The sequence below is a fragment of the Nesoenas mayeri genome (genome assembly GCF_963082525.1).
Source record: "Nesoenas mayeri genome assembly, chromosome: 4".
NCBI classification, from domain to species: domain Eukaryota; kingdom Metazoa; phylum Chordata; class Aves; order Columbiformes; family Columbidae; genus Nesoenas; species Nesoenas mayeri.
Genome location: NC_137540.1, coordinates 22,504,032 through 22,648,210, shown reverse-complemented (window position 1 = coordinate 22,648,210; position 144,179 = coordinate 22,504,032). Strand labels below are relative to the sequence as shown.

At 37.3% G+C, this 144,179-nt stretch overlaps 2 protein-coding genes across 2 annotated transcripts in view; one reads left to right on the top strand and one right to left on the bottom strand.

The window, feature by feature from the left end:
• The window catches only part of LRBA (LPS responsive beige-like anchor protein), a gene marked incomplete at both ends in the record, with an annotated part of 409,769 nt that extends 385,425 nt beyond the window's left edge, over window positions 1-24,344 (top strand). Inside the window, 4 exons of the mRNA XM_080343895.1 lie at window positions 13,769-13,870; window positions 14,591-14,805; window positions 21,780-21,931; window positions 24,254-24,344. Of these exons, the coding sequence (XP_080200021.1) occupies window positions 13,769-13,870; window positions 14,591-14,805; window positions 21,780-21,931; window positions 24,254-24,344 (560 nt within the window). The remainder of the gene's footprint in view (window positions 1-13,768; window positions 13,871-14,590; window positions 14,806-21,779; window positions 21,932-24,253) is intronic.
• Window positions 24,345-32,431: 8,087 nt separating this feature from the next.
• On the bottom strand, window positions 32,432-115,223 carry DCLK2 (doublecortin like kinase 2; the record flags this gene model as incomplete). Its single annotated transcript, XM_080343826.1, has 17 exons — window positions 32,432-32,659; window positions 37,397-37,513; window positions 38,618-38,698; window positions 40,452-40,548; window positions 41,500-41,577; window positions 42,850-42,983; window positions 45,207-45,353; window positions 46,460-46,579; window positions 50,308-50,365; window positions 54,136-54,244; window positions 55,207-55,279; window positions 63,012-63,106; window positions 66,250-66,300; window positions 67,653-67,754; window positions 69,766-69,868; window positions 102,951-103,285; window positions 114,809-115,223. The coding sequence occupies 17 exons, from the start codon at window positions 115,221-115,223 to the stop codon at window positions 32,432-32,434; spliced, it is 2,343 nt and encodes a 780-aa protein (XP_080199952.1).
• Between the last annotated feature and the right edge of the window lie 28,956 nt (window positions 115,224-144,179).

Genomic DNA, 144,179 nt, shown 5'->3' with positions numbered 1-144,179 from the left:
TCACTAGCGTGACTAAGCTACCCTAAACACTATCACATTGGGCACCCATTACTCCACCAATTACATTTGATTTACTTTCCTTTATTTGGTTTCATTACTTTAGGAAGCATTGAGCTCTTGAGCTCTGGCTGACTGAATTCATGTTATAGAATGGTGCTTAAACTGACAAGCCTGGTGGGCATACATGACAAATAAGTGTTTGGATAGTCTTTATTAAGAACAACTTTCTGGCCAATTGGACTGTACGGAAAAATTCTCTAAGTTTTTCATTTAACAGAAATATGCAACTGAAATATTAATTATTTACATTCTTTAATTTTTAACTTTTAAGCTTACTTCTTAAATAAATTATTAGTATGCAGTCTCACTGTGTGTTTAGTTTCTTCCTAATAACTCTCAAATGCATTGATCAATTTAAACCAAATTTGATTAATTTAAATCTCAAAGATATGAAATTCCTTCATGGGACACATCTGCTGGAAGCTATTTTTATTCTTCACAAAACAGCTTGATTACATTTAGGTTAAGTCCTTTTTTCCTTCTCAAATTAAAACCTGAAATTCAAAAAATATTTTACCATGCTCTTTGATCAAATGTATGGGTTTTTTCTTTCTAAATTAATTGGTTTTGAAAATATAGAAGCATGGCTTGTACTTCACTTCAGTTCACAGGTCTTTTCTGATGCAGAAATGTTTCTGTGGACAATTTCTGACCAAGCCCAGGAATAATTCAGAACACAGCAGAGGATCTGAAATACTCGTGTCCTTTAAAATAGCCTTGAGCCATGCTGAGTTCACATTAATTAGCATGATTACTGTGGAGGTGTAAAGTCACTTTGGATAGTGTAAGAGCCTTTTTAGTTTTCTCTCCTTGGCATGTGGCTTGCTTGGGGGAGGTGGCAGAAGTGAGAGGGAGAGGATGTAACCCTCCCCTTAGTACCTCTTGATGCTCATGTGTGATCTCTATCCCAAGGTAGGCTTTTGCTTATTTAGAGGCTCCCATCTAATAGCAAAGCACCACTTGGGGATGTGCCATTGTACTTCTGGACCCGTGGTGCTGTTCCTGCATAGGGTGGTAGAGCAGTGGAGGTTACTGGGAGAGGGTGGTGTACTTTTCAGAAATACGCTGGGGTTTGCACTTGCCCAGCCTGATGCAGTGGAGGTGGAGGGGAGACGGAGAAGTGGGGGGTGAGGGGAGGAAGGAACTACGTGTGATGGCTGGAGAAAGCAGATGAGAGAACTCATTTGCATACAAATGGTCTCCATCGCTTTCAGATCCCACGCTGACTTTGAAGCCAAGTGGCAACTCTCAGGGTTTGGACATTTCCTAGGTTGAGGGATTGCATTTTACTTTGTAATGACAGAGCCATAGGAACGAAGGTGGGCAGGAGCTTTGGTCACCTGATCTATTCTCTCTTCCCAAAGAAGGCTTAACTACACCAAAACCATTCTCGGCTGATGTTTGGCCAACCTTCTGTTAAAACCTTTGACAACTATGTTTTTGTGCCTTACAAGCCCTACCATTAACAATTTTTTCCCAGTGTTCAGCCCGGTACCCAGTTCTTTTTTTTTCAGCAGCAGCAGCAGCAGGTGAATTCTGTCATTTCTTTTACATTTATTTTTTGCATAAAGATCAGACTATTTATTTCCTCCATGCAACAACTCCCAATTATTTGTATTACCATGACCTGCAATTCTTTGCTTCTAAATTTAATAACCAAATTATTTGTCTTTTGCCACAAGTCACATTTTTCTAGACCCTTGATTTTTTTTCTGTGTGTGTGTGTTCTTTTGTTTGTTTGTTTTTGTTTGGGTTTTTTATTGTTTGTTTTTGTGGTTTATTTTATTTTGTTCCTGTCCTTTCAATTGCTGTCTTCCTCAAGGGAGACCCAGCAATGCAGTTGAAGCTTTTCCAGTAATAATTTGAGATATCTGTTTGTTTCAAAGCAGTGTGACTGTTAATCTTTTAAGTGTATGAGCCAATATGAATTTCAGTCTTTTCTGAAGAACCACTGTCTACTCAGTTGTGTTATCCTCCTCTGTGTAGCTTGCCTGTAGAATCTTGTCTTTAAACTTTCTGAATTGTATTCTTTTTAGACTGATTCTCTAATTGTTTGGACTCATTTTTAATTCTTATCCTCTCCTCCAGCAGACTTGAAGCAACATATCTCTACAAATGTAATTTGCAGTCTTATTCTATCAAATTGTTCATTAAAGAAAATACTAGGCAGTGCACAGCTCAGGAATGCCCATTGATACATTTACCATTTTGACAATGAATAGCTTTCTGAATATAGCTTTCCAACTGGCTTTTCATTTGATGTATAGTAGCATCTTTTAAACACGTGCCAGAGTCCTTACTAAAGTCAAAATATATTATGTCTCCCTGAACACAAGTCCTGTTATTCTGCCATTCCAAGAAAACATTGCTCTGACATGATGTGTTCATAACAAATCCAAATCAGCTGTTACTCGTCTTCTTGTTTTCTTCTAAGAATGGTGTGTGGGGTGTATATATGTACATGTTCTGCCGGTGGTTTTTCTGTTTGTTGGAATTAAGCATACCACTCTCTAATTTCTCCGTTTTCCTTTTCCTGCTTCTTCAACAACACAAGACTTCTTTTCAGTCTTGCAGAACCTCACCCAGTATCCCTAAAACAGGAGTTATAACTCTGGAATTATTTAGTTTAATTTTCACAGTATCCTCAAATCGGAATTATCAGGCGAATTGAGTTGCAAACTTTTACCTCATTTAGGTATTGTCTAATTGAGACATCAGGTCTCATTGCTGCTTTTACTGATGTTTGTTGCCTGACTGCAGTTGCCCTTTTCATTGAAGACTTTTACAGAAATACTTTCAAATGTGTGGCATCATCTGTTGGTATTGCTTGCTCTCAATAACAGACCATCTTTTAATGAACATCTTAACAATATTTTGTGTTCATGGCACAAATACTATTCCTGATGTTATTGCTCGTTGCATCTCATCTATGCTTTGCTATCCTGGTTTTGTCCCTGCTTGCTCATACCTTGTATCATACACTAGTTCAGAAAAATCTCTCCTATTTTTATCTTTCTGCCTGACTTTTTTCTGTGTTTATAGTCACTTGAGAACTTTGAGTTGTGCCAGCTGATATCTTGTTATCTGTCTTATTCTTCTGCTACTTCAGAGTGGTTTTCACTACTATCCTTATTACCCTTTCCTTTGTTTTACTGTAGACTAAACTTCCATGAGATCTTACAAAAGAATGTTCTGTAACTTTTGAAGCTGTCTTTCCAAAATACTTAAAAAAAAAAAAATTGTTGCCCATGATTTTTCCATTATGAAGCACATTAAACAATCTCATGTCTTCACCACTTTCATATGAGTTCCTTTACCACTATGTTTTTGATCTGGTTTGCTATATTGCTTATAATCATATCTAGAAGGCCATCTCTAGCTGTTTCTTATATCTTAAAAATTGCTTGCTATGCACATACTTGTATCCCTTTACCAACAAACATCTCTGTAGTTGAAAAATCCCATTTCCTCCAATCCTCCTTCTTAATGATTTCTCACCTATACCTACCAGGTAGAGGCCAATCAGATTAGTGAGTGTCAATCCATGTCTTAAAAGTTTTTGTTTTGTCACTGTAATTTTTTCGCTTGGGTGTACTTTCTTGAAGGGGAGATGTACAGTGAAGAATTTGTTTTAATACTGTTTGTGCTAATAAAACAGTTTGTGCTTATAAAATGGCAGGCATTTCTGTAGTCAAGGTGAAGATAAAGCACTTTTTTGCTATTCTTGCACTATATTCATAGAATATGAAGAGACTGTCCTATTGCTTTCAAAATTTCTAGAATTATTTTTTAGTTTTCCTATTTTCAAAACCCAAAAATATATCTAATTTAGAAATTTGTTTTGCTTAATGAAATTAAGGCTTAACTGATAAATTTATCCAGTACTAATGAAATACAGTGTGTGTATAACTACGTTACTACTACTAATACTAATGTGATCTCTTCTGAATTATTGCATTGATCTTCCACACATATGTGAATAAAACAAATTATATTACCTCTTTTATGTTAGCCCATAAAACTAGAAAATGTTACTCTCTGTATGTACTATATTTGCATCTTGAGGATTATAGGGTTGCTTTCATTGCATAATTTTATACTTTTTAGAGGGTGCTATATTAAGATTTTCTGAAGAGTATTAGAGAAATTAAATACATTTAGGAAGGTAGCTGTGTACCAGGGCACATATGTGAATGTCAGCGTGTGATTTCATACTTAAAAAAACCCTCACGGTTATTGGATTTAACTGAGATTTGATTGAGAGGATTCATTAAACACTTTTAACATTGCTAACACATATAATGTCTTACTTAGATACACATTTTTAATATATATAATCTTTTCAATTTGTAAAATATAACATCTCCCCAAGGATTCAAAATTCGATCATCAGTTTCCTGTCTTGCCGAAGAACAGTCCAGCTATTATCCAAGCTATTTTAAAAGAAGCTGTATTTTTTCTTTAATAGCTGCAATTCCTAAATAAATATTTGAATATCTGAAAGACTTTTTATCAATTAACTTTATTATTAACTTAAAGCCATAGATTGAGACTGGGGAAATTATTGGGTTTTATTGTATTAATAATCATACCAAAAGATAAAATATCTGTATTTCATCCACTGCTGCACATATTTTTTGATTTGAAAATTTAAACTTTTTATAAGTGATTGCATGATAATTACTTATCTAAGTGGATAATGCAGGTGATTTGCAGTTTGAAATTATGACCTGATGAGCATCTTTATGTTGGTCGATTAAAAAGTAATGCCATAGGTAATAATTTCTTTATGCTGTAAACCTGAATTCGGTGATTTGCACACATGCTTGCCTCTGCACACTGAATGGTCACACTGATTTCAAGGAGATCATAAGTCTGCAAAAAACCCTCTTTGCCTTCCTCCCTCATCCTTATCCTCATCTTGAATTAACCTACATCTTGGTTCCCAAGTTTCTGCACAATCAGGACTTTAATTTTCAGTTTCAAAACCGATGATAATAGAGAAGATATGGTTCCACATTTCTAAAGAATATTTGTAGCACAAATATTGGTTTAGAATTGTAATGATTATTTCCTAAAAAGAGTAATTTTGGAAGCAGTTTGCATAACAGCTCATTTTCTTAAAAAAATAATTGGAAAGTAGTTATAAACATCATATTTGCCAATGTTCTCTTTTGCATTTATCATGCTAGGTAATAGGGATATCAGAATCTCCATAAATCAGTAATCATGTTAGTAATGGAAATTCTGCTGTTATTGTTAATTTCTGTCAAACAGTGGCCTACCATAACAGCTGAAAATTTGTAGATCTTCCAAATACAAAAAATACATTTGGAATTGCTGTAGCTAGTAAGTCTATAGATGCTGTTCACTGTAGTCAGTTCGTTAGGGAGTGTTGCTCCATGAGGACACTGAGAGTTTAAAAACAGTCTGCATGTGCTCCTGTTTGTGTTCAATAGCACATTTATTTTTCACTCCTACATACATTATATTATTGTGTCAGGCCTTCTTCAGAAAAAAGCCAGTAAATAATTCAATATTATTTTAACACTGTTTAACTGCAGACATAACAAATATTCTTTGTTTCTCAAAAATGGCTGGATAGAGTAGCACAATATTGTATATAAAGCAAGCATCCTGTAGCACCATCTGCTGGCATTGAGTTGGAAGTTGATCTTGAGACTGATTCTCCAGAGTACTGCCTAGTAAAATGTTTAAATTTTTTTTTTCATATATTTGGAGGGAGGGAATAATTTTTAGTATAATTTTTATTCTTTTTATTAACATCATAATGAGAAAATACAATGTTAATTTAAGGTTAATGTATGAACTGCAATAGAGATAGGTCAGGAGTGTTTTATTAAGTGCGACTCTAAAAAGAAATAAAATACTTTTTTCTATTTTACTAGAACTTTAGCAAGTATGATATTAAATTTTTCTTTTCCTGTTTTAAGTTGAATTCATATTTTTTTTTCATAGAGAAGACCCACAAGGCAATGGAAAGTCTAAGTAACATGTTTTTAGAAGGATAGCAACCACAAAATATTCTTCTACCTAACATTTATTTCATTATTTGATGTTAATCTTGAAAGCCTCGTGAAAGCTTAATGGATAGAGGCCTAGATGCTGTAATTGGTCCAGCAGTTCCCTGTATCTTCACAGGGCACCACTGTAGCCAGTGAAGCAAGTATTGGGACTATCTGCATGAATTTAGAACAGAGCCTTAAATAACACAGCTACAAAAGGTCACTGTCATTTCTTTTTTAAACTGTACCACATTGATACCTCAAAGAGATCTAGGCCTCATTCCTCCAAGTACTCTATAAATCACATGCAAATGATGGTTCTAACCTCCAAATATTTAAACAGAAAAAAAATATGAGGTATAACAGGTGGATGAATTCTGGTATTAATATATCTGGAAATCTGCAGTGTAATTTTGTATTTATATAGTGTCAAGAAAGTCATGTTGTAGATAGAGATGAGGACAAGGTCTTCATTGAAAAGAACTTGCAATTACACTCACTGATGGCTCAGAAACCATTTAAATGGTTGTAGTGATTTTGTACTGTTGAGCGTGTAAGTTTGTGTGCTATAAATATTTGTTTTGGCTGAAAATATGTCCTACGGTGTATAGTGTAGCATCTATATGCTAATTTTCAACTGGCTAAGAGCGATTGTGTTTCAGGATTTGTCAGAGTAAGTACTTGGAAGCAGCATTGCAGAGCAAGTTTTGAGGTGTAATCCAGATACAGATGAGGGCAGTGTGCATGTCAAGACTGGAAACAGAGGAAGAGTTTGGATGCTGCTTTTTTGGCAGTATCCAGCTTCAGATGTCGCTAGAACTATATGTATGAAATTCTCCAGAAGGATAAGGCCCTTTAGTGCTTCATGATGGAATGCAGACCTTTGAGTTCCAGGAAGAACAATGCTATATTTACAACTTTTAACCAATAGTTGATGTGGTAAAAGGAATTGTATTCATATGGTAAATGAATACAAACTTAATGTGCACCATATGCATAGTGACGAGATTATGTACTAATATATCACATTTATTTACCTTGTTTGGTTGCTGGGAAAAATAACCATTCAGTTCAATGCCTATACCACATGAGACAGAACAAAGTAATGGAGAATGTGTAATAATTTATAGTCTAGAATAAAATTACCGACTTAAATATTGTAAAAATTATTTGGTCAACACGACGGTACTGAGCAGGTAGTGTAGGTTTCTGGATCTGATCTCTATTAACACTATTATTACAGAGGTAAGCATTATATATATGTCTATTTATGTATAAAATATTTTTAATATATACATATAGGAATACTATATATAATTAGAATTATGGCCTGCTTCATTGAAAAAGTATCTGGTTTAACGTATTTACTTTTGAAAACTCAACTAATTTATGTATGCTCTGAACTTGATGTATGCTATCAGTATTCCCAGTTACATTGATAGGAAAAGGTGGTAAGCATCTATCTAGTGCAGTACACTACTGGTGCATTGATTTGAAATTACCTTTACAAAACCAATTAAATAGCTAAAGCACAGTCTTCTATACATGCTGTTATGGAACAGTATTATTTTGCAACAATACATTTTTATTACTTACAAATAGATTAATTTCACATCGCATTTTAAAAGAAAAATAAAAAACTGGCAAAATAAGCTGATTTCTCATATGAAACCTCTTATCTCCTAATTTCTGCCCAACGTGTGAAATACTATGTAAGTTTCAGCTAGCAATCAGTTTCAACATCTTGTAAGGCATCTTTTATCTTACAACACTTCTGCAGTAGGTGCTATTTCTGACTAAAATAATTGCTTGATGGATTTTTTCATTTTCTGTTGAGGTTTGTTGTTTTTATTCTTGTACTCACTAGGTAATGGGATAATCGTAACTATAAACCACAAGAGAGAAAATAGATTATTTTTAGCATAAACAAAAAAAGCCCATTCATAAAGCTGTTTTAGAACATTCTCAGACAAAAATGATGGTGATTTAAAACTTCAAAGCTTACATTTAAGTAGCAGTTTATGAAGTCGGGATGGTGCAAATATTAAAATATTAGTGTACACTGACCCTGAATATTCACCTGCAGATACTTTCCAGGGGCTTCAAAAAGGTCTGTGTTTGGTGGGAGGAGTCCTGCTGAATGACTTCCAGGACTTCCAGCAGATGAATCCCCAGTAAGAACGAACTCGTTCCAGATAGCTTCCCATTGCACATGGTGTAGGAATTAAGGGGCTGGGGATTATTGACTTTTGAAATCTGATGCAATATCCAGTTCATGAAGGACTGTTAAATATTTTTCTTTACTGCGTTTATTTTGCAAACATAGTGAACATATTTGACATTGGCATTGGATAAATGTTAGTCATTTATCACATAGTGTGACTGCGGGAAGGGGTGCAGTAAGCCTTTCCTGTGTTATATTCAATGAAATGAATTCTACAAGATAAATCTATCATTTTTTTTCTTTGCTGAACAAATATAACAGCACTATAGCATCTTCTCTGTTTATGCTTTCAGCTTTTGCTTCAGGATAGAATGATATTCTTCAAAGATAGTGCTCCTCTTTCACAAAATACACAGTTGAAGTGTTTTGTGCAAAACCAAAACTTGCATCTAGGCGTAAGGTTGTACTTTTTGTTGTAAAAAAGTTTGGACAGATAGGAAGTAGTTTGAAGGAAATGCTGATAAGTGTCATGTAAAGAACCGGACGACAATGAAGTTCTGATACAATATTAAAAGATTACATTGTTAAATAAAAATGCATGTTTAAAAAGGAAAAATTATTCAAACTGAAGTTTTAGGAATACTTCAGTACTATTGTGTGATATCGCTTTAGTAAGATTTCACATCCATCAAAGAACTAGCCTTTTTGTGCCAGTGAAATGAGTTTTAACCAACTGACTGTTATTTAAATGTTCACTTTGTGCGATCTCTAAACAATGTTAATATACAGACTTCATATAATATTTAACACTCCTCACTTTGATATAACTAAACTCTGAAACTTGCTATATAATCAACATAGAAGCCTAGCAGCAAACGAGTTTTCTCAATTTACTTACATTTTGTTGAAAACACTTTTGTTCAGATGTCATATATTCTGTAAGTACATTTGTACTGCTCAAATTTATTTCAAACCTTTAATTGTTTTTCTTAATTTTTCTCATATGAAGCAACTTCAAAAATTGTGAAATTTGTAAAATTATTTTTAGAAGACTTTTCTTACATATATAATTTGGTTTGGTTGATGACAGTATTCAAATCAATTATTTTTGCAAGAAGTATGTAAAAGGATAGACAGATTAATTGATGCTTCATTTAAGTCCGATTTTATATTGACATAAAATCATATAATTAATTTGCCATTTAGAAGTGCCCTACAGCCTCTGCAATCATAGAGTAATAATTTAGAAATGACTATTTGGCTTTCTCTGATTTATCATAATTAACTGGCTTCTCAGCATAAAACATAAAAAGGAGCATACTCAGATATTTTATCTTTTAATGTGTTGCATAATATTACCTCACTCAGAAATAATAGGCAGAGTATCTTGTATGTCACTGTGAGTTTTTCAGTTGATCTCTAGTTTGATTTCTTTTTAGGAAGATATTTTTCTTTAAATGAGTTCCTATGTTTGGCTCAGCTCTTACAGCTTAGTGTGGAAAATACAGAAAGTGGTCTTTTGAGGAATTTACTGATGGATTTAAAATGCCATGATCTTGTTTTGTTTTGTAACATCACCAAAGCTGCAAAAAATAGTGGAGAAAGACCCAGCGATACAAAACAATTTCTTGTGAGCCAGTAAAGTGTATCTTCTTACGAATGTCATTAAATTAGAAGAAAGTTTTGATTTTGCTATAATCCTGCTGTTCCTTTTTAAACGTAGTTTCGAAACGCCTAAAATTTTTTCACTGAAATATCACCATAAGCTGACATGATATCATGTGCTCTTCTTTTATCTTCTGAAGCTTAAATACTATGATTTAAAATGTACTTTAGTCACTTAAGGAAGAGTGGTATTTTATGCTGTTTTCTATGGGAAAACAGCTTTGCAGAAAATATTTATTGGAATGTAGGAGAGTTCTTTTGAGCTAATTTGAATGGTTACTGTAAAGGTGAAGTATTCTGTCCATTACTGGGAAATAACTTTACGCATCCCTCCTGTGACTTAAATAAATCATTGACAATATTTATTGCAATGTGAATATGGCATTAAGATTCTTAGAGAATTCAACGTCAAGTAGCAATCCAGCAATGGTATAGACTAAGGATATTATTATACACTGTCCTGAGAAAAGCACATCTGTAAAACTGTTGTGTCTTGGTTATTAGTGCTAGGATTTGAGCTATCTTTAATCTCATTTGACTTGTTCATCTTCCTTAAGGATCTCCATAAAGATGCACTGGGTATTCTTTTCAGTCCTTAGTTAGAGTTTGCATCAGTGGTCGTAAACCTGCTTAGCGGACAAAGACTCTCTTCCCTTTGAAGTCACTTCCCCAGCTTTTCAAAAGGTCTGCAAGCCGGTTCCCCTGAAAAAATTTAGAAAAGTCTGAAGTGGTGCCCCTTAAACCAGCAACAAAATAAAATTTTCTCTTTGCATTATTGAAAACCATGACAATCTTCTGAAGCAATAACAGTTTAAAAGCTTTTAAAGAAATCTGTTCTGCTCTACGACCAGCTTTTAAGTTGACCCCATTATTTGGAAAATCAGAGGCTTGGAAACCCTTAAATACTTGACATTCTTATCAAAGGAGTCAGCCTGACTTTTCACGGGACTCCTCTTTTACAATATTTATTCAAGTCGTAATTTCTTTAAAGATACCATTCAGATTTCTTGTGTGTTTTGTTGCGGTTTTTTGTTTGTTCATTTGGGTTTGCTTGTTTGTTTGTTTGTTGGGGGGGGGGGGGGGTGTGTGTTTTGTTGTGGGTTGATTTTTGTTTTGCATTAAAACTTTTCTTTAGAACATACGTAATTTGGTAACAGCCCATATAATTTATGAAACACAGATCCTGCCACCTGTAGATATATGCTCTATTATGTTTGAAGTCCGAATTCTAAAAAGACTGCGAGCATTACTTATGTAATTTTACTTTTCTGTTGACTATGATAAATATATATGCTTAATTTCTACTTCTTGTTTTTCTTGTTTTAAGAATCTCCTGCATTTTATGTATGTAGTTACTGGCAGCCTAACGTAGATAAAGCCTACAGTAATGTAGTTGGTGTAAGCGATAAGTTTACTATAAGGATTTTGTTTATTTCGTTGGGACATTGCTGCTAATAAGTCCTTCTAACTCCAACATCTTCTATTCATTATCTCCACTACAATGTTGTGCATTTAAAACTTCTCTGATTTCAAAAGTTTCGTTAACATGTGTAGGACATAATTAGATTAAATCTTTGTTGATCTATGCAAGTATTTGTTAAATGCAATTTTGGAAAGCAAAAGAAAGTAAAATAAAGTAATAAAACCAGAATTCTAGACTCTTGCTAATGTAAGCAGCTCATTTAAAATAAAACAGTCTAACGACAGCTTTAAATGCACAAAGCTTCCTCCTATTTTATGGTGTAGTGACAACAAGAAGAAAGTATTGGGTCAACAAAATTAAATTATTACTTGGTGATAAGAGCGTTACAGTTACCATTCTGTTTTCCCCTAAAGCTGCAAATTTGTGGCTTGTCTACACAATGTTTGTTTTTGGAGCTTCTAAGGTGCCTGTCCATGTTTAGGTGAAAAAAGTTCAACAGAGCAAATTTTCTCAACAAGGTTTGTGAGCATTCATAGGATGAGTCACCTGAGAAGTACCTAGCCATCACTAAGTCTACCCTTACGCTTCTAATTTGTTGGGAGTTTTTCCTTTGCTTCTGAACTGTCTGCTGTACTTCCTGGGTTTGAGTGTGGTGTGCCAAATATTATACAAAACAAAAGCAATTGCTGTTAATTATTATTTAGTAAGAGATTAGGGACAATTCAGCAAGTTGTTCTGTTAGGAGATATCTTAATATGTTCCAAAGCATTTTCAGATTTAATATACCGATAACATATATCCATATTTGAGGGTATATATGCACATATATGTAGCGTATACATCTAAGAAGAAACAGATTTATTTAGTTTTCAGAATTTTGTATTGCGGATATAAATAACAGATTATAACAGTAACAGAATATATCAAATTTTAAAAGGTCAAAATGCTTGCTTTGATACTTTCTCATAGATGATTACCAACTTTTTCTAAAAAGTCATTTGAATGTGGCAGCTACATGGACATTCTGGGAGGTGTTGCAAATGGTCTGAGTAAAAATGTAAAATACTGAGAGTAAGCTAAGCTCTTCTTTATGCAAGCCCAGATCTACACTTCTGTTACACAGAAGTCTCTCATTGTACACATACAGTGTCTGGGTACCTACCTGCTTTAATATATTACCATATTTTCTAGTAAGCCCCAGTACCATTGTTGCTAGTAGTGTTAAGGCTCTACATGGACAAACTAATGACATTATGCTATTTTTATATTTTGAAAAGTTACAACCCCAAATATAGTTTGGATTATGTTTGCAAAACCATCTCCTGTTTTTGAAGTGAGGAGAGTTTGACATTACACTGCTTTACTGCCTTGAAATATTACATATCTTACATATCATCATTATTAGAATTATCGATATTACATATCTTACATATCATCATTTATTGTGAAGTGAAATTATTCCTTGCTGCTTAAAACTTCATCTAATCCTTTTTGAAACCATATGATGAAATTGCCCAGGATACATTCTTTAGAGTTTAAATGCTTCATAAAATGCTATGAATTAACTAATTATATGGTAATACAAAAATTACATGATTTCCATGAAATACTAGCACTCTTGAAGAGGGTGATCCAGAGAATGACCTGTGAGTGAAGTTAAAAAACTATTTAAAGAGCTTTATAGCATTTGTTTACTCTTTTTGTGTCTTGACCCAGATAATTTTTTTTCTTTAGATGTGCCAGTGGTACAGTTTCTTCTTTTTAATGGTATCCATGTATGTTTGATTACAAAGAGAATCACAGAAAAAAATAAGTTTTATTTGTTCTTGTTGCAGGGAAATGTCTAAAAGGAGCAGCAGTAATTAATAGTGGTTTTGGGTGTTTTGATTTTGCAAACTCATCTGAAATTCACTCTGATTACATTCCGAGCTGCACATCTTACAAGGAACCAGACATCAGGCTGACGTTTCAACACTGTTACTAGAATAAAATAAAATTAGTCAATGGATGTTTTACTTCATCTTTGGGCACCGTAGGTGTCTCCTCTTGGTACCTGTCATAGTGACACTTCTGTGTTTATGGGCAGCAATTGACTTTCATCTCTTCTTCCACCAGAAAAATAGAAGGGGGAGATGGAGAGAGGAGAAAATGCAAATCTGTGCTTTCCAATTTCTATTTGTTTTTACTGTTCATCTGATTTTTATACTATTGTGCATTAGTAAGTATGCAGGCTGAATTCCAATAGGAGATTGCTGCTGTACTATGTAGATAGGAGTACAGAACAAACATAGGCAAACAGTAGCATAGAAGTGATTTGTAGGGAACATGAACTCAAAGAGCAAGGAAACTGAAGACACTTCAGTGATTGAAGGCAGTGATTTTAGACATAGATTGTAACCAAGGATTGCTTTTATTATTTTTTCATTGAAGGTGATTTTGCAACTCCTCGAGCTATTTTGACAGGACATGACTATGAGATCACCTGTGCTACCATTTGTGCTGAACTTGGCCTGGTAATAAGTGGTTCAAAAGGTAAGGTAGCTGTTGTCATTTCTTTCTGTTCATGAAGCTATAATCCTAATGCAAAAAAGAATCTAGTCTCAGGTGGCAGAATTTATTAACTTTATGGTGGTTTTATTTCAAACCTTGTTTTAGTTGCTACAGAATTTGAAGCCTCTTTTTATTCAGACATTTATTAGAACTGCACCACTCAAATCAGTGTCATCTCAAATTTGCTGAGTATTACTGTTTTAAACAGTACTGGTCCCAGTATGGACCCCTGAGGAACACCACTTGTCACTGATCTCCATTCGGATATTAAGCCATTGACCACTACTTTCTGGATATACACTTTTAGAACACCTGCCTGTGTAAATTCATTATACTTACCTCTGTGTCTTCATATTTTGAAAATGTGATTTTAAGATTCAGTACGTTTGTTTTTGTGCTCTCAAAATTAACTAGTACCAATTTTAAAAGGAAATGCACAAAAGAATATCTGTTAGGTTTCTAAGTAGTTTTGCTCTAAAATACCATAATGCAAAGCTTTTAAGGGGTAAGCTGTTAATTTTACCCTCTGACACCCTATGGCTTAAAGTCATAGGCTTTCCACTTAAACATGGTATAATAATAATCATTATAATGTGTTATAATAGTGATTACCTAAGTAAAACTAATTGGTTATTATTTGATATATGATGTCTTTAAATTAACATGTAAATCAGTAAATAGAAATTTATTCTTTCTCATTAGAAGGACCATGTCTCATACATTCTATGAATGGAGATCTACTGAGGACATTAGAAGGTCCTGAAACATTAGAAGGTCCTGCAAGCTGCCTGAGACCAAAACTTATTCAAGCTTCAAGAGAAGGCCACTGTGTCATATATTATGAAAACGGTGTCTTCTGTGTATTCAGTGTGAATGGGAGACTTCAAGCCACTATGGAAACAGATGACAAGATAAAGGTGAGTGTACTCAAATGTGTGCTAAGGACTGTCAGTTCTGCTATCAGGAAAAGTTATCAATGTTGGAGTTTTGTGGAGCTTCTCTCTATAGCTAGGCCATAGAAATATATGGTACTAGACCATAATGGCAGCATTCTGGAAAAAATGTAGTTAGGGGGATGAGGTACTCCTAATAGTCCTGGTTTTAATTTTAGAATAACTCTGTTCATATAGTAAAGAATACCCTGTAGGCATTTGGACTGAAGAATACAAGTATTACTATTTGCTGACCAGGAGAATTTGGGCTACTTTACTTTTCAATAGGAAGGCAGGATGTTGTTGGACATGCTGTTTTGGATGTTGGCTTTCTCTTTTTTGGCATCTCTGTCTGTATTCCTTCATCTTAGCTTGAGATAGCATGTGTTGTGCTGAGCTTCAGGAATTTTATAGGTATATTTCAACTCTTTACCCCTTAAAAGTCTCTTTGACATTTGCTGAGCAGGCAAGTAGGTTCCACATCTTTAGCTGCGAGAGACATGGAGCAAGTCCAAAACTATGCAGGAGGCATTTTAAGCTTATGGTTTTATGGAAATTATTTGATAATACAAACTGCAAGTCTTTTGACAGTTACTATGAAATAGTCCCTATGAAGCAGAGCAGAACCTGCCAGCTATGCTGCAGTGATGCAGAAACATCAAAAGAATATTTTTGTTGAATTAAAAATATTCCCACTTTTTCCTTGAATGAGAAGGGAAAGGGAAGGGGATAAAAGGAAAGGGAAAGGTGATCAAGTAGGACCACCTAGAGCCAGTTGCCCAGGGCCATGTTCAGATGGCTTTTGAATATCTCCAAGGATGGAGATTGTACAGCCTCTCTGGACAACCTTTGCCAGTGCTTGGTCATCCTCACAGTAAAGAAGTGTTTCCTACATATAACTGTTTAACTATTTAATATCAGTCAGAGGAGACATTTATTGTTGTAAACATATAGCAGTGTTACACCTCCAAGCTGACTTTTGTGATCTAATGGAACAGCTCAGCAACTCATCTCTTGAGTTGAAAAACCTCAAATGTTTCTCCTTTATTTGAATTAGATATTTAAGGAAGAAAATGTCTCTTTGTCCTCATGTTCATTTTACAGAATTATTTAAATTCTTTCAGATGTTGTGCAAAATTATGAGCATTTTAAAATTTGCACCTGTTCTTCTCTTGACTTTATTAATATTAATTCTTAAGAATGTGTCAATATATTTGAAAGAATATTAGTCTTTGTTATTTCAATTTTAAAACTTGCGTTGAATAGTGAATGCTCCATTACCATGGAAGTTTCCAGTGTAGTTCAGTATATTCCACTTAAAACCTGCAAAACTCTGTTGTGTACTGTATTCTGATAATCCAGCATTCCTGTTTTCAAAAGGTCAGATACGTTCATGGAGGAATATGCGAAAATAACTCTCTATGTAGGTCTTTCTTCCATACTGAGAGTGCTGTCTGCGGGCAGGGGAGAAGGCATTTGATCTTTGGATACCATGGCAGCCACAAGTGTGGATCTGAGGCTGAGGAAATGAAGTAGGAATGTGTATATTTCTGTCCTTAGCCTTTTTTCCAAATTAGTGTAGATTATTGCTTCAATTTTTAATCTTCCTTAAATTCTCTGAAACTATACCTTTGGCTGTGCTTGTACAAATGCTTTTGGGATTTTCAGGCTACTCTTCATCCCAGTTCTTTCCATAAAGCAAGTACATATCACAGTGTTTTCTCTTTTTACAATAATAATGTTGATAATCTGTCACTTTCAGTTGTGATTATGTTGTCAGCTAGGCCAGCAAATCTGTAAAATATCTAGAAATCCCTTGCCAGCTAAAACAATTTCTGTAGTGTTTCAGTCAGTACCCCCAGCTTTAAGGACATTGCTAGAGGCAATGGAAGTTCTGCTCTCTGTGGGCCAGAATTACATATGTACAGAGGTTTGGTTTTTATTTTGGTTTGTTTTGTTTTCCTTCTCTCCCAGTGGTCCCAGTTGGGCTTTATGCTTAAACAATCTACACCGTCTTTCGCAGTGCTTCTGCACTATATCATGCTAGATGGCAAGTGGCAACTGCATGATTAAAGTAGAGGCCTTTAAAATGAATAGTACCTGCCCATAGGCTGTGCTGACAAATGCTTTTCTTTGGCTTTTGCTCAAGGAGGATAGAAATGGGAAGGAAGGGGTTGTAAGTGTTGAATCTCTAATGTAAAATTCTAGTTTCTATTTTCCTAGGGTTGCAAGTGTTGAATCTGTAATGTAAAATTCTAGCTTCTATTTTCCTCTGTCATTAGGGACCTGTATTTCAGCATGTTATTGACGAAACTAGCCATTTTCAGTAGTGATGTTTGGAACACCATTCTGATTTTCCTTCTTGTATTCATGTGCTAGAAAATAGCTAGAAAAATTTCAGATGCGTTGAGGAAATTCAAAGTCTAATTGATGCCTTCCACCTGTTGTTATTTTAAATACTGTATTGCTCAGTGGAGCTTAAGCATATCACAGTACATCTACCTTGTAATGTTTAGATATCTTAATGAATAACTTAACTCTAAATAGTCTGCTTGTTCTGAGAAGGGAAGTTATTTTACCCTGAACAAAGACTGTATGCTGTTTCACCCAGAGGAACCAATTTATTTTCCTTTCCTGAGTCTGTTTTGAAATGTAGAAGTGCCCACAAGACTCCTGCTGCTGTAAGCCAGGGCTGTCACAGTGTCAGCTCTGCCTTTTTACAAAGCACTGCCTTTCAAAAATCTGAGATGTTAAAAGGGATTTGTGCAAAGTTCTGAGACTTCTCAAGGAAATACAAGTCAGAAATGTAGCTTTTAGAACATTGATGAAATCGTGTGCTTTAGGGATTATTTGAGAGTCTGGAGCTCATGTTGTGAAAAAGATTAGTTGCAGAGTTGTTTCAGTTTCATACCTAGCAGAATCGTAGATAAACTACACTGGGGAAAAACAGAACAGTAAAATTGATTCATGTCATCTTCTATGCCAGTTGGAGTACTTGGGAGTAAAAGCATCCTTTCATTTGTTAAATCTTGAAGGGCATGTCCTGAAACTGAAATGTTGACAGGGTGACCTTTTTCTTCCATTCATTCCTTCATTCATGTATATACATATATAGGAAAGTGGCTGATAAATTTATTAATAAAGGATAAAAATAAATAAATCAACATCTTGTCTTCATGACAAGCCAATGACTTAGTAAAATTGCATGGGTATTAGTAAGGGTTCAAAGCCTATACTTTATTTAATCAAAAGATCACAAACTCCCCTGCATTTTGCAGGTAGTGGAAGAGTTAAAGATTAATGGCTTTAATTTGCCTTTTAATATAGCATTTCTTCAGTGAGAGCCTCGAGTATAAAATTCAAGTGAACCGTGACCATAAGGTTAATGGATTTTCATCAGCTGAATTTTATAAGTGTAGCAAATAATTATTTGTCACGGTCTTCATTGCAATTTGAAAATACCCTTAGGAGACTGCCATTGCTAAAGAGAAAAAAACACTCAATATTGATCTTTGCTTCTAATGAATAATTTTTTTAATAATTGTGTGTGGTATGTTAAATCTCAAGATCATCCTTTCAGTGCATGCAAGTTCTAGATAATTTTCATAGTCTTATCTCAGTTTGTTTTCTACCTCTATCTTATAGAGTTACTATACTCTTCTAAGACAGAATCTAAATGAGTTTTCAAGCTCCTTGGGGCTGTGCTGTGAGAGGTGCTCAGCATATTTTTGTAGGCTGGTAGAAGCAATCACAGGAACAATTTATGATTGCAACATTTGGTTTTTTGCGGTAGAATCTTCAGCTCAGAATAGTCAACTCCAACCCTGGTTAGTATTCAATTTGCCATAGTTAGATATGGTTGGAAAAAACCCCCATATATTCAGCTATATGATTTCTAAATTTACATGTACTTGTTGTCATCATAATTCAAAACACATTTGGAATAGGTTTATCATCTATTTTTTTTCAGTGTTATTTTGTTCACAGTATATGCTTGTATTTGTTACATTAATTTAAAAGTTATTGTGTGAAATAAAATTTTAGCAATGTGATTCATTCTGATTACTTGGGAGTTGTTGCAGTAAACACTAAAATTTGATAATATAAAAGTCACCTAGAGAAACTCTATTTTAATGTACCTATTGCACTTCATATAATTCTTAAAGGCTATATTTGGCATCAAAGTGATAGAGGATAGCAATACAAAAAATACAGATGTGCAGTATGTCTGACTTCAATTATTGCTGTTCACAAAGCAGTATCTTACATAGACTGTATATTTTGGTTTCTAGGCTTGTCAGCAGCCTGTATAAATACTTTAATGTTGCACGATTGTAACATTTTTGTGTTTTAGTTTCTACCATTTTTGTGGTGCATGCACTGTATAAATTGTGTGTATTATAACACCGACAGCTTCCTTTTCCTGGGGAATTTAAAATCACAGTATGTTACAACTTTTGCATAATGAAAAAATATAGAAGCAGGGATTGCAAATGTCGAAATACTTGCAGACTTCAGCACGGAGAGAAATGTTTCCAAGATCAGGTCTTCAGTTCTTTCTTCTGTTTCCTAAATTTAACTCTTTGAGCTGGAATTTTGCTTGTAGACTATCATCTTGAGGCAATTTCCTTGCCTTCCAGTGACAGTGTTTTTAGTTACAGTGGATCAATGTATTTGTAGAACGTGTATAGAACATTGCTCTGAATGTCCTCCATTCTTACATTGTTCTATTGAAAAGCTTTGTGGCTGCCTGCCTTCAGTCAGGAAACTAAAGTTTATCACTAATTAGTCCTGGCATGAAGGATGTGTATTTTGTTGAAAAACTGCCCAAATTTAGCTGAATCACAAATCTCAGGGTAAATGCATTCAGTAGATATGGTTTAGCATCTGCATTCTGTATTGAACATCTGTAGCCCAGGGATGCGGAGTTTTCCCCTGCAACCAATCACCCCCTAGAGCAAGGCGCGCAGAAATGCCGTGGCAAGAAATGAGATGAGGTGATCCTGGATGAGGAAGGGAAAAGGGTGATGGGGAAGACAAAGAGAAAGAAGAGCAGAATCGAGGACGGAGCCAAGGACAGGATTAAAGAAATGTTTGCAAGAGCAACAGGAACAGAGAAGTAGAGATGGGAATGCAGAAATTTGTCAGAGACTGGGAGAAGACAAGGCAGAAAGGAGTGAAGGAAAAATTGGAATAGGAAGTAGGAGCAATAGAGCAAAGGATTAGGTAGGATCAGGAGTTTAATACTAGGTAATAGTTCTTCATAGTTCCTTATTTTCCTCTTGATAACAGAAAATCATCCAGAAAACAAATAGCAAATTTTTTGTCATGGTTCTGTGTGCTCAAATGAAGAGGATGATAGGCTGCTGCTGTGCCGAGTATTGCGTACCAAAATAAAAGTAGAGAACAGAGAAGGGAAAAGCAGAAGTCAGCTGGGGAGAAAAAGTCAGAAAAAGAACTGAGAAGAGGCAGCAGGAAACAGGAGGAGAGAGTAAGGGAAAAGGTTTGGGCTTAGAGGAGTTATTAATAATGGTCCAAACTGTAGTTTTAATGGTCTTGATCTCACTGCTAGCTTGTGCTAATATCATTTCACATGACAGAATTCATTCAGCTTTTTGGTTTGGGTGCTTTCTGGAAAACTGTATGAACCCTTCTGTTTTGCCAGATAGCTAGAGAATGGGGGTCTAAATTGAGGATCTAGTATTGTCTACTGCTTAAGTTTATTTTCTGCACAGCAGCAGGACAGGGTCTCCCTTTCAGAAGAAGTTTTATACTCTACCAGGCTACTGTAGCAGTGATTGCTAAGACCCTTACTGAAAAGATTTCTAAGATCTTGGTATTACCGTGAGAAAAGTCAGCAATGGGGTCTTCCAGGGACTGCTGTTGAGAGCAAGGTGTTGGGAAGCAGTTTTATTCGTGTTTTCTGAGGGAGGATGCTGAAGGAGTCACAGATTGATGAAGGCAACAAATGAGGTGAATGGGGATCTGTGATTCAGGATACCCCAGAATATGGCATAAGCAGGCTCCAAAAAGAGATTAAGAGAATTCTTGGGGAGCACGTCCATAAATGGATACTAAAGAGAATGGAGAGAGCTGTACATCCTGATATTTCTGATCCAGTGATTGTGGATGCTGAGAAGCACAAGGGGAAGGGACTGTAGAGTGGTCACCTCACAACATCTGTAGTGATACAACTTGGATCATGCTCTGTCTGACCCCACGTGGTATCTCTTATTTTAATAAAATTTAAAGTTCAGTTCTCTGAAACAACATTTTGACTTATTTAACCTGACAAAATCTCTCTTTAAGAAATATTTCTCATGCTTCCAGTATTCCTAATATGTGATAGTATCATCTGGTACAGACATCAGGTAACTGAGGAAAGTTGTGTTTTTTCCCCTATACTCAGTATGTATCATTGTTCTTTCCAATAGCACACAAGAAATGTCAAAATAGATTAAAGGCTCCTGTTTCAAGAAGTCTTCACCGTGAAAACAAATTATATCCAATCTTTCCCTGTGATATGGATCCCAAATAAAGATTTCAAATGTAGACTTGCCATTAGTTCCTATGATCCATGCAAAATCAGGGTATAAACTATTGAACTTGTGACAGGAGGTTTCAGGATAGATGGTGAAAGGATCTTGTAAATCTAGTTAATTAGAAGAGTAAATTTATTTAGCTGACCTCATATTAGATCTTTGGAATACAGAATAAATCACAGGTGAGGTAAAACTTAACTAGTGACATCTAATGTATTAAAGAGACTTGTGCATAATAACGTTAATTCTATTGCTGTGTAGAATAACATAACAATAATGTTGCTTCCCCAAGCTTGTATTGATAACAAGTCTCCCTAGACATTCAGCTGTCAATATGAAAATTCTTATGAAAGTAAAAGACGCGAAATAAGAACAACACCTATTTATCTGACAAATATCCATGTGATTTCCCCTTAGGCAATTCAGCTCAGTCGAGATGGACAGTATCTGCTTACAGGTGGAGACAATGGAGTTGTCATGGTATGGCAGACGTGGGACCTCAAGCAGCTTTTTGCATACCCGGGGTGTGATGCTGGAATCCGATCCATGGCCCTGTCGTATGACCAAAGGTTAGAGCAAAGTCTGGTCTTCACAAGAATTTCAGAGAATATGTACTTACAATTAAATTGGGGGGTTTTTGTTGTTGTTTTGTGGGGTTTTTGTTGTTGTTGTTATTTTGTTGTGTTGTTTTGTTTTGTTTTTGTTTTTTGGTTTTTTTTTTCCTGATTTTGATTTTCTATGGATGAGATTCTGGTGATTATATTGAGAATTCTGTGCTTGCATAAATTTCTTTCTAACATGTGAGATTTAGGTCAGATCATATTTTTCTGGATTTAAGCTCTTAGGGGAATGAAGAGAGATTCAAGAAATCTTAAGTTTGGCAGGGTTTCAAGATAGGTTCAGTTAATGGCCTGTGCCAATATACAGTGTGGGTCACATGGAAGGTTACATATGTGCTCTTCATGTTTCTTCTTTCACTTATGATACAAATCACAGTCCTGATTCCAGACTTTCATGTTAAAAATAGAACAGTTAGAATAGCTGCACAATAAGATTCCTTCCACACATCCGTATTTTGCTAAAGCAAATATTAATTTTCATTTTTAGAAAAGTTATTTTATCCACATAATGCTTTATAGATTGGAGATTCCTTCTACTGAAACCTATCAGTTAATATTTTTACTGCATTTTTACATTAAACTTTCCAATGCAGCTGTACTTCTGTCCTTCCATGTTTTTATCACAAAAGTATTGTTTGTTTATAAGATGGAGGTTTACCATTTCATTTGTACACTTTTAGCTTGCAGGCTAGAATTTTGTTTGGTTTGGTATATTTGTTTAGTGGAGTTCCTGTGTGTTTTTCAAGCAGGTTTGGCTCCTTAAATCTCTTAGGAGTGTCTACATTGTGCGGTAAAGCATATTGCTGAGACTCTGAATTGAAACTAATTCTTACTGAAATCCATACTGAATGTTTTAACATTTTCACTCAGTCTACATTTCTAAAACTTACATAAAATTAACTTAAAACCCAAACCAAACCAAAATAACAACCCCACAACAAGCCAGGAAAATCTATGGACTTCATTCAAACTTTCAACTTTGTGTTAAGCATTATTCAAGATTATAGGCATTTTGGAAGAAACGGTTTTGCATTAAAAAGCCCCTGATGTTGAAAGTATTTAAAAAACTGGAGTTACAGCTGTTGAATTTTAGACCCCTGAAATGTATAAAATTTTCCATTTAGAGAATCTTTAAACTGTAGTCAATGGCATGTCCACATGATTGTCACATGTCAATAAATTGAAATTTAATACAGACATTATAAATTTATCCATGTGCTCAAAATAGGAATCTATTTGCTTTGGGTTTGAAGACTCAGAAACTCAGAAGAGACTTACTCATAGTATTTGACTGAGTAATTACTCAGTAATTACTCAGAATACTTTATTTGGCATGCATGAATGTGTGTGTTTGAGTGACTGTGTAAAAAAGTCTTAATGTAATACAAAAGCACTCAAAATGGTGCTATTGAAATGAAATAGTCTGATGCTATCAAAATGCAATGTTTTGATGATTTCATACTTAGTCTTTGTATGGAAATAGCAGCTTTTTACTCTAAATATATGGTTTTTTTCATTCCTTTTTCCCTAAAATGCTGGAATTTTATATGTCCTTATATTTTTGACTTTCATGAAACTCTAAGATGACACAGTAGAAAGGGTGATACAGAAGCTCTTGTAATTGTGTGCTGTGTCAGGGTCATCACTTTTCAAACAGATCGGAATTATCTCTAGTAGTAGGTCAACGATCATGAATTTAGAAAGAAGGAGTTCCTCAGTGGGAAATTACAGTGATTTACTTTCAGAAACCTTCAAAACAATCGAAGCTCTTAGATTGCTTTCAAATGCAAACATTAACATTTCCAGCTGAAGTCCTGTGCCCACATCCAATTCCTTCAGGTAGATCGTGTGCTCAAATGGGGAAGGCGAAACTGAACTGAGCAGTTCTCCCAGCCTTCCTTTGCTTGGCTGCTGCACCAGGGCTTCATCTCACTTCCATACCTCCCAAAAACCAACTAAGCAAGCCAATATATAAGCCCAGGAAATCTGAAGAGGCCTTGCAGGACAGTGATGCTGGTGCACCTTTTAGAGCTGGTGCAGATGGTGGGTTTAGTTGAATCCAGCTTGCTGGAGTCCTTGGAAGCCCAGGATGAGCCCCTGAAGCCTGACTTTTCTGACACACGGAGCAATTCCAGCTCCAGCTGTCTTTGGTGGATGCTGATTGTTGCCTCAGGTTCTCATGCCTATATTGATGTAACTCTTCATTGTGTTGACTCACATATCTGAACATGAGGTGGTTTACTAACAAATATGGTATTGTGCTTTCCTTAGGTGTATAATGACTGGCATGGCATCTGGGAGCATAGTGGTTTTCTACAATGATTTCAACCGTTGGCACCATGAGTATCAAACCAGATACTGATCTTCAAGAGACCAAGATTAGCACTGATGTGGGCAGCTGTTGTCGGAAGGCAACTGAACACAGCACGCTTCCCTTGGTGTCTTGCCACAGCATTGTTCCTTATAAATAGCTATATTACATCTGAATGTAACTTAAATTTGCTGGAAGAAGCAACCTATTTTTTAAAGTTAATTGCTATTTTTGTAGACCTTGCTTGACTTTTTTGGGGGAAGGGCAAAGAAGCAAAAAAATGGCTGCTGGGTTCTGTAGTCAAAAATCTATATTTTTAGTCATAATGAGAAGTCTATTTTGATCCCTGTATGTAAAAGAAACCTAAAGTAAAGATGGTTAAACTTCACATTCTAGCTATATTATGAAGAAACCAATTTTCCATCTGAAGCTTTATCTATAGCCTTGAGGAATATATGATTTTAACATAATGGAAATGAATTATGATGTTTGGGGAATTTTAATCTATGCTATTACACTTTCTCATTCTTTTCCAAACGATTGTACTACATCAGCACTGAAGTTTCTGGGAATCAGTCGTAATATTTAAATTATGGTTAATGTAATTTTAAACTTTGCAAATCATTTCCATCAATGTTACTATTCAAGCATGTTTCTAGGCCTAGACAATTAGTTACTTTTTTAGTTGTATGTTTTGTGCTGTTAGGAGACAGAAATCGGGAATGGAGTTTGTGTTACATCGAGTGTGAATCCTTCTAGCTTCTAACTGGCATCTCCTTCGAAAGCACACCAAAATGTGGATTGTTCCTCAAAATCTGAAAGGCTACTTGCAGACTTTAAACTCAAATTAGAAACCTACAGAGGCATGTATTTTTTAATGGATGCAAGTACCAAAGCACACTTCTGCTGGCTGACTGTGAAAGCACTGAAAAGGTGGCTGTTTGCTGATGTGCAGCCTCAATACAACAGCAGAAGCACTGGACTTGCAGGCAACTTTATTTTTTACCCCAGGACTAAGCCCTGCAATACTCAGCACACGCCATGTTCCTTTTCTGCATATAGCTCAATATCTTTTATATTTTGCTATCACCAAATCCAGTCAGATCCTGCCCAGTCATATTGAATTACCTCTTTCTTCTAGGAAATGAAAAATAATTTATACTAAGGAACAATAAGTTATTTTGGTGTTGCACAAATCTACTTTTCTACAAGATTGCTGTGCAGAATTCTGTGAAAATATTTGTGTAAAGAACTGTTATTGTTTTGTAAGTCTGTATTGCATAAAAATCTTCTTCGTATGTTGTGATCTATATGAGTTGAAATTTACATTCCATATCTGTATTGATACATACATTTCTCTACCTGCCTACTAGAGCAGTTCCTGTTTTTCTAAGCATTTAACTGCTATTTCTTTCAGTAAAGATTTGGAATGAAAAAATTCAGTTTGAGTGAAGAAATTAAATAAAATTACGTTTGTAACAGAGAGCATCAGTGGAGTACTGGGTTCTTGTGATTCAATGTATATTCACAATAGAGGTGCTATGGCCAATGCATTTAAAGTACTCTTGTTGTTTATGCAGTGGTGACTAAGTTTTCTGTGCTCTCTACATTTTTATACTGATACGGTTATAGTGGTATCAGTAGAGTTACATTTTTATGTTTTGTGTAGCAGAAGGAGGACCTGATTAAGCAAAGGCTATAGCTGTAATGTCTGTGGTAAGTGCCCAGTATATTAAGCAGTAACATTTTTAATGCAAAACTTGTACTTCATGCTTCAATAACATTCATACCCTTCTATCAGAAGATTTTGAAGTGAAATTGCTGTGCTCTTGAAGTATGATTTGCATTTTTCTCAAGCCGGAGGTGGGTTTCCTAGGCTGGGTGGAAGGAAAAAACAAACACATACAAAGGAAATGTTGCTGTGGCCAGGTGTATTTTGTCAAATGGAAATCCTGAAAGTCTTCTCTTTATGATCTCCTGCTGCCTTAGGAAACACTTTATTACTGATACAAGAGATAAATTGTGATCCTAGAGCCAAAATATTTCATGTGGAGGTGATCTGGTAGATTGCTTGTTTTAGAAAAGGTCCTGTTGATCATGAGATGCTTCCCAAACTGAAAGCTTGACTGTACCGGTCATGCCATCCTGTGCGGAACCCAGCCAGCGGGTGATGACGGGCAGCTGGGTGATGGCATGAAGAACTCCCTGGGGAAGCAGCAGCAGCAGTGGTGCAGCACGGTGTATGGCACACTAGGGGTCCTGCAGCCCCTCCATGGAAAAGTACTTCTTCCCCTTCTGCTTCGTGGGCAAGCCTGTGAAGACACCCCCCATTCTGGACAGCTTGGCTGTTGGCTTTGGTGAGTAGGAAATACCCCCAAAACCTACCCCTGGCACTGCACTGGGGGAGCAGGCGTGCTCTTGGGAACTCAGCTTTGGCTGGACTAGCCCATGTCGTGCTGCCTGTGATGAGGAGGCAAAAAAGGGGTTAAATTTCAAACTGTTCAGGTATTTGTTAGTCTGTTGGCACAGCACCTGTGTCAGGTCCACTGCCTGAACAGCGTTTAATCACAACAGGTGCTAGGCATTAACCTTCAGCTGGGCTCAGCTAGCTGTTATTTGCAGAATATTCCTGAATAGATGGAGCTGAGTCCTCCATCTCCTCAAAATTCGGAGGAAGCATTTATGAACCGTGTTTTCCTACATGACACTCTGGGCATTCTTCTGTTTTGGTAAGTTCCATTGGACACGCTGTTTGCTGCAATTCACGGCAGGTGCTTTGGGAAGCAGCATTTGCTGCTGCTGAGAGCAAGGCTGGTCAGCAACCGTGCTGCAGGTTTGGTTTGTGGGGAAAGACCTGGCCCAAGTAGCTTGAAATCCCTTCTAAGTTTGTGAAAATTGATGTAAATGCTATCGGGTCTTGCAAGATATGATGGTGTGATCAGAGCAGTGGTTTCTCTGCAGGAAGTTTGTGTTGTGTTTCTGCAAGCAAAGGTAAGCGAATGCAATGATGCTTTGAGAATGTTTCTTCCATTCTTGGCTGTGTTGTGTTGTGTGTTACCAAAAAGCCTCTACACCTGGAAAGCGTCCCTTATGCAAGGCATATGTGTTTATTATTGTTTCTGGTCCTGGCGTAGTCTCGGTTACTCCTCCACCCATCTGCAGCACTTTGTTTCTGCTGAAGATTGCAGCTCTGCTGGTTAAGCACTTGGCAGAATAAACGCCCAGAAGAGCAGATCTGATACCAGGATAAACTGCAGAGTGAACTGTGGATGTTCTGTTGCTGGAGGCTGTTATTTACTAGGAAAGGGAGAGTTTAATACTCCCATGCTACAGTGGTAGCTGGTTTTTACAAGTGCTGTCAGAAGTTGGCGTGATTTTGGTGTTCCTGCTTGCATTTTTTTAATCCTCAAATAATCAGTTTTACTTAACCAGCATTTTGGATAGTTATTACTTTTGTGTATTTCTGTTGCTTTCCAGTTGCTGTTTGAATGTAGCTTGAATGAAACAATGAGTAAATGTTAAATATCATTTCCCGTTTTCAAACTTTAAAAATCAAAGATAATTGATAAATATTTATATTAATATGAAAGTGAATAAACACTTCAGTAAATTTATTGTATTAATCTGTGATAACTAGACCAGTGACCACTGTGGTGGGGAGGGCTGCGGTGGAGAAACACAGGGAACCCAGGCTTAAATGAGACTTTTAAAATTAAGATTTCCTGCTTACAGCATAAACCTTTTTTTTTAGCCCAAGATGATCAAAACCCATTCTGTGAACTGGAATTTGAACTTTTTTGGTGAGTGCAGAGGCAGTGGTATATCAAGTTAATGCTTCCTAGCTAATTGCTTTTTATGACAGGTAGATCAGGAAAATGAGAGTCTCCTCATAGAGACCAAAGGTGTGTTTTCCTGTGTTCAGTGCATGGGGCGCACTCTACTATAGTAGAAAAGCCTGTGTTTGGTTTTGGTTTTGTTTCATATTTTAAAAAAAAAAGGCAGGAGGAAATAAATGGAAAATTGGGAGTAACAAGTAGGTTTAAAACACTTTCTAGTAACTTACATATATAATGAATATGTATACTTAAAAAATTACATATAAGTATTTAATTTGGGATAAATTACGCTACAGTCTGTTAATTTTAGTCATTGCTTCCTCTTATCTTACCTTCCTCAATTATTCTGTGAGATGGGGGGGAGAACTATATAAGCATCTAAAACCAGGAGCTCTTTGCTTACTTAAGTAGTCCAAAGTAAGATTTACTCGCCTAGGTAAATATTCTGAATGACTAGCTGTATGCATCAACCAATCCTTGATGAAAATAACATCGTAATAAAAGTTAATCTACCTTAATTACAGTAATTGTCAAAATACATTAATAAGTCCAAGAATATGGGTGTAATTGTCTGTAAGGGTAATTTTGATGGGAATCTCAGTGACCGCAGTGTTATGCTGATGGACAGCATGGAAAGATTCATTTTTGGGATTTCAAACCTAGACCTGCAAGAAATGGCTCCACTGGGATCCATGGACAACTACTCACATTCAAAGGAGTTAAAAAGACTGGGGATTTTTAAAAAGACTTTAAAAAACTATTTTAAAAAAATCTTGGCATGGTAGCAGTTGTACTGTTGCTATTGAGTGTTTGAAAAAAATGGCATTTAATCAATATCTATCAAAATGGTACATGAGTTTCAGCTACTTTTATGAAACAGAAGAGGTGACAGTTCTGTTTTACGAAGATATAACTTGAGTTTACAGTGTCTATAGTAGTTTCTTTCCCTTTATAGCAGATAGCATGGTTCTGTTTTACAATTTCATTTCTGCTTTTGACTTCTTCCAGCAACTGATGGTTCTACAGAGAGAATTAAATGGAAGCGTGGTAGATAACAAATCAGACATAATACTTATGAGCCTTCATTAAGTGTTTTAGTGTTAACCAACATATCTTTGTATTAAACTGTGATACCCTGCACAGCACAAACATATCACCTATGCACTCATAGATTTGACATTTGTGGAACTAAGTTAAGGCATGGAGTGGTGATGTAACTTTCCTGAGGTCATACATGGAGTTAAGACCTTGTCCAGATATCTCATGTTTCTATCTGATTAAGTTGGCCACATGATTGACTTTTCCAGCTGTCATTACTATTTTTAAACAGCTGTTTTGGCGTAGTCGATCAACTGCCTTTTCTCTGTGAATAAAAATACTTGTCTAAGAATGTTGAGAGGTTGATCAGTCATGAACTTAATGGACATGAATTCTGGGTATTTATGTCTTAACTCTTCTTCCTAGTGAGACAAGTTAATAGTTTTGAACTGGCAGCTATTTACCAGGCAAATTATCATCTTTTCTTCTATATATGCATGAGATTTTGTGAAACACAACTTGAATTAGTAGAGATACCTGTCAGTTTTGTCTTTGTAAAATAAACATCTAGGCCTTGCGCAGATGAACAGCCATCCTCTTAGGAAAACAAAAACTCAAACCAATGTTCACCACTGTGTTCCTCTTTATTAATCTCCTGGTTCAGTGGTCTCTGTCTTCTGTTGGGGGCTCCGTTTCCTTGCCATAGGTGGCTGGTTACCCCCATTCATCTGAAATTACACATAGTTCCTTTAGCTTAGTCGAAGAATTACAACATTTGCATGGCTCCTAATGGACTTGCCTTAGTTTCTGTTCTGAGTAAAGTTAGAGGGTTATCTTACTATTTTTGCACAGTCCCAAAATATAAATGTACATTATTTTATATGAAGGTTTGTATACTTACTCCAGTGAACTCCAACGAAGTTAATACACAATGACTGGTTATAACTCAGGTCTTCTGGTCTTGATCTAGCCCAGCCTTTTTATTGATAGTTTTAAAAAGTACCTTTCTATTATTTTTTCCCTGGCCAAGATGCTGTACCTATGTGCTGGTTTAACTGAAATGGAGTTAATTTTCTTCATGCAGTTAGGAACTCTTATTTGTTGTAGATATAGCACAGTCATTGTTTGGATTTAATTTGACATTAACAAGATATGACCCTGTTAATGTTTTCTTCAAGTAACTTTTCAGTGTGTTTGTGTTTGTTTGTTTTGTTGTTTGTTTTTGGTTTTTGTTGGAATGAAGAGAATGTAAGAACTTACTGGTATCTTAGCCATCGTCTGAGGCCTTCGTGGGCTTTCTGCCTGCAGGTGTGAGGCAGCTGGGAAGGGGGACATAGATGGGACAGACCTTGACTGACATCCAGGCTGATCAATGACAATATTCCATGCCATTAGTGCCATGCTTTGTATTTAATGGGAATTGGGTTTTCTGGCTCATTAGACCCGTTCCAGTTCAGCTCCATTTGGGAGTTCTCTTAGTTCAGCCTCTTGCCCTTCTGCAGTGGCCTCTGGGCCTTTCTGCCTTTTTTGGCTTTTCAACCGTCTTCCCGCAGGATCAGCTGTTCAGGACCAGGGTGCTCTCTCTCTCTTCCCAGGCCTGGCTGCTCAGTGCAGATGGAGTTTGTGAGGAATTACACTGAGTATCACTTATTTTGTGTTTTATTTTATATATCGTAGCAGAAGTAATAGTATTATATAAGTATTATTTTGTTATTTCATTAAACAGTTTTTTATCTCAGTCTACAAGTCCCTTTCAGTTCTCTCCACAACTTTCCCAAGGTGGTTTTGGGAGGCAGTGAGAGAGCAGCTACTGTGGTTTGATTGCTAGCCGGGGTTAAACCACGACAATATCTTTCAGGTGTAACCATAAGTTATCCGTTGGCACTTCTTACTCTTTAATTACCTCTTCAAAAGGTAAAGCACTCATGTTCAGTATTATCTATGTCTTCCATAGGAATTAATGACAATGTTATGGGAAACCCTCAAATTAATTTTTTGAAATGTTTTTGGCAGGTACCTAACTATCTGTTTAGTCTCTCCAGAGAGAATGAGATTTTCACTGACAAAATAACTGAGTTCTCAAACAAATTTTTTTTTTTTTTAATGAAGAAAGTTTATTGCAGGTCTTTCGTTTACAATTCTAGTAGAAAGTATAGCTAAGAAAAAAATGAACTATGACCAATTCGTAAGAACAAGCAAAGGAAAAGAATAAGCTGAATACATCCTATATTGAACTAAGCATTATGGTAAAGATAAAACCTCATCTATCTGTGACTACAGATTAAGGATAACTTCTCCCCAGTCCCTGTTTCCAGTGCCTGCACCAGGTGTAGAGGGGGGGATAGCACTGACAAACCTCTTGACAGCTATTGATGGTGGTTATTCGTAGTAGCTTCTCTATCAGCTCACCCTAGAACTAGGAACTGCTCCATCCATCCCAGCTTAGAGAACATGCAGCAGGCTTTCGTTCACAGGTCCAAAGTCATTTTATCTAATAGGTAGTCTGACCCTCGAGAAAGGTATGGATGGGATACTTGTGGTTAGGATAGAAAATGGCTTGACCAAAATACTTCCTTGCCTCCGATCTTCATTACAAATAAATGTCCAGTGCTCATGTTTACATCCCAATTCACTTTATTTAAATTCATATTATCTAAACACTACCCTGCAGCCTGCAAGTCCAATAACAAATCCGACGCAAAAAACGAAGACCATCCTTCCCTCTATCTCCAGTGTTTGTTTCACGATATTTTACAGTTAGTCCACTAAAAATTTTTTTGTGAAAATTTGCTTCCTCTAGTTTAGTAGAAACTTGGCTAAAAACAGAGGCATCAGAACAGGTGAATATAAGTTTGTTTCCCTTGTCTTCCTCTCCCGCTTTTCTGAGAATTCTCACAAGCAGAACAGAAAGGGGCCTGCTTGTAGAGGTGAGGCCAGGTAACTGTTCACCTCTCACTTCGTATATAAAAATATGGTTAGCTACACGATAAGTTAGTCTATTTAGAGCTCAAGGCTGTGTGAGATGCAGTGAATTAAACTAACACAGATAACCAGAACTGCCAGAATCTTTCCTCTACTGCTACTCTCAAGGGCAAAGAGCACTCAAAACACACCTTTGCTTGGCCACTATTACAAAATCAGTCTCCCACGACAGGGCCCGCCTCGGGCTCGCCACGAGAGGGTGCATGCCAACTGAAAGCAAATTGTCACATGAAATGAAAATTGTGGCGAGAGTGCAGGGAGCTTCAGTCGCGTTTGGTTCCATCAGTTGTACGCACCAGGTTGATCCCCGGAAAACTCGGGAGACACTGAGGCGGGGAGCGTGGGGGATTGGAGTGGCTCAGAAGCAGCAGGGAAGAGGGTCTTGGAGCCAGCCACACGAGGATCGTCAGCTGCAGCACTAATTGCAGAAATTTTCTCCATTCCAGCTCTACCGGAGTCCTGACTGCGCTTGCTGCAGAAAATCTGACTCTCTTTATCTAGAGCTGTGTTCTAAAAACAAACAAACAAAAAAACCCAAGGCAAAATATGAAGAAAACAGTTAAATCAAAGCCCTGTCATAACTTCAGGGTTAAAACACTCTACAAGACACATTAAGTGCATGCATTAGAGCCAGAAAAAAGGAGAAATAACATTAGGATTATTGTATAATTAATTGTGGTGTTTTGTGGTGCTGGCTTGAGAAAATTTATCTTCCAGATATATATTTGCCATGACTGTGTGAATTTAAAATTGTTTTGCAAGTCTGACATGGAAAAAAAAGTAAGTAGTTACGATATAGCAGGAACTCTTCATATTAGCTATTAGCAAAATTAATGTACCTGTGTTTTTGCAGACATGAGGAATCACACGATACTTAGTGAAAACTTAATGCATATTCTGTAACAAACTACATGGAACAGAAATTCACCTGGTTTTGAAAAATGACAGATGAAAACCTAAAGATTTTTTCTATCTTAAAGATGACACTTATCAGCTTATTGTTGAGAGTGGCAAAAATGCATCATTTCTGAATACGGTACTTAAAAATTAGTTTAATGGAGAAGAGAGCCACAGGTTAGAGTGACAACTGAGAACTCCAGTTTAGTAGGTGGATTATCTGGAGTACGTGGTGTGTCTGCTGATGCAAACAACTTTCATACTGAAGGATACTGCCAGTTATATGAAACCACAGTGTAATGTTTAATTGTTAGTGGAATGTCTGAAGTGACTTTAGAGGGAAATCTAGTAGTTCATGTGTCAAAAAAAAAAAAGTTAAAATTGCTTTCCGAGAGTTGGGAGGAGAGCGTAATGGGTCTTGTTTCACAGTTTGAATGCTGATACTCATCATAATAAATCCATATATTTCTTGGCTTAACTATTTACATTGTAGGAGATCTTAAAATACCAGTGGTAATATAGAATATGTTATTATGTTCTGCATAGTTTATTTAGTTCTGTAGAATGGTGCAAGGTACACTTTGGTCATATACAGCTTGGGCTTTCTACAGTAATCCACAAATGTGTGCCACTGGAACTTGGAACTGAGGAGCAGAGCACAAATACGTAACTCACCTTTGTGGCACATCTTACATATGTATGTGTAAGTATTATATGACACTGTTATGTGGAATTTAGTATTTCAAGCTGAGATGTGCTAATTGTAAAGTAAGGTCAGGTACTCTGCCTTTTCTGTAGCAATTTCTGGTTTTGAGGATTTGCTTTTCTAATGTGACAATTTTATGTATTCTTAGCGGAGTTTGTGTAATACACAAAAATGTGTAGTTTTAGATACTGGAATAATTTTCTGATACAAGTTAAATTTAGCATGTATTTTTTTTCAAATGTGTTTTATTGCATCAAAGTCATCAAGGACAAGGCAGCAATAAGGTACTTATCCTCTATTCTCCAAACTAATCATATAGCTTGGTAGTGAAAACTTACTTCGTTATGGGGCACCTAAACTCAAATTTACCTTTTACCTGACTTGGCAAAGAGACCTAGACTCGTATCTCCAATTTCGCAAATCAAGGAGTTCTAGAATTTGCATGTATATGGATGGTGGGTTGTTCTGAAGTCAGTCATATGCAGGCTTTCCTGCTAAAACTGCTCTGTTTGTGTAATGATGGGGCTGTGCGCTGGAGCAGTGAGGTAGTGAGCAGACACAATACCAGGCTTTTTCAGACCAAAGTACTGAGTAGAAAAGCTCCCAAAAGCAAAGGTTAAGGATTTTGTATTTAGAGTGGTTTGATTTTGGGTTTCGTGGTTTTTTTGGTTTGGTTTTTGTTGTTGTTGTTGTTGGTTGGTTGTTCTTTTTAATTGAGGGACATTAGTCTATGTGCATACAGGTACAAGGAGGAAATTCAACAGTATGTGAATGAATTCTCTGCTACTAACAACTGACTTTAAAAATAGAGCATGCAAGGAAATGACTAGATGAACCGTGTCTAGGCTTTTGAGATTAGCTATGATATGCAGTAGTTTTATCATTATCAAAGTAGCTGCTGTGCAGGCAGCCTTGCATATTTCCTATTTTGCTTGCTGGAAAGAGTTGTGAATAAACAAGTATTTGCTGTTTCTGTGGCAGGACAGGTTCTTTAAAGGGGAAAGGAAATGCTTCCAGTTTGTGTTGATGGTGATTTTACTCCTCTGCTGTCCTCACAACAGCCTCTGATAGTTGTTAGAGCTTGCACATAGCAATACATACCTATGAAATGAAATTTAGGATTTATATTTTGTTAAGGATTGAAGAGGAGGCTTAATTTTACTGTTGCTAAGTAAGAACGGTTTGTATTAATTTAGAACTGATTATGTTCTGACTTGCTCTGTGATATGATAAAGGCTGAAGTGATCATTAAAATGTTTATTTTAAATGGAAACAATTCTTATTTCAGTGGTTTGGGTTGTTTTTTTTTGTGTGTGTGTTCATGGAATTCCCATCTTTTTCTAATTACTTTTGGATATTGTACAATACACCCATGCACAAAATTACTTCCAGGGGAATAGACCAAGATATGTCTGTGCAACTGAAAAATAGCTAGTTGCATCAGTGTTAGCTTAGAATACTTCAAACATGCATCACTTAATACAGATAAATTTTTTGTGTTTAAAAATATTTTCCTTTACTGTTTTTGTGTGGCTGTAAAGCTCTTTCCAGTTCAGACTGGCTGAGTTATTTCTCCTTCCTTCTTGTTACAAATGGAGAACATGTATTTTTTTGTGCAGCAGAACAAAGCATCGCAGTTAGTACGTACCATTGCCTTGGACCTACTCAGAGGAAAGCAATGCAGGCGTTGGGAAAGGAGGAAAAAGGAAGGAAGCAAGGGACAGAAACTAGACTTACTTTAAGCAGAACTAACACAATTGCAACAAATTTAGATTTACAGAACATTTTTAAATTGACAAAAAAAAAAAAAATCAGTAATGAATTAACAGCAACATGCTTTAGGGGCAGAAAGAGTCTCCTGTGCAAGAACACTGAAGCAGGTATGTGCAGTTTTACTTATCTGCCACATGATGGTATTATCTGCTTTGGCCAGAGGACAATATTTGAATGAAGTGATGCTAAAGGGGATTCCATTAAATATGCAGGTGGACTGATAAAGCAATGTACTGCAATACATGAGAATTACAATACTGTACTCATCTGAATCTGAGTGGTTTTAAGCAGTGAGTGCTAGTACAAGTAAGTGAAGAACTTGACATGAAATAACTAAATGTCATTGTTCTAGATAAACCAGGGCAAGAATAACAAATCTGGGGCTTAATCCTCATTAGATTAGTGTTTTGAGCAAGAAGTTAATTTTCCATTCAGCAATAACTTGGAGCTGCATTCAGAACTAAATAATTATGCATTTTCATCCTTCTATACCTGTTAGAAGGAAATAAGGCAGGAAAAGGGAAAATGGAAATAAAGGTTTTAACGAGGTGCGATTCCCTGGCTGAAGGACTGTCAGCAGCCAACAGAATAAGGAAAAACCCACACCAATAAGAAGCCAGAAGCTACGCTGTGTCAGAGATCTGAGATAGGCTTAAGTGGCATGCAAGTTGGAGAGGGGCTGAGAGTTAGAATTGAAATTGCTTTTATTACATATAGTGCATTTTATACCAGTTTTCAGCTTCAGGCTTATCCATAGTCTCAACAGAATAAAGAATGAAGCTCTGAAGTCCCTCTCAAACTGTCAAGTCAAACTGTCAAATGAAATGTAGACAACAGCATGAACCTGAAATCCATTTTCTGACTTCTCTCATTTTTATGTTACCACTTTTCCTACATTTAAACCTTGGGCATAGTTAATACACATAAATGTGTTTGCAAAAGCACATATGTATGCAGAAACATTATTTAAATTTACCTACTTTCAGATGATTAAAACAATTAGTTGTAATGTAAGTGGGCTGGAGTTGGAGAGTGCTAACGGGTGGGGGCATGGGGATCACTGTTATGTTACTATCATAGAAGCTTTTATTTTTCTTCTAGTAACTGAAGATTCTCTTTGTGTGCAGTGTCCATCCTTGCACTGGACAAGAATGGACCACACCAAGAACAGGACTGCAGATCAATCTCTATTGCAGTTGCATATTCTCTGCAAAAGTGACCAGTCAATTCCAAGTGCAATTCTGAGCACTGATAACAGCAAACTCCATTTTTGCTGCCATGATTTACATATCTGGCTTCTGGAATTACTGTTTCAGTAAGTTCAGCCATGGGTCATCAGGGTTCCTTTGTGACTTTCCCGTTAGGGAACATAAAAAAAATAGCAGGAGTTAGATTGGGACAAAAATAATGGGATAAACATTCTATACTACAAAAAAAAAAGAATCTGAAATGGAGTCTGGCTTCCTGACAAGCATATTGTGCAACAACAGTACATTCATGATCAAGCAATACTTGGTTGGGTGGAGGGGAAGAGCCTACTTAACTAACTAGGTGGTCAGTAAGATAAAAATTTACAGTTTTTATAATGAAATATTTCAAATCATTAATAAGCTTCAATTCAACATCTAACTACTTAGTGTTTACATGTTTCTGTTTGAAAGCTTGTTTTTATAGCTTAGCTAGCACACTGTGATAGACTTGGTTGCTCTGAAGCGATGATGAGACAATCCACACTATACACAAATAAAGACTAGAATTAGAGACTATTCTAGCTTTGCTTTTGCTATTCTTGCACAACACATGCTCATAGAGCACTGTTATGAAAATATGCAAAGTATAATGTCAAAGTATATAAAGGTTCACTCTCTTACCATGATGACAGAAACCCCAGCAGATGTGTTATTTTGCTTGGGCAGAGTGTTATTAAAGTGCTGCTTCAGTTTACCTGTTACTTCAGCTTGCATATTATTCTCCTGGGAAGCATCATCCTGTATATGAATAAACACAATATTCAAGTTAGGGAAAAAACAATTAACGTAACTGAGAAAAAGGTACTTCCTGCTTTTAACCGTGAGTTAGGTGTTCAGACAGGCAGCCCAAATGTGAATGCCCTCTGCTACATGAGATATGGGTTCAAATGGGTTAAGAGAAATTACAGAAAAAAGGATCAGCAACTACTGCTTTATGTATGGACTTCTATGTCTTAAATTGCCATGTGATGCTGTATACTTTCAGTCCATTGATTCGTCTCACAATTATAAGCCACAAGTTTGATTCAAACATGTTAAAATAACAAACATGCTTGAAATCATGCTAAAAATAAATAAAAAAAAATTAATTTGGCATTCTTTTACATTAGCATTTTAAACAATCCAACACGTCCTAAGTGTGGAAACATTATGTAGTACCATAAATATGTTTGAGAGGAGCTGTTATGAACAGACACACTTGTTATAGTTGTCTTCTCTTGTTTCAGGTAACTCCAGGGATCATATTCAGTCCCTCTTTCAAAATGTGTCTGGAAATAAACATTGACTGTGTACATGTAAACCTACTATTTATTACTAGTGAACTGATTTTAAATCAATAAGCAAAAGACTTTGGTGTTCCCCATTACTAATGTCCAAAAAGATGAAGGAGCTGTCAGCCTGAGTTAAATTAGGTTTTATTTTCTAATTTAATTTCTCTTGTGAAGCTTGAAGTGCTTAAAAAAACCCAGGAAATTGTGCTTTAAGTAGCACTGCAGCAAGTAAGATGCAAACATGCACAACAGTCCTTCTGCATACACATTTTTGAGCTGACGGTTTTCTACACAATGTGAGATAACAAAAGAAAGATGCCCAAGTCATACATTTGCCTGTCGTGTTATCTTTAAGCACTGTCTAATCTCAGTCAAGGAGTGATACCCTTCGCTCTGTTCTGCTGCTGAAAAGTATTCACTCTTGCTCTTCTATGTGGAAACGGGACTAGTTGTTCAACAAATAGAAATGGGCATAGTAGAAGTACATTGCTACTTACAAAAACGACACTTTAAGGGTTAGATATACAGATTTCATATCAAATTAGAGATAAGTAAAATGTAATTTACTCACTGACACCCAGGGATGGCTTAGGATCTGTGCTGCTGTATATCGGGCTTCAGCATTCACATGTAGCATCAGGCTAATTAACTCCTGTATATATTTAAAAAAAAAAAAAAAAAAAAAAGAAAAGGAAAAAGAAAAAAGAGAGTTTGAGAGTGGTGAAGGACATTAAAATGGAAAATATTTTTGCACCAAGTTCTTCTCAGTGCAGTTTTATAACTGCCTGGGTGAAAAAAACCCAGCCTATGCTGACACCAGAACCAGTAATACCAGTGTGACTTTAGTGGAAGTAAAGTCTTGCCCTTCAGGTTTAGAGTGTGCTGGACAGCTGTATGTGTGTTTCACTGAGTGTTTTGAAACCAGATGAAAAGGAAATGTTCAAAAAATCAGCAATAATGGTCCAGTTCATTTTCTATATGTTCATGCAGAGGACTGGAATGAAAACAAACCTGGGACAGGTGAGAACCCCTGTGGGCAGTGTACATGCCCATAGTAACAGTAGAGTAACAGTACATAAAGAACACAAATCAGAGGCAAAGAAACTGCATCTGAAATTCAAGAAACTGCTGAAATTATTTGAAAACTCTGATCTCTGTTGCTCCAGAAGAAAAAAAGACGTTTCATCAGGTAAGGTTCGCCTGGTATAGGACAAAGCAGACAGATAGAAAAAGAAAAATGCTTAATTCTATTAATTATGTTTTTTAATCCTCAAAAGATTTAGTATTGTGGTGTTCATAATCTTTTACAGGCACTAGAGCAGATGTCTTTAGCTTTATCAAATACTTCCATGACTATGCTGCCTACAGATATAACAAACCCTTAAGAGCTCATTGATACAAAGCAGTCAGTAAAATACAATTAAAAGCCCCAAAATTCCAAACCAAGTTTATTCATTCAGATTTCTTCTTATGCAACTAGCAACTCATTTTACTGATGTAATTCATGATTCTACAAGCCTATCAAGACAAATATGTTGCCCTCCTAAATGAACAAATTAATATACTTGGAGCCAAATTCCCCCTCAAATAGCCTTTTATAGCCTCCAAATTGTCAGTCTTCATATTGTCATCAAGAGTATTTCAAGGAAAGTGTTCATAACTCCAGTTTTGGGAAATAGTTTCTTCAAGCAGGACGTAACATACCTGAGAGGTTCACAACCAGCCAAGTTACTTAGTCTGTGTAAGTCTGAAGTCTTTAGTACCAAGATTGAGGATCCTGCTTGTTCAGAATGCAAGTCTGGAAGAGTATAAGATGACTGGAGCTGGGGAATGGTGGCAAATGGATAAACAGCCATTGGGAAATACAGGAAAAAAATGCAATTTCTCATTGGCTGCATAAGAAATAATCTCCACTTGCTAATTAGAGGCCTCAGATATCATTCAAAGCACATTACTGAATTAACCTGAGAAGTGGGGCTTAGAATTTGGCACCTTTATCATACAGACTCAACTATTTTAAAGATGAATGCCAGTAATAACAGAAGAACTACTAGCAGTGGCAAATCAAGCTGGATGCACCTCTTGAAAAGTTCTAATAAATATCAAGTGCATTCAGTCCATATACCAATAATTTTTCTTTTTTGAAAAGAGTTAAAAGAGGAAACATTCAGAGAGACACACACACTTTACAGCTGAAGTGCTGAACCTACTATAAAAATCCATCATTAAGTAAACTGAATAGTCTGTGGTGTTCGCACTGTTAAGCTAACTGACTATAAAGGCACAGCAGCTGGAAGAGTGGGCAAGAGTCTCTTCTGAATTTTCTATTTTGCCTTTCCAAGAGAGCGCAGTCTTTCCAGTGCCTTGCAAGAAATACTATTTCAGGTTGGAAAATGTATCACTACCTTTGCTGAATCAGTGATGTTATCCCAGTAGGGAGAAGGAAATTCCAGCTTCCCAACAAGTATCTGATCAAAGAGGTCTTCCTGAAGGTTGTTTTCACTGTAAAACAGCAGTAATGAAAACGATCAGGAGAAAACAGTCAATTTATCACATGAGTTTTTAACTTGATTTGGGGATGGAACAGAATTGATGTTATATCAACTATAATACTATAAATATATATACACACATATTTATAATACTATAAATGTGGAAACCCCCAACTCTCTTCAAAGCAATTACCATTTGTTTATATAATACAGCTTTCAAAACATTTTCAAACATGAACTAACCACATGGAAAACCCAAATACCTAAACTAAATGATATTTTTTCCATGGACAATTGCTTATATTGTATTCTTTGCAAAATATTCAGTTTGGTGATTTTAATTAAAAACTAAGTGTTTTTCTGTAAAGATGGAAAAACAGACTGCATGAATAACTTACAAGTTAAGAGGAGAATTCACTATTAAAATCTGCTAACTGCTTCTCATTCCTTGACAAAAAAAAAAAATGCTGAGGCACAAAGCATACCCAATTTGATTTTTAGTAGAACTCTGACATTAAGACGAATCATGTTTGCAAACCCCATCAATCATATGATACTTATAAAAAAAAAAAAGGATTAACAAGGTTCAAAGTGCAACATATAAGCACATTCTTCACCTCACCTCAGTTTACCATTAACCTTCACTCTCAACACTACAGAGCAGTAAAGCTGTTGTGTCCAAATAGAAACACTAGAGGGCAAAGCATACACGTTCATTGAACTGGGATATAACTGGCAGACAAAAGGAACAGAAATTGTGCTATCACACCACCATGTTGCTACACACAGAAGTAAACCAGTTGCTCTCTTAGAAAAAGAAATAAGCAAAATGGATCCCCTGACAACCAGTACAAGTGAAAACAATTTTTAAAAGGGAACAAAAAAGGTAAATGAAATGTGTCTTGCTCAGGAAGAACTCGGTCCTTTACTACTTTTCCCTTTGACATACAGGGACTCTTACCTGCGAAAAGGCGGAAATCCACATAACAGTATGTATGTGATCACACCTGCAGCCCAAATATCCACCTTTAAGCCATAACTGAGAAAAAAAAAGACTATGATGTTACTTGTGGTGGATTAAAAAAAAACAAAAACATTCCAGTCAAACAATCAATTAGATTTACATGCATATATATTGGGAGTCTGTTCTAAGTTACTTGCTGATGATGTGAAAAAGTATTTTGTACCTAAGCATCATTTTACTCAGTGTCATTCGCAGTCTTTAAGAAATTGTGATAATATCACTTTTATTTTTTTCTTTTTCATAAGCCTCAAGGCTCTCCAGGATCTTGTGAATATACTCAGATTCAATTCAGTATCAATGTTTCTCAGTCCAGAATTCCTAATGACAAAAGACAAGGATGTGCTTTTTTGTCCCCATATTGGAGTAGCTATCTCTAACATTACCATGTGTTGCTAAGCAACAAGCAAGATACCAATTCTCCAGTCTCTTGCGTGAGTACCACAAGGAAAAAGAACTGCACCTTTCTTTTAAAGCACAGAAATTAAAACACTAGAGGTCAAAAAGAGGTCTTTTTATTTCTATAGAGTAGATTCGTTCTGTCAAAATCTAAAACAGGCGGATGAAGTGCCCTTTGACGTTTGAGCTCACTGCAGCTCTGAAATACTTCTCAAAATAACAAATGCACTGCACAATGCTTGAAACAATACAACGACCCTCCCTCCATTAGGAAGACCAAATTCACAATTGTCACAGTTAAGACAAGATTCAGCTAGGATGCAATGGAGGTATATAAAAGAGAAGCTGACGACCATTTTACAAAATTGTTTTATATTTATGTAACTACCCATTAAATACAGAAAAACTGGGTTGTTTAGTTAAACCACCAGCTACCAAATAGCATGTGTCACCCAAACAAGGTCACTTGAATCAATATGATCTAATTAGACCTGCTCTGAGCACAGGTTCAGACTTGGTGACCTCTGAAATCTCTCCCAATATAAATTATTCTGTTTCTTGCATGAACACTATATTTTGCTAGCCAGTTTTTCCCCATGCAGGTACTGTGGCTGGTACAGTGGGCTCTGAGGGAGGGAACACAAACCAGTAAAATCCTGTCCACCAGTGCTGGTCCTAGGTAGGTGGTGAGGTGGCAAAGGTGAGTCCTGGGAGCAGGGTGAGCAAAGAAAGTGGCTTCTCAAGGAACCGAATTATGCCTGTTTTCTCACAGGTGGCTTGGTTACAAAAAGATCGAGGACCATCCTATTAGAGCATTCTAGTTCTTCCAACAATTAAGAGTTACCTGGCAAAAATAACTGGTTACAAGACAGATATCCTAGTCATGCTCACCCTGTCTCTGCAATGATTTCTGGAGCCACATACGTGGGTGTACCACAGACAGTATATAAAGGTCCTTCAACCACAGTCGCCAGTCCAAAGTCTCCTAGCTTCAAAGACTTGGTTCCATCGAGATATTCACATACCTGGAATCAGCAAACAAAATTAAAACAGAATGAGGAAGAGAACATCTGCATTTTTTAAAATCCTTTAATTTGTTTGGAAAATAGCAATCATCATGGTGAAAAGGTAGGAAAAAAAGTAACTTCCACAGCCTTATTGGGAAAGAAAAGAAAAATGGTATGGTTGCTGATTGCCACAGTGCAGCTGGAGCTAGTGCTCAATGGAGCTGTCTGCCAGCGAAGTAGGTCAGACCATGATATAGCCTTAAGCAGCTAGAGGGATAGGAAAAAAGCCAATTCTAGAATGCTGAGAAGTTCTAAATATATTAAATAAAAAATATAATATTATACTTCCAATTGTTTAGGACCTAGAATTTAAAATTGGAGTAAGCAGCTACAATCAGATTTATTTAATGTCTCTCACTAACTCAGCATAAATCTAGCCATGTAGCAAACCTGGTATTTCCTAGGCAAGTGAGTTCCCTACATTCAGTACAGGAGTGAGAAAGCTGACTGAGAAGTGTTAACCAAAAGCCCCATAAAGAATCTAGCACATGTTAACCTGAGTCATTTTGTTGACGAAAGAAGTTCAACTTTAATAGAAACAAGAATGTTAAACAGTCATAGCAAGAGTAAATCAAACCAGACCAACAGCAAAAGGAAACATCCCAAATTAATCTTGCTTTTGTTCTTGAAGTAAAATGTTTATGTGAACATGATTTCAACAGGATCTAGTTTCTAGAATATAGGCCTGCAGAATCTCCAAAATGGCTGAATGTATTTGGTTTCCTCAAACAACTGAATACTGCTAGGGCAACAATAGCTTTCTTCCTTCATTCCCCTGTGTAATTCATATAATTAATGGAGACACTTGTTATCCTTGATACACCACCATCATACTACTATTACTCTTAAAGTTTGTATTTTTGAATGCATGACTAGTAAAGATAATGTAATTCAGACAGCTGGATGACCCTGTGCAAAAAAACTAACTACTTGCAATAATAGGCAGCAATTTATAGGAATTATTTGCATTTACATTCAATACCAGTATGTTATTTTAACATGCTGCCATTGCCAATCACAGGGAACAAGATTTGCATCTGTTGAGTAATCTCTTTAGGCTTTCTAGGCAGGAAGGACATTTGTGCCTATTTATAACTGATTCGATCACTAATGAGAGCTTAAAATTGCTTTGGATTGGCTGTGTTTGAAGATGCACTGATAATAAGCGAGACTTCCACCTTCATTTTCCTCTTAAGTGCCATGTTGCTGTGACTACCTTTTCTAGGAGAAGCACTCCCCCTTTTGCTAAACATTCTAATTTATATGAGGGCTTATTTAAATTGCTAAACACTGTCAGTGGAATTAGTTGGGAGATAATTGACTATTAATTGGAAAATATATTCAGTTTATAACCCTATCCTTGTAACAATTCAAAATCTAGTCTTGGATAATCCATGACTCCTACTCTAGATGCAACCTCATGAAACAGGACTGACAAACACGGCAGAAGAAACACCTAACAAGTGCTGATGAATGCTGCTGCCATTCTCCATGACAGTGGCTCAAGCAGAGGAGGTTATGGCCCTGGTTGCTCAGCGCATGACACATAATATCTAACACCCAAGACATAATACGTAAGCATAACCTCTGTGTAAAAGCAAGATAGTGCCCTGTTCCCATTCTGTGCACTGTAATCTGAGCAGTTCCCAAAACAGAATTCATGGTAATTCTTGTCAACACAGTTATTTTATGTCTCTCCTGAAAACAAAAGTAGTCAGTCCCCTAGGAGAAAATAAATGCATGGTACAGATCTAATTCATGGCTACAATACTGGTAAATCATCAGAAAGATCTTCCTGCTATGACAGTGAAAGGAAAAGAAAAAAAAAATTGCATGAGATAACCATAAGATCATTCAAAGAAATGGCACACAACCCACCTTTGCTCCCACTTGCAAGCTGTAATAAATAATTCATCAATACAGCTTTAAAACTCATTGTTTTGTGAGGCAATACTCCAAATGGCAGCCAATCAAAATGTAAATAAAGATAGGTCTAAGGACAGGTTTCAGCACAGCTCATTTGGGTTATGGTGATTGCTATCTTATGGCAGAAGATTTATATCATGCATACTTATTCTAAATTAGTATTCCTGCTGTTCAGCTCCTTGACATTTATATAGAAGCATTTGCATTAATAAGAGCAAAGGAAGATAAAATATCAGAAAAATAAATGGGACATACCAGGAGATTTTCTGGCTTGATGTCTCTGTGTACAATGTTGAGACCATGGAGGTATTTGAGTGCGCTGGCCAGATTGTAGACCATTGCACTCCCATCTCGCTCTGTATATTTTGTAGAGGAAGTGATAGCATCAAATAAATCTCCTCCCTAAAGTAAAAGATAATATAATATTTCACTACAGCAAAAATAATTAAGATGATGATATATCATAAAAAAGCTGTGTAGAATTTTTCTTTACAATAGGCATGCTCAGATGCCTGTTAAACAGTAAAAAAAAAATATATTTTGTGGAAAGATGACCTTGTTACCAAGATACCAGACTGGGACTTGGGCCATTTACATTCAATTCTCAGCTGTACTCAGGCTTCTGGTGTCATGAGTGTGGGCAAATCACAGCTCTTCTCTGCCTTTATTTCATTTTATTAATCTTCCTACCCTTGGTTTCTCATTTATATTACATCAGGGTACAGGAATACAGTTTCCCTTTTCTTCATTTTATCAATAAAATATCAATACAATACACAGCAAAAAACAATCCTTATTTTGAGTAAGGTAATATAAATTAGCCCAATAATAAAAAGTCTAATGTAACAAATACTCAGCAATTGTAATGAAGCACAAATTGGAATTTCTGTAGATATTGCAGAAATATAAAATAAATATAACTGAATAAGACAAACATAACCATAATACCTCAAAGTGCAGGACCTACAGGTGATTTCTGAATGTGCCAGTTGTGCATTCTCTGATTATGGATGCCCTGTTCCTATTGGAATATGTAACTACATTTGAGTTACTGATGCAGCATTTCCCGCCATGGCAACCAAATTTACGTGGGTGTCTCTATGACGGTTACCCTGGATACATCTGTAGGAGTGATCTGTCTGGACTGTGGGTGGCATTCCAAGCATTTCAATACACGTAGAAGAGACACAGCAATTCAGAAAATGCAAGCCAAGATGGCGGTGTATTAAAATATTAAAAAAAAATATACTCTTTTAAAATCTAAAAAGCCTCTAATATAAAAAATAACTTCTAGAAAGAAAGAGAAATGGGTAGACTACAGAAATTATGAATTCAACTGCTACAGACTTTCTTTAGAGGTTTCCCATGCTGCCAACCATTCTAGAGGTGACTCTTGAATCTAACAGTGTTTCAGACAGAAATAAAAAGTGACTCTACATATTATTTGTATTTGACAACACAAAGGATTAAAAAAAAAAAAAGAACACAAAGTGCCTCCTTAGTCTTACCTTGACCAGTTCCATCACCAGGTAGAGTTCTGTTGGGGTGTCCATTTCCTCTATAAGCATAATGATATTTGGATGCTTCACACGACGCAGAATAGACACTTCATTTTCAATCAGGTGTTCCTGTTCAGAAAAGAGGATGAAAGTTCATCTGAACAGACATGAAATTGTCAATTCACTTTTCCTTTGATCAGCTGAAAACTCATAACTTGATCAGTGAACACTCTTTTTGCTGTTTATATAGTGGAGGGCTACTGTCTGATACTGGATTTCAACTTGTATTTTAACCTAACTATACATCATTGAACAAATTTAATTTAAAATGCCATATTTCGGACACATAACCAATGGGATATCTCTAAAAAGAAAAAATTAAAGAAAAAAGACCTCAGAAAATGACAGCAATTCAGGAAGTACAGATTATATTCTTATGTGGGTATTATGAGGTGAAAGTAAGTTCAGACACCCCCCTCCACCCCGAGCTGGATCACTGTAACCTTTGTCAATAGTTAACATGTTCTTGATCCTCTCCAGAACTTCACCTCTAATTCAGTGTAGGTTACTCAAGGACAGATTACCCAGGATTATTTTCAAGGACTTTTAAAGTTGTGGATTATATACAGGAAAAATATTATACCTGCTTTAGTTTTGGATTTCAATTCATTTTATATGTATGTTCAGATTTACAATCTGCTCAGTTAAGTCATTGTGGCTCCTACAATTTAACAGCACACAGATTGAGTTTAATTTCCCCTTCCCTACCCTTCTGAGGAAGTATTGGGTTTTAAGAACAAGTTAGTTTCAGAATGTTTGGTTTCTAGAACATCTTAGCACTGGGTTAACACTGGAAGAGTGAAGAAAATCACATGCCCCCTTTCGAGGGAAGAATAATTTGCACTTTCCTCTGTAAAAATTAGAATACAGGTATTGTATTTAGGTTCACTGCAAATTAACTCTAGTTTCGTTACACTTTAGCAGATAACAAATCATCTCACCGGACTTAGAAGTTATTAATGTTTATTGCATTGATCTGTAGCATGCACTTCATGCAATTGTGAGCAGAGCACCAGAAGGAGATGTGATCCACTGTGCATAGGCAGTGACTGACGATCTTACACTACTTCACCTTCTATTTCCAGAGTTCTTTACAGATGCATTGTGTTTTTACCAAAGCTTTATGTGGCTATGTAACTCAGAAACCACATGCCATGTGTGCATCTCATTTTGTGAGAGTATGGTGCGGCATATATGGGTTATATAGTTACACCTTTGAAATTCAGTTTGAAAGAGCATCAATTGTCATTCTGAACAAACATATGTCTGCTCCAAGCAAACGTGCTCTGGAGAAAAAACAAACAAACAAACATGAAGCAATTTTGTTAATGCTGAATCCCATCAACAGACAAAAGTGAACAGCCACAGCATACTAGGCCTTATGGATGAAAGCCTGTAAATTCAAAACCAGCATTAAGAGTCCAAGCAAAAACTAGAATCTTATAGCTTTTTCTACCTAAGAACACATAACATATTAAATTTATTACATCTGTTAACTATGGCTAAGGCAAAATAGCTTTACCTGGGTTTTTGTTTGTTTCACTTGACTAAATTCTTGTCTTAAATAAAGCTCAGGCATAAACAATATTTATTTAAAATAAATAATCTGTTTCAAAAAACACTCCAAAATGTAGCTGAGCTACTGTTTTAATATCTGTCCTCAAAATGCTGACTAGCATGTAGTTAGTTATTTTCAACCACCTCACCTTTTTTGCTATATTTTGTCATATTAAAAAAAAAAAAAACAATCTCAAACTTGTTAAACATTCTCCTGGATAGTGCAATATAGATTTCTGTCTACATTAATAGGATTTAATTACAGAGAAATTATTGTATAAACAACATTTAAGCTGCCTGTTGAAAATACATTAGTCAATTGGATTCAAGTTTTAGGACATCTACAATAAACTGCTATAGAGCAGTGAGTGATGTACAAGCCATGCATATTTGGGCCAGACCGGTGTTTTTAAGGCAGAACTTACGTTGGCACGTGAAAGGGAGTGAGGAAGGACTACGCTGTAGCAAAATTAAATTATTTTCTGTCGGAATTCTTACTGGACAGTTCTACCGCTGCCCTAACAGGTAGAAACATCTCCCTTGCAACAGTCCTCTACTGGTACACACACATACAGCTCCTTTCAAAAGACAAGTATGCATCCACAGGATTGATTTATTTTTTTTATTTGTCTGTTTTAAAGCAGTGAAAACGATAAATAGAAAATATGTCTAAATTCTGCTGTATAAAATGGATTTTCTGTCTCTGGACTATTCCAATTTATGACACCTAAGCAGCTGACTCAGACAAGTAATAAAAAAAAACATCTCAAGTTGCAAGCTGTACACATCACCCAAAAGTTTTCTTTCGCAGTGAAACTCACTGAGTTGCCCTTCCCACAGCCAAAGAAATGGCAACATTTTAATCTCAAAAAAGGCAATTCTAGCACTGTTTTTCTTGTGGTTATACATTTTTAAGATTCCTTTCTAAATTTTCCTTTAAATAAACCTAGACAATATAAGATAAAGTGATGGGGCATGGGAACATTCATCTCCTAGCACCTCATACACAATTTAAAATCTGCATAGATAAAACATTTCTGTTTTGAAGACCTCTACTTAAAGCAAGTCATAGCAGCAGGCAATGCACTAGTGTACAGTGCTATACAGCTCCTTACCACACAAAGAACATCATACAGACTTGCTACATCTTCCTACAAGGTCACATTCAGCATTTGGATCTCTGAAATACACTTCAGAGCCATCACTCTGTATAACTGACAAAAAAGTACCTTTGAATTAAGACCCTGACTTGGTTGCAAAATTATCTCCAGAACAATTTCAGTGTGCTCGTTTACATTAAAAAATAGGGTATGTACATCCAAAACATCCATCTTTTCAGTCATCCTTAAGAAAATGTCATATTTCCTACTCTTGAATAGACTTTAATCCAGAATTTGATTGATAACTAACAGTCTGCCCTTAGTGTTCTTTGAGCTAACACTAAATTATGATCCATTTCCTTAAGAGCACTTTGTTTTTAAGGTATTGCAAAGTAGTCAAAATAGAAATATTCTATTTGTTGTTACCTATTCCAACACTTAGTCTACATTGTTGGCTGTAGGTTGGGGTTTTTTCTTCCTTTTTAAAAATCCCTGTACTTGGGAGGATGGTGAAGAGAGGTCTGGGACACTCTCAGATGTTGGATTTGATTATGTAACATGCTGTTCTGCCGGAGAGACAATTTTGGACTTTTTGAGCACGAATTAAAAAGTGAATTAAAAATTGAATTAAAAATAAAGGAACTCTTTAGTTAAAAGATCTTTGTTATACAGGATGGTGAAAATACATAAACAGAAATAAATGCTTGTGAAATTTTCCTTTCAAATCCATGTTCTACATACAAAAGGAGCATGTACAGCCATAGAAAGTTGAGGCAGAGAGGGATGGGAATTATATAAATACACACAAAGCTGCAAATTTCCTCTCTCATATTTTACAGATCAAAGTCTTTGTAATATATTTTGTCTATTTCTCTTCTGATTTCATTTTGGACACATATTAGCATTTTCTTTGTTAGTCCAATAAAACAGACAAAACATTGTTTGGTTTTTACTCTGTTATCTAGCAGACTAACACCACTTTTATTATTTGCTTCTTGGATAAATTGTCATTCTGCTAAACAGATATCCTGAAAATAGTCAGAAAACCCCCACCCACACACCCACCATTTATGACTAATGAGCAGCTGCTAGTGCTGTTTATTGCTGTTTTTCTTATGCATACAAATTGTTGTACACTACCTTTCCACAGCATTTAGCCTTGTCTATGATCTTCAGTGCAAACTCCTTTCCTGTGGATCTAACGAGAAAAAGACGAGAAGCATTAATTAGAAACTGGTCAATAAATTGTGGCATTATCTGTACGAATATACAGCATCATAACGGAATGCCTTGACCCATGGAAGCTGCTGATGGAAAATTCACCGAGTGGACTTGATTTTGGTTTTTTTTCATCTTCGCAGCACCATTTGTGCCTGTTGTTTCCCTGACTACCACAAACTTGCTCACTTTGTGTATTAATTCCAAGCTCCACCTGCGATTGATTCATACTTCTGTGACATGGCACAACTCTCTGGCACTTCTTTAGTCCAACAGCCAAAATTTGTCTTGAGCTTTCCACTTAACTTTGTTCAACTAAAGACTTTAATGATAAAAGCATATGCAGTTATGTGTAAGTGAGCAGAAGCAAGATTGATACCCCAGTGGAAAAATTCAATAGGATTCAGCAAAGCTAAAACCCCATAGTTCATTACAGACTTGTATAAAGTCTTGCACAATCTATTAGGCATTAATTTTGATTTTTTGTATTTCATTCTTTATTTTTTTAAGTATTCTGTGGAATTCTATAGCAGTTATCTAAAGTGCCATGTCATTTAAGAGGGTGGTTATATACCAAATAAAACGGATGACCATTTTCAGTAAACACATTCCCTGAAAGGAACTCTAATTTGCCTTTTGTCTCTGTAAGGCATAAAAGTGTTCTCAATTTCTCCAGAAGGGGAGAAAATGAGAGAAAAAAGCAACACAAAAGAATTATCTTTTTAAAAATTATTTTTTATTATTATTTTCTTTAAACAAAGAAGACATTACTACTTATATTAATGACAAATTAAAAATCACAAGAAAATGCCATAAGACCCTGTTGGCTGCTATTTTGTGTTGTGCCAGCACCTACAGTCCCCAATATGCATCAGAAAATCACTAGCATGTATAATAAAAAACACTGGAAGAAGTTACAAAAGCAAAAGTCAGGCATGTTTTTAAACTTCCTGGTTAATTTTTGCTATACTTTTTGCATTTGATACAACTAAGTAAAATTAGTACCTTACCAAAAAAACCAAACTGAATTAACGTCTCACATTCAGTTCAGCCATTATGGAAAAAATACAGTAGAGCATCTCTGCTTTGAAAGTGCAGCTGTATCTGCAACGTTGTCATAGTTACAACCTGATCCAGGCTTTAGATAAAAGTGTTATCTAAATGGTATCTGTTAAATGCCATCCTTTTATATTATAGACCTGATGTAGCATGTATGAACACAGTGTGTAATTCCGGATCACAGTTTATGCATTATACTAAATTAAGTGCATTATCTGAAAGCCTGTAAACAACTACTCAGCAAAAACCACTTGTGAAACCTTCAGCATTTATGCTGTGTTGAAAGAGGAGTTAACAGTCACAAAGCCAATTCATGAACCAGATTCAAATCCCTCCTGCAAGTGTCCTTTATTATAGCATCTAAGAAAAAACTCTGAATATCAGCCACATAGTTTGATTGCTGATACCACTGCCAGTCTTGTCTGACAGGTGCTGGTATTCTTCTGTCTCACTGTCAGCGTCCATCTGTTGACTCATGTCTTTATATACAGACATATAGGCACTCTTTACAAATGAGAGATAGTATAAAAGGATCCTGGCTCCACAACTAAAGCTTCTAAGAACAATGCTATTAGAAATGAAGTATAATAGGAATTAAAAGACAAGAATTTATAGCTGGCATTTCCTCACTCACTGTTATTACTAACAACTATTGCTGCATATTTATTTCATATACCATTCATTTAATGATGTTTCACTAAATATGAAGTACGGATCACAGACAAAACTAGATTTTTAAGTTTAATTTTGTATTTTTTTTTTAATAATTGGAAGGGTGTTTTTCTAGTCTAGTCCCTTAATTCCAAAAAGCACAGATGACATTTTGAAACCCAAGTAACTTAGCAACCCTTTTCTCATTTTCAGTGACTAAAGTCATTGACTTAAGTCATTTCCAAAATGCACAGTTGATTATCCCGAAAATAATAAATTATGGTATTTTGTGCTTTTAACCTGTTGCCTTTCATGAATGTTGTTCAGTCTATAGATAACAAAGGATGTGTGGCCAGTTTCAGGGTGCATAGGTAGACACTGTGAAGCATCATGCATTTAGTTTCATTCAAGCCGCTTATGTGTAGCTTCTTGCAAAATTAAAGGAACAGAAACTGGGTTACAAAAAAACCTTGGCACAGTTCTTGTAACAGACCTGCAGTGCTTAAAGCAGTAGGGACATGATTACACACTGATGTAGTAATGGTTGTCAGGAACCAGAGCCTGTTGGTAGAAACTCTTCAAAAAGAAAAAAACAAACAACCAAACAAACACAAAAACCCCCACAAAATCCAAACAACACAACCTTTGATTCTAGACATTAACACTGTGAGAAGCATTATTTTAAACATGGAAGCAACAGGAACTTTTCGGAGCAGTAACTGTAGCATACTCAGATCACATTTAGCCTATTTTTTTCTTTATCAGCTCTATGCTCAGCTAGTATGTCTCTAGGAGCTGTCACTTCAGTCTTTTTCCTTACTCTGTAAACCTTGCATGCTTGTACATCACTTTCTCAAAAAGTACTGAAAATAACAATTTTCATTTGCTGCTATAAACTAGAAGGGAGTATTAGACATTGTGTTACATACCACCTGTCAAAATTATTCTCATTAATGGCTGCAGAAAGTTATGGATTTTAAGAATCATTCACTTCTGTTTCAGTAGAGGAGGCCCCAGGTCCAGCCTCAGCACCAACCCTTTTGGCTCATTTGGATGGCAGCAAAAGTTTCTATCTGTGCATCTATGATCTGCTAAGACTGGAATTAGATGTTTCCATTCATAATTATCTTTCCTTTCATGTACAGAAAACCAACAAATGAGGATCAAATAATAGAAATTGTTTCTGTAACTTCTATGTTTGTTTACAGACATTTGCTGAACTTGCCCAGTATTTGTATACAAGTTGAAGATTCCTCATAATATTTAAGAAGCTGACATAACTCTCAGACTGATGAAGACAGCAGAAGGTGGTTCTAAAAAATACACTGAGAAAGCGACAGTCAAATCATCTGCTCTGTTTGCACTAGCAGCAAAGTGTGACACAAAGCTGCAGAGGAAGAGCAGTAACACAGCACAGGTCTCTAAAGGCATCTTGTCTATCCCATGGGAAGTCAGGTGCAAGAATATTGCAGAGTCTGGAATATCGAAGGGCTGATTTGCAAAGTGGCTACTCCCCACACAACCTCACAGAAGTAAGCACGCACAAGGGAGTCCACAGCACAGGCTAACTGCCACCAACCACATGCTTTGAACAATACTTCGCTCAAAGTAACACTGCAAAGCCATGAAAAATCACGTAGGCAGTAGAGATATGATATCCACAGAGTTGCTGAGGTAGAAGGGGGCTCTCTGAAAGGCTGTTTAGATGCCACATACAATTTCCTGCCATCCACGACAGTTTGTTGCGTGCGGGGGATTTCTTGAAGGTCTGTGGGCTTTCCTTAAGAGCTTCCACTAGAAAGTGATACCTCCTGTAGTTTTTGGGATAAAAAGTCATGTTTCTCTGCTGCTTTTGTTCCTTTGCTGGAATAACACATAGGAATCTCTGTGTGTTTTGCTATGTCTAGTTCTCCTCAAGTGTAGACATATCTTTGCAACTGCTCTTTGCTTTCATCTCATCACATTTGCTATCCAATTATGCTAATATATAGGGCTTTATCCAGTAAAATACATAGCAGTACTGAACAGTTTCTTGCTCACCGTTCTATGCACTCCTTTACAACAGCAAAATTGCCATCACCAATCACCTTCCCCACTTTGTACTTCTCAAGAATGGGAGATGACCCTGAGCACTTGTTTCCATTCACACCTGCAAAAAGCAAGGTCAATAATGCAAGTTGAAGAGAAGTGTCAGCAGAATGTAACATATTCCCTGTGGTTTCCACAGATACAGAACAGAAACAGTCAGTCACAAATGCAAACCAAAACTTTAACTAAGCTGTTTTCTTCACAGCTTATTCCCTTATTTTTTATCTCAAACATAAGAAAGAGCAAGATAAGACTAATCAGAGTTGTTTGACCTATTAACACAAAAATCAAATACTAGGTTTTTGAGTGGACATATTCTAAAAGTAATGAATGCAGCTGAAGTCCTTAGTCTAAATACTTGCTGAACTCAAAATATTTTTTTGAAGCATCTTGTGCATACTCAAAGCAAAAATGCAAAAACGATTAATGCATGTAAAAGAACCGAAAGTTTTATCTGCTGAATTCCTTCGAGTTCCCTTAGCTGCTGCTGAAACATCCAAAATGCAAATAAGTTTGATTGCTGCTTATTTCAGTATTTTTAAAATTTAATGTAAGTATTTTTAAATTAAAAACTTGACTCTAAAATGAAAATTTTAAAATAATTTTTAAAACCCCATTGCTTTAAAGAGATAAGCAATGAAAGGTTAAGTTTAGCTAAGGTCAGCTGGTGTGCCAAGTGCTTCTGCCTGAAGCGCAGTGTGCTGTTTTGAGGAGGGTCTCACTTTTAATCCAGATACAAACAGATTTCTGGTGATACCCTGCAAGTCCTGTTCAAAATCACTCACATTTTTAATAGCGACCATTGGAGAGCAGGGTCCACTAATAAAAAGAACAATATTTATTTCCTAGCTTTACTGACTTGGTGCAGAAAATGATATTTTTTTCAATAATAAAATTGTCAATAAGGTATCAAACAGAACAAAAAATTATTTGCAGCCATCAGAAATCGTCTAAGAGTGCTAAACCAACTGTCACCTACAATAAAATTTTTGCAAGGATTGTTAGCAATTATTGGTGTCCTACCTTCAGGGCTCTGGCAATGAAGTGATTCAGGTACACCATTCACATTGGAAGAAGGTCCACCATGTGGAGGCATCTAAGGAAGTATGTAAGAATTTATTATTTCTGATGGTAATCACAAGGAGTCAGACAAAAACCAGCAAAGTTAAAAAAAACACAAAAACCAAACACAACCACCCTAAAACACCTATATAGGGTCAGCTTACTTTTCCATTCCCATCTTAATTTCGTTTTTGCTTTCTCACAGTTCATTATCATTATATCATTGTCACTTGCACCAATTTAAGATCCAGCCCTGATATTCCTATTTAGATAAGTAGTTGAACAGATTTCAGTAAACCTATTAACAGCAAATTCCCTCCAGCTGCACCAAATCCCATCTAAACACCACAGAACCAGTTCACGTGGACACAGCGTTCACTCATTCTATGCAACAAGATCATTATAATACAATCTGTATACAGCTTCTTGTAAGCCAGAAACAGCCATCTATGGGCAACTATTGAGTGGCCAATGCAGCCAACACGTGTTCTCGTGGTGTAGGCTAACACATCTCTCCATAGCTGTTCAGTTTCCCTAACAGAACTCAAAATACGTTCTTTCCAGATTAGCACTGAAGCATGCTAGGAAGGTAATGTAGAAATGCTTGCATGGCCCTGCTAGTTTTCATTTAAAGAACAGAATTTTGGCATAGGTGGCTGTGAAAATATATGATTGTCAGATTTGCTTGATAATTTAGTAGTCTATCTTTTTTTTTTTTTGTGGATGTGAAGATTTATGACATATACAAGAATTTCACGTTAGATGTCTGATATGTACCCAGACATAGGTAAAATTTTAGTAACTGTGACACTGTGTAAGAAACAAGTATCTAAATGATTTTGAAGGATGAAGGCTGAAGAAAACTACTTTTGCTGCACTAACAACTTAATTGGTACTCAACCTGAATCTTCACAATTCTACTTAAAATCATTGTGTCATACTGCCCAGGGACATACACAACAATTTTTATTTTAAAAAGAGGTTGAGGCATAGGATTGCATGCCATAAATAGTAAAATGTACTGGATGTGTTTATGCACCACTGTTTTATAAGCTCTCCCATTACAGTTAAGTATGGGGATGCTCCATGAAATTAAAGTATATTTTATATCACTTCCCCTTTCTCAACGTAGCATTTCCTGCTGTTCTGTGAAGTTCCATATCTTGTTTTCTTCATGGGCTATTATGGTAATTCTCATCACTCACCATGTAAAGGATTAAAATGCTTCTCTGCCTTAAGCTCAGTGTCTGTTGAAATGCTTTGCATGACACTAGGAATGCAAATGCAGCATTTTCCATTTCAGCTGACATTGTCTGGTTACACTGCTGAATATTTTAAATCATTAACACTATTGTCAATGAAAGAACTGAACTAACAGATAGGGATATTATCTAAAGGCTCATGAAATGCTAATGAATGCTTAAGTTTCTAGTGGCAGCTGAGCTGCCAGGTCAGCTAAAGGTACAGTAACCAGAAGCTGAACAACGTAATTTTGCAGAGCCTCTAAAACAATGATGTTTGCTAGCATTTGGCATAGAATGGCCATCAAACAGCAACCAGTCATCACCTACTCTGCTTCTTGCTAATAACTTCAACTATGATAATGCTGCTGTCTTTCTGAGCCACCTATTTATTTAATAAATACCAGGAACAAGGACATTTAGGTTAAATGATATTTGTGCAAAATCATGAGTCTCATAACCAGTCAGTCACATTTTCTTCAAGCTTGACAAGAGATCACTGCGAAGTATTAGTTATCAGCCAAATATATTAGTAATCTATTCTGGGTTTTCAGTGACTGACAATACATGGGAATATCTAGCCCACATTTCCAAATTCCATCATCCTTGTGATCAGGTCAGAGCATAACTGGGCACATCCCTGCTTACCACAGTATTTATTTACAAGAAAGAAGCAAACAGCACCAAGAAAAAAAGCCAAAAGGAGTTGGAAACGGAAAAATCTAATGCTGCTGTTGTGGCTGAGGCGCTAGATCAGAACCTGAACTAGTGGGTTTCACCTTACCTCTGCCACTAACTGACCTCATGGCTCTAGACTTGAGGCCAAACTCACTCTACAACACAGATCCTGTGTAATTCGAGTGCTGTAGGTCTGTGTGTCAGTTCCTTGGCAACAAAACCAGTCTATTCTTTCCTCACTGTGTCAGAGCACACTAGGAGTAAACTCTTAAGATATCTGTGAGGTGCTTGTCTTGCCAGAAAAGGTGAGAAGAAGGTCAAAATTGACAATAAGTAACACAGAATTAAGTTATTTTATTATAAATTTTCTAATCATTAAACTACCCAGTGACATGTTATCTTTAGAATATCTTGGTATCCCAACATCTGCAGGTATTTTGAAGCTGAAATAAAGATTTCAGATATGCAAATAGATTGACTGGTTCATGAGGCATTCCTGAAGTAGCAAGGAGAAAAGGATGCATGTTGCTTTAATACCTCACTAGTGAATATGGATGGCATCTACAATCACATGCAGATTAGGTTTTGCAATAATTCATCCTCCTGTATTCTGGTCTATACAGCACTAGTGATCTTTTCCAATACTGTTCACCTTACACGTGATAAATTCAGAGTGCACAGGCCTTAAATCTACTCTCTCAGATACATATACAAGTCTTGGAAAACTCAGACCTGAGACAGACTTTAATATTTTATTTTTAAAAGCTCACAGAGCAATTCAGAGCAGAGATGGATATCCAGCCCTTCGAATAAAACCATCACCTCAGGATGTGGATGCTACTGGCTAAGAACATCTTACGCTGACAGTCACTCCTGTTGCATTTAAACATTACACAATACAGAATATAATAATTATTGCTTTTACTTCCCTCAAGCTGTCTCTCCACAGGTAATTTTTGTTTCAACAGCACATCCAGAGCCAAATGCAAAATGCAACATAGTTGCTAGAGATACTAAGAAAATCTCAGTGAATACACAGTTCTCAAAATTAGTTGCATTAATTAAAGATACTGTAAAAAGTTATGAAAGTTAGTGGGTGAAGAAAAACTGTCTGTTTTGTTCAAACGAACTATTTTCTGCAGAATAACCATCTATCCAGGTTTACAAAGATATCTAAAGATATTTATCTATATTTTATATTATTTTATACAGACTGACTGTGACTTAAATAATCTGTTTTTTGTCAAGATGACACGTGGTTTTGTGAGAACACATTAGATCTCTTATACCTATAAGCTTAACACACCTACTTTAGTACTCAATGTGCTTATTGCACCTCAACATGTTAACTAAGCAACAAGTATTTAGTATTATTCCTTTCACCCCTACTAATATCCAACTCATTAAAAACTCTATTTTATACTTTGCACTGTAGGATTTTTCTTTTAACCTGAAGTATCCAGTGTATAATGTGCCAGACAGCTCCACCCTGACAGATAACATGTGCATCAGGTTTTCTACTTTCAAGTTAATGATAGAAACAAAACAAACAAACAATGTAAAAGCCTTTAAACCATCACAGAGCCCAAGAGCATGGACTGAAATGGGTATGCAAAATGTAAGGTGATGTAAGCAGCAGGGATGCACTGGCCCAAGATTCCCTTAAAATCTGGATCAGTGTGTAAGTCAGTGATTTGGGAGTGAAAAAGCAGCAATCTGACAGTCGTTTTGATCACGCTACATGTACTGCTCCAGTAGCAAAGATTTTTAATAAATCTTTTGAGTCAGAATGCTACCATATACCTAAAAAATGAAAACATAGCGCTTGTATTTAAAATAGAAATGTGGGAAGACATGAGAAAGTAATCCCAGATAACTACATGTCTGGTGGGATTTTATTTTTTGTCTTGTGAGAGCGAGAGGAAGGCTCTACAGATATAAACCTGTATTCTATTGAAGTGGATGTGTGCCTTAGCTGTCAACCTTTGCAGCCAGCTTAATTGCCCCCAACAAAAATGTTGGTGGAAATATTCTGGGCTTTTTTTCATATTGAAGGAAATACATAACTTCTCGGCAGCTACATAGGATGGTGCCTTCTAGAGCACTCATCAAAATGTAGCCAATTAGAATGTAGTGATTGTGTTAGCATTAATTTGAGCCCACATGGTATGGCATTTATATAATGTCATGCATTTTATTTCACTGCTCTGGCAACACTGAAAAACCAAATAAAGATTTTTCTAAAGAGAATTTGAGTTGCATCACATTATGTAGAGCTTTTCGAAAACTGATGGCGATGGTGAATGGACTTAACACTAAGTGCATCACCAGCACAAATTAGCCAACTCTTTTTATCCGCTGCATGAGCAAGAAAGATGCTGAATTGTAAATTCAACGAAGGTAGCAGTTAAAGAATTACTCTAAGAACTGCTATTGCACCTGTGTCACCTGTGAGTTTAGATAATTGTGTGTAAATATTCTTAACACTGCTAACAGAAGCACATGTGTACAAAACTGAAGAGATTAAAACCTTGATGAAGATAGGCAATAATCCTTCAAATCACTTAAGCACATGTTTAACTTTAAGCACATTAACATCATCATTGAAGTAAAAGGGACTGCTCAATAGCTTAAAGTTAAGTGAGTGCTTAAGTTATTTGTTGGATCAGGTTTTAATGCCCTTTCACTTTGCTCATTTGGTCAATCAATTGAAAAAGTAATAGTGAGACAAATTCAAACACAATGCTATTTGGCATAACTGACATTCTAAGAAAGGCCTCAACTGTGAAACTTCTTTATTGTACGATTTTATCTTCTTTTTAAAAAGATGACAAGGCATGGTACTTAATTTCAAGAGCGGAAGATGAAACATATCCAGGTAAGCATAAGGAAATCATGACATCACTTTCCAAAATCTCAGATTTAATCTAGTCTCTGGATTAATTTTGTGCTTATGAAGTGTACTGGAAGAGCTAAGAGCCAAAGTAACCCTAACAGCATTGCATATCAGTGTATCCATAAAGGCACCAAAGATAAAGGTTAAAGCTTTCAAGTGTCACCTGCCTTTGACACCTGGCATTTATTTGGGGTTGTGGGGAAATTCTGTAGTGTTTACTATTCTTGAGCCATAGCATTAATTTCTTACTTCAATATAATCTCAGACTCCAGTACAGCTTCTTTAAACACTTCTGCAAGATTGGGATGTTGGACAGCAGGCTGCCTTACTGTATGTACTAAACAACAGCACAAGGGCACTCTGGCTGGAAGAACTAAAAAGGACAGAAGGAAAACTCTTCTCATAAAAGATAAGCTGTTCTTGAGGAGTGTTTCCTGCAAGTTGTTTTCTTTGCCTCAGCGTACCACTTCTGCTTATTGAGTGTCGTGAAGCAGAAGGAATCCTTGGGGACTGAAGAGACTTCACTTTAAAGGAAAAGTGACATACAAAAAAATTGCTGTTGCTATCAGTATCTTTTGCAAGTTTACTGCCTTGATGACTGGAATTATCACTTAAACTTCAAAAAGCTTAGCCAGGTTCTAATCTCTAGTCAAATGTTTTATTTTGCTCTGGCTTTCTGAACAACACAGGTTTTAAAGGACAGCTTGTGTGCAGCTGCTCTGCTGGCCTGCTGGCCTGCTCTTTACAGGAAACAAAAAAAATCAACCTTGATTTCTTCCCTTTTCCTGCTGCTCCAAGCTTATATAAAACCATTCTTAAGTGTTCCTGTTTCAGGCTCTACAAAAATAAACATGTATTTTCTACACAACAAATTGGCCAAAATATTGCATATTTCCCAAGCCAGAAGACTCAAAAATATACTTTATTCTTTCACTGGCTGCCATGGTATTTATATCTACATTCAGCTGTAGTCAGTTCTTTATACAAGTGCAGGAAGCCAGACTACATGTCTGCACAGTGATGCAGTCTTAGCAACAAGGATTTATTTTACAATAAGCAAAACCAATAACCTCAAAATAATAAAATTGGTCCTTGCCTGGTCCTCTGTTTTCCTCATCAGACTAGTCAAGATCAATCCTACAAAAATAACAATGATTTTCTTAAAAGAATATAGTTTTGCATAAAACCATGGTACTGGTTTTATGATGATACTTCATCTAGTTATTACTACTAGAACATAATCAAGAAGTAAGGGTTGCTGCACAGTGCACTTGATCCCCTTGGAATTTATCCTGAGATTCACCAGCTAACTTTCCCTATCTTTAGTCTCAGGAGCACAGCTGAACAGATGCATCCTAATGGGATAAAAAAAGAGGTACTCACTACTTCAGCAACAGGCCAGGTCTGAGATGATTAATTTGGTTTTGCTGTTTTATTTGGTCATATAGGGATGAATTACTTGACATGAACACCCATTAGTATCTAGTATGAATTATGTTCTAAAATGAAAAGGTACAACAGCCTATTTCAGTGAAATTTGCAGTGAAAGGGAAAGAGGATATGTCCATTTTATTGAAAATTGCTTGTTACTATCAGAATTATCTCTATCTTAATGGAGCTTTGATCAGCTAAAAGCAGACAGGACAGTGTGGGAAAACATGAAACAACTTAGCTAATTTCTAAACTTGTAATTTCATTAAAGAAAGACAAAAAGCATTTTTTAAATATAGTACAGACCAGCCGAGAGTCTCCAGTTCAATGATTTTGGTGTCCTCTACTGTAGATTTTATAGCAGAGCTGTCCAGACAAAGTTTAATACACACAGTTTCTAATTTTTAATGTCAGGACTATTACTGCTCTTTAAATTGCTTAATGTTGGAAAAAACAACTTATGTTGCTTTAGACAAAAAGAAGCTACGGGATGGTATAGCTCGACAACGTAAAGGCAGAAATCAACACTAAAGTGCCTCAGTGAACCAAACAACTGAAAATATATTAGAAATAAACAAATAAATCAAAACATTTTCTCAGAATTATCACAGAAACCTGTCAGAAACCAGTGCCATACTCCTTGCAAAACAGACAAAGACTTGATAACAATTAGCATGTCAAAACCCAAATCTAAATCCTATTCAAATCACGTCCTTTAGCCAGTCTTTTAATTGAGAAAACAGTTTTCCACAAAATTATGCAGCCTCTTCACAACTGCTGTGTTCACCAAAGGGAGCTATTACTTGATCAGAATAATCAGTGTGAACCATCCAGTGTGCTTCCAGAAAGGCTGCAATCAATGATTTCGTACGAAAATTCTCCTTGAAAGGACAGCTGCATAAATGAAGCAGTAAGATGCTCAACTGTGCTCTGGACTGTTCCTTTTATTTTACCAGGCAAAAGGGAGAGAGCAGCCTCTAAGAACTGTGAATGCTACCATTTTTTAAGTGGGAGAGGAACAAAATTCTCTTGGTGCAACACAGAGAACAATCTGCCAGACATGAGGCTGCTCCCAAAGGAACCCCTCACATGATTTGAGGCAGGACACTGCATTAAGTGGTGAAATTGCATGCCACTGATGAAGAAGCATGCTTCAGACAAAATTTTGGGCAATGCTACAAGACTATACGGTAACCAAAAGAGGATATTACATTTATATAGGCTGAGGGAATATAAATTTATTAGGTGGTTTCTGCAGTCCACAAAACAATGGAAAATTTGAAGGGCAAATTGGCATATTCAAGCCACCATCATCCTCCCCCTTCCCTGCGCTGAGTGTTATACCCCACCAACCAAACCCAAAATACAAAAATCATACTTCAGATCTCTTCTCTACTTCAACTCAGAACTCATACCAGCAAAACTAGTATTTGTTTTCATTTTTTTCTTCTTCAGCATCACTGTAATACATCATTCTGTTAATAATGGAATTTAGGGGTTTTGGTAGTTCTGGCACTTACCTTGAGTCCACGAAAGCTGCCTGGGCTTGTTGGTGAAGAACTGGAGGACTTTGTTGACTTTGGGGTGGACAATTGACTGCTTGGGGTTCCATTAACTGATCAAAGCAATAAAAGCAAACAAATAGAAGAAAAAGTGAATAAAAGTCAAAAACCTTAATTTGCTTTAAAACATAACATACCTCTCTGACAAGTTATCACTCAAGTCTGCATTCAAAGACCAGAACAAATTCCTCGATATTTAGGAATAAATTATAGGCTTGCATGCCACACAACTGTGCCCTGAAAATTCATGTGGCTGGATATGGGATCAAGAAGACACACAAATACTGCATTGTCACTCTAGAGATGAAAAAGGCCTATTCTGTCCTTTGCCAGTGCAAGAGATTTGGGCAAATAATAACCACAGCCTCTTTAAACGATACAATTTATTGTGATATTGCATAAAAAGCATGGAGAGAAACAGTGTTCATAAAGACATTTGACTATCTCTCCTATTTAGATCAGTGCCTCATTTTCTATGTAAAATGTCTTATTGAATACGAGTTGATTTGTTTGTTTTTTCAAAGAAAAAAAAACCAACCAACAACCAACCAACAAGAGAGCTGTTTGGATTATAAAGAACTTAAGCAGTAGTTCAGAAAAAATGATGAAATGATGTAGGGGAAAAAAAAAAACAAACCACAAAACAAAGTAAAACCTCAAACCCAACATTTGAAAGCTAGTAGGTTGTTTCTGAATTCCCAAGAAGTTCAAGTGTCTGTGAAAACATGCAATATTCTCCCTCTTGACTTCAGGCGTTCATTCATTTTAAGTCTATTTTTTCCAGAGAGACCCGATACAACATCTGTTATATCTTTGGTGAATATAACTTAGGTAGTCCTTGTATTTTTCTGGAAAAAACAAACCTATGAATTTTGTTATGCAGACAAAATAGCATACCATTCATCATACACAAATATGATGCGACATGTGATGCAACATTATTTCCTCTCCAGCTCAACTTCATTTTTCCAGGAAGAGGAAAATACTAGGCAGATATGTAAGAGCTACAAAGGTTTCATAGCTGATTCATGGTGCAGAATTATTTTTTCAGAAAGAAAAAAGCAACCCTCACAAATAAAAACTTAGCTTCAAAGCAAATAACAGTTACATCTGCACAAAACCTTTGCATGTTCAGCTGTCTGTCATGGGTTATGCAAGGCTTTTTAACCAGCGCTGTTGAATTTATTTTCCAAGTGTCTATTAACCTAGTACCCTAACATTATCTGAGTGCTGAAAGTTCCTTCTAAATACTATTTTTAAAACCTGGGCAGTCTATCTGCCAGTAGGCCAGGCTGACTGTATTTCAACTTCCATAAATCCCTCTATTTCACACAAATCTCTCTCTTTGATGTGTGATGTTAAGACATAAGTAATTAGCATTTAGCTACAGAATAAGTCTGTCTTGAAGTCTGATAACTTGGATTTACATTTCCAGTTCTGTTACAGAACTAAGAGCTTAGGCTTTTCTACTAAGAGTATCCCATATGTTTAGGATGCTTTTGTCTTAATTTCAACAAGGGTTGCCTGTAAGAACAATAGGTGAATTATTTAAGTGTTTTGTTAAGAAGCTAAAAGGATTTAGGAGCATACACCCCACCGGCAGACTACTTTTCATCACTTTGTTTTAGATAAACTTCTTGAAACCTGGCACATCAATGCTTCCTTATTTTATAAAGGATTTAGAAGTATGGTGATGTAAAGGGCTAGCGAATGCTCTTACTGTTTTCTGCTTCTTGCATACACAATTTTGCTCTAGCCATTAGAAAAAATACTGAGCTGTCAAGTTCATGACCAAAAATGAGATATTTCAGTAAAAGAATTTGCTTCCAAATGACCAGCTACCACTACACAGGAACAGAAAATTGTTGTTTATTCACAAATTATTTTTATGCAGCTCAGAGAAAGGTCACTCTTTCCTGAACACAACCATTGAGGTCTACAGTACAAGACATCCTTATCTGTCTCTAAGTCACTACCATCCTTTTAAGCATCGACAGAACCATTAAACTGTACTTGTGAAATCAGTTGGTTAACATAATCTTCTTCCCTCTCATAACTAAGGAAGAACATTCTAGCATACACTGGCAGTACTCCAGCTCTTTGCTAATATCTTAGATATTGGTGTTCTGAGCCAGGGGTGTGACTAGGTGACCTCCAGAGATCCCTTCCAACTTTTGTCCTTCTATGATTCTACAACATATTGTATGTTCTGCTGAGGAAAAGAGCTGTCTATACAGCTTCACCAATGGATTCTGTGATCCACTGCACAGAGGTTGACAGACAACTGCAACAACTAGCTGGAACTGGCCCTGTGTACATGTAAAACTTTGGCACCTGTAGGTAGTCAGCCAACTGCTATTTGAGACAGCAGAACTTCTAATTTTAACTCAAAAAACACACAATCTGATTTGTTTTTTTGGCACAAACTTGTTCACTGCCATTGATTTGCTGATTATTTCATGTATATGCAAAACTCACCTTTCTTATCTATTTTCTAAGTTCTTTTGAGGTTTCTTTCAACATGTATAGCAGCCTGCATATACATTAAAACAATTTATTCTCTATCATTCTTTAAATACAGTTCTTCACCATATTGGAATGTTGAAAACTGAGAAACCTATGAATACTTTAAAAATTGTTAACTTCTAATACGGTCTGAAGTCTCAACTTATTTACCGATCAAAATGCATGCTACTTGTAAGAGATTCAGTGTTTTAGAGATACTTGCACTTTGAACTGAAGGTGTTTTAGAACTTATGCTGAAATAACACAAGAAAAAGAGAAAGGTAAGAAAATGCAAATAAAACAAACAAAAACCCCCACGTTTTTGCACTGTTTTTTTCAGCAACTCTCACCCATCTTTTTGCACTGCTTGAACTCTTCTGTTATAATATACTTCAGAAAACACATACAAATGTGTTGCTCCTCAGAATGCTCCTCTACTTGTAGTCAAATGATACCTTTACAAATTTAACTTGGACATCATTAACTGATGTCTGACAGCTATAAAGCATCATTTATATTATTTCACTCAAACGATCTACTTCACTGAAAACCCTACACCCATTATGTGTCTGATTCATGGAATGCAAAATGCATGCTTCAAGCTTGAAAACATTCACAAATACAGTGAAAAGGGTAAATGGAGAAGGAAGAGACACACTAGTGATATACAGCCATAATAGTAATGGCTCACCTGGGGATTTTGCTGAAGAATGAGCACTGGAGTAGTGGCCACCCCTCTTTACTGTACTCATATATTTGACACAAAGGAAAAAGACATTAAGGAAATAAGTTATTAAACAGCTCAGAACATGCATGAAAGAAAGAAGGGTAAATAAAGATAAGTAAAGAATACATGAGAAAAAATGGCAAGTAAATAGGAGGATAAATACCAGACACTTGGATAATTTTTTCAAATTAAAAAAAAACCAAAGGGGTATCTAAGTAGAAAAAGTAAGAAGATGACAGCCCTGATTTCTAAATTCTTTGCATAAAATTCACCGTTGATATCCCATGTGATTTCATAGGAGTTAACAGGTTTGCATGAAATGTCAATCAGTTGTGAAATTTGCCTTTCATGCTACATTTTGCTTTGTTATTATTGTGATCCTTCCTTAAAACTTTTCAGTTAAATATTCAAATTAAATCAAATTAAATTAAATATTTCACTTTGAAATAACTTGAAGACATAAAATTAATTTAAACAGCATCAATTAAACAAAACAAATACTGATACGAAAATGAGAATATGGAACATGTTGCAGTTTTGAATATACGCATAGGAGCTTACATGCTAGTTACATTCAAAACAGAGCATTGTATATTTACATATTCAATGGTTTGACTTGAGGGCTACTTCACTGGGTCAGAGGGAAAAAAAAATCAGTTCAGATTTGTTGTGCTTAGAAACTGAATGCAGAGGTAAAGAAAGGGAGAAAACAAACAAACCCCACAAACAAGCAAATCCCCAAGTTTCTCCCTTCTGCATAAAAGCTGATAGGAACACACAGTTTTCAGCCAAAGTGCTGGCAAAACCACAACATGAACCTTTCTTTGATATTACAGGAAGCACAAGAAGGAAAAAAAATTCTCTGTTAATGGGCAATAGCATTCCAGAACAGCCCCTAAAATTATTTGAAACAGCAAAATCCTGTAATTCTGACAATATCTGGATTATATAGGAGAAGACTTTCAAATTCAAAACACTTAGGGGTGTCCTCTAGTTCAATGAATGTCAATTTAACCACATAACCATGCTGTAGTTAATAGTCTTCAAGAAAATCAAGTGCCATGCTGAAAACATATCCCAAATGTACAATTAGCACAAATTATTGCAGTGTTCATAAACTGAAACTTTTTGTGCCTGTTAATTAAAAAATAGAAACCACATGTCTTTCCAAGATTCAAAAATAATTGAAAATTTACTATAAATTAGTATTAAATCTAGGAGACAAACTGAAAAAAAAATAAAAATTTCCCTCAGGAAACAAAGCATAGCACTCATATTTGAGACAGAGCCAACAGTTTTTTCACCCCATTTAACAAATCCTGACTTTCATGTATTTGATGTATTCAGCTCTTTTCTAGAAGTAGTACCTGAGGCAGGTGATTTGCTTCGACGTGAAGTTCCTGGACTTTTGGACCCAGAATGCCTCATGCCAGATGATCGGGAATAAGAGGACTTCATAACACGGCATTCTACAAAGCAAGCAGATAGAGTTTCAACAACAGGTCAATGTCCAGGCTTCCTCCAAACACTACTGTTGGTGTTTATTATCCAGAAAATGAACATCACTATTTTCTAAGCATGCTTACTCAACTGAATGAAACAAACTTGGAAAAGCATCTCAGAAATTTAACCTACATACCACACAAACATTTTTGAGCCAGTCAAACGCTGTATGTAACATTCTGAATGTAATATTTCTTCATGAGATTGGATTATTGCTATAATTCAAATTTGTACCTAGGCACAGCTGAAAGAGCGAAGAAGTCAGCTGATGCCAAAGTTCTTCTGATAATTCAGTAAATCCTGCACATTGTAATGACAGCTTCATATAGGGCAAATGCAGATCAAGCTCAGTTTCTCTTCTTTTGCAAGAAATTGATGTTGTGACCAATTTTTAAATAGGTGAAAAATCTCTATCACTTCCAAAAGGCTGAGACACTAGATTACTGCCATTTACCATCAGCTATATATCATTAAATAAAGGACAACCTAAATGGAAAAGGAATCAATAGCCATACATGCACTGACATTTTGGAAACATTTTAATTCCCACAGTTAGCATCCACTGCAAATAGCTTCCAACGGAATCATATAAATTCTCCTCCAAATTTTATCCCTGTTATTCATCACTATGAAGTCAAAGCCATCATTATGATGCCACGTGACCATAAGATAAAAGGAGAAAAAACCCCTCCATCACAGGGTTCTCAGGAAGGAAATGAGCCCAAGTAGTTCGTGCATGGTGTAATGGGAAAAGCAAACTTAAGGCCTTAAAATCTGCAAGGGAAATTCTGATTTTGCCCAAACTGTGATTTGCAGTGTGACTTAATTCAACTATGCTCTTCCATCCCTGCATAAGAATAAAAGTACATCTTAGCTTGTCTAAAATTATGTTAAAAAACTATCCTTTTTGTCACCTCCATACTAGCTGAATCGACAAAATTAGGCAGTTCTGGAAAAGTGGCATGCTGGCAATAACAACAGAATGGGAGCCAGCTGAATCCTCCATCCATCCAAGTCTATGAACCATTGTGGTTAGATATATAGCTCTATCTCTTGATGTAACAGAAAATTTTGTAATGGAATTATGGCATTTATAAAACTTAAAGAAAACGGCAGGTGTGTTTGCTTTCAGTGACTTGAAAGCAAGACAATAAAACAACCCCCTCTTATGCACAACTTGAAGCTCTCCTCAATCTGACTATTTTTGCCAAGGCAAGTTTTCATTCCCACAGATTCATTTTTTCATAAAAGAAAATCAGGGTGGTTCTACAGCTGAACCAATATAGATGGAAAAAAGACAGAGAAAAAAACAACATTCATACGATTTGATATCCCAAGCCAATTCTAAAACTCCCTGGTAGAGAGCTTTTTCCTTGAACTTACATGACACATATTCTCTTTACAGAAAAACAAGCTTCATAAACAAGTTAAATTCATGATCTGTCAATGGCAGAGCATGGGAACAAACTCCCACTTTGTCTCACCTCATTCCCCACCCAACAGCCCCTATAACAGGCTCAACACCTGATCTACAGCAGACAAGAATAGAATGTGTGAATTTTCTAGCAGGACAATTTAATACCTGAAATGAGCATGATTACATACGTGATTTTTCAAAAATCTCATTAAGACACCAATATGGAGACCATTTTACAGTCCACAGATGTCAAAACAGAACATTTTTAACAGATTTTAGATCCACTGGATCCATGACTGAACCTGTTAAAATTCAGCGCTGTTTCGCATGCAACTCTATGGACAGGGTCTGTTTTCCAAGAAAATAGATCAGATTTGTTAGTGTATTTTAACAGACTTATAGAATCCTGATGATGGCTTGGAAAAACATTTTAATCTGTAGGAAAATATATTCCACGGTATATTTTCCTAAATCACACCACTCTTGAGGATTGAATAGGGCAGGGGGAGAGTTCTCAAGGAAGGTAGCTATGTCAGTGGGTTTAGGATGTATAGTCTTACCGCTGTGATCCAACACGAAGTCGTCCTGAGCATACCGGTATTTCTCAGGCCCACATGCAATGAAGACGTCATCATCTCCAAAGAAGTCCTGCAAGCATGTCACCTTGACAGTAAAATATACAAAGCAAAGTAAACAAATGCAGTACTTTCAAATGATAAATCTTCACTTAGTCAGCAACAATTCATAAGTTTGTGTTTTCCTTTTTGCAGTGTTACCATAACGTTCTAATGACAGAAATACTCCAGTTCTCAAATACTCCAGCTACATCAGTAGTGCAGGAAACCTCGGCGTCAAGAATGCAAAATGTTGCTGCCTCTCATCTCCAAAACCACCTTCTCTTACATTTAACACCTGTATTTTTGCCTAGAACTACACATGCATGATTATGACTGACAAAACCAGCTATAAATACTATGCAAATATCAAAGCTTCTTGTATTCTTACATTAATTGCTTATGGGAAAATGGCAAGTTAAAATGATTGCATCTACAAATTTATTTTTTATGCCCTGAGTCATTTAATTTCCATGTTTTAATGCCCCCTTTTATTAAAAAGTAGTTCTTATTCAAGAAAAAAATAAATACAGAGTCCTGTCCATGCCCTTTGCAGCTCTGTCTGTCCTTAATTGTCCCACTAATGATGTTACAACAATTTTCAAGAAGGATAGAGAGATCAGAAAGAAAAATGTTTTAAACAGTCTTTAAAAACAGAAAACCAAAGACCTTGGAAAAACCTCACTCCTCAAAGTCAATAAAAGTCAGCTTGTGAAGGAGGAAGTATCCTCTTTAAAAATAATCAAAACGAAAAATGCCACAACAAGAAAACCTACCAAACTCCTCCTAACTCCTCTGGTACCTGCAAACAATGTTGCAAGCTATTTTAAAATGTGTAAATTGATTAAAATTTTACTGTGTAATTGTTTCCCTATTCTTTTTATCATTGCACACTTAAATGAGATGTGGGAATAAAAGCTATGTAGAAGCTAAGAAACTTACAACCATTTGGTAAAACCATGTAATAAAGGAGGTAAAACAAAAAAGTACTTTTAGGGAAACTGGCTTTTTCCCTTCCCAGATACCTGTCAACACCATTTGCATATTTTACCCACTGTGATAACAGTAAACACTGGCAGATCTGCAGGAAGGGTTTCCACTGCCTGCAGTATTCTGAGAAACAGAATATCAATGACCGGCAGCCCTCTGCAAGGACACCCACTGTGGGCATTGACCTCATGCGCGGTTGTCACGGCAGCTACCCCAGGACCAGCCAGTGCCCATACAGCGAGATCCTCACCGCAGTGCCACATGCAGCATCCAGCAGCTGAGTCACTGTGTTATGAGGCCACGGGACTCCAGCCATCATCAAAATTTTTCATGTTACCATTGCACTGACAATCTGCTCTCATTGACAAGAGAGATTTTCAGCTGTAACTGAAACTGCTGCTTCCAGTTAACTGAAGAGGCAGTGATAACTGGATTGAAAAGGTGGTACAAATTTAAGAGAAGTTTTCCTAACATGGGATTCATTCCTCTCTACTTAATAATTCTCTCTATTAATAAGAGGATGCACTATCATTTCCGCAGATTTCAGGAATCCAGCAACCAACCTAGGCCCTCCACTACAGGAAAAGCTGTAAGAAAGCTTTCAGAACGTTTACCCCAGTCACACTGCTGGACATGGGCAGAGATGAAGAACAAGTTCTCACCCAAAGTCCCCCAAACTGGGTGGAATTTCCACAAGCTCTGCATACCCATCATTGCTCTACTCATGCCTGCAATGCCCTTGCAGTGCTGTTTTGAGCAGGTTAGAGTTAAATGCTGTGGTTTAGCAGAGTCCAAAATGAATCTTTCTGTTCTGATTCAAAGCCTCCCCCTCACTCCTTAACCTACCCAGTCTAATAACTGAGCTGAGAGTAAAAGAGGAGAGAATGACAGGTCTTATGTCAGGCTCTGGGAAATACAGAGGGACATAACTGTGTACAGCAGCATCCTTTTGTTGCTCGCATAGTAGTTCTACAAAGGAAGGGCCAGACCTGGACACAAGAGACGACAGAAATATCCTTAGAAATGCACCTTAAAATCTTTTGTAAATGATCATTTGGTAGGGGAATAAAACACTTTAAGAAAGGTATTAATTTCCATGGGTGCTTTCCCACATGTTCATGCATATAGTTTCCCACAGCAGGAACAACACACAGGAGTAATTGGCAATATGAGTACCAGTGATCAGAGAAGCTGCTGGAGATAGTGCAACAGCAGCTGCAACTCGGAGCTCAGGCTAATGCCAGCCTCTTGGTCTGCTCACACACTGTACCTGACCTGGGGGACTTCTACCTGTCAGTCACAAGCCAAGACATATTTTAGGTTACTGTAAATGATAATAAACTACACTTATAACTGAAAGCCAGATAAATGTAAATATGAGAAAAATATACACAGATTCTTGCCATATTTCAGCAGTGAATACTGGAAGTTTTCCTTCTCCCTACAAATAGTCCAGACTGGTTAGGTATACAATATACAAGTAGAACTTACCAATCACAAATAACAATGTTGTTATGAGAGGGAAGTATTTTTAAAACCGAGTTCATGGAAATCTTCCATTTTCCTAGAAGTACAGTCAAATGGTTATTTTTCTAGGCCTTTATCATAATAAAGTCAAAGAAGCAGCCCCCCAAACAGAGATAACGCAAACAGTCTCCATTTCCTACAGAATTAAGGTATATGCTGCAATTAATGGTAACAGTGTTCCCTTAGTGTGCAAAACACTGTTGAGGGAAAGCTGAAATGAATGGTTTGCATGGGATTTCGAATGCTGCAGGTCCACTGTGGTCTAACTTGCAAATCACACAATTCTATCCCAAAGAACTTCCATACTTAGATTATACAGCATTTTTTTATAGCTTTGAGCAGGATTCAATCGGTTTAGAAATTTAAAAACATAAAACTTTTGAACACCTATTCATTATTTTTTTTCAGTTTCATTAGCAGTAGAACTTCTGTACAGAAATAGAATGTCAGTCATTCCAGTAAGTTAGGGGTCAAAATTTGGTTTGTTAAATTAGTGTATTACAAACGTAGCTTCTCTCTCCACCAAGTGTCTATACTCTGTCTTACCAATTCTCTGGTTTGCTGCACTTGGTGCTGAAAGAACTGTTCAGTCCCTCAAAGTATTTCCCAAACTGCCTTTCAAAGAAAAGCTGCACATAAGTGAACCATAGCAAAACCAGTCAAATATGTGGTCATTCATTCATTCAAGTAACAACTCTCTTGCTAGTCCTGATGCTGTGAGCTTCGATGCATGAAGCTGAAAATGTTAAAAGCTTTAGATACTTTGAAGAAATTAAGCATCAAAATGAGATCTGATTTTCAACAGTGGTTAGAGCTTTTTTAAAAATAACAGTCATTAGGTGATTTTTGAGATTCAGATCTGTCTACTTCCTTAACATCCACAAAAGCTCTATACAAGATATAGAACACATGCTTTCCATTGCTAGCCTTGCAGTAAAGCACAATCAGAACATCTCTCTCCTGTCTGTGGCTTTAATTGACACAGACAATTGGACTTGTGCTCAGTGCTTTAAAAATACTTTTAATGGCTTAGAATTACAAGCAAAAACATTGTGCAAGAAGTCTCAGATACATATAACTGGAAGTAATCATTACTTTTTCTTTTTTTTTTTTAGTAGGGTCACTACAGCATTATCCTGTGTCTGTTTCAAGAGGAACAGCTCACTTACATTCCCATCCTATCCTTCATGGCTTTCTGAGACAACGTGCAAACAACTCAGGGCACTGCTGCTTCCTGACAGGCTCAGAAAGGCCACGCTTACCATTAGACCAAAGATCAGGACAACATAATTCAAGCAGCAGTACCAGGAAAATTAAATTAGAACTGGCTTCGACTGCAAGAAACCCAAACGAGTATGCAAGAGGCTCAATGATTCAGTGATTCAAAACTTGAAGGCATCTTACAAAAGAAGTAGTCTTTTCTCATAAAACCTTTCCCCCTTGCCAGCCCAGCTGAGGAAATTTTGGGACACTGAATGGATGAAGTTTTTTGAAAAACACAAAAGACGTTACTAACAGTGTTACATGTTACTAAATACGCATTATGTTACAGAAGTGGCATGACTACCAGTAGTTTGTAAGACCACTAATGGTAAAAGCACTTTAAAACCACAGAGCTGAAAGCACAAAAATATGGTTTACAAGCAGAAAAAATGAAGCACAAACTCACAGAAATGGGCAAAACTGCAAGTCAAAATGTGAAAATGGGGTGTGGGAAAGGGAGACAAACACATGTATTTGAAAAATCAATCTCCTGATCCCTGCTGTGATCCCCTGCTGTCTCCTAGTGCAGTGTTTTCATGTCATATACGCTCACCATATTTACCTTTTAAAACAGGTTTACATTTCTGATAAATATTTATAACCAAAGTAGTTTGCTCTTTCTAAAGAAATACTTTGTCAGATCAACCTACTATACTAGAATACACAGATTGCATCCATACAGAAATCTCTTTCCTATTACCATGACACAGGCCTAGAAATGTAATTTACACCAACCCCTACTCCCACCTCTGCATCTAACAAGAACATACATTCCCACCAGAAGAAACATGAATAATGAGTGATCTTTTACAGACAGAATTTAACAGATATGTAATAATTGTCCTTTATGATAAAGTTACAATTAGAAAAAATGAATTATATAAACAAACTTTTATTCCAATCTCCATTGGAAAAAAATGCTAAAAATTTTGAAAGACTGACATCATGGAGGCTTTATAAACACCTAAAAATTACTGAAAAATTCAATTCCTCTCAAAGCTTTAGCACTGAAGAGAATTCTGTAACCATATATTGATACCCTCCAGCCAGGAGCTCACTGGGCAAATTGTATTTATTCCAGCTCTACAAATATGCTTCATTCTAAATGTAGAATGAACAGCTGTAAAGACAAATAGTTTGGCTCAATTGGTTCTGGCTGATTCAATTTAAGTAAGCAGCAACAGGACTGTACAGCTGAAGTCTGAAGAGCCGCACCCTGTGTCTGGGGAAAGCTGCTCTGGATGTCAAATTCTCTACAAACTAAAACATCAAAACTGGAAAAGATACACAAGATTATTTGTATTTAATAATTGAAGAAATATTATATCTACTGACTTAAAGAAAACAGGATATGGTGTAAATATTTTTTAAAAGGAAGCACATAACACAGGATGCAAAAGAAAAACTGGCATGTACAGTTGCAGCTGGATGTGTATGTGTTTTCAGCTCAGAGGTTCTGATGGGCATTTGAGGCTGAAATTTTTAAAGAAACACAGTAGGTTTTTTCCACAAATGGCTGAAAAAAAAATGATAATAACTTGGTAAATGTCAGTATGACAAATCTAGATACAACTTCCCTGCTACCACCTTCAGTGCGAGAGATCTCCACGTTTCTCCTGGGAAATGTTACTCCTCTTTGACCAGAACAGATTACAGCTACACCATCCTGACGGTTTTGCCCTGTGCCCCTTGCATCAACCTTTATTTCTAAAGTCAAATATTTGTCTATTTTGCCAGTCAGGTCATATTGGTAATCATAATCTTTATTTCTCCTTTTCAAATAAAGCTAGCCCTGCCACTTCCTCCTCACAGCCATACAGTCTCAGTAAAATCCTTGCAGTGGTGTTGAAGCTTTCTGACCATAGCCATCGTCCTTATAGTTCAACGGTTTATGCATGTCCCAAAGTGCAAAACGCAAAGAAAGCACTCCAGCAGAAACAGATCACTTCTCTGATTTCTACTTCAGTTCCATCACCAACAGGGGCAGAATTAACTTTCAAAAGGAAGCGTTCCCAAAAAGGAATGTGAAAAGGACATTCCTATCCTTTCCTGCTGAGCACTATGATTTCAACACATTTTCTTCTCTTGGAACTTCCCCTCAGTCTCTGCACTACCTCAGAAAAAAATGAACCAAGGGAAAGAGGGTGTATGTGTTCGACCAATATTCACCAATATTCACTACTTACTAAGCCATCAATATCCTTCATGATGGAAACCAAGACTAGCACAAGGAAGGTTCAATACTAGCTTAAGGCAGCTATTTGACTGGTTATACTGAGTCACATTTCCTGACACATCTTCAGTAAACAGCGAGAGAATAGCCAGATGGGTAGCTAGAATACATCCAGCAAGCAGACATGCAGAGAAAGTCATCAATAACTGAGCCCTTGGCATGCCCTTTATAAAAATACTGTAGTTGCCAGTATTCTTTTTTTTAATTAACAGCCTGTTAATTGGGTAGAAATGACCAAACGTCAAAGGCAACTTCGTTACGTGATTTAGAAGCAGGCAAAAAAGAAACTGTTCAAAATTGTTCCAAGATACAGACAAATAGGGAAGCCCACATTGTACACAAGAGCAGCAACAGAAACCACTGCTATATCAGATATGTAGTAAACCTGGAAAATCAGGTCAAGTTATAAGATTCCTGCTGGTATAGAAGAAGCACTTGACATCACAGTATCACAGTATCACAGTATGTTTGGGATTGGAAGGGACCTCAAAAGATCATCTAGTCCAATCCCCCTGCTGGAGCAGGAACGCCTAGGTGAGGTCACACAGGAACATGTCCAGGTGAGTCTTGAATGTCTCCAGAGAAGGAGACTCCACAACCCCCCTGGGCAGCCTGACATCTCAGAGGTTTAACTAGGACTGCCAAAACTTCTGTTCCTCACCAGCGTATGTTTTCTGTGACAGCTCTACTATAGAATCTCTCTGGGAATTCCCAAACCAAACAAAATTACACAACACAAAAAGATGGGTAATCAAGCTAGTAACCTCTGATGCAATACTTGAAGGAGCTCACATGCTACTAAGACTGGGCATGTCTGCTCAAAACAGCTACAGTGGAACCTGTGGAGTCCGAAAGCTTGAGGACATATAACCATGAGCTTGATAGACTCTAAGTCATCTTTCCAAGTGGTTGTAGCTATAAGGGCTATGCAATTCCTGATAGTAACTTCCCCAGTAGGCAACTTCCATGAAGTCATTAGCAGACCAGGACAAAAAAAAATCTCCTTTGCGCTCTAAAAATACAGAGTATTTAAAAAAGATGGACCCAATTTCAAATGGCAACTAATTTGAAATTGGTTCCATCTTTTTGAAACACACAGTAATTGGAATTAGGGCAAATACCTCTTAATTTCTGAGGCTCAAATGCACAATTATTTTGTCTGTGACTAAAACATGAGATACAGTAACAGAGATCAGATTATACAGAAAGAATGCAAAACTATTGACTGTGTTACAAAATTTATAAATAAATTACCTGATCTTCTGTTATATGACTGTGCATCTTGACCAGAAAATTTACTTCAGATTTTGAAGACACTGATTTTCCTTTATAGTAATCTCCTATATTTCTTGACAAAATAAAGAAAATTTTTAAAGTGGGGTTTGTCTGTTTGTTTGCAATTTACTCAGGGGCTCTAAGACCTTCCTAAATCTCAGTTAATCTGCTTGTGAAAACATGCTGATGGTCCTTTTTCTGTATAGCTAATTCGAGTAGCGTCACCTGTTTTTTGGTCTCACTCTACAAAGTCCCTTTTTAACCCAGGTAGCTGGTTAGCTTTAGGCTTGAGAACAGTTCCACTGCAGTCAATAGAATTATACACACACCTGAAGCTATACACAACTGCAGCTTGTGAAAAGTCTGAGGGCCTCCTCAGCTCTTCTGGACACTGCAATAAAACTAGATAATAAATCTGATTTCTAGGTCAGAACTTCCACAAGACATTGTCTGATTCACCATCTGAGGTTTGACATCTAGCACTCTTCTGTCTTTTCCTTCAAGTTTATTAAATTCATTAAACAGTGAGAGAAAAATGAGTTTTCTGTTTTTAAAAAATTGTAAATGTTGAGTTTGCCTGCCTTGGATAAAAGCAGCTTGTTAACTTATTTAGGAAAACAGAAAAAAAAAACCAAAAAAACCCCAAAACAAACAAACAAACAAAAAAAAACCCCAAAGACTATAATGAGAATAATTCTTCCAGGCCAGCTTCCTACATGGCTATTTAATCAATGGCTGTGTCACATTATTACAGTCATCATTACAAAATGAACCTACTTTTACTAATACTCAGTGATGAGGGATAGCACTGTGAAAGGAGGAGACAAACCTTTCTGTCCCACAGGGAATCCAAGGAGTAAGAAAGAAAACAGAAATGTTAAATCTTTGCCTGCTGCCTTGTAAACAGAAAAAGTCTGGCAGTAAGCCCAGGAAATGCCTAATCTAGTGTGACAATGCAGAGAGACTGCAAAAACAGCCTGGTCAGGTCACCACAGCTCATGCTGCCGTACAGCTACTGGGAATAGATGACAGAATAGAGCACATACCGCATTTTAGTTTTATGCCAATTTTAAGCAGATTTTTGCATATATTTTTTAACATCTCCAAGTTTAATTGAGAAAAGGAACACATGTGTAAATGGAAGAACCCATTTGGGTGTGATTCAAGTAAATCATCCTTGCTGCAAGGGAAATGACAGTAAGAAAAATGGGCTGTAGAAATATGCACAAGTTAAAGTGAGTTCCCACATATATCCATTTCTTAAAGCCTTCCAGTACGGCAGGACTTTCTGGCAAGGTCCATTCACCAGTTTTCCGAGGGGCAAAACTGATCATATTTCAACTGTTGCACTGATTATGTGCAGCTATTTAGATATCAGATAAATTACAGCTGAAAATGACTAAAATTATGCGAATTTTGAATCACACTGTATAGCTCATCTGTCTCTGTAACACAAAACACCCCAGAACAACCCTTCCTGCAGTATTATCCACTACTTCAACAAGAGTAAATAATTTCAGTATATTAAACAGTGAAATGTAGTGTCATACTTCTCGATTTTTCACAAGTTACACCAAGAAACAACAGCCTTAATAAACATGGAATAAGTGGAAATTGTAAACAAATGCATCTTATAACATGACCATAATCCAGTATGTCTGAAGAGAAAAACAAACAAACAAACCCCAGCCACACAAAAAACTCCACAGTATTTTCTGCTCTAAAACAAGGATTATATCTTTGCCCATAGCTTCACTAATCACAGCAGCTCAAAAGTCAGCATAACAGATTCTTTCCTTAGGTGGCATAACTGGGAAGTCTAATACAGAACCAAAAATAGCACCTGACTTCACACAACTAACCTTCCATCTTACACTGAGTAGCTAGTCTAAAAATAAAATCTACTTGTATTATGAACACCAAAGGAAAAACTGTACATATAAGGACAACTAGATGGCTCATCCAATTCAATAAATATTATGGATTTAATGACACCATGTTCCATAACACAACTGTGGTTACTATACAATTTATACAATTTTTTCCATAAAATTACCCTTTTTGCACTATTATAGAAATTAGTGCCCTTAGCTAATCACCTTACTTGAAAAACATGGCATTCACATACTATGGGGAACTTAAAAAAAAATTTAAAAAATCATGTGGCCAAATACTCAATGTACTTTAATTTCTCTCATGCTTTAGATGAGATGAATTCCTGTGGCATGAAGCTATAATCTACTGCAATCCAAGATTTCCACTGTTCACGGGCAGACACTGTTTCCTGAGAGGTTACAGAAGCCGCAGTTCTTTAAATGAGAACTCTTTTTCCATAGACAAATAAGAAATTCAAATGCAGTGTTTGCAACCAGTGCAAAAAGAATTAAAGAAAAGGTAGAAATCTGGAAAGGTCCTTTGATGAATACAAATACATTTTTAAGAATCTTCAAGCTTTAAATGGAAGTTCTACAGTTTTACACTGGCCCAGGTTGCCAAGAGAGGTGGTGGATGCCCCATCCCTGGAGACATCCCAGGCCAGGCTGGATGGGGCTCTGAGCAACCTGATCTAAACATGTCCCTGCTCATTGCAGGGGGGTTGGACTAGATGACCTTTGAAGGTCCCTTCAAACCCAAAATATTCTCTGATTCTGTGGTTTTCCTATGGCTTTAATTGTTCATGTAGGTTTCTGTTAATGCATGAGTCGCTGCAACTAACTTTCTATTGTCTTCTAAGTTCCTGTATCAAGGTTTCAGTCTTGAACTCATTCAGAGCTGTTTCTCACAGCACTGCAATAGGAGGGCAAAAAGTGTAGGTATCCTAGAAATCCAGGTCTCTCAGTTCTGTCTCCTTCATATATACCACTTCACATAACAAGAAATCTTGCTAAAATCCATTGAGCTTCTTACAGACCAAAAGGATGCTCTTTAGATGTATTTTAAGTTTTGGTCAAATGTATCCATATTTTAACATTTTTTAACTCTAATTTATAATACCTAATTTAATCAACATTCTGTCAATTTCAGTACAACAACTGCACTTCCAACAAAGCTTGCAGTTCTATTTTTATAGCATTAGGTTACAGGTTTTGCAATGCTAATTGCTTGCCATATATTCAAACAGCATGCAGACCTTTCAAAGGCATTTGATTCTTGAAGTATCCTCCTCACTTAATTGCAAAATGGAAATAGAGAAACAAAATCAAGCTTTCAGATGCTCTCTAGCCACCATTTCAAACAATGACATTTCATAGACGAAATAAAAGAAATTAAATGTACAAATACTATCATATATACTGTGAAGGTATTTGGGTCTCGGCAGATTAGCTTCCATACTTACTCTGCTTTGCCTGTCGTGAGCTATTGAGGTCTGTTGAACTTGTGTGCAACATCTGCAACAGTTATGCTGGGCTAGGAACATCAAGTAAAAACACTGAGGATATAACTGATCAAAGATTAGATGCTCAGAAATGCAAGAAAAATTTCCGTAATACAGGAAACAGAAACCGGACTTTGTAACTAGTTTTCAGAGATCCAATTCAATTCCATTAGCTCCCAACTTTCACCAACATTATTTCTAGGCCTATTGCTGCTGCTTCTGTATTGTTTTACTAATCAGATAAACAGATATAAAACACATTTGAAGATGTAGAAACATCTTTGATTTCATGTTCAGAAAACAAATGGATTATGAAGACAGCAGAAAAGTAACACTTTTAGGCACTGATAAAGAACAGATATATCAATACCGATATACTAGAAGAAATCCTCCCAGAAAAAAAAATAAAAATAAGGCATCTGCATTGGTTTCCCCTTAAAACCGAAAATCAGCAAAATGTTTATGTCTGAAAATGTCAGTTCTTCATTTGAATAAAATTCCACAAGTTTCTGAAAAAAAAGTAAAATGGACGACACGTCGCCGTCCCCTTTCCTCCCCCACGCAGAAGCATAGAATAAAACCATAAAACCAACCCCATCTCCCAAAGCTGTCAAGACCACATAACAGTAGAGAAAATAAGTGCTAAACCCCATCTCAGTCAATTGACTTTTGTGGCATCTGCTACAGGGCTTGGGCGAAGTGTTAGATATCCTACTTTAAAATCACACTGTATTACATTTTTTTGTCATACTGCTCTTAGCAGCTTGGAACTTGACTTTCAAGAGTTAGGCAGAGGATTTAGGTGACTCAGTACTTTTTTGGAATTAAAGGCTGACTCAGTCTGTTGGGGTTTTTTTTAGGTAAATTGGGAGGTGAAAAAGATGTATACAGGGTCATAATTCAGCAATATACTACTAAATATTAAAAAACCCTAAAGCATTCTGGATGAGTTTCTGCTGAGCCAGTACATCAGAGATGCTGCTGAACATTGAAAGTATCTGGTAACATTATCTTGTTTTGTGGGCCTCTGTATCAATTATATTAATCTGATAGATGCTTTTGAAATGCATGAGAAAGATCACCTTGTTTTGAAATTAATTGGCTCAGAACTCATTAATGGTATCTGGAAATAAATCTTCAGAGAACAGGAACAATACATCACAGATTATTACTAAAGATCCATTTCAAAACCACTGATTTTTTAAAATAAAATTTAAAAATACATATCAGGCCTCCTTCTGTAAGATCCTTAACTCTGAAGTGTAAAACAGAGCAAACACTATCTTCAGATTATAACATCAACCACAGTGAAACTCAAAGCTGAAGGCTAGTCACATATTATTAGCTCTCCTACCCTCAGAAAACAATACTGGCACTTGAAAAGAATTTTTCACTTTTCTTCCACTTATATTTGGCAATACTTGAAGCATTACTTTCTTCCAAAATCCTAATACTCATTGAAGAGCAAACAGAAAACATATTTATTCCTGTAATACAAACTCTTCTGATTTTAGGATTACATAAATGTGACTTTATTATTACATAAAATTAATTTACATAATGGAAAGCTAAATGTAAAATTTAGATTTGTATAATCTTGACATTTTGTCTGACCAAATCTTTTCAGCAGTTTGGCTTAGTCTATTTTTCCCAAATCTTACTTGAGATAACTGCTGCCAGTCAGTTCAGCAGTAGAATCCCTTCACATTCTTAGTCACATGGTGTACAAAAGGTAGCCAGTCTGGACATCACTAATCACCTATTTCTGGTTTAATAAACAAACATGCAAACAATAAGCAAAACCCATTCTGCTTCAAGCTAAAACTAAGACCAGGCTATGGAACTGGAAGAGTTATATATGGATATGCCATTTTTTTTTCATTAATCATGTATCAGCAAGAGCAATTACAAGAAGGTTTTGTGCCTGCTGGTGCTACTGTGTAACATTAATACCATTCTGTGAGGTTTTTTCCATGTAATTAGTTTTCTTCAGCATTTGTATATATCTATCATACCTGTTTTCAACTTTGATGAAAGAGTATTTTTTAAAAACATTACCTAAACTGCAAACATAAAGCACAATGTAAACTATCTTACATTTTACAACAAAACTGGGAACAGATGAGGGTTCCCAGCTGCAATATGTACACAGCTAGTGACATGGAGATCATCTCCAAGGATACAGAGGATGCTTCCTGTGTTCCTGACCCTAAGCTAGTCTGGGGCAGCTAAAAATAGCAAACACAGCCCCAACAGGTGAACTACCAGGTTATTCTGCACGGAACTGGAAGCTACTGAAGCTGCAACATCTCTCTGACATCCCTCCTGAGGTTCCAACCACAGCTCCCAACAAGTGGAATTAATCAAGGTCCAGCTCAGTCTGGCTGAATCTAAGCTGTGGCACTGATGCATTTATGTTTCATATTCCAGTTTAAAGAGAATGGTATCCAGATGTTCCGTCCAGCTCAAAATGTATCTGTTGTTGCAGTTGATGGAAATACTTATGCAAATAAGATTCAGGAATCCTTAGTTTACACTTTTTTTTTTCATTACTATTACCAGCATTAATTTGCAAAACAGAAAAAAATTTCCAGATCCTCTCTCTCCTCCTTTTCCAAAAATACAAAGCAATGTCCTCACCAAGACTAAGTAGACATAAGATCACAACATACGGAGCTGAAAGGTATATTTACAATATATTTTTAATTTATTCTGTAATTTATTCTGATAAAAATAATACTGAGGTTGCAGATGATAGTACCTGCATCTGCATGCAAGTTTCTAAACTTGACTCTGCTAATATGGACTCCATCTCATGTAGACAAATCCAGGGTAGCTTTAATCTAACCATATTCAATATCAACAGCAGCAATGCTCCAGCACAAAACTTCGCAAAAGGCAGTCTGGCATCCTGGGTACCAACACCAGCAGCTGAGGCCTGGGCAGCTGCCAGTTCACTGCTGCTTGTATCAGAGCCAACTTCAAGCCACACTGCAATTGCACTGTCAGGTGATCCTTCTGGAACTGAAATGTATTACAAACTCATCCTTGCTTCATGCAGAAGGTAGGTTTGCAGTACTGACAGCTCCATGGCCTGCATGTGGGTATGCAACTGCACAGAAATGCACATTGTACACTAGAGTCTGCTTGCAATACAACTGAATAAAAGGAGTATGCTAAATCTCTTAATATCACAAACATACCTTGCAACAAGCAGCAGCATCAGGGAGTGCTATTTAGTAGCACATCAGGAGCAGACACTGAATCTGCTCAGACAAGGAATTAGATAAGCTTTAAAGCAAATACTGCAGCAGGTTGTCATTGTCACACACTTTTAATTACAACATGGCACTGGCCCCATTCATCCAGTTTTCTGCAGTCAGGTCAAGATTTTATTTGTTCTATCTCTAAGAAGTATGCAGTGTCTGGAGGAGCATCCTAATTTAAGAAGGACATAATGCAATTCATCTTTCTGCTTTCTAGCAACTTACATTATGTATATGGCTGAATATACAGTTAGTTGTCTAATCCTGAACCCCTCATTTGACTGATATTTTGTACGTACCTTGTGTCAGAAACACCTACATTTTTGTCATTCTTTGTCTCCTTAGACCACAAGAATTTTATACTCTCCAGGAGCAGAAAATATTTCCTCAAGCATGATTTCTGAAATTGTCTTCAAATGCTGAAATAACATCACAATCTTGAGATCATATAGATCATAAAAGTGTAAAGCAGGCACTTAAAGAAAAAGGTGTCAGGATATCATCACTGAATCTCACATATGAATTATACAAAGAGATTCACTTTATACCTCACGCTCTTGCAGTTCCTCCCATTGAGAGAATTTCTGCCCATACTGGAGTCCTGGTTAGAATTTCAACCACTCCTACACTTGATTACAGCAGTATTATCCTTAATCTATTTAGTCATTATTGCTAAAGCAGGAGCGTTGTTCTGGCAACTGCTCCTTCATTACGAGGTCATTGGTGTCCTTATTTCTGCTCTCAAGGTCTAAGGCTTTTGCAGATATTCCCCAGTGCTTATAGAGCTTCCTAAGCAGCTTCTGGGAACATATGTTGTTTATACTAGCTCTGGGTAGAGTTTCACTATGTGTGCCAAGTAGACCTCCATGGGGCCCTGTCAGTGATCAACTGATTTAGTGTTCAAAATTAGAACCCAAGACCAGCTACTTTTAGCAGACTCACTGCAAGAGTCTTAATTCTTCTCTGCATTCAGCATATCCAGTCATAGTTGTGGGTTTTGGTTTTTTTTCACTCACCCTGACGTTTTCTCTACTGATATATTAAAAAGGACTGGCAGTAAAGTGCGATTTGTAAAGTGCATTAAAATGAGTTGGCAGATACCTGTCTGACTTGCAAAGCCTTCCCCAAACAAGAAGTTCCTTAAAGAAAATGCCTAGAGATATGATTTTTATTGATATGAACCATCTGTTCAATATTAACAATACTCTTTTTAAATTCAGTTTCAAGTGGAAAGTCTCAGGGACAATAAGCAACATGGCTTATTTATTCCCATATAAAGAGATAATGCTAAAACGTTTTCTAGAAAGCACACCCTGGAGTAGTGGATTTTTTTTTCCCATTTTTCTGAGCCTCCCTAGAAATATTTCTAGTGGAGATACAGATCCCTGAGGAGGGAGTTTAGAATTATCAGCTATTACTTTACTATTCTTAATTACCTTTTACAAACCACCTGTTTTCTATGAACATCATGTCAAATCTGCTGCTTAGAATACTGTATGGAAAAGTGAACTCCAGGAATCCATGGTTCACACTGCATCTTCTAAGTATTCCACTGATGTTTCCCTGACAGGCTTTTCTTCTGTTTAAATGGGATTGTAGCAAATATTTTTTGTTCTAGAACTCTTTGCTTACTGGTCTAAAAAAAAATCCTTTGAAATTGTTATACAAATATTTACATTCAATACATGGCAGTTACATAATGGTGCCTTTAAAGGAGTGAGAACTATTAATAAACTCAGAGGAACTCAGTGATTCTGAAATCTGTTTACACACAAGGATTGAATGCAGCTTTCTGCAGAGCTGTATAAAGTCTACAGCTAATTTTTAGTGTTCCTTTATTGCATTTAAAACTCAAATCAAACAAAACGTAACAGCTCAGAGCCTGCAACTGAGCATTGGTCAGTCTCTCTGGACTTCCGCTGATTTTTCTCAACTCAGTATCACTATGGATATTCCTGAAAGTCTGCCTGGAGAATACTCCAAAACTAATGCGTCAAACTCATTTTCACCAAGGGCCTCGCGGTTGCCTTCAAAGGGCTGAATGTAATTTTAGGACCCCTGATCTAAAAGATACAGTACAAAGTGCCTGCAGTACAAAAACTAAGTTCAGTGAAAGTTCTTAGTCCTCCCGGGAAGACTCTTTTCTCTGATATGGTTGACTTGCAATACTTAGAATAACTCTCAGCTTAAAAAAACCCAAACAAAAAAAACCCACACCACACTTAAAATATTCACAGCAGAAGTGCAATCTCCCCTTACACACAGTTTCTCTTAATATGCTTCATGTTTAATTAAGTGCTGTCACCCCAAAGTTTACACACTGAATCCAGAAATGTTCAAATATTGCCCTGTGTATCAGCAAGTTACTACTGTGAGAAGTATATGCAGGGAAATAAGGAGTGAGAGACTTTGCAAGAACATAAAAGTGGCAAAATTTAAGAATAAATGAGTTCTGAACATAACACTAAAACAGGCACGTTTATCTCCCTCCAAGCTTATATTTGACATGGGAAGAGCAAATGTTTAAAATGCTTTTATAAAGAGACAAGGTGTTTTATGGCTTTTTATCAATACAGAAGTTAGAAAAGTAAATCATCATAATTTTAATGTCTCATAGGCTATGTGGAAATCTATCTACCCTCAGTCTCTAACAGTGCCAGCCTCTTAGTCATGCATTGTATTTCTCCCAGTCATTTGTCAACTCAGAGCTTTCACAGTAAATATTGACTCTTTCTGTCAAGATTTGTAATTTTGTGCTTTTGATACAAAGGTTTTTACTTCAGTCTGCTTCAGTCAAGTAGACTGAAGTAAAAGCCATGCTTATTGTGTGTACAAACTCCTCCTATCCAAGACAAATGAATCCTGAAAGCCTCTACATGGATTTGCTGTCTGCCAGTATGAAGTGACAGATGCTGCATCAGCTTTTTCTAAAACTGTCAGGTGACATCCTTTTAAAGAAACACAGCAAAAGTCCATTTCATTTACTTCATGCTGGCCCCTCTGATCTCCACAATTCCTGGGAATCACAATTACTCATTCTTTACTAACATTAAGCTTGTGACAAATTCAGTCAAAAAAAAGTAAAAATTTAACTCACTATATTGAGTTCAATTAAAAAAAAATAGCATTCATTTGACAGAATTTCCTTCCTGCGCAGTGAGATTATATTTGTCTAATTTGACTGTTTTGATACTTCAGTATTTCATAAATTAAAAACCAATAAGTATTTTTCATCAAGTTGCAAGATTACCTATTCTTTAAATAAAGTTATTCTTTAAATACTCTATTACAGCCACAGCCAAAAATTCATAGTAGTTTTCTGACTGGTTTGCCATTAAAGGATTTTATAATTACTCAATATTTTGTTATAACAACAGCCAAAACCAAAACAAAAACAAACCACAAAAAACCCACAAGGAAAACAACAAACAAAAACCCTCAAACACCCAAATAAAACCAACGAATACCCCTCTGTCTCTCCCAAAACTCCTATTGATATCACAAGGTTACAATGCCCATTTTTTACTAAAATCCATTCCACACTGGAGGGAAGATTGCAAGAGAGGGAGGAGAAAAAGCAATTGAAAATTCACCGTTAGGTCATTTTACTTTTATGAAAAGTCCATGCTGTCACTCTGAATAAGGTTACTATGCTACTATAATATAGAGCTTCAGCATTTATGGGTACATTGTTGCCATTTTAGAATAATTGAAATGTTACATCTGTTGTGCAGTAGAAACTGCCTATTATCACCAGGAACCAAAAAACATTCCTTAAATAAAGCACTTACACCAAATATATGAAGTATTAAAAGCTGTGGACACTCTCAATCCTTCCAAGTTAGAAAGATGGCAAAAAGAGTAAGCGTGTGCACAGGTAACTTTACCCTCAACTTTGTACAACACCTTGATGTATGGGTTTACATATAATACCTTCCTTAGCACACGCTATCATTACTGATGTTAAAAAAACCCCCTCACCATACTGAAATCATACGAGGGATTCCCAAGGCTGTTTTAATACAAAATAATAGTAGAAGAAAAACAAATCTAAATCAAATCCCATCAGAGAGGTGATGAAGAAGGGTCATAGTGAATTAGAGAAAGGCAGATATGAAGTTTCTGCTAAAGAAGTGATGGAATTTGCTACTAGCAATTTTATAATCCTGGTTTTACAAATGAATAGCTTGTCAAGTGCTATGTATTTCAAGCATATCTATGCATTAGTGAAAACATGCAGGTATTTTGGAAAATTAGTTTCTCAGAACTCAGAATTTGACCTGAGACTTTTATTATTAAAATAGCTGGAAATGTGTTCATGAGTTTGGAGATTTTAAATATAACCTAATATATAATATTCTAAGAACTGTCAGTCAGATTTAACCATCAAAGAATCTAGTCTAGTAGAATAATAAAAGTGAACAATCTGTTCAAACTGTACTTTCTTTAAAAAAAAAATAGATGTGCGGTTGTTTTGAGGATAGAAATTTGGAAAACAATTTTATTTATGTGTTTTGTAAAATAAACAATCTCAAGCATATATATGGTAAGGAATGCTACTGATAAAAGTCAATTTTCTTACTGAAACCTTGTAATACACTATAATATTCTATTTCACATAAACCTGCATTTTCTATCGTAGCAAATGACAATTAAAAGAGAAATTTTATAGAGTAAGACAAAATTGTAACATATTCCCTGCCAAATGAGGACATTTTACAGATAAGGTCCTCTCATAATTGAGGTGTCATATGCACAATATCGAGTCCTTACCTAAAAATAAATTTTTTTGAGTATGCTATTCAGACTAGAAATGACTCACAGAATGAGGGAGGATGAATCATCTACAACAATTTGAGATTAATTAGATGTGGATATATAAAACAATGGAAAAAATAAGGTCATAAAGAGCCTCTAACTTCAGTCTTATCCCTAACAAAGTCAGTTTACACAAGAGGTATTAATATTTATTTCTCATGTCACATCAGACCAGGCTTTAGTTCCATTCCAAGTCAATTTTGAACTTCACATAACCCTTTTTTCACTCACACAAAAGAGGAAGTGCTATAATTCTCATTTAGTGTACCGGTGTACTCACAAGGATTCCTAGTTAGGTCTGCATGTGAAAACATTGGACCCTAGCTTTCCCTTCTGTACTTCCCCAATATTTACAGCAACAAAGAATTTTTGTTCAGAGCACTGAGAATTTCAGCAATGTGTCCTGTTGCCAAGATGTGTATCAATCCCCACTGGCTTTGTACAGAAAGAAGAAACACAGAGGTTGCGATTCTGGAAAACTTTTGGGAAAAGGAAAAGATTCCATTTAAAAGACAGATCCACTTCTAACTATCAGGCAAACAAGCTGGAAGACAGGCATATTTTTCCTTTAATGCACATATGGTTTCAACCACACTAAAAGATTTGGCAGTCATTTCAGATATACACTGCGAGCTTCAGAGCAGTGAAACACTGGGGAGTCATATTTAGCACAAATATGCAAAGCCCTGTTCTCACAGTTCTTCCCGTGTCAAGAAAATACACCTCAATGTGTATCGAGCATTTGTGCCCAAACACTTGAGAACAGACAGAGCAGGTATGCATCTCATTTTCCTTAGCTTACCAGTTGACTTTTTTATTTTATTCTAACTCGAAGAGTAAATAAAAAATTATTTGTATATGACAACAACATTCTGCATAGGATAGTACCATGGACTATTCTGTTTCCTCTCTTAAGGGAGTCTTTTGATAAACAAATTATGCCCGCCACTCCCAACTGTCAAGTGAAGACCCTGGTCACATAGGGCTAATGCAATGAATGCTGCTTTTATTACTTAGTTAAGAATTCTTATTTAAGCAAGAAGGATAAATTGAAGTTTTCCATTTCATATAAGCATTTAGGTACTACTGATCTTGCATACACCTCCCAACAGATGAAGAAAGAAGGTCTAGGATGTGACACAAGGTCCTTCCCCACAGTGCAAGCAAGAAGTAGAAATGTTGGAGGCCTGGCTATTAATAGGTTTGGAGTTCTTCTTCATTTTGGAAGTGTGCTGGGTTCTGAGCTGATAAAAATCCCTGCAGAGTTTTTTGCCACTAATATGCGAGCAGTTGAGTACTTCTGCATACCTTGATTTAGCAATACTTACAGAAGGAATGCATTAGACTAAGGAGGATTAAGGAGAACTAGAGCAAACAAAGAAGTGTGTATCTAGCTGGCGCTGTGCTCTGGCTCTTCTGTCTCCAGAGAGAGTGGCTCAGTAGAAGTCCAAATAGCTGTGAAACCATCCTTTATTTCTGTTAACAAGTATGGGAGCAAAGAATGAAAAACACATCACCCTAACAGTTCAGCTATAAAACACAATTTCAAAACATTTTTTCTCTTCACACAGAGATACAACTGTACATTGACTTAATGAAGTAGACCACTGTCCTACCTGTTCTCACTGGAAAACTGTGGTCATTAAATTAGGTCATCAGAGACTGAAGGGTGTAAGTGTTGTAATCTGGCCTTAAAGTCTCTATTTAGCTAATCATATTTTAATAGCTTTAAAACTAGACATATTTTTCTTTTTCTTTAACAGCAATCAAGCTGAATTTTCCAAAAGATCCTCCCACTATACTTGATAACTTATACTAGTGTTTATCGCTAAAAAATCCTCATAAATCTTGTTTCTTACTAAGGACTGGGACAGAGTCTCCTTGAAAGTCTGAGATAAGAATAAGAAAGGGTCCCAACTCCTAATAGTTTTTAGAGTACATAATGTCTCAGTGCTTCTGATAATTTTCGCTTCATGTCTTTTGATTTGTATTGGAACAAAAAAATTATTACTGTTTTTGTTTGCTTCGATTGCTATGTGTGTAGTGTCAATCATAGTTACACGGGTCTTAAATGAAGATGAAAAGCTTCCATAAGAAAAAATAATGTTCATCCATCCAATCTACACTTCTCTTCATGCAGTTTTTGACAAGAAAATTACTACACAATATTATGAGTGAACACTCCTAATATTAGCTTTTATTTTATATTATATTAGCATTTATTTTATGTCTCACATATATTAAGATACATGTATAATGGAGTTACTGTGATGGTAAATAAAGTTTCAAAATAGAAATTTAAGAAATAGAAACTTTCAACTCACACTGATTATTGCCAAAATATGTGAGCAAGCCATGACAGTTACTTTGTAAATTCTGGCCAAGCATCTGCAATTCATAAGTAGTAGTATCAAATAACATCATTCACCCACTTACAATATTGTTCCAATTTTTTTTACATTTAATGACATATACGGGGTGGGGAAAGAAGTTGTTTAGATATAAGCATCATAAATGCATTTTTAAAAACTGAAATATTTGAAAAGTAAAATATATGAAAAACTGTGTAAAAGATAGAGTGTGCTGAGAGAAATCAAAATGTATTCATGTGTCAAAACCAAGGAAGACTGTATAATTACTAGTTCAAATGGTATTTGAAGCCCTTTCAGATCCTAAAAGCTTTTCAAAAAAAACACCTTTGCATCTTGGACTGTACCTTTTCTCATGGGCTTCTCAATAATACGCGACAGAAGATAATGATGAGGTTCTCACATATATAATTAGGTATGCCAGTCCAAAATCAAGAAGAAATCCATTGCAATAAGGGGAGATTAGTGCTTGAACTAAGAGTGTGTTTTTAAGCAGGCATCAGGCTTCAAGGACTACAGGTGATAACAAATCTATTGTCTATACCAACAGCAGTCCGATACTAAAACTGCAGGAAATTTTATTGTTTGTGTATGGAAAAAGGAAAAAAAGGACAAAACACAGAGCTTTGTGAATCAGATTTCATTATTTGTTCATCTTCTTACTTTTGGACTTCACAAGCTTAATATACTTATTTTGCTGTATTTATTCTTTAAGTAAAAATACATAAAGTATTACATATTATGAAATTTACAACTGTACATTAACATAATTTTTACAAATATGCTCCAATGCATAAGTTTTTACTGCTGTCTCTTTTCCTCAGCTCCAGGGAAGTTCAGATCAGCCACAATGAGAACTGGCCAGAATACGTAAGTCTACCAGGAACCTTCACTGTGCCCTGGTTTCCTCTTATGCTCATATAAAGCCAATTGTGGCATACAGATTTTGTTTGCAAAGACATTTGAGTCAGATGTCAGGAATGTCCGTGTGTCCTCTTTGCTCAGAAAGCCAGAACCACTGTCCAATTTCTAGAATTATTTTGGAATAGCCCATCTAAAATTACTTGGCAGTGTAGAGGCTAAGGATATAAAGAACATTTTTCATGTCTCCTACGTTTTCTCTGTAATACACAAAGACCAGAGTCCTGAAGTTACATAGATTAGCAATCTTCAGTTCATTACAGGCCCTGAGGATGGATTTGTGACAAGCAATGTGTAGGAGAAGGACAGGGTGGACATTTTTCTGAACTATGTTGGGCGTAAAGCATTTGAGATTGCCAGTGTCAATATAGGCAACTGGATATTCTCAGCCGTGCTGTCCCTTCCAGTTCTATATCTCAACAGGCTGTTTACTTCTGCTATTCCAAATGTGATTATATGAAGGATTCTAGTTAATAGTGGCTTTCTATGATGGAGTGACTGTATCAGTGGACAATGGAAGAGCTACAGATGTAAACTATCTGGACTTTCGTAAGGCCCTTGACACGGTCCCCAAAACATCCTTCTCTCTAAATTGCAGAGATGTGGATTTGAGATTTGATGGATGCACTACTCAGTGGATGACTAATTGGGTGGATGGTTGCATCCAGAGGGTAGTGGTCAATGGCTCAATATCTGGATGGGCACTGGTGATGAGTGGTGTCCCTCAGGGGTCTGTACTGTATCTTCATCAACAACACAGACAGTGGGATCGAGTGTATCCTCAGCATATTTGCAGATGACACCAAGATGAGTGGTACAGTTGACATGCCTGAGGGATGGGATGCCATCCAAAGGGACCTGGACAAACTCAAGAAGTGGGCTCATGTGAACCTTATGAGGTTCAAGAAGGCCAAGTGCAAGGTCCTGCTCTTGGGTTGGGGCAACCCCCATTATCAATACAGGCTGGGGGATGAAGAGCAGCCCTGTGGAGAAGGACTCGTGGAGATGAAAAGCTGAACATGAGCCAGCCATGTGTGCTTACAGCCCAGAAAACAGCACCCGGGTTGCATCAAAAGGAACGCGGCCAACAGGTCGAGGGAGGCGACTTTTGCCCTTCTGTTCTGGTAAGACCCCATCTACAGTACTATGTCCAGCTCTGGGGTCCTCAGCACAGAAAAGACATGGACCTGTTTTAGTGGGTCCAGAGAAGGGTACAAAAATGATCTGAGGGGCATGGAACGCCTCTCCTATGAGGACAGGCTGAGAGAGCTGAGGTTGTTCAGCCTGGAGAAGAGAAGGCTCTGGGGAGACCTTACTGTGGCATTTCAGTACTTAAAAGGGGCTTGTAAGAAAGATGGGGACAGACTTTTCAGCAGGATCTGTAGCAACAATGTAAGGGGAAGTGGTTTTAAACTAAAGGACAGTAGATTTAGACTAGATACAAGGAAGAAATTTTTTACAATGAGGGTGGTGAAAAACTGGCATAGGTTGCCCAGAGAGGCTGTAGATGCCCTATCTCTGGAGACATTCCAGGCCAGGCTGGATGGGGCTCTGAGCAACCTGATCTAAACATGTCCCTGCTCATTGCAGGGGGGTTGGACTAGATGACCTTTGAAGGTCTCTTCCAACCTAAAACATTCTATGATCTATGAATAGTTACCTTTAAATGTACCTTGGCTGGATTACTATTCAAAGTTTTAACATGACTGCAGGAAAGAACTTGGATCTAAATGCATCTGAAAACTGCCCCAGGTGCTGGGAAAACCTGGTAACCAAATATTCAAAATATTTTTGTTTATAGCACAGCATATAGTAAAAACATAATATATAGATTAGAAATATACAGTCATAGAATATTAGAAATATATTAATGCAGCTTATCCAGAAAAGTCATACAGCCATGATGTCTCAGTTTCAACATGAGTAGTATAGCAACTGCTCAATCAACAGCCCTTCAAAGTCACTCTTTACCTCCGCAGGAAAAGGAGAAACAAAAATCTAAAACTTTTTAATAAAGCAAATATGTCAGAGGGGAAAAATAATAATATAAGAAGTTTTTTTTTACTATCTGACACAAGGGAGAGGTGGTCTATTTAAAAAAAAAAAAAAAAAAAAAAAGAAAAGATAAAACCAATTGCATCTCTACTACCCCTATAGGAGTCTGGTAAGAAAACTAGCATACTATCATAAAGCTCACATATTACATTCCAATTCTCTTCACAATAGAAACAATACTTCCTACCTCAAAAAGCATTACATACTTGACTGGGTGAGAATATGTCTATGCACCTGATAGCAACTAGATACGATCATAGAATCACAGAATCACAGAATGTCCTGAATTGGGAGGGACCCACAAGATCAGAGTCTAACTCCTGTGCCTGTATATGACAACCCCACAGTTCACACCATGTGTCTGAGGGCATTGTCCAGTCTCTTCTTGAACACTCTCAGGCTTGGGGCCGTGACACCTCCCTGGGGAGCCTGTTCCAGTGCTCCAGCACCCTCTAGGTGAAGAACATTTTCCTAATATCCAACCCAAACCTCCCCTGACACATTTTCCTGCCATTCGCTCAAGTTCTGTCATTGGTCACCAAAGAGAAGAGATTGGCACCTGCCCCTCCTCTTCCCCTTGTGAGGAAGCTGTAGACTGCATTAAGGTCTCCTCTTAGTCTTCTTTTCTCTAGGCTGAACAAACCAAGGGACTTCAGCTGCTCCTCATATGGCTTCCCCTGCAAACCTTTCACCAACTTCATAGCCCTCCTCTGGACACTCTCCAGTAGCTTAATATCTTTTAAGCTGCAGGTAGTCACTCTGCACTCTGACCAGACACAGACCACCTCCAGGTTCATCAGTTATACAGATCAAAGCTGGCTGGTGTCAGATGGCTGCCTGTACTACCTTGTAGGCACATTCTAAGTGTCTGTATTATTTGGGCCCTTGAAAATCTTCGGGAGAATAAGGCAGTCTTTTAAGTAGGCTCCAGCTCCACATTTATCTATGCTTGAATCTTGAGGGTGACAGAGCACTGGAACAGGCTGCCCAGGGTTTTGAATGTCTCCTCTGAAGACATTCAAAACCCACCTGGACACATTCCCATGTAGCCTCATCTAGGTGTTCCTGCTCCGGCAGGAGGATTGGACTAGATGATCTTCCGAGGTCCCTTCCAATCCCTAACATTCTGTGATTCTGTGAATCTCTTCAATTTTATTCACATTTAAATCAACCACACCCTTGACTTCTTTAAAAGAGAAATTGCAAGTTTTCCCATGCAAGAAAATGACACCTTCAGAAAGTGCTTACAAAGAGGATTGTGGCTGTCTAGTACTCAGCCATCTTTATTTTTCATAACTAGCTGGTTTATTTTCCAATAATTTTATCCAGACCGGAATTCCCTAATTAAGTACTAGTTGAGCTGGAGGTTAGAGATAAGAGAGGTGAAGCCAAGAAACACTGAACTTACTAGGCCAAAAAACAAAAAACAACTTTCCATTTAGTTTACAAGTTATGTTCTTTTTGCTTTCTTCTGAAATATTTAGTTTCTTTAAAAAGTCTTCCATGATTGCAGAGATACCCTGTACCATATATCAATATAAAAACCACCAAATAAATATGAATAAAATAAATATTCAAGAATGTGGCGTAGACTGCATATTTGCACAACAGTAGACATTGATTGTGGACTTTGTAAACAGGAGAAGTTGTACAAGACTACCGAATTTCACTGCCTACAGTGAAAACTGAGTATCACTCCTTCCTATGCAAAGCTTTCTAACTTCAAGCCACAAAGAGTGTCATTGTTCTATTTAAGCACTGGGAAGCTCTCTGCTTTTAAGAGTCGGCTTGTGTTGCTATTATTGAACATTACTTTCCCTTCAGTGTCTTCAGACTCCTGTGTTTAAAGGTTCATTGCAAATCAATGCAGTTAGCAATATTTTAAACATTAAAGATAAATATTCTCTTTCCTCTCTCTGACAAACTGTTTCATATTTGCTGCCATTAATTTATTATGGAAGAGAATGCCATTTTTCTTAATAACTAGTACAAATCTCCAGGAAAACATCATATTTTAAGATTTCAATATTATTGCTTCAGTAGACTTAAGATGTGTTGACAAACTGATTACATCCAACCAAGAAGCAGCTAGTGTAACACATCCATCAACCTGACAACCTGGAAGACAAATCTTAAAGCTAGAAAGTTGGTTTATAGACTATGTTACGAACAGGAACGAAGAAAATTCAACCTTGAAACCCTTTCATATGTGGCTGGTAAATAGCTTTACATTGTAAGGTGTAACATGCTTCTTAAAGAAAACTTCACATATTTAAATGTGATAATGCAAGAACTGTTTACCGAAGCAACACAGGGTAATTTAATTACATGAAAAATAATTTCTAAGATCTCAAAGTAATGAGGAACCTGTGACACAAATCTTAATCTGGCGTATGACAGCTGCAGAATGAATTCAAAAGATTTTTACCAGACTAATTATCTGTTAATGGCCAGGCTCAGCAGGGCACAACAAATTCCCAAGGTTTAGCTTCCAAGTCACATGATTCAATCTTTAGCATGGCAGATGGCAGACAATGACTGCATACCGCTCTTTTATTCCAAGAGCTATACACACCATTTCTGTAACCCGGCACTAAAATTACTGTAATCATACATCAATAGAGATACAGTGTTACCACTGGTGACACCACTATTTTTGTAGTGATTGTTTCCCACACTGTGCAGCATGTCATTTTTAATAAATGCTGTCAACTCTTGGTGTGCATAGACAAAAATTGAAAATGCCATTTATCTTCTCTATAGATCCACAAAGACTTCTGCAAGTCAGATGTCACTTTCAACAGGACACACATGCTTGCTTTTAGCTATAATATCAGCAATTTTTCTCATTTGCCACACTCTAATTTAAAAGTGCTGACTTTGCATCAGTATTTGATTTTGTGTTCATTTTGATACTCTATTATTTCAAGATTCCATTTCATCAGTCTGTTGGGTTTAATGGCAGTGGATATTACTAATTACATATCTAAACCTTAGCTCACTGAAAAAGATTGAATTCACACCCAGTGGACCGCAGCTACTACTTTCTCAGCAACATTATACAATATCACCCAAGACAGAATTACCTATCCTTGTGTGGAGGAAAGAGATACATGTTTTCTGTTTCATCTGTACTACATTTTGGGTTCCTGATCTCCATAAAGTAAGAATAATACACAGGGGTTTTGTCTCCCCCTGAACAAATTCTAAAGACCTTTGTTCCAGAAAGCCAAGTTTTCCAGTGCTAGACTGCAGCTATTTCACATGGCATGACCTTTATTTTTTGCATATGCAACAGAGCAGAAGAACTTCCTCAGCATTATTGTTCAGGGCCAGTTCAAGACACTCTGAGATGACTCACCAGATGTTCAAGGTTCTGTTTCTTTTCTAGTGCTTCTTCTGTAGTATCTTAAGTATCATAATTTTGTTACTTTTAAAGTTCTTACCCCTTTGCATTTTCTTTTTTCCTCAGCATGGTAACTGGACTGGTAATATGATCCTGTCAAAACTGTGATGAAAACTGAAAATACTTTCTAGAGGTAATTCCTAAACTACACATTGTCTGCCTATGGCCTTTGTACTACTGCATGTAATGAAAATGCTTTAGAAAGTGTTCCATAACAAGATTAGTAGCTAGGAAAAGATCTTTGTGTTTTCATATACAGAGTATTTTTCAGATCCCTACTTCTATGACAGGGCACAGTTAATTTCAAATTAGTTTCAGATAACACTTCCTTCCACAGAAATATTCCTATCTGTAGATATTTATGTCCACAGACAAAGGCCAAAATTAGCTCTTCTGTTTGAGTACACTATTTCCTCCTTTCTTCTAGCAATAAATAACCTCTGCTTCCAGTTCTGAGCATATTCATTGAAAGCCTGAACAAAAATATCACGTAGCAGCTTCCATGGATGAATTCATTTCCTGTTATACAGACTTCCTCAAAATTGGTGCCACCTTAGTTACTTAGTTTTCCTTAGACTTGCCAGATTTGTATCCCACACTGACTAGACAAACAGCTCTCCACAGTTGTTCTCTGAAACAATTTTAGCCTCTAGTAAAAGCCCAACTTCCCCTAAATCATGTTTCATATCAAATATTAGAAGAGGTTTGCTAGCATTCAGATAAAACTCACTCTAACTGCAAACACTGCTGTAGGAACTATCTTCAGGATGCAGGTGTGTACACATGCACATTATAATGTTAAATAGCATTTAGATTTTTGTTATTTTATCTCTAGCTCAACAGTTCTTCCGAAGTTGTAGTGTTTGGTTACCAACTGCAAAATTGCCTGCAGCATTTATTCAGATCTGTGCTATTTCCAGTACATTTGTGAAAGTGCCTATACTAGGTTAGAGACACAGACGTAAGATTAAAGACTTCCTTTGGTTTCAGTAGCTTTCAACTACACACAATGCCTGTTTACATGGAATCAAGTTTCTATTATAGTTGTTTCTCATCCTGTAACGAGGTATCAGACAGCAAGGTAGCAATACAGTTTAATCACACACACACAACACAAAAGAGTACACTGAGTTCCCAGTGCCTGCTTCTTTAAAAAAAGTGTGTTTCTGATGAGTAAAATACAGCTGAAAACCAAGTAGCCTTTCTCCTATCATTAGGTAGGAGGTAATTGAACTAAAGTTAAATATTTGCTAAAACTACTCAATTAACTTCAATAAAACTAATTTTAAAATCTCATCCAAGTATAACTTTGCATACAACATTGGAAAACTGAGAAAAACATTTATACATTCCACAACTTGTCTCAGTACTAAATAGTCAGCTCTCATTGAGAATAAGATTCTAGAAAAAATACTGTACTAATGGAGTTTTTCAGATCTGAATGACAGAAACCTGCCAAAAGAACTGAAACAAAAAGATGGGGAATATCAGTTGTTCTAATTAATGAGATCTTTCCTGCTCATCTATTTTTTGGGTTCTAGAGAGATCTGCCCTCTATGGGGTAGATTACCAGCTGCAGTTGTCTCCTTAGCATTTCCACTGTAAAGCAAATACAAAATTCAGTTTACAGAAGCTATCGTCTCTACTAAGAATATTCAAATCTGTCACTGGAAAATAAAAAATTACTGAGAGGAGAGCATGATGAGTCTGATGAATATTTCCAATGTAATGTCTGTTTTCTTCAGTTACACATTTACTTTTAATGAGCACCTTATGAAAAACTTCATTAACAGAAAATTAGGGAGCTTTTGGCTTTGGAGATAGCCACCAACATACCCGTGGCCCATCAAAAAATTCTTTTAAAATAAGGCTTACTTGTGGTACGTTCTCACTATTTCGGGAATGGAGGAGAGAAAAGGTGGCTCATCCACCTTTTCAATCCTGTTATGGATATTAATCTACAAAACTGCAACACAATGCAAGCTTAAAAAGTTACTATCATCCTGGAATGAGGATTTCATTTTCTTTTGTATGTCAAATAACACATGCTTCAGAGTTCCGTAGGCTTTTTGCGAGTTTCTCACAGGAAATTCCCCCATACATTATGTTCTTTTAAACAATTAGTGCAGGTAATTTACCATTAAGTCGCTGCTCTACACTCCACAATGACTGAAGCTTGAAGCTTGTTTAGAAACTCCCCATTCTCTTGTGAGGTAAGGAAGGGTTAACTTTCCAAGTGGAGAAGTTTCAGTCTGACTGCCTTTGCTTCACAGTAGGATAGTGAAAGATTCCAACAAAGAACAGAAAGGAAAAGGGCAGCCAAGCAAGGACAACACTTTGGTCAAACAAATATATTAGGTAAACCTCAATGTCAGAAGCATTAAGACTGGAATGGCAGAAGCCTGCATTGCAAAGTTAAAGCCTATTTATCTTTATAGGAATAATTTACCTCACATAGAAACCATCACAAAAGTCTTGAGAATTAAAAGTTCGTTGTTCAACAGCTTAAAAGTGAAAAGCTAGCCTTGAATCAATGTAGTTAAAAAAAAAATGTTCTTGAGGATACAAAGCACTAATATTCTAAGTTACAGCACCCATATTGAAACTGAAGATAAAAATGAAACCTCGTGTTACAAAGTCTTACAGTTAAAAGCTAGATAATTGTCTGTTTTCATACACAATAATCAAGGAAAATATCCAACACGGATGTTACTCTCTGTGTTGCTCCTATCATGAAGGTGTTGCTGCAGTCAAGATTAATGAAGTCAGAAGAGTAGAAAAAATATTTTGAGGACATCCTTTCCATTGTACTACTCAAAATTGAAAACATTTTTTCACAGATCACTGGTTTCATGATTTTTTTTTTTTAGTACACATGTTAAATAGTTCTAATGGAAAACAAAATCACCCTCTAAGTTAACAGAACACATTCCCTAAGAAAAGGATACAAATTTTATGCATGCATGTTTTTAACACCTGAATTCTGGCATCAATTCCATATTAAACAGAAAACACAACCTAAACCTATTTGCTCACAAAAAATGCAAAAAAAATATATATTTCTTCAGAGATAAAATACAAAGAAGCAGGGAAAAAGATAAAAACCCAAACCCAGAGAAAAAGCTACATTTATAGGAACACAGCCATTTACAAAATGCCTTTTTTTTAATGGTTGCCTTTCAAGCTGTGCCAACACTACAATGAACATAAAAGATCTGCTTCCCTAGCAGATTTAGAATAATAAGCAATTACTGCATTAGAGAAAATAGGCTCTGAAATTTCCACCAATTGGTAACTGGCAGCAAAGCAGCTCTTTATTTGCCAGACCCCACAAAGCCCTTGGGCACGAACCTCTACATATACCAGCAAACAACAAAGGGGAAAAAAAAAAACACCACAAAAAAAACCCCAAACAAACAAACAAACAAAAAAAACCACCAAGCAAAAAAAACCCCTATTGCCTCAAACTGGGGTCAGCCCTTCACTTTGGGGAAAAAGAAACAACAACAAAAAAACCAGAAGTGTCTATCTTCCTAGATAAGCAGGAGGCTTTTATTCTCAGGGTGTTTAAAGCCATAGGTCTTCTATCTGGGACACTATATCCTGTAACCACTAAATCATGATTACACTATGGTTGTGTAAACAAAGGCTCCTTCCTAACGTCTGTGGAAAAGCAAAAAGCTTTTCTTCCAAACGGAAGGGAGGTTTCCACACTTGTGCACTACTACTGCTGAAACATTGCACACAGAGAAGCAGTTGTAAGGGTGTCAGCAGTGAGAACTAGGGATTTCACAGCCCTGCTTGAGAACACCTACATCTACAATCCAAGTTTGATTATTGCCGTTACCACAGAAGGGCAGAAGGAGGTACTACAGCAATTAGAAATCTTATGCTTATCTTGGAGCATTACCAACAATTGATTGTCTTCTCTGTGGACTGAATACAGCCATCATCCACTATGGATGACAGTAATGTGCAAGCAACATATGTGAGATTTAATGTTAATTAATTTTATTGATCCCTGATGCACTATTGCGTCTTCCACATCAATGCAGACCAGTGAGTTTCTACGGTATCAATAATGCAATAGAAGAGCTGAATCTGAACTGAGAATCCTAGTTTTTGCAGTTTCCTTTCTTGACTCTTTACAAATCTGTTTCTATCTATTTCCTTGAGAAGATTAGAATCATCTTATCAGAAACAGTAACAGAAGACTTCATGGGCAGAAGAGACTCTATAATAAATATCCTCAAAGCTATTTTATAATAAATCAAATTAAACATGACTAAAATCACATTATGGGACTTCTAAAAAGAAAAGGATGTTCCCAGAAAGGATTCTCTTAGCAAATCTTGTTAACAAATCTCATTAAAAATCAAACCTATTAGAAGAACTAAAGAGCACATTATAGTGCCACCAAGTACTGAAAATCAAGAGTCTCAGTGATGCATTTGCCTTGCTATATTTAACACCAAAGAACAGAAGTTCTTTTCAATTATTTAATTATAAAAAGTGTATCCACAGAACATAACCAGAGAGACGGACCTCATAGCAAGACAACCTAAGTGCACTTGGTCTGCCATACATTTGCTAGCAATTTTAAACACAAAAAGGTACTTTTTAAGTAGCCTGTAGGATTACAACCATTATAAAAAGCTTTATGATAGAAATTCCAAGATCTGCTTGAACACAACTGACACTTTTACAAGTAGCTGATGCAAATATATAGGTATGCTGGTGTGCAAGAATACTTGTTCAATGAGCAAGGATCCTAATATTTACTCAACAATACAAGTCCAGGTATCTGATACTGCATGTGATCTACTTCACAGTCTGTGTTACTCTGTATTACTAACATCACAATGCTGGCAAAGTTCCACATCAGTGTCAAAGGTAAGTATCAAAGCCCTGTTCCACAACGAGCTGAGTCATTAACATGACTTATCAACAGCAAATGTATTCCTGACACTTTTACCTGGTGAGGCAAAACCTCCTGTAGGCCACTCCTTTGTATTTCTGGGTGAAAACAGAAGACTTACCGCATCATTAATCCTGGCACCACATTTTGCAGTGGCAAAACTAAAAGCAAAAGCAAGTTGTAAAGATGTGACACATCCCCCTGCCCTCAAACTATTCATTTCAGATAAAATTCTTGACCTTAGACATGTCAGTTACTACCTCCAGAAAGACATTTCAATATTTTTGTTGTTTAAATAGCAATCTCTAGAAGTGAAATGGAAGGAGACAGCGATATTTTTCTTACATGACTCAGCATCACGTAGTAGTCTGAAAACATAACTCTGCTTCTGAAAACACATAGGTATGTGCTTGCTTTCAAATATTTCAGATACACTGTATTACTCAATCAACAGGCACTTTATTGATTAGTACACAATTTGGTTTTTTTTACTTGGAATGTAAAGTTGTCAACTTCTTTTGCATAATATACAATTTAATTTTTAAAATATATTAATATTTAATACAAATTTTTAAAGTTGCAGTTTATTAAAATGCGCTTATTCAGAAGCAGGTTAAAGCATATACAGTAACAAAAATTCAAGTTATGAAAACAAAGCAGCTAAATTAAATTAACTCATAATTATTAGATATTCACAGCAATTTATTCTCCTACCTGCTTTCCATCCAGTGTACAAAGTCTCTTGACTACACCCGAATCTAATTTAATGGCTTCTGTGATGTCAGTCAAGACCTGTTCAAAGGAGTGAGCAGTCTTCTTATTCAGCAGAATTCTCACAGCTTTCCGTGGTTTCACTCCACTCCTAATAACAGTCACTAATTTGGGTTTAATGAAATCTTTACTCTCCTTCACTTCACTCTTTGTGGATGTCAAAGATGTCAAGGATCGAGTGGACCCAGTCCTTATGTTCACACACCAGTTTGGATTGACATTCTTGGTGTAATCAACTTTGCGATATGGTTCATTGGATGCACATACATAACTTTCACCTGTAAAGAAGATTACATTTTCATAATTTAAGGGGTATTTCAACTCTTATTGTAAATATAAAAAAAAAGACCATTTTTTTAGGAGTGATTTTCACATATTTCAACTGTAGGCTATTTTAAATAGAAGACTGTAAATTATTAGAGCTTTTCACCAAAACAATATTCTTATAGAGTGGATTCAACATGTTTCAAAAAACCTCTGGTTAAGAAATGAAAACCAGTAAAGGGTAATGAGGGAGCTGAAGATATTTTGCATTTCTTTTGGATCCTGAGTTCTGACTGCTGAGTCATTTTCCAAGTGCTTAAATTACTTGAGCTCCCAATACATGACATTAAGAGCATTCTCCTACAGCAAATACCCAGGTCCTTCCCTGTATCTTCCTAAGTATATAATTCACAATATGTACGCACATATCTATGTTTAATAATGAATTATTTTAAAAGGAGAAAGTTTTAACAGAATAAAGTTTGAGCATTTCAAGATCCTTGTCCTGAAGGACACATTAATTTACCAGGAGCTATTGCCTGTTACCAAGGATGCACTGTTGAAATGTATTAACTTCAACTTTTTTGGGAACAAATGCCTGCCAAAGCCACAAATGAGACTCTGAGACTACAGGAATACGTAAGGGCATTTACACTTCCTTGTTTAAATTTCTTTACTAATTTCAAAGCCTGCATTGCTGATATCTTCTAAAGCAATGACAGGGAGGCCAGAGAACTAAAAAAAAAAAAAAAATGTTAACAGGCTAGTAATACATACCTCTACATCAAGTTATTTGAAGTAGCACCAGCCATGATACAGACCTAGGGAATTTGTTACTTTTCTCCATTCCTTGACATAATACAAAGCTGGAGACTAACTGGCTTTATTTTTGTAGAAGATGACAATTTTCTCTTCAAACTGCTGCTTGTTGTTTTCCACAACTCTCTTAACATTTGACAAAAATATTCAAGATGCAGACCATGACATACGATATCTTTAACTCTGGGCCATTTCTATAATCTCATATCTCACAAAATGACATCCAAAGACCTGCTCAAAGAGTCAGAGTACTGTCACATGCATGAAAGAGAAGCATTCCAAACTGACAGAGCACACCATTCCTTCAGGCAGAAGAGCTATCTATTGCTAAAAAGCTTAGCCTGTTCTAAGATTAAACTGGTGGAACAAACCATACACCTATACACAAAGTAAGAGGAATAAAGAGTACACATACATCTATTTAGTGTTATTGTGAAAGTTACAAAACACGTACCTGTATTTAAACACGCACTAGCAAACTTTTAAACACTACTTTTACTTTCTGAACTCTTGTTAGAGCTGATTTAGCTTAGAAGTTGCATAGTTTATTCCAAAAGCAAGATAGTATAGTACTTTAAAACCTCTGCAGAATTACTGCGATCTGTAAGACATTTTTTGTGTTTCATTTCCCATACTAATTACACCACTTCCTAATTTATCATGTATTTAGACCTTCTTGAAAGTTTACTTAGTGTATCTGAAAGAGAATAGATTATAATTAAGTCAACAATGATTTTGTTTGGGCAGTTTGGCAGCCAGTTCTGCCTCCACAAACATCACTGGGACTGTAAGCCACTGGGGTACAAAGAAACAATTTGGTGTGAGGTTCTACAGATGCTGCTGCCTTGCCTGGATTTTTCATCTCCACTCATCCCCATCATTCCTCCTCATATTCATAGACTGAGTGTTACACAAAACAGAAATCAACACAGACAAAGCCAGACAACTCCTCTTTCCCCAGAAAATGAGCAAAGAAAAATGAGCTGTTTTCAGCCCATAAACTCCTTGAATGTAATGTCCACACACCTGCATGCACACTAGCACAAATCTACACGTAGGAGGAAACAAACTCACACAGCTCAGGAAGAACTGTGGTGATCTAGAAGCTTGCGCTGCCCACAACTACATGCTAAGATGCTACAAGTCTCTAAGCAATCTGATTTAATCAGACCTGCTTTGAGCAAGATGTTGGATGAGATGACCTCAGAAAGTCCCTCCAAACTAAATTATCCTATGCTTCTAAATAGCTGGACAGTTCTCTTTCAACAGCTGTTTTCAGAGACCTTTCACCTTCTCAAAGAAGCTGGCAATTCTAATTTATACCGATACACTTTATAACTGCTGATCATTTGATTATTGTCCCCTCTGAAACTAGTTTAGTGGATTACTTAGAATCCTTATGACAATTTTTATCATGATTGCATACTAAACCTTTTATGGATGCACCTAGCAAGTGGCTTTGGTTCACATGGGTTGATTAACAATGCCAATTATTATTTCCTCCTACAAAAAATGAACAGAAGGTAATTTAGTCATTATCCTAGGGAATTCAGAATATGGGCATTCAACTTTGGAAAGTCCCTGACCACTTGCTTTAAAGTTTATTGATCTGTGTAAGACTCTGGTAATGTTTAATCATCCTTTGATAATAATTTATGTGTAAATAAACCCAACAGCATCTTATGCATGAGGATACCTCTCTAAACACACTGACTGCCCTTAGCATCTCAAAGATTTTACATAAACTTCAGTATATGAAGTCACGTATCACTCTGGAGTGTGCAAGAGTGTTAAATAAATTCCAGCCATCAGCACTACAAGGTATATCAAAACTCATCATCCTTGAGCATGTTTGGAATTATCCTTTCGAACTCAAAAAGAATGTACTTCCTAGACCATGGAAAAACTCCACAAATGTACACAAGACAATTTAAAGTTAAATCTCACGGCCGAAGCTTAAATTAACAAAGCTTTAAAAAAAAAAAAAAAAAAAAAGCTATTCGGAAGCAGGCTCTCCAACTTGGAATAAATTAATTGCTTCACATAAAGAAGCAAATGTAGGGAACCAAAGGTCCCTTTGCTAGGGGATTTAACATAGAAGAAACTCAATACATTATGCCAGCTTTGTCTCTTACAGACATGTACCATAACATAATATCTTCTTTATACTATCATGGAAAGCAATCTATGTGCCAGAGTTGTATATACAACACCCTTTAAGAACAGCAGAAGTTGTTCCATTACAAAATTTCAGCCAGTATTAATCCAAAGGATCTTTATTTCTTTAAAACAGCTGTGTAAAACTCTGCCTTCTACTAGTTCCCTTGCTTGAAGGTGGAATAATTTCCAAATTATTTGAATAGGTTGCAATACCTGTTTACTACATATTTCTTATTAGTATTTCTTTTCCTTTAAGCAGAAGCCTTAGTTTTCTTCTTCCAATGAAAAAAATAGAAGTGCTTACATTTTAAGAGAATGTAATACCTTAAAAGAAGAAATTTCCAGCACATTTAGCCAAGATAATATTTAAAGTAAAAAATAAAAAAAAAAACAACAGCAGGGGTAAGTTAAATCACAGCTATAAAGTTCACTACAGGAAACTTCCCTATAGGATGGTGTATTCAAAGAGCATGCCTAAGAAAATACCATCCCTGGATGAGCAGGCATTAATTTCTGAATGTTGCTATTGTTTAAATTGTTATTTTAGCCATCCTCTGAAATATAAAATGCATTTATATATGTGTGCTGGTTTTGGCTGGGGCAGAATTAATTTTCTTCATAGAAGCTAGCAGAGGGCCATGTTTTGGATTAGTGCTGGAAACAGTGTTGATAGTAGTGGGATGTTGCAGTTACATGGAGTGAAAGCCTTTTTTGCTTCTCACCCCACCAGTGAGGAGGCTGGAGGTGCACAAGAAGCTGGGATGTGGGACAGCTGACCCCAACTGACCAAAAGGGCGTTCCATGCCATATGATGTCATGCTCAGCATATAAAGCTGGGGGAAGAAGGAGGAAAGGGGAACATTCAAAGTGGTGGTGTGTGTCTTTCCCAAGTAACTGTTATACCTGATGTAGCCCTGCTGTCCTGGAGATGGCTCAACACCTGCCTGCCCATGGGAAGTAGTGAATTAATCCCTTGGTTTGCTTTGCTTGTGTGGCTTTTGCTTTACCTATTAAACTGTCTTTATCTCAACCCACAAGTTTGTTCACTTTTACCCTTCTGATTCTCTTCTCCATCCCACCGGGGAAACATGAGCAGTTGTGTGTTGCTTAGTTGCCATCTGGAGTTAAACCACAATGATATGTCTGTTTGGAAGAAACATTAAATAATTTTTAACAGTATTATCTCTCTTTCATGTTATACATTGTAGGTAAAAAACCTGAAAGTGTAATGTTATATATAATATTCGCTCATAGCTTTAACGTATGTCCTGATTTTAAATCTGTTGGGGATTAATTTAAGCATAAATACACACTTCTGATAATCTCCAAACTCTCTCAGAAAAAGAATATTTGTAAAATGTAACATGCACCACTTAGTTTTTTGTTTGTTTAAACCAGTCAAATTGTTTTCAATCATTGTTAACAAAGTATCATAACTTTACAGATCAAATCACATAGATAAATAAGTTTGGCTATTTCACTAACTAGTTGGAATGAGACTTTTCACGTGTCTAACCTAAATACATATCATCTCAATTACTAAGAAAATATTCTCTGAGACTTCAGTGGCATTTTGATCAGGCTGTAGCTTTTGTGGCATTTGTATATCCACCAGCCCTAGAAAGTTGACAGAACTCCACAAACAGGCATAAACAATACTTAGAATATTTACATTGCTGAATTTGATACAGTCAATTTTATGCTTTGAAGGCCTACTTTCCATTTACAGTCTTGAAAGATGTTAAAGTTAATGCATACTAGCCTTAACAGGCTGTTACAACAGTTACACTATTGGAAAAAAATACTTTATCTTTCACTTACAACATTAGAATTAATGTGAATCAGCTCCCTGTTTTTTAGACCAGATGGTGAAGTTAGTCACTAATATTACACTGGGATTTGCAGGCAAACATGTGAACTACAGACTAATTAAGCAATACATTTTTTAATACAGAAAAAAACATGGAAGAATTACAGACATATGTTACTGGGACTCTGAACCTATTCTATAGCAGTAAGCTTAACCAGGCTGCAGAGCAGTTTTGGCAGAAGTATTATATGAAATCTCCTTATAAGTTGGTATTATAATTTCAACAGAGCATATGTGCCATCCAACTGACGCTTCATGACATTACAAAGAGCGATCCAAATAGAAGTGTCACTTCTTCCACAAAGAAACCAAAATTTTCTCAAATAGGGCATATGCTCACTTAAAAGAATTAACATCTGCTGATCTTTCGGGTCACAATATAATCAACAAATGGAGTAAGTTTACTTCTGATTCTCTCTCTCTTCAGAAAAACAACTAGAAGACATGCAACTGCCTATTAACAAAGAATCATTACCTGTCTTTAAACTACTGGTACTGTGTGAAAAACTACATGCACTATCCATGAAGCAAAACCGGTGTGTGTGCAGCGTGCACACAGTTTAAGCACACTGTGGAATGATTCTGGTTTCAGAAAGCAAAGTCGACAAATAATACCATTCCCTCACAACAGTAAATACAGATTATGTACACAGAGAATGGATAAAAGAGAAAACAACGCTACATATCTGACTGATAAATAGCTATGGACTATCAGTTCCCTAAATACTAATTTGCTTACTTTAAAACTTATCTACAAAGGTTTTCTTTTGCCATATGTTTCTCCAACACTGCTATTGACAGGAAATGTCTCTATCCCTTCATTTATGTCTTGAAAGGTGAGCTAAAGATAGCAGAGTGTACACAAACTCTCCAAAATCCAGCCATGCAATTTTAGGTAGCTAGGAAAAGGAGGATGTGTCTTGTCCTTTTGTATCACAAGTGTAGATAACTTGCAACTATGTACAGTTTTGAGGAAACACAGCTGCTTTACAGCTTGGGGATCTTCACAGCACAAGTTTTGCAAGTTGAAGCCCACTGCTAGGCATTTAACAAATAACCTAGAAGCACCGTCCTTAAAAACAGAGACTACTAAAGACTGACCAGTAGATCTTCCATTTTCCATAGCATTAAGTTAAAAAACAAACTGTGAATATGCCACATAGTGGGTAATGTAAAAAAGAAAACACTCAAAAATCCTGAGTTAGCATATTTGAAACAAAAACCTCTGAACATGGCTTTCTGGCTTGCTTTTTGCAAGGTATTAACAAGCACTTCTTATCTCCTGGGATTCACATTTAGCATCATGTTTTTAAATGACACAGTGCATAACAGACAATTATATGGCTGACATTGGTAAAAACATCCCTACAATGAAACTGCTAGTCTCCATAGTTTTAGATGTGTGTTCCCCTGTGAAGCACATAGGACAGGGCAGGTTTCTAGGTGCATTTCAGACATATATCCATACCGTGTTCCTCAGCTTCTTTTGGTGGAACCCACCAGTTTAAATAGTGCCAAAAGCTGCTTATTCAGTAGAGCACAGTAGTTATTAGGGCTTTCTTCTAACTTTAGGAATCATAGGAGAGTACCCTTTTTGTGTTCTGTAACACAAAGTCAAGCACATTTCCAGAACAGTATATTTACAGCATGTGTAAAAGGACTGATCTAAAAATAAAACCACCCCTTTTATGAAGGATTAGGTTATTTAGATCTCTCCTTTCTTTCTTTCGCAGAACTTCCTTCCTCATCAGTTCCTTACAACTGCTTTACTTTCATGTCACCTCCAATAACCCTGTATAAGTCACAATTTTGCCCTAGCATTAAAGTCCCTGTTACCTTTTAAAACCCAGGATGACAAGCAGGATTTTAGGAGATGACTAACTGCTCCTAGTTCTCTTTTGACTTTATTTAGTCACGAAGTTCAGATCACAGCTTCCTACAAGCTTTCACAGAATCACAAAACAGTTAATGCTCAGAAAGAGCCTTTGGAAGTCATTTGGTCTAACCCTCCAGCTCAGGCAGGGTAAGAGCTTTCAGAAGGCAGTTAAGGCCACCTGGTACCAACCCTGCCTAATACTATATGCCTCCTCCACAGTAAGTAAATATTAATAACTTTTCAGGTACATTACTTTTCTACTATCTGTGAAACTTGGAGGTACACAGTGGTGGAACTACTGTATTTTGCTTGGATGGGAAGTTAACTAACAATTACGTCTGTATTTCACATCCACACCCCATTGCTCTAGGACCTATATAACTACAGTGATTTAAACATACATTTTAATGCTTTTAATGTTTTTAAATACTTCTTTTATCCTTTTACCCTTCTTTGTTAGAACTGCTACACTTCCCTCTTTTTAATGCATTACAGCTTTTGGCTTTAGCACAGGAAGGTAATCATACCTTTTGCAAGATTCAAAAATACAAACTGCTTACTTGGTGTTAGCATCTGCTTGCCCTGAGAAAAGATATTCTTGACCTAACATAACAGTGTGAATCGACTAGAATCACAGGCACTTAAGCAGGATTAAAATGTAATATGCAGTAACAATAACAATGATCTAAGGCAGAAAATACTTGGATTGTTCAATACCTCATTTCAAAAACATTCTTTTACTCTGTATTAGTGTGGCAGAGCCCATTTCTTTAAAGCAGATAGTCCTGTGCCACATGCCCAAGCCATGCAGAAGGACCCGCCCTGCTCAGAACCTTCCCACCTCCTGCCCAAAGATTTCCCTACAGGTGCCTGTTGATGGTCTGCACAACTGTGCAGACAAAACTACTGACATTTTAAAAGGACTGTATTAATTAAGCATTGTAATTGAATGAACCAAGACTCTTAGCAATGCTTCCTATCTAGGGAACTAGAAGAATTCCTTATCACATGCCAAATCAAGGTAAGTTTTCTTGCCAGGAATAGTGTCTGCACTTTGTTTCCCCTCTGAAAAATCCAACAATATCTCCCAACTTTGCAGTAGACCTTAATCAGGATTCTCCATGTCTTTCACTACCAAGACAATCAAAGCAAAGGACAGCGAGATGAAGGAGACTGACACCAATGTAAAACACAAACCTAAGCACTAAAGCACTGCGCAGTTCTTACTATTGCCATTGTGTCATGCTTTAGGAAACTTACATTATTAAACTGAAGGATTTAGACAGACAGTTAACTTTTGTGGAGAATAGAAATGAAAATATTATTCCATTAATGCTATCGAAGAGAAAATATCAAATTGCATATGAAATCTACTATTCAAAAGTAAAAAGTAGTGCAATGTCTGACAGTAAAGTTGAAAGAAAGAAAACTGAAAGAAAGCCACAAGAAAGTAATAATATTCCCAACCCCCATCCCCTCTCAGGAGTTGTCTGCTTGAACAGGATCAGACAATGAAATTTTTCACTCCTCACATTCTAAGAAACCAACGAAAACTGCCAAACTCATGAGCCATAATGTTTCCTAACCTACAGAGGCCAGGAATATAAACACTATTTGCCTAAGGCTGGTCCAGATGAGCATGCTTTTTTGACTACGATACCCAGTTAAGAAAAGCAATATGCCTAAAATGGGGCTTGTCAATTTTTTACTAGTAAACATGATCTGGTTAAATTTTGAACTGACTCAACCTGTAACAGTAATACTTGAAACCTACAGTGCATCTATTTTCCTCTTAAAATGATAAACAGTAAAACATTGCCGAATACAGCCAAATCCCAAAAAGCATTAATCAATGACTCAATTCAGCAATTTTCAACTATTATGATACAGAATTGATACTGTCAGCTTTTGTATTCCAGACAGAGATTAACCTAATAAGCTGCAAACAGGCCTTAAAGAGCTTGCCTGCAGTGGGGCACATCAGTGTCCAAGAGCTACACTCACAGGCTGGAGTTGAGAGAGGTTCAACGCAAATCTTGCTGACTTGGTGAAAGTGGCTGAGCACTCACCTCCTGCTCACTTCAGAACCTGAACTGCTGCAATTCCATGTACCAGTTCAATAACACTGATGATATACAAACAGACTAGTTAAATAATTAGGTACTGCATCAAGCAGCCATGCTGGGTCTGATGTTCAGCCTGTAGCTGGCATGCACAACAGCACTTTATTTTCCTTTCTGAAAATTAAAAAGCAACACAACAAAACACCATTCAAAACTACTTCTAGTGCGACTCCAGTTCAAGCTTTAGCATATTACCAATGTTCAAGTATCTATTCTTGTGCAGAAATTCAAGCTTGCTGTGCTGGAACTACAAGAAATAAACAATCCCAAATCAGATCCTCTTCCAACATCTCAAGAACGAAGCAGCTGGCAAAGAGCTGAGATAATTTCAAGGAACGATGGATTCACTATTTGTTTGCTTCCTCCCTGCCCCTATATATGCTTTCCTTTCTCTGTGATTAGACTTACACTAGTAAAGTTTTTGGCATGCTAATTGGAGCACATACTAATCCAATTATGATGCGACAGGATTTTCTTAAGATTCCTGAGAGCTGTATTGGTCATGGATAGTTGACTAAGTAATTGGGATTTTTTTTTTTTCCCCCTTTCATTTTACTGAGAAAGCATGGAAGTGGCATTTCAGTTGTGGCATTTGTTTTGCTTTATTCTTCCAGTGAAGAGCAATGAGAAAGGTCACTCTTCCAATGAGCCAAAGAGACAGGAAGTACATTTCTGCATTCAGTTATTAACTTAAACAGAATTGTGGGAGTATACACTGCAGTTACACTGTCATCCAGCAAATCATTTTGTCTTTGTTTTGTTTTAAGCCCTAAGAGCTTAAGATCATTCTTTCTACAATATTTAAAAAGTTACCATTATTTTATCCACTTTTTGTTTCACTACCTTTTCCTACAATTCTCACTCCACCATCTAATTTTTTTTTTTGCTATCTCTAAATTAATCACCAAATCATGGAAGAGTTTTTGTTGATTTCACATTTATTTTATTATCACAGGGTTGACATTTCACATTTCCTCTGTTTTGCCTGTGGAACAGCCCTATGATAGATCATATGATGGGAAAAGTCCTCAGGTGCTATATTACTATTATAAAGTGTACTTTTATGTACATCTGTTTTGATTGAGAGCTCCTTGATGCAACAAATACTGTAGCCTCTCCCTTCCTCTTGCATGTGACTAGTCCCTTAACTGGTAGATAATATAAAGGTCTTCAGGTGCCACGTCTCATCAAATTACTAGAATCATAGAATATTTCGGGTTGGAAAGGGCCTTCAAAGGTCATCCAGTCCAACCCCCCTGCAATTATCCAGGTGTGATTCTGCATTGCTTTGAAAAGCTAAGTTTCCAACTTAAAGGATAAAGGGCCGAAAGCCTAAAAAGGAGGGCACATTAAAAGACCTACAAATAATACTTCTTAATTAATGTGGATCAGCTACACCTGGCATATATTCACTAGGTGGAAAACTATGGTGGCTGATGTATTAGACACTCAAGGGGAAGCATGAAGCACAATTTGATTATGAACCTCACAGTGTGGACAACACGATCAATACATTCAAAAGGCTGATTCATGTAATGCTGAGTTTAACTGTATTTTAAGACATCATGAGAGAACACGGGGTAAGTCAGGTTTTAAGTAGAACATGTATCTATCTATATACAGCTATGAAAATACAGCTCTGCAAGCACATATACAGGCACTCAACAAGCGAAGCATGCCTGTATGCCTACTTCGAGGTACCCTGTCCCATTGTAAAATATGGAGTTCAAATATGATACACCTAAAAATATTTCTACTACTTCAACCTCAAAAGTTGTTGTGGTACAAAATGGAAGTCACAGAACAAGCTTCCCAACACAGTAAGTTAAGCTGTAAAAAGTACTCAAAGGCTTAGCTGCTCCTTGTTCTGGTAACTGTCATTCCCTACAAACAAGAAGCATATGTTTCATTCAGAAAAAGTACTTCTGGCATCATTTTGAGTAGCCAAGAGCTGCTCTGCTCAGATTTGCAAGGTCTACATGACCTCAGCAGCCAAGTCTCATTGTCAAAAGCTACTTCGGTACAATTTTGAAACGTATTTGATTCTAGAAAATGCTTTTGGGAGGCAGACAAGGTAGATAGTACCCCTTACGAGTATGGACTCTGATCACATTTGAAAATGGGACTTTACACCGTTTTTGTTTTTTTTTTTAATAAGTGGCAGGGTACAAACATCCCTTTCCACAGCACAGAGGCTTTCTCTGGGAAAGCTTACATCACTGTGAGGTATCAATGACAATGTAATAACTGCTAGGGAACTAAATTACAACATTTCCCCTTCTTACAAATGGTGACCACTGAAAGGCAACCAAGAACTTTACTATGGTTCTAGCAGATGAAAAGAGTACCTGCTCTGTAACTACCATCAGAATTAAACCCTACACATACAGACAGCACTTGTCTGCTTCTCCCGTCACTCAGACAATTCACACTGAGAAAATGAGGCCCACCCCACCTCACCATAGCAGGCAACACTGTCCCTCTTGCTCTCCAGTGCTCCATAGTTGCCTGTTTTCAGCAAAGCAACTTCTCTCAGCTTTGACCAGGGTAGCAAGAGGAAAGCCCACCCAGGGAGAGTCTGCAGCCCACCACCAGGCCCGTGCCATCTCCTGCAGGACCTCAACATGCCATGGCAGAACTGCTGGTGGCCCGAGCTCTGCTTGCCCCTGGCCCACTGGAGCCCCCTCACCTTCCACCAGCTCGTCCAGGCTGGTGAGCTTCTTGCTGCCATCAATGGTGTAGATGGTGCGGACACCCTGGGGCAGGTTGACGTTGTCTGACAGGGACCGGGTGAGTTCAACGAGCAGGGCATCGAAGGAGCGGAAGCGGTCAGTGGAGATGGCGTACACCAAGCCCTTGAAATACCTGTCCCCATTGCGGTAGAAGCGAGCTTTCCGGGCTTTCTTCTCCGAGCTGAGCGCCTGCAGGGTCCGCGTCCGGTAGAGACTGCAGTGAGCGCTGTGCGCTGGGCTGGGGATCAGCCCGTTGCCCCGCGGCCCCGCTCCGCCGCCGGAGCCGGAGCCGCCGCGGCGCGGCCCAGCGCGCTGCTGCCTCTTGTCCCGCTCCTCGAAGTGCTCCAGTTCGATGCTCCGGTTGCTCGCCATGGGGAGCCGCCTGCTCGCCCTCCCGGGCCGGCTACAGGCTACTAAGCCAGTCCCACGCGCTTGCAAGGGCTCCGGTCGCCTAATTCAGCATCGCGCCCGGCCTCCCTCGCCGGGAGGGCTGCGGGTAACCGCCGCGCCCAACCTCCTCTCGCAACCGCAGCCTGGGCTACCGCTCGCTCCGCCGTTACCCGCTGCTCCCCTCGCTGCCGCGCACAAAAGCATCGCTCACGGCTCAGCTCGGCGCCTCCCAGCCACGGGCGATGCCGGGGAGGGAGGGAGGGAGGCTCGGGGGAGCACCACAGCCGCGCCCCCGCGCCGTACCCATGCAGGCTTCGCACAATGCGGGGGATGCCGTGCACGCAGGTCCCCTCCTCAGCCCCTTCTCTGTCGACCCCGCCGGAGAGAGGGCGTGGGAACGCAGCGTCCGTTCCGGCAGCTCCCGGCCGGCCAGCTCCGGTCTCGGTGCCCCCTGCGGTGCGCCAACGGCCGCCAGTCAACGTGGGCAGCGGCGCAACCTCCCGGGTGTCCTCAGCGGGCGCTGCTAGCGCCCGCCTCGAGAAGGAAACGAGCGCGGCGGGTCCGCCGGGAGGAGCGGGCTGCGGCCCGGCCGCCGGCGGGGAAGCGGGAGGCGGGTGCAGCCGCTGCCGGGCGCTCGAGCCGGGCGGGCGCCGCGGCCGTTGGCGGGGGCGCGCGGCCGCTGTGAGAGGCGGCGCGAGAGAGGCGGGGGCGGCGCCGTGTGGGGCGGCTGAGCGGAGCGCGCTGGCGGGACGGCCGGGGCCTCGGTGCGGCTCGGACGATGAAACCAGAAGGAAAACTGGTCCTTTGGGGAAAGGCGGGTGGTTTGGGGGAAGCGGCTTTTCCGCAGGGACAGCGCCGTCCCTCTGGCGGCGGCTGTGACAGGACCGGCCAATTGAACCATCGACCCCCGGCGTGCCAGTGGGGCTGTCTGCTGGCCCTCCCCGGGCCTTACTTTGTCGCAGTTAGTATGTTAAAACTCTCTTGCTCTCCTTTCTATACGGCCCTCTCCCCAGTATACACACACACACACACACACACACACACCCCCAGGACAAAGAACTACCCTATTTTCCCGAAAATAAGACAGGGTCTTTTAGTAATTTTTACTCCAAAATATGCTTACTTTTTACATGTATAGCTGGCTGGACACTATGTAACTTGACTTTTTAATGAACTGTAACTAGGGCTTATTCTTTGAGTAGGGCTTATATTTTGAGCATCCTCAAAATTCCCAAAAAATCTTGCTAGAGCCTATTTTCAGGGTAGGTCTTATTTTTGGGAAAAATTTTCCCCTTTTTTGTTTGTGAACACTGCCACTGAAATTCCCCCTGTGCTTTCCACCTGCACTACAGACCAAATAAGCCCAACTTCCATTCTCACAGTCTTAACCTCCTAAGTGTCCTTTACCCCACAGTTCGCTGCTTCGCCAGGTGGCTTCTATATGCTCCCTCTAAGGCTCAAGTCAGATTTACGAACAGCCAACAGATGCACAGAAATGGATGTGATATCAACTTTTTTCCATTTCATTTTCAATTATTACAGACTATATTTTCTTTTCTTGATAAATTGAGTACATAAAAAAATATAAAAGGCATTTCACAGTATCACAGTATGTTTGGGATTGGAAGGGGCCTCAAAAGATCATCTAGTCCAATCCCCCTGCTGGAGCAGGCACGCCTAGGTGAGGTCGCACAGGAACATGTCCAGGCGGGTTTTGAATGTCTGCAGAGGAGACTCCACAACCCCCCTGGGCAGCCTGTTCCAGTGTCTGTCATACTTACTGAGAAGAAGTTTTTTCTCAAATTTAAGCGGAACCTCTTGTGTTCCAGCTTGATCCCATTACCCCTTGTCCTATCATTGTTTGCCACTGAGAAGAGCCTGGCTCCATCCTCATGGCACTCACCCTTTATGTATTTATAAATATTAATAAGGTCACCCCTCAGTCTCCTCTTCTCCAAACTAAAGAGACCCAGCTCCCTCCGTCTTTCTTCTTAAGGGAGGTGCTGCACTCCCTTAATCATCTTTGTTGCCCTACGCTGGACCCTCTCCAGCAGTTCCCTGTCCTTCTTGAACTGAGGGGCCCAGAACTGGACACAATATTCCAGATGGGGTCTCACCAGGGCAGAGTAGAGGGAAAGGAGGACCTCTCTCGATCTACTAACCACCCCCCTTGTAATACACCCCAGGATGCCATTGGCCTTCCTGGCCACAAGGGCACAGTGCTGCCTCATGGTCATCCTGCTGTCCACCAGGACCCCCAGGTCCCTTTCCCCTACACTGCTCTCTAATATGTAATTTCCCAACCTATACTGGAACCTGGGGTTGTTCCTGCCCAGATGCAAGACTATACACTTTCCCTTGTTAAATTTCATTAGGTTATTCACCGCCCAACTCTCCAGCCTGTCCAGGTCCCGCTGGATGGCAGCACAGCCTTCTGGCATGTCAGCCACTCCTCCCAGCTTAGTGTCATCAGCAAACTTGCTAAATCGTTAATGAATATATTGAATAATATTGGCCCCAGTACTGACCCCTGAGGCACTCCACTAGATACTGGCCTCCAACTAGACTCCACACCATTGACTACCACTCTCTGGCTTCTCTCCTTAAGCCAGTTTGCAACCCACCTCACTACTCTATTGTCTAGACCACACCTCCTCAACTTAGCTGTGAGGATGCTGTGGGAGACTCTATCAAAGGCTTTACTGAAGTCAAGGTAGACCACATCCACCGCTCTGCCATCATCCAGCCACCTTGTTACATTCTCATAAAAGGCTTGGTAAAACCATGCTGTATCCCCCTAGTAACCCTCTTATCCTTGATATGCCTTGAGATGGCACCAAGGACAAGCTGTTCCATTACTCTCCCAGGGACAGAGGTGAGGCTGACCGGTCTATAATTACCTGGGTCCTCCTTCTTGCCCTTTTTGAAGACTGGAGTGACATCTGCTTTCCTCCAATCCTCGGGCACCTCTCCCGTTTCCCAAGACTTTTCAAAGATGGCGGAGAGCGGTCCAGCAATGACTTCAGCCAGCTCCCTCAGCACGCGTGGATGCATCTCATCTGGACCTATGAATTTATGGATGTCCAGACTATTTAATTGCTCCCTAACCCAGTCCTCATCGACTAAAGCAAACTCCTCCATTGACCTGGCTTCATCCGGGGTCTCAGGGGTACAGGGCTCCCCAGGACAGCCTCCAGCAGAGTAGACAGAGACAAAGAAGGCATTCAGTAATTCTGCCTTCTCTGTATCTTCTGCCACCAGGGCACCCACCCCATTCCTCAGTGGGCCTACATTGCCTCTGGTATTGGTTTTATCTGCTATGTATTTGAAAAAGTTCTTTTTGCTGTCCTTGACCCCTCTCGCCAGCTGTAATTCTAAGGAGGCCTTGGCTATCCTAGCTGCCTTCCTACATCCTCTAACAGCAGCCTTATAGTCCTCCCAAGTGGCCAGCCCCTGCTTCCATGACCTGTAAACTCTTCTGCTTGAGCATACCCAACAGATCCCTATTCAACCACACAGGCCTCCTGGCTCCCTTCCTTGACTTCCTACGTGTGGGGATGCTCTGATGCTGAGTGTGGAAGAAGCAATCTCTGAATGTAATCCAGCTATCTTGGGCCCCTTTTCCTTCAAGCAGTCTTGCCCATGGGATTTCTCCCAGCAATTGCTTGAAAAGGCCAAAGTTAGCCCTGCTGAAATCCGGGGTTCAATTCTACTTGCTATTCTGTTCCTGCCACACAAGATGCTGAACTCCACCATCTCGCGGTCACTGCAACCCAGGCAGCCCTCAACCTTTACTGCTTCGACCAGACCCTCCTTGTCAGTGAGGATGAGATCCAGCATTGCACCTCTCCTAGTCGGCTCCTCCACCATCTGCATGAGGAAGTTATCATCAATGCACTGGAGGAACCCCCTGGACTGTGGCTGGCTGGCTGAGTTGTCCTTCCAGCAAACATCAGGGAAGTTAAAATCCTCCACAACAACGAGGGCCTGTGACTGTGAGGCCACTCTCAGCTGCCCATAGAAGGCCTCATCAACTTCCTCACACTGATCTGGTGGCCTGTAATAGACGGCCACAACAGTGTCACCCCTGCCAGCCTGCCCCTTAATTCTGACCCATACACTCTCAACTCGCTCATCATCCGCTCCTGGGCAGAATTTAGTACATTGTAGTTGCTCTCTCACATAGAGAGCAACTCCACCACCACGCCTGGCTGGTCTGTCTTTCCTGAAAAGGGCATAGCCATCCATGACCACATTCCAGTCATGTGAACTGTCCCACCATGTTTCTGTAATTGCCACCAGATCATAATCTCCCAACTGAACATAGGATTCTAACTCCTCCTGCTTATTCCCCATGCTGCACGCATTGGTGTAGAGGCATTTCAGGGAGCGAGCAGAGCACACCCATTTCTCCCTAGGGGCAGAGGAGGCTACCCGGTCCTCATCAGTTTTAGAATGCTGCCCTACTGGGACAAGCCCAGCTACAACCCCATCCCCCTTCGAGCCTAGTTTAAAGCTTTCCAAATGAGCTCAGCTAATTCCTGCCCCAGCATCCTTTTGCCCCTGTGAGATAAACCTTTCCCACGTGACACTGTCTGGACTGGAGTCTTATAAAACCAACCATTATCAAAAAATCCAAAGCCCTGCCTGTAGCACCAGTCTTGGAGCCAACCATTTAGAGACTGAATTTTCCTATTCCATCCCACATCGTCACTCGAAGATGGAAGGAGTGAAGAGAAGATCACTTGAGCCCCTGAGTCTTTCACCATCCTTCCCAAGTCCTTGAAATCGTTCTTCATTCCCCTCAGACTACGGGAAGCAGCTTCCTCCCCATCTGTCTGGAAGACCAGCAGCGGGTAGTAGTCTGTCGAGTGCACCAGTTTGGGGAGCTCTCTAGTGATATCCTTGATCCAGGCTCCAGGTAGACTACAAACTTCCCTAAGATGAGGGTCAACTCTGCATATTGGGCCCTCTGTTCCTTTCAGAAGGGAATTTCCTATTACAATCACCCTTCTTTCTTTCTTATCAGAGGCAGTCTTAAGTTGTGAAGTCAACCGCCTCTTCCTATGTGATCTTGTAGGCAGGCTTGGCACCACCTCCTCACCTACCTCTTCTTCAAGATCCATTTACAACTAGCTATGTGTTTTTGGTTTGGTGTGTGTTTGTTTGTTGTTTGTTTTCCAGGTATCTTGCTTTGAGGGATTCCAATTGTGTTACATCATTACAAGTGGTCACAACATCTGCTCTTTTGTCCGGGGCCCAGGAGAACCTTTGCACATCCTTCTTCAGAATGCTTCCTCACTTGGTGTCAGGAGGTGGCACTCAGGTTGATCCTCTGTGTTGCAAGCTCTTCTATATAAAAATTAAATTGGTAACTGAAAGACACATGGAAGAGAGGTCAGGACTTCCTATAGTAGAGATGTGTTTAGGAGCTTAGGGGATGTGTTTTCTGTCTATTTGTACATAGTGGGAAAGGGAACAGGTTTGCCTAAGATTTATCAATATTTGGTTTTGGGTTTTAGCAATTTTTGAAAATACTGTTTGCCACACTGTTTGCCACTTTATTATTTTTCAATTTTCATGACTAATAAAGTCATGGACTATCTCACCATTATTCTTGGCTTCATTGTGAAGTGGATTAAACATCTACTTACAATATTCCTAGAGAAAATACATAGAAAAAGTATCAGTCAATTTCACTCTTTCTTGAACCTCAACTTATGTGGTGCCTGGAAGTCACCACAAGGAAAATGAAGTGATAAACCATGGAGCTGAATTATCTCCTCTGGTAGTAAATCAACAGAAGGAATGGAATTGGGGGGGGAAGGGGTGGAATTCTGTTACAGTTGGAGCAAGATAAATTATCAGTTCATTGATAAATTAGTGGTTCACTTAACAGCATGTTACATATACATGTTACATGTATAAACGATACTTTGTTTATTAACCTAGGTCTTCTGAAATCATAAAAAATGTGATTATCTTTCTTGGGATATTATTATTCTCTGAATAAATATACATTTCCTATTTAATAAGAGCTTCCATTTTTTTCATGGCTATCTAATCAGCCCCTCCTGTCTTTGCTTTATCTTTTTTGTTCTGCTTTATTGTGGTAGGCATAAACAATGCTTGGTTTACATCTCTTCCTGCATCTAGAAAACATCCTATGTGTTTTGCTGTTGTTGGTTGTTTTTTGTTGTTTTGTGGTTTGTTGTTTAAAACAAACACACACACAAAAAGCCCACACAACACAAAACACAAAAGCAAGCACCCCTTTAAGAAAATTCTAAAAGAAAACCAATAAAACCTTAACATCAGACAAAATGTCTCTTCTTCTATTACCTGAACTCCTTACCTCCTGACGGTAATCAGTGAAATTCAAGTTATTTAGTCCATTGAATCCGTTCAGAGGCAAAATTCAGTTCAGGATCAGGGTATACAGCCGATAGTTTTAGAAGAAGATTTACGTAGCTGGCCTTTTTGTTTACCTCATTGATTTCACCTTGAAATGATAATATGTAATGTTGCTAAAGAAGAAAAAAAAAATCAAACCAAAACAAACACACACAAAAATATACCCTAAAGTTGGGGTCTGTTGGTTCAAGATTTTTTAACATGAAAAACATTATTTGAATAATTCAATAACAAAATGTTTACTTACCTTAGATATCAAATCTGAGTCCTTAAACAATTAAATGTTTGTTTGGAATGATTTGTTTTCTTTTAAAATATTCATGCAACAAAACTTACCAACAATCCTGTGAGATGCTGTGCACTCCATCACAGATACATAAAATGGGAAACCAGAAAGTTTAAGCAGATTGCCTGGGTAGCATAGAAGTCAGACTGGAACCAACAATCTCCAGCTGTATTCTTTTAATTCCCTCAGTTGTTTCTCCCTGAATCCCATGTAGTGCTGCTTTTAAAATGGCAGATGTTAGTATAGACAACTATACAGACCCGAAGCATACAAAGAAATACATCAGCATAGGTGGCATAAAATGCTTTAGCCCTCAGCGGTAATCTTGTGCTGCATGTTCTTGTCACACCAACACCTGTTGAGCAGTGGGAATGTGAGTCAGAGCTCACTGAATATTGAATTATCTTAGTACATGTCAGCGTATCATAGTTAAAGAAGTATCCAAATCCAATGTCTCTGATAAGCCATTGTAAATGTACATTTAAAAGACCTCAGAATTATTCACCTGTTTCAATAGACTAGATGAAAATGCCATACAGAGGTTCAGTTACTTGTTAAAGGACTTCATACACTTTCCAAAGAATTCCTTTGTCCTTAAATTTATATTTAAGAGTATTATTTCTGAACATCCAGTTGAGAGATCTGAAAGTAGTAAAAATCATATTGATAAAAGCCTTACAAAACCAATATTGAACCCAAAACACAGAAACTTAGAGACCCTTACAGCATATTCTATTTCAATTTGCTGTACCAAGGAAAACTCAAATACAGCCAAACCATTTCCAGCATGGCCCTGGTTTTAAAGACTCTTCATGGGTAGATAAGAGGAGTCAGATGCTACTTCTATCCAGAGCAGCATGAATGAAGTAGTAAAATTTTCACAAAAGAAGTAAATACTTCATATAAACCTAGTTTTTGTGATATAGTGAACATTTTGGAAGAGCTAGGGTACCCTCCCAATGTTCTCCTACCAAAGCCAACTGGGATCTCAGTTTTTTTGTACTCCAGTAAAAATCTGTTGCTAGTTATAGTTGATTGCTCAATGACACAAGGTAATGATCCTCACCCATTCAAATTTGAACAGAGATTGCCACATTAAATACATTGAATGTGTGTACCCATGATATAAATAAATGTCTGACTCCCAGTGTCTTTACTCGTGGATTATGTAAAGGTCTTTAGGTTCCATATCTCATTGAATTCTCCAGGTGTGATTCTACATTGCTTTGAAAAGCCAGGTTTCCAAATCAAAGCTTAAAGGATACACAGCTGAAAGCCTAAAAAGGAGCATGCATTAAAATACCTACAAAATGTACTTCTTCTTTAATGAAGCCACATTGCAAGATGTTTGTGAATTTTGTTTTTGCCAGTGGTTTAAGATGGCTACATTAATTTATATTAATCATTTAGGCTTTGCATATGACAAACCAAGAAGGTATATCAGAGGCATTCCAGCTGTCCAATACCACTGTAAATGGAGAAAAAATATAAATAAATTATTATTCTTATAGGAGAGCATTTGTCTGTTATCAGATTATATATTCTGCAACATCTGAGAAGATTAGTTTCTACTAGGAAATTATTGTATTTCTCTTACCAATTCAACAGTTCAGCTTCTATAATTAAAAAAAAATGTTAAAGGCATTTTGCATATGGGTATCAAAAAGACTGCTTGATATGTTTTGTAGGAATTAAACACAGGTTGTGTGTTCTCAGATTAGGACCTCAGCATAATTTTATCTGTAAAAAACAAGGAAAAAGTAGTAATTTGCAGACAAATAAATGTCTCTTTTTACCTTTTTCCTAGCTCATTTAAAAATAAGTCATTGAGGTTTTTAAAAACATATCTATTACCTTTTTGCTTTTAAATCTGTCATCCTTTTCATATGATGATGAAATAAGTAACATTTTCTTCCAGTTGCTTTCTCCTAGACTCACAAATGACTTCACTGGCTTCAGAGGCATATTCATCCAATGAACAATTTTTTTGTTAAGAAAACAGGAGAGTGTACAAATGTCATCTTTTGATAATGTCACCAAAGTACAAGAAAAGGTGAGGTATCAGAGCAGTTAATACAACTGTTAGAAAAAGCACAAACTTCTAAGCAAACAAACCTTTTGCATCCAAAAGAAATCACATATATTTAGTAGCATTTGGAAACAAGGTAGGTGTAAGCAAAAATAATTAATTAATTATGTTAATAAAATCTGAGATCAGAGTCACGTACGCATTAGCAAGAGGAAAGGTAGCAAGTTTACTAACCTTGTGATACAGAGAGTAAACCAGGTGATTATCGCCTGTGGGAGATAAAGGCAAAACAAGAAACTGCCTATAAGGAAAACATTGTGCATAAAAACTCCCAGCCTTTGTTGAATCTATGAATTTTAGTACCTAGTAGAATGAGGAATTTTACTTATTAGGTTGACTTTCTGAAGGAATCTTGTAACTTTTGAGGATTTTGAAAGGCATAATTAATGTAGCAGAGAATGGTGATACATAAATACCTTTAAGACTGAATAAATGGGATGAAATGTAGAAGTAAAAGTAGGAAGTCATACACTTAGAAATTAATTTTAGTTCCAAGATGTAGGCTTACCACTTAGAAACAACAGAAAGGGAAAAAGCGTGGAAAGATCTATTGATGAGAAGTTTTCTCTAAGCTGCTAAGATGGTACAGCTGTGAGAAATGCAAATGTAGCCTTTCACCTGTAGCCTTTCAGCTTCTTCTTTAACTGAAGACTATCAGGTGAGATATTTAATGGAAAAATGGTGGCATAAGCCTCTCTCTGAATGAGTAATGACCAAATGTGATATGTTTTTCTGAAGGAGACTTGAACTTTATTTTTTTTTGCAGAGAAGTCTGCTATCATTGCTGGTGTGTGTTGCTGCATCTAGAGTGGGAATGGTCATATCTGTGGATGGATTATTTCACTTTGAAGCCTGTGCACAAGGTCTTACCTGTGTTACTACTTGGTTGTGGAAGTCCTGGGTTGTGGTGCTGTTTCCACTTTGTAAAATGTTAGAGCCTTTTCTTGTTTTGTGCTGCACCAATACAGTGATGGGTGTGATCAAGAAAGGTTGCAGAAATCACTGATGATGTTTTCATGACATTATTTAAAGGTCTGTCTGCTAGCCAACTGCTGAGGAAGACTGAGTTATATGGCCTTAACATGATTTCACCCTTTTTCTGCTAATGTATGCTCTGCACACGTTGCTACTGGAGATTGGTTTCAGTTTAGAGCTCTAGCCACTGCTGTCAGAGAATTCTTGCTTTTAAATAGAAGTATTGTTTTGGAGCTCAGGGACCAAACCCAATCCTGGCCTTTTAAGTTTGTGTGATTGCTCTAGTAATTATGGTGTAAACAAGTTACGGTGTGTCAAGTCACATTTGCTGGAGGATGGCATGCTGTTGTTTTGTTCCTAAATATAAAAAAAGTTTTTAGTTAATTTTGTCAGAATTATTTTGTCTGTTCATAGGCACAATACAAAACGAAGTTCAATCAATGGGGTCAGCTGTTGTACAGATAAGAGAAAGCAGTAATTTGGCTTTCATTTGATAAGAATATAGCTTTAATTTTTCAGAGGAAATCAGATACAGATTTGTGAAATATTCTTTTAATCTTCACAGGGTCTTTCTATGTCAGTTATACTTTACCTTGCATGTTTCAGTACTCTTTGTGTCTTTGACAGGAAATCTATACATTTGACTGCTTACTGCCAGCAAAATTCTTTATATTAGCAGGGGAATGATGTCTCTTGACTACTACAGCCAACACGGTCAAAGCTTGTGCTGGAGCTTTACCAAATTGGACTTTTGGCCTTAATAATAAAGAACCGCTTTGTGGCTTAATTATTGGCAGTTACATGGTTGTGAATATCGTGTTTCTCTGTACAGATGACTTAGATTGAGACTATTGCTATTCCATGACTTCTTATTTTACTATTTCCATTAGGATTACTCATCCTTACAGGTATGGGGAGGAAAAAAACCTCTGGTTTATCAATAAACAAGTCATGAGAGATAAGTGGAGAAAACCTACTGAATTCCTCATGTTCTGGTAATTTGTATGGGCTAGAAAGTGACCATTTTTCTGCAAAACCAATCCGTTTTCTTCCAGATGGGGTAGTGGTCTGTACAACTTTGCAAAGAGCTGGAAATAAGATAGAATTATAGTATTTGCATAGAGATCATCAAGTGCAGCTAGCTATTATTCTTGAGAAGACAAAAGATTAAGCTAAGTGATTTCAAGGTCAGTTGTGAATCAATTAGAAATAACTCTGTCATAGCTGAATGACATAGGCAATCACGAGTAGAGAGCTGCTGACAAAAGAACAAGTATGGCTATGAGCATAAAGTAACCTTGGGTTGTTCCAGAGTTTTCAATATATTTGCTGAGGCCTGAGTTTGGAGTAAAAGTAATAATCCTGATTTTATTTTTTTCTCTTGTAGAGAAGTCAGATACTAAGGTTTAATTCTAAGTCAAGCTTTCTCAGATTGCTCAAGGAGTCTGAATCCTCTTTTCATTATGAACTTCCTCAAATCTCAGAGATGGGAGATTTTAAATACAATATAACCGTTTGGTTCTGTAGAAGTAGGGAGAAGGAAACTGTGCCTGAAGTACTTGTTTTTGTATCTTCTTTGTATGTTCTTTCCATGATAACAACAGGTTAAGGGCCACATGTACACTGAAAGGACTTAGTCTTAAACTCATAGAGGTTACAGTCTAAAGTTCTTAATTGGAAAGGGTGTGCATGCAAATGGTAATTCATTGGCTGCCAAAACTGTCCCATGTGTTTGCAGAACAGGAACCAAAATAAAACTGAACAACACAGGAGTTGCTCTGAAGTGTCCTGGGGAGAGTTTTCTCCTTACCATTAGATGCTTGATTGCTTTTTTCCCTGCAAAATTAGGGAGTTCTTTAGTCACTCCTGTGTTCCTCTTCTGCTGTATACAGAAAGTATCAAATGACTGGAGCACAGGGAAAACAAAAGACATTCACTGCTACTCATTTTTTTGGTTACATACTCACAGGTGTTCTATGTCTTTTCTTTACCTCTGTTCTCTAAAACTCACTATGTCTAGGCTATTTTGTAACAAGTCAGTGGTGAATTTTAAAGGTGAGAAAAATCTGTGGAAAAAAACCTTGCTAGGAGCTTCTACTCTCTTACAGTAGAGAACTTTTAGGAAACATGATAGCTCGTACAGGGTTTTATGAAAAAACCCCAAAGTTTGTGTAGATATATATGTATATATATATGTAGTTTCAGCATGTGTACTACTGTATTAAACAGAAACCTGCAACACCTGGAAACTAGTAGTTAGCCAGAACAGATAACAGGGAATTAGGCTATTAATCTGCTTAACAAGGACATATGTCAAAGTAGTTTAAATTGTTCTGGTTTGTAATTCTGCTCTTACATAAGAGGAATACAAATTTAGCAAGACATGCAGGAGTAAGAGTTTAAGTGTACTAGTTCTTTCAAAGTTCAAATCCAAGTGTAGTAACAGTCCTATTTTGATGTTTCAGCCATTATTATACAGGCTTATTGTCCAATGCAAGCTGGGTTTATACCCATTGTGGGTTGGGGGTGGGGAGAGTCAGGGAGGGAGGATGAGTGAGTGGCTGTATGGTGCTTGGCTGCTGGCTTGGGTCAAACCATGACATGTGAACAATCACGCCTTTATTTTGCTGCATAGGAATACAAAAGGTGGTATTTGATTATTACAATTTGTCACCAGTCTCAACTAAGCTTTGAGTGGGTTTTGGACAGCCAGCCAGCCAGCTGGCTGGAGGGGATAAACTGACCAGTGTAGCAGCCCTTACATTACTCTTTGCTCCAGAGATGAAGCCTGTAATTTTTTTTTTTCCCTAGAAGATTCAGAGGCCAGTACATTCACAGAAGAGTCAAACCCAAACAGCCTTCTCCAATCTGTCTGTCAGTTATTAGCCTGTCAAGTTCACAGCATGTTAACTACTGCTTAGCAAGACGCTGAATGGTGAGGGTTTTGTCTGGATATGAGGAAAACACCATCTTCTGACAGGTCTATGCAATCAGGGAAAGGCAGGTTGTACTGATAATGGGTTTGGTTAGATTGTTCTCTATGATGGAAGCACTGCCATCTCGTGGATAATTTGAAGCTGTGGCGTATTTTTGCACATTTCTTTTAGAAATAGAAGTTTCATATTTATGTAGGTTAACAGTTGCAGGAAGAAAATTGTTATAAGCAAGGAACAAATGTGAAAAGAACATAATTTCCGAATGCATGTTGGTACTTTATCTAATCGTGTGTTTGTATTGTATTACATAGCTTAGTTGTTTCTTTTCTGTTTCGTAAGAAACATGTTTGCTACCTTTGGCATTTAAGAGTAACAAAAAGCGAAAATCTCATTTTCTGGAGTATAATTCTTTGTCTACTAGGAAAAAAACCCACACACACAAAACCAAAAGAACCCAAACAAACAAAAGCCTCTGTTCTTAAAGATTCCTTTCAGAATGAATTGTTTGACTCTTGTACCATGGTATCTCTGTCACTGAGTACTGTGTGACCTATTGCTGTCATATTCATCTCCAGTCCTGTTGTGGATTAGATTGGTTCACAACAAATTATTGGACGTTCCTTAACTGAGAGCTAGGAAGAGTTGTGAGAGGAGATTATGCACTACTGTAGAAATCTCCAGCTCACAAATTTAATCTAGCCAGCCTTATCTCAGGCTGTGTGCTGCTATGTACTGAAAATAAATGGTGGTTTGTGTTGTGGACATCTTGGTCAAAAAAAAAAAAAAGCCTAGGAAAGGGATATTTGGGTATGTAGACATGAACATAACTCACTAAACCTGATTAATTTGGACCTATTTCTTTGTGCAACTTGGAAAAATATAATTTGGAAGATGTCAGGTGAATTCTGGTTGCTTTGTTGTTATTGCACAAGCATGCTGATCCTAGCTGAGAGTTATGATCTGTAAGACTTGCTCTCTGAACATATAACGATGTGTAGTACCCAAAGAGTATACCTTTAGAGGAAAGAAGGGAGGAAAAAAGGTGCGTCCTCTTTCCTTTAGAAAAAGAGGATTAGTACAACAATATCATGTGGTGAGACTCCTACAGCCAGAACTCGTATCTCCTTTTCCCTACACCTCTTTCATATTCTTAGTTTTACATATTGTGAACTGCTTACAATGGCAGCAGACCAACAGGAATATAAAGTGAGTTGGTCCTTATTTAGAAATCGTATCACATACAGCAAGTTTAGTAAACAACAGAATTGCAAATAGTAGTCAAACACTGCTAGGGAAAAAAAGTTAGAGATTTGCATCGTTGAGGAGAGGCCTATGTGTCAAGGTGAATCTCTCCCTGAAAGCACTGAAAAGTGGTATGTAGTCATTAGAGTACAGCTATTTTTATGGGTTCAAGCTGAAGGATGAGTTGATATTTTTGTGGCATTTTCTGAATACCCAAACATAATATCAAATATTTTGTAACTGGATGGTACAATGTGCAAAGTTTATGGTCGCCATTCTTCTTAAGTACTAATATTTTACTGTAGGTGTCAAGTACCTCAAGGTGTTTCTCTTGAACATACCAGAATGCTATTTTGGAACCCAGGCAGGAAACCAAAACGAAATACTTGGTGGTGAACTAAAGCATGGTCCTGAAAAGCAGAAAAGAGTAAGGTAGAAATGGGGGCAGAGTACCTCCTAGGCCCCAGAATTTGAAACACCTGGGATCAAATAAGGCTGTAAGTAAAGAAGATGAGTGTAAATCTTTCATTCAGCTGAAAATGTTTTTGCCCTCTTTATGATTTGTTCCTGGTGTTTCTAATTAAATATGACTCTCTTTTTGGGGGGGAAACAAAATGAAACACCCAAAGAAACCAAACCCAAAACAAACAAACAAAAACTAGCGTAAATCACTGTATTCAATTTTGGTCACAGTTCTTGAAGGGAAAACATGCCACCCAGCCCATTCAGACAGTGGAGTCAGCCCAGTACTGAACACCTGCAGGAGATGCTCTGGGTATGCCCCATGTCTGGTCCCTCTGTCCTATCTTTACAGAGCAGGGAGTTGAGGGAAAGACACCCTCATTTAGCCATCAGTATATACAGAGAAGAGATTTCATAGCTACTACAGACTACTTGTTCCCACAATGCTTTTTCCTGTTAATTTATCCATGTGGATGAACTCTAAGAATAGAGGAACTGAAAGATATTTTTTGGAAGGATAAATATACATCTCTGGAGTCCAGTGGGCAGGGGAGGGGGGGAAGTGCCACACACACACAAAACCCCACCAAAACACCACAAAAAAAACCAACCCACAAACAAATGAACCAACCACCAAAAAACCTAACTCAAACTTTTCTCTGACAGCTGAAACTAGCAAACATGCAGCTCAACCTTACAGGCTATTGCTCCTTGGGCTGCTTTTTCTCTGATGGAAAGCAGAGGGCAAATAAGTATTAAAATAAAGTGCACAAAGGATGAGAATAGTTTCTCTCGAATGAGGCCCTAGAGGCAGTGCCACAAGGTACCTGCTTCTGCAAAGGAGACAGAGGTCTGTTGCTGGAGAAACATCCCTATGTACCTTGTTCCTCTTCTAAAGGAAACAGAACTTGTGTGTGTATGTTTTTAAAAAACATAGAAAGGCTCTGACAGGCTCTGTCCATTTCACTTCTTGTGCTCTAAACTGTCCGTGTCTCTGAAGAAGGGTTTCTTCTCCTGGCCAGTCTTCAGCTCCCTCTGTTCCCCACCTAAGGTACGAACTGGGCTACTGCTGGTGGATTCATCAACCACAGCAGACTCTAAACTGACATTTCAGTAGTTTTACGGATTTGCTTTTCTTTTTTGTTACAGGGGAACAGCTTTTCATAGATAGGAAGATAGTAGGTCATGGTAATTGTTTAAACAAGTGAATCCAAGTTCAAAAGTTCATATGTTAAAATACATGGTGGCCTCTAATTGATTTGTAGCTGTAAATGGGGAAGTACTCCCCGGATTCCAAACTTCTTTTTCATCTTATCAAAAGTGGGCTTTGTGGTTTAGTTTTATGGTTACACAGTTTGCTGGACCTCTAAGAGAAAATAAATCTGGAAGAAAAAAGCAGTATTGAAATAGAAGATTAAAAAACTACAAAGATCCAAAAGAACTAAATAAATTACTATCTGCTGCTTAGGTAATGGTACTGTAGCTAGCATACAAAAATGACACTATACTTCAACTTTTCAAAAAATACATTTGGAATAAAGTTAAAATTAAAATGGTTTTTAAAATGCTGTAGTTGCAAACACCAGATTTTGCTATTTAAATCTCTTGCAAATGTTGCAGAGAAAGCAGCAACAAAGCAAAAATGTTGATGCTAGAGTGTGATCAGCAAAACCCCTAACACTAGACATATCATAAGATGAGTTGTCCTTGCTAAAGGACAAATGAGATCATTATGAAAACACAGATATATCAACAAAAATCAAAAAACCTGCAAGGTAACTTGTTGAAGTTGTGTGGTGGCTTTTTTTTTAAAGTCATAATTTTATGGAACTGCAGTAAAAAAAACACTTAAAGCAATGTGATGTCAAAAAGGCACTGGCATCAGCCACACTGTATACTGATTTGCAAAGTATTAGTTGAATTAAAAGTAATTTTATTTTTGATTTTTTTTTTAATAGTACTGTTGGTTGCCTAACAAGGTATTCAGCCTTTTTTTCTTTTCCTAGCTCTTCTAGTGAAGCTGCCTACTACAAGGTCATCTGCCTCTTTGCTTTAAAATATATCCATTCCATCATGCTTCTCAACTAATATTTTCTATGCTTTCAGGTTGTTTTCCTAGATGAGAGAAAACAAACCACTTTATGACAGAATGCTGACAGGCATCAAAACAATCCAGCAGCACAGCACAGATCTCCCCCTTTCAATACTAATGGAGAAATTCAGAATTCTTTTACGAAATGCATGTTTTAAAACTAGATTTTTTATCTTTATTGCTGAATGTATCTTGTTCTTTAAATATAAGATAGGGAACTCAGGTGTGCTTTCTTCTAATTGGGAACAACTGGGTGTTCTGTGCTGTGGAGGACAGTGATATGCTATTTTAAAACTTGTAATGATATTCAATAGTTATTCCACAGATACTATGATGCTCAAATGCTGAGGACCAGCTTTTTGCTATTTAAAATCCTATGTCCTACTAGGTTCCTGATTAACCACTGACTTAGCGCAGAGCCTGGCAATATGTTGTATCTGGGGTTTGAAGTCTGCAGAGTGATTTGTATGTTCAGGCTGGAAAGCTGAGAAATACAAAGCATATTAGAATCATAGAATAAAACTAGATTGGAAGAGATGTCTGGAGGTCATTTGGTACAACCTCCCACTCAAATCAGCATGAGCTTCAAAGTTAGATCCAACTTTGTCAAGATCATGCAGCAGAGAATTACGCAGCCAGAATTAGAGTTCTGACATTCCTTTGATGTAAAGCTGCTAAACAAGACACCAGAATCTGTTTCACATACTCCATCTGTGAAGCAGAGATAATTCTTGCATAAATGCCTGTAAAGTACTTTGACCTATCTGGGTAAAAGAAAAGCTCTAGACAAGAGTGGCTCGCTTCAGTACTGGGGTAGGGTATTTTTTTTCGTCCTGTTTGTGAAGATGCTGAGGAAGTAAAAAAGGAATCTTACATTTCTTGTCAGTATCAATGAGAATTACATGTATTGCTAATATGCTTTTCATTGAGTAAATAGGTCAGATTTGCCTTTTCTAGCATTCTTGCTATTAAGATGTTGAATTGCCCTTTTTGTTGTTTACTGCTTAGGAGAGACACTGTGTGACTGCAAAACTTCGGAAAGCTTCTATTTCTTTTCAGTTTATGAAACTACATACATCAAGGAGAGCAGAAATATGATCTCATGACATTATTTGTATGAACAGAAACAAAAAGATCATATTCTGACTGTCCTCATTTTAGTCTTTTCCCTGAACACTGATGAATAAATAAGGAGACTTGAATAGTGCGTGTTAGTGACAACAAATGAACAGGCAGCTAAATCCAAACAAGATCCCTATGCTGAAAGCAGAGTTGCATATACTAACTTGGCAAAAAGGTTGCAGCTCTCTGGGTTTCTATAGTATTGCTAACACAAATTTAGATATTCTACATGTAGCAATTAATTATCAAAACACCATCTGTAAAACTTTTCTTGTTTTACTAGTCCTCGGTCCTGTTGCAAATGTGAAGAAATCCACAGAATGTAATCTGGCTAAGATCGTAACATCAAATACAAGAATAAGGAAATATTGTTATACCCTCTGCCTTGTTCTAACTTGCATATCATCCTTTTAGAGTAGATTGGCAGAGCAAGGACAGGGCGAGTGTATCAACTGGCACAGAACATAGGGGCTGACTACAAAATACAGAGATTGTGGCAGATGTGAGGGATTTTGAATAGCAGAGTCAGGGCAAAGGATGCCAGAAGGTCTGACGATGGGAGACATTTAATATCTTTTACTCACCTTTTTATTTTTTTCTTGGCAAAAATTTTGCTGTGATTTGGCCATGGCAAATCAGAGTTCTGAAAGATAGTTTCAGGATTTTTCAGTTTCCTATTCCTGTGCATGAGCAGGAGGTCTTCTGCCTTGTAATTTTGTTCTTTCTGGTATCTGTAATATTTCCCAATTTATTTTCTTCTGGTAATTTTGTTTTGCTGTCTTCCTTGCTAACTCGTTAATGGCAAGACATGTAGAATAAGTCACGTTTGTCAGGAATAAGTCAGGTTCATGCTTCCTATAATTAAGCAAATTTTTAAGTGTAGATATAATGCTTGTGTTTCCTGACAAACCTCCTGAGTTCAATAAATAGAAGTTTTTTATCAACATTCTTTATTTGCTTTCCATCAACTGACTTTTAAAAGCTGGAACAGTTCAAGCAAATCCCTAATGAATGTGGTCATTAGTCTTTTTCCTTCCCTGCACCTGGATTTTTGTTTTCTAGTCACTTAACACAATACTGTTATGCACATGTAAATTGAAACCCCAAAAGATTCTATTAAACAATTTTCAAAGTTTCCATTTCCTACTATTTTGTTTGTTCGTTTGTTTGTTTTAGAGTTATCTTTAAAATGAAGATTCGGTACAATTTCTGTGATGTTTCTAGATCACAGCTCACTTGCGTCCTGCACAGGAAATGGTTTAGTTCTGTTATTTGGCCAGTTACTGGAGCTGGATTTACTGACAATAATCAAAAGCATTTTTTTGTATTTGTTAAAATAGTACCATATTTGCCTTTTACTTCCTCATATAGCTTAGTATCTCTCAAGGCATGCATGTCTTGAGAAAGAAATATCTCTCTCCTGAGTTCAGAAGTTCTCACAGTACATATGGTCATGTTTAAAAGTCCTCTCTTACCTATAGTCAACATAATGCATTACATATCTCTACCACTTGGTTACTTGCCAGGTCTGTTCTCAACTTGCATGGCAGAAGACACATTTTATATAAAGCAGTGCAATATCTCAACCATTTGATGTGCCTCATTAATTTCAGCAGACTCCTCATTTATTAGAAGTCCTTCATTGTCTCCTGTTTTATTCTTTTCATGATTTGTTATAACCTATCCAATTTTCTCTTAACTGATTTGCCTGAACTAAATCATTCTACATTTTGGCTGCCTTTCTCTTTGCTGCAGAAACACACGCTGTATATTTGTATTCTGTTACTTCCATTATTCGGTTTTCTTTTAGCCTTAGATTCCCAGTTAATCCCTGATTGACTCCTATTCCTTGTATTCTTTTCCAGAATTTTTTTTTATACAGCTGACAATATCCCTGCTTGTGACAGAATGCTCACAAAACATCCCATTTCTTCTCTGTCAAATTTAAGTGAGAAATTACAGTAATGACAATTTTTTGACAAGTCAATGGGAGTACATAATTTTAAATGACTAGCACCCTGAGTAGAGGTTACTGTGGTCAGTCAATGGAAGTTACTAATGTCGGTGCTTTGTGTTTAAAACTGAAATGAAATAGATACTAGTAATTGTCTGGTTGTGGCATGTCCAGTCTATTAATCATGGGTCTGTATTTTGTTTTCCCTTGAAATGCATTCCAGTGTATTTGACATTTGTAATAATACCTTGCTGGTTTTTCAATGGGTGTTAAATTAGGTGAGCTTTACACTGACCGACACTGAACGGCTTTAATATTGTACAGTGCTGAAATGTTGAGGGTGTTAACAGGACAGATGGACAGCTGCTCTACTGCAAGTGCTCACCCCAGGGGAGGACAGAAGGTCAAGAATTTACTGCAATCCTTTCACATGTTTTATAATTTAGGAGACCTGTTTACACTCCACCTGGGCTTTAATAGGAGCTCTTCAGAACGAGACTCTCTGCCTATGGGGTGAATTGTTTTTTCCTTTGGATGAGCTGTCTCTGCTGTGCTGTGGTGGTTGGAGCTGGGAACAACTTGTCCCCAGCAGATCTTAAAACTTAACAGGAGTTGTGGGTTGACTTCCACTGAACTGAGAGAGCAGCTGTTTATTATCAGACACCTATTGCCAAACCTCTATCAACTGAACCAGTCTCTGGTATTCAATATTTGATTTCTTCCATATTTTCCTTCCTTTGTCCTTCATCTCCTTTCTCTCCTTCTCTATTTTTTTTTTTTCCTTCACTCTGTTTGCTAAGGGCAGGAATGCTATGGTCAGGCAAGCAGAGATTATAAATTTCTTCAGCCACAGGAAAAGTGTAGTGACTGGCTGGAGGATCTGAGTTTCCTCATGCCATTCAAGTTAGTTTCCAAGCTAGAGTGAATCAGTCATTAATATTGTACCAGCCAGTGCTAAGGTAAGACAAGTCAGGACCATGTGGTGATAGAAGTGTGATCATTATTATGTATTATAATTTAAAATTTGTCGTATCAGTGCTACGGACAGGATTATGTAAATCTTGGTGGGGATGGACTAAACCTTTGCAGAACTGCACGGTGAGGACTATCTCAAGTGCATGAGTCAGCACGGAGGAAAGCCTCTCTTAGAAAGGTGGTATGTTTGGGGGAGTAGATTACAGAATGAGCACCATTAATAGAGCAGTTTGTTGCAATACAGTGAAAAGCAAGGTCCTCTTGAAGATCTTCTACATAGCACTGATGTTTGCTCTGGTTAGGCACTTGGATTGCATTGTGAACCACTCTACTGGATTTGTTTTGACATGTCTTCCCTTTTGCCTTCTGAGAGGATTGTGCCCAACAGAAAAGGACTTGGAGTTATTGTTTAGGAGACTCTGCAATTCTGCAATTCCAAATAGCAACTTGAAAGGCTGGATGCATTTTCTACACCGTGAGCTCCCCCTCACCACCAAAGAAAAAAAATTGTTTGCATGAGGAGTGAAATAAATTTATACAAATTAGCAGAATAGGTGAAAAATGAGTCTCTCTAGATTCTAGCCAAGTAAACATGTTTAAGCCTAAATTTGTTTGTTTCATTTCACAAAACTTCCAATTGAATGGGACACTGTCAGCACCAATTTACTATTTTAAAGGAATGTGTTCTAGCATCTCTGCCCTCTAAACAGCCAGTTTACTACTTCTTTGTTGTGTCTGGAAATTTGCAGGCAAAAGGAAGTAGTTGTAAGTAAATACCCCAGGACAGGGGATTGGGTTGCACGTTACCTGCAGGAGATTCACAGGCCCCTCTGTGCATCTTTCAGCTGTTATTAGATGATAAAGGAACACGAGAGATGGAATTATGAGAGTCCTTAGCGAGTCCTTTCTAAACAAGTTCAATTTATGTTCCTAGAATTTCTGCAGGAAAAGGGCACAAGACCTCAAAAATGACTTAATTCTAAAAAAGCTTGTGTCACTGTCATCTTACACCATTGTGTGGTGATGAGTTGGAGGCTGGGAAGAAGTGGCTGGAGTACACAGCAGAATAGGCTCATTTAACCATGGACGTTCAAGTTAGGGAGATACCTGTCAGATCCTAAACTGCTAAAGTAAGCGGCAAATTTGATGCCAAAAAATGTGATTATTCTGCTTTGTGGAGCTCCATGTAATGACTTACTTCATTGTCATTCATGAATCATAACAAATTATTGAATGTTTGCCACATACAAGAAGTCAATAGGTTTGAATAAAGATTAAAGCACTATTCTAGTTTTCATACCATTTATAAGGAAAGAATTTATATTGCTCTTGTTTAAAACAAAGATACGATATTCTATTGTACTTTATACAACTATTTGCTAATCTCTAGAGGAAATTTCTTTGTATTATAATATTCTATATATAGCCTGAGTTAATAAAACTCTTATTTGAATCTGTGTGAGAAATTTTATCATTCAAAGTGTGCTTGTGCAGTTTTTAGACTGAGACAAACTAGTTTAATTTAATCCAGTTATTAACTTACGTATTCTGTAAATCACTTGTCTGCCCTTGGTATTGTTTCTCTGCAAGCTGGGGTGGTGGTATCATCTTAGATATACTTCTAAAACTGGCCTTCACTTCTGTACTACTCCATATGAAAAGACAGACTTCTTTAATACCATGATTTTGCTGAATCTCTAGATGTCTCTGAACGTAGTTGCTGCACGCAGTACACATCACAATTGTGGGTTCCAGCTACTTGAAAGCCAAAGAAAGAAGACAGTATGTCAATAAGATGTTCACTGTATGGAAAGAAATGGCTTTCTTAGAATGGTGTAATGAAAAATTTCCATCTTTCTGATGTAGTGCAATTCTCACTTTTCCCAGAACACTGTTAAATTTTGATCTGTTACTTGTTTTGTGTTGGGTAGCATTAATTATATACCTTGGATAATGAGATCTGTGAGGAAGCCTGCAGAGAGGGAAGTTGGAAACATTTTACTGGCAAGCTGTGGGGGTCAAACTGTTGGAAGAAGGCACAGAAGAGATGGATTAGTTACAGAAGGGGGTAAAATGTGTAAGAAATCAATGAGCTACATGGATATAACCTCCATTTGCTTGTAATAAATGCCAAAATTATCATTTCACTGGGATACACAACAGCTTATAGCTCTGTGTGGTGGCATTTTGGTTTTATCTGTTTTTTTGTTGTTGTTGTTTTGATGTTTGTTTGTGTTGTTGTTGTGTGTTTTTTTCTTTAACCGCTACACTGTGTTTAAGAACATGTAAGTACAGTTTATTTCTGAAACATTTCCATTGGGCTGAGTCCCAAGTTTGCCCAGAATGGCAACCATAGAACTTCAATGGGAAGCACTTCTCATTGTACTAATTTTCTTGTTGTAACTTTTTTTATTTTTCTGGTACTAAAGATCACTGAAAGGACATAGGGTTTCAAGTGCACAAAATAGTGTGATTGGTGCCCAAGCATCACTAAAAGTTATACCACTGAAATGTTTCTATTCTATCTTTGATCTTTCTTAACAAAACCTGATTAAGAATTAAAATCAGAAGGGACCTGCACTTTACAGCTGATCAGACTCATAGTTTCTGTTAGTAATGTTTTCATCATTGCTGAGTTATTTGCATTCAAGTTCCCCTGCAGATGGATAATGATCACTGCTTAGGTGATGTTGATCGCTGCTTAGGTGATGTTGATCACTGCAAATGCTGCAGTTCAGCGTTCAGCACAATTCTTGAGACAAGGTCAAGATTTGAATGAACATCAAAAAGGTTGATGTTTCTGTTTGTAATGTACCTGCCACGTACATGATAGAAACTTTGGTCATCTGGCCCTCTTCATATAGAAGACAGACTTCATGTAGGCATTAAAAGAATTAAACAAAAAAGTTTTTAATAAGAAAATAGTGCGAATGTAGGTTCTAGGCATTCCTTAGAGGATGGAAAACCAGAGTTATTGTGACATTCTGAAAAAGGTGATGCGAGTGTGAAATATAGATGAGAGTGAGTGAATTGTTGGAGGTTGTTATTTTGGTATCGCTGAACCATTACTTGTGTTGTATGAACTCTGACTTAAAAATGCTTGTGTACCAGAGAAGGTGGCAAATGCACTAGCAGTTTTTAAAAGGACTTGGGACAAGATGTGGAAAATTCCTGACTGGTACAGGCACTGAAGCTATAGATAAATATGATGTATTCAGGAAGAGCCAGTGTAACTTCTGCAGTGAACAGTTGTGTCTCGTAACTATGTGGTAGCTTCTTGAAGGAATTGCTGTCGTGCACTTGACAGAGGTGATCTAATTGATGTTGACTTCAGAAGGCCTTCCAAAATCTCTCCAAAATACATAAAGAAAGCAAACTGCCTTAGGATTAAAGGTCTTCACATAGATTAGTAACACTTGAAGAGACAGGAAGCAGAAGGTAGAAACAAATGTGCAGCTTACTCAATGCAGGGTTTTCACCAGGCAAATTCCACTGAGATCTGCATTAAGACCTACGTTATTCAATGTAAACAATCTAGGAAAGAGGGTAAAGAGGGGGGCGATAACATGTGCTGATGGCATTGAGGTGTGTACAGCAGTGAAAATAAAACCTTAATGCAAAGAAGAAAGATCTTGTGACACTGAGTGATAAAACTGCAGATGAAATTCACTGGAGAGAAAGGTAAAACAACACAGATGAAGAAAATTATTCTTAATTTTATATATGAAATGAAGAGTTCTGAATTAGCTGCTTCCAGTCAGGAAAGGGAAACTGCAGTTATGAGTAGTTTTACGAAAATGTAAGTGCAGTGCTCTGTGGTGATTACAGAAAGCAGTTATGTGTTAGAAATTATAAAGATGGAATACAGAACAAAACAAATACTAACTTTCCTGATCTCGGAAGCTGACAGCAGAAAGAGAAATAAGGAAAACTGAAGTTGCAGAATGACTTCCACACGAGAAGTGACTACAAACCTAACAAGTTTGCAGTCTGTGAAAGTCTGCTCATGTGTGGTGTAACAGGATCTATAAAATGATGAGTGACATTGAGAGAACAGATAGGATCTGACTGATCATTGTGTTTTCTGGTCTGTGAAAGAAGGGCATCAAAAGATGAGGTTCAAAACAAAAAAGATGCATGCACATAATGTGCATCTGAACTATGGAGTTTTCTGCCAAAGGATGTTGTGCATGCCAAAAGGTTTGCACATGTTCAAAGTAATGAAAGAAAACCCATCTAATTATGAGACTTCTAGATAATGAAACTGATTTCCCCAAGACACAGACAACTGGAAGTTGGGGGAGTACTGGGGGTATATTGCTGCATGTTTGCTCTGTTGTCATGCACTCTTCCCTAAGCATCTACTATTTTACCAGTAGTGGAGAGAATAAATGGACTATTTTAATGTTCTCTGATATGGAAGTTTTCAGAATCATTTCTGTAAGCTGCTAATTTGTGTTTGTACAGTATATAACTAGCTAGAACCTAAGTAAGCCCTTCTGTGTAAACTAGCATTTGGTGACATTAAGATAGAGAAACACACAGATGCTATGTTGTGGGACATGGACAAACAAGAACATGACACAGAAAGATGCAGAAGATGTATCAGAATGTGGCTTAAGGTTGAATTCTGCAGTATTCTCTAAGGTCTTATTCTCAGTTGAAGTATTTTCCTGATATCACCAGGGACTTACTCAAGCTAAAATTAGGTACAGAGGTGTTAAAGCAAGAATATAATGGAGATTTTTGTCTCCTACTGTTTGGTAAACCTATATAATTCTTTTGCCAGTACAGTTTTCTGTTTCAGGTGACATCATCTTTGAGCATTATGGTTGTTGAATGGGATAATTGTGAGGATCTGCTGGTCATCAGAGCTGGAGAGCAGAAAATTATTGTGAGAAGCGTGTTCCTGAGGAAGCGTAGGTCATAGAACAGCAGAACAGAAGATACACCTCTTCCCTGCTAGATTGTCCAGAGGGTGTGCAGGCTTTGTTGTTTGTATGACATATGAAGCTAAAAATGTTTTCTTCCAGAGGAGGAAATAATTTCTTCTACAGAGAGGATGAACCTGTTTGACCTTTTTGGAGAGATTGTTTTGCTGCAGAATTGATGCGGTGTCAATCATAATATTGACATTATGATATTATATTACTTTTAATGTTCCAGTAATGGAAATTTTCTTAGACAGCAGGGTTTTCTGGAACTTTATGTGGAGGACAGAGGTGGGTGAGGTTGTCCTAGGTGATACTGGAAACAGCTGCTTTGACCTTTTGTATGACTAGAGGCCTTTCTAATGACTGAAGTTTTTTCTTCCAGTTTTCCTATTCTGGGCTCATAGTGTGATATGCAACTTGCCCTTCTAAAACTGTGTTCCAGTGTTGTATGATGTGGTTTGTTGTGTGGATTTTGCTTGTTTGTATTTTGTTTGGGAATCATGAAGGTTATTTTGAGAGGACTTGAGGAGCTGTTTTTTCTTCTGTTGCATGAATGTTTGTTTCCCTTGGGAAATGTTCACTCCTTCCCTTAGGTGTCACTATTTATTGCTGCTAGACTTCCCCAGGCTCCACATTTGGCTGAATGGCAGAGTTTTGCTCCATACTTCAGGCATCTTGGCAAGCGCAGTGTGTGTAGCCTGCTCTGCCAGTCTGTGCTGCCTCACATACTTGTCTCCCTCCTACATCAGAGAACAGCAGTGACAGCCTGTGTAAGGCTGTTACCAGAGATCCATATTATTGCAATGTTATAAAAGATACCTTGCTAGTAATTTCTCAGTGTGGTTTATATTTTAAAATGTGGTTGATTGTTGTATATGCTTATTTTCCTTAAAAAAGGTGATGCTGCTAGTAAGCGTGGCCTTTCTCAGAAAAGCGATCTGAGTGCCCTTTTATTTTTTTTCTCTCTTTAGTTTTGCTTCAGAAAGATTTAGATTCTGACCAATTTTTCCCTTTCTAGGTCAACTTTTCTTTCTTGTAATTATATTTGTTAAAAAAATTAGTTCGTTTATATTGATGATGGACAAAATATTGTTGTCAGCACTTACCATTTACTTAAGAATTAATTCTTATCTTGAACCATCTGTCTGATGGCTTAGGACATAATACAGACTTTTAAGCAAGCCTTTTAATTTCTTCTTGCTTCATGTGACTACTGTGTACTCTGGCATACAACTTTAAAACTTTAAAAATTGCCAAAGAGAGCTATTTTACCTACCATGGTTCATTTATTCATAAAATGAATATCTAACACTGTCACACCAGGAACATTTGGTTATTTACAGTTATGTTCACTACCTCTCACTGATTATGACAGAAGCTGGACTCCTTTGCAGAATCCTCACTCTGTGTGCAATAAAGCTGTGTCTGCCACTGTGTCCTCAGGAGCTTGCTTGCTTTGGGAGAGAGGAGATTTTTTTAATACAATTTTTGGGGCCTTTCCTGGAGATGTGGCTCCTGTGAGGTGCTGAATCCTTATCTGTGTGTCATGGCCCCAACCTCTTTGACAACCAGCATCACCCATTGTTGTGACTGCTGCTGGCTTTCTGTGGTTCACAAAGTGATGGGGAAGTTCCCTGTAATTTCTTGCAGTTTCCATAGCAGACATCTTACTACTAAGCTTATGCTTGCAGAAACCTTAATTTTTCTTAGAGGAACCACAAAAATCTAATAACGCTGCTGCAAAAGTTGGACTACCATATATAACGAGTTTACAATCTTAATTTTTTTCAACATTATATAAAAATATAACTGAAAAAAGTCTAATGGGAAAAAAAATGAGTTGTAAAGGTATAGGTGATCACTTTGGATTTTTGTATATTTGTTTTATGATGTGAAGGTATTAAAGAGAATTTCAGTAAGGGCGGAGGCTTTTGCTTTTAATACAAGAATGACCTAGAGTTGTGGAGCGTAAAAAGTAGACCAGACTGACTAGCAGATTACCCAGGGAAAACTCTGGTATTTTTAACCATGCAAATAGCTAGTCATCTGTTTTGAAGTAAAGAGGATTACTTTTGCTTGATAGCTCGGTGTTGTGTTTTTACTGTGCCCGGAGTATGAACCCTGCTGTTGCCAAATAAGGGGAAAATGGCTGTAGATCACATCACAGATTTAGCTCCGGGAAGAAAGTGCTGTGGTCATTTACAATGTTTAATCTAGGTTTTGACAATCATGTACATGCTAGGCCCTTGATGACAATGTAAGCAAGAAATGCAGCATGGAAGTCTACATTCCTTATATAGGAGCTTTCATCTTCAGTAAATGGAAAATAAAGAACAAACCCTGCTTTTCTGTCCACAGGCAGAATTTCTTTTTGTTTCACCAATAAGTAAATCAAAGAGCCATCTGCATCTCCTGTGGGGTTCAGTTCTCTTAGCTATTTTCTCCATGAGCTGGCAAGAATATACATAGATGAGAAAAAGTACAGAAGCAGAATGGCTAGCACTGTTTCTTTTAAAAAACAGAAGGAGTTAGTTTTTTTTCCCTTGCTGCTAAGCTATATTTCTTGTTATAATGCCCCCTAACAATGCTGTTTCAGAAGACTTGTTGATTTGGCAAATTAAATAATTCTAACAGTTACATATGGCAAAGATCAAATTTTGCCACTACTTGAACAATCTGAAACGAGCACAAATATAAGCAGAAAACATTTCAAGACAGATCAAATAATATAGTGCTGTTTTTACAGAACAGAGGACACTGGATAGAAGCTTTTTAATGCAAATGGCAGTCAGGTCTTACAAGCATAACAAGTCATCTGTATGGAATGTGACTGTAACTAATACCTGATTGGTGATTTTTTTTTTTTTTAATACATAGTCACTGGCCACAGATACTTTCATGACTTTTTTTTTTTTTTCCTTTTTCTGTGTTAGTGATTAGTTTTATCCCACATCTGAATACACATGACTTTGCATCTTTAATCTTGTGCCTGTCTCTGGTATTTCACTCAAAGTACACATTTTCCAAGTCCATTTTACCAACACACAGAGGTAGAAAGTGTATTTTGAAACTGTTTCTAACTGTTTTGTTGGGTGCACTTAATTAGAAAAGAAGTCTGGCCAATCTTCTGTGTTATTTGGCTCCTGTTGAATCTTGACTTTTAAGGTGTTCTGAGAAAAGCATGAAACAGGATAATAGTTATATGGACTATGGGAGTACAATGCTATAAAGAAGCAGTCTGAAGACACCTAATTTATCTTCTAAACATCTCCAGAAATTACCTAATTATAGATAGTATCATCTGCCACTAATTTTAGAGCATGATTAGAGGAAAGCTTCTTAAGAAAACTTGGAACAATGTAGTATAGAAGGTGAATAACAAGAAACAACTCCCTGTTCTGTACCCTTATGTAGTGTAGTGTAGTGTGTGTTGGTTGTGGTTTTTTGTTAAATTTTG